The sequence below is a fragment of the Trachurus japonicus genome, chromosome 4, assembly GCF_045865225.1.
Source record: "Trachurus japonicus isolate A0001 chromosome 4, Traja_1.0".
Lineage (NCBI taxonomy): Eukaryota > Metazoa > Chordata > Actinopteri > Carangiformes > Carangidae > Trachurus > Trachurus japonicus.
In genome coordinates, this window is record NC_140910.1 from 5,054,608 (window position 1) to 5,198,786 (window position 144,179).

At 42.3% G+C, this 144,179-nt stretch overlaps 2 protein-coding genes and 1 pseudogene across 4 annotated transcripts; 2 read left to right on the forward strand and 1 right to left on the reverse strand.

Moving 5' to 3' along the window:
- Positions 1-1,406: 1,406 nt before the first annotated feature.
- LOC146988323 (lysine-specific demethylase RAD23A-like) lies at positions 1,407-16,614 on the forward strand (annotated as a pseudogene). The gene is made up of 10 exons (XR_015035692.1): positions 1,407-1,625; positions 3,673-3,754; positions 3,933-4,012; positions 6,791-7,251; positions 9,273-9,319; positions 11,042-11,169; positions 11,253-11,406; positions 12,307-12,563; positions 13,697-13,843; positions 15,856-16,614. The product of XR_015035692.1 is annotated as a lysine-specific demethylase RAD23A-like (transcript).
- A 2,933-nt stretch (positions 16,615-19,547) lies between these two features.
- eps15l1a (epidermal growth factor receptor pathway substrate 15-like 1a) lies at positions 19,548-71,892 on the forward strand. 2 transcript variants are annotated; one of them, XM_085773509.1, is made up of 28 exons: positions 19,548-19,628; positions 20,455-20,496; positions 21,254-21,343; positions 24,519-24,566; positions 24,880-24,975; positions 25,082-25,150; positions 25,362-25,487; positions 26,502-26,561; positions 28,490-28,732; positions 34,448-34,605; positions 35,531-35,687; positions 36,493-36,555; positions 38,800-38,820; positions 39,516-39,601; positions 41,659-41,691; positions 43,841-43,913; positions 45,258-45,419; positions 45,624-45,821; positions 47,988-48,167; positions 51,725-51,830; positions 52,127-52,177; positions 55,235-55,371; positions 56,523-56,592; positions 57,695-57,840; positions 59,096-59,189; positions 67,149-67,307; positions 70,515-70,531; positions 71,291-71,892. In XM_085773509.1, exons 1-28 carry the CDS (start codon positions 19,602-19,604, stop codon positions 71,435-71,437), a joined length of 2,859 nt encoding a protein of 952 aa, XP_085629635.1. In that variant the 5' UTR covers positions 19,548-19,601; the 3' UTR covers positions 71,438-71,892. The 2 variants fall into 2 exon arrangements, with proteins under 2 accessions (XP_085629635.1, XP_085629636.1); XM_085773510.1 differs by lacking the exons at positions 38,800-38,820; positions 41,659-41,691 and having other exon boundaries at positions 71,291-71,655.
- Positions 71,893-91,109: 19,217 nt separating this feature from the next.
- On the reverse strand, positions 91,110-94,222 carry LOC146988325 (Krueppel-like factor 4). The gene is made up of 3 exons (XM_085773511.1): positions 93,774-94,222; positions 92,385-93,471; positions 91,110-92,254 (listed from the first exon to the last, which is right to left on the reverse strand). The coding sequence occupies exons 1-3, from the start codon at positions 93,843-93,845 to the stop codon at positions 92,079-92,081; spliced, it is 1,335 nt and encodes a 444-aa protein (XP_085629637.1). The 5' UTR covers positions 93,846-94,222; the 3' UTR covers positions 91,110-92,078.
- Positions 94,223-144,179: the final 49,957 nt, after the last annotated feature.

Consider the following 144,179-nt stretch of genomic DNA (forward strand, 5'->3'; position numbering starts at 1 on the left):
AAAACAACATGGCTCCTGGAGTAAAGAGCTTTACTACGTATATATTTTATACTGTAAATGGATATGTAACTTTCTCAAAAACTGTTCACTGTCTGAATCATTTAGTTATTTGACACTTTTTGATAAGCACACATTTTGGTTGGTACTGAAAAAGTCTGTGGAGTTGGACCACAGTTAGTGTGGACAACAGTAGCCTATGTAATAGTAAAGTGTCTATTTATGAAACCTGCACACTGTTCTTTCCTCCAGTGCCTCTGGTGTGTTTTATTAACCACATGTGGATTAAAGTACCAAAATCCATTTATGGGAAATTCTGGTGATAAACACCTTCTGTATGTTGAATGGCATTTTATTGAGTGTTAAGGACAGATACGTAAGCAATAAGAAACAGAATAGTTTACCTTCATTGATCTAACACATCTTGCTCAAGGTCTATAACAACATTTGTCATTTTTATTGATCTGTCCATCTATCTGACTGACACCTGACTGACTTTGGAAAACGAGAGCTACAAAAATGTTCAGACAAAAATTGTAGCTAGCAGTAACATTTTGGAAAAATAACATTAGTGATCAACTTGTTTTATTTTCATTTCAACCACTTTCAGCAGATTGAACTGTGTATGCAAATGCAAGCCTGTGGAAATCAGAGGACCTTTAGGTTTAGAGCAAGATTCATCCAAATGTGTTTTGGACTTGATTTAAGTAGCTATTTGTTTGATTAAGATGTGTTTGCTGTATGATATTTTCACTGCGGTGTTTAATTTTGCAGCAGATATCTGTGCAGGACTGTGATAAAGTGAGAAATGTGTGAAAGCAGATGTAAAAACTGCTTCTGTAAATTCAAATTCAAACTGTCACTGTAAAACTGAATGACTGTGTAAAAAATAGTCAAGCTACTAAAAGTAGGCTAACTATATAATATAATCAAACTTAAAAGACATCAATTATAGTAGCGTAAGTAGCCTAAGTTTAAAGTGATTTGATTGAAAACACTAATGCAATAGGACTGTATCAAAACAAGAGAGAGGTCTGTTTTCCTATCTGATGGAGGTACAAACTGGTTTCATGAGCTCATAGTGTCAGATGAGAAATGCATAATGAGAAAACAGCTTTAGCAAAGTTTTAGTAAAGTGTCATTATGGAACATAAAAGATGAGATATTCCAGCCGCAAAATGGACAGTAGCTTACACAGAGAGAAAAGTGCAGAAAGGAACACAATATAGTTTATGTCGCAGTTCGATATTCAAAGCTAACAAGAATCTCAGGAGATAAGTGATGACACCGTTTTATTGACTCATTAATCTGCCTCTCGACTTCTTCAGTCTTTCCGACGGCACCTGAAGGCGGCAGCGTGCAGTGCGGTGCAGTGCCTCGCCTCCAGCGGTAGATGGCGTCCGTGTGCAGCTCGCTCCGCAGCACTGAGACAGCTGAGTCACACATACATTTAGACCCAGTTAAATAGATATTGAGCAAAAAGAGCGGCTTCAGTCGAGAAATTGCCCCCAACTCCACTGAATCTTGACCCCAGCTGCCTCCCACAACCGCGTCGCAAGATGCTGACGATAACACTAAAGACCCTGCAACAACAGACGTTCAAAATTGAGATAGACCCAGAATTGACGGTGAGTAGAAGTTAACGGGGCTGAAGTAAACATGCCCAGGCCGGGAGGGAGGGCTGCTGCCATATAGGCTGTAGCATTGGGGAATTGCAGCTAACGTTCAGACACGGCCGTGGTAACGGCGGCTAAGGGGCGTACTGTCATATTTTTGTCTAATTAAAAAAGTACGGTTGAGTGTGTGAGACAAATATGCATTGGGACAAGTTGTTAATTCGGAGGATCTTACAGTTACTGAGTTCATGTGGGGTAATGTTGCTACAGCTAGCTCGAGCTAGACCGGAATTAAGCAAGTTGTCCTTCAAAGTAAAGGCCTCACATCTTTATTTGAATCACAAGCATTTCACATTAGACCGTGTTGACGATAGGCTTTTGATTAGATAAAGAATATAAATAATACGGTAAAACACATTGCCTGTATACCTATGAACTTACACCCGCGGTGAACAGCAGAAAGGTTTTATACTGAAAAACAGTGACCGGAAATGTGAGTGGATTGATTTAGCTTGATGGTGTTTGACTTGTTTCAGTGTTTCACCATGAATGACGATGCAATATTTTAATCCTTCTGCTTGTTAATGTTGTAGTGGGAAGACTGTCAGTAAATCCTCATTATAAGCCCCCTCCTCAAGACCTGTGGGCTTTTCCCATATGAAAGAGCAGCATATAGTCATTTATATTAGGTGTATTTAACTAATGTTTTCTGTGTGACCACAATGACAACAGCCATTGGCGCCACACAAGCATCATAATAAATGTGAAACTGCAACATTTTCCTTCTTAATTACAAAACAAACTGATAATATTATGATTGTCTTTTACTCATGTTTGTAATGATCTAAATCCACTGTCCCAACATGGACATGTGTCATTTTGTCCATGGTTCACACAGTAGTGAAGCTGTTTGTTCCCACACTGCTCCAAAATTATTACATGTTTTCTGCTCTTTCTACAGTATTGTAGATTATGTTGGCACTTGTGAGGGTATGTTCCAAATTAATCCTGTTGTAATATATATCAATTTAGTTTTCACTGTAATCGCAATAACATTTACAACAGATTTAAATTTGTCAACAGCAAAATGAAGTGCTCATAAAAGCAACCAGCATAGATGTGCTTATTTTATATAGGTAGTTGTCTTTGTTTGAGTGTTTGTCCGCTTGTTATGTCCTTTTAGTTTGAACATCTGTATACATGAAGCTAATTGTAGGATATAATTAATTGATCTGTCTGTTTTTGCTATTGACTGTTTTAATTATAGTAGCTATACAAGCCCAACTAGTGTCAGGGGCCGAGAACTAGCAGCAACAGCTACAAACTCAATTATATAGTGAGCTGCAATTATTTTAAGATAAACTGTGACACATCATTGTTGTGCATTATTAACACCAAAAGTGTCGTGCTGCTAAGCAGATGCCCAGGTCAACAAAGCATATTGGTTTGTATAAGTCCTAACAAAAATCGCACTATAATAGAGCTGCAACAATTAATCAAACAATTATTGATTATTAAATTAATCATCAACTATTTTGCTAAACAAATAATCGGTTTGCATAGTCAAAATTCTCTGATTTCAGCTTCTTAAAATGTGAATATTTCTGGTTTCTTTGTTCCTTTATGACAATATACTGACTGAGTATCTCTTTGGTTTGTGGAGTAGACGAGAGGACGTCATCTTGTGGTTTGGGAAACACTGACATTTTAAAACATTTTGGAAGGTTTACAAGGAGACTTTGTCGGTAGCGGATCGTGGGTAGGGTAAGGTTAGATAAGTGAAGTAGTTGTGGATGGTCACAGTGATATTATCTCTAATTTCAACACTTTGCTATAGATCATATCCTGTTATTAAACTGTGCAACTTCTCGCCACAGTGCTCGTCCAGTGGAAAACAGTAACACACTCCCATAACATTCGATGTGATTACATGTACAGAAACAACCAGCGGGCCTAACTGCAGTAACTCTGTGGTTTTCATTCACACAGTGTCACTTCTGGAGATGTTTCAATTTAAAATTCTCTTTTAGTTACGTCAGTGTCTGTTGATGTTTGTCAGGTGAAAACCCTGAAGGAGAAGATCGAGGAGGACAGAGGAAAAGATGCATTTCCTGCCGCGGGACAAAAACTCATCTATGCAGGTGAGACGGACGAGGTCACTCACATTTGAACATTGTAGCATTTTAAAGGAAGAATTTAAGAATTTCATAACACTGAGTGTTCTCATACTTCCACGTGTTTAAGACTGCTAAAGCTTCTTATTCTAGTGTGTGGCATGAATCTTTTTCCCCGTCTCCTGTTTCTGCTTGAACGTCACAGGCAAAATCTTAAACGATGACACCCCGCTGAAAGAGTACAAAATGGATGAGAAAAACTTTGTGGTGGTCATGGTTACCAAGGTCAGTGTGTCCTCAGATTATTTTTTTGGACATTGATTAAGGTCATACTCACACCACCGGCTGCTCTGAGTGAACCGTTATTATCTACTAACGACCTTGTTCACTGTTGTGTCTGTGGTTGTGTGCAACTCCTGACAGAAGGAAGTCATCCCTACGCTTTTAATTTGAAAGGTGTATAAAAAGTAATGCGTTTTTATGACAGTTGTTAATGATAGTTGTAAAAGATTTTGACAAGTAGTGACTGGAAAAGAAATACTGAATTAAAACAGTGTTAAAAGGAGAAGCTCAGAGCAGCAGTGTAAAAACACAATAACCCAACATGACCTGCGTTTGGTTGTTTGATCCAGGTTTGTGGCATATGTTCACTCAGCTGTGACCGTTTACAACTGTCATTAAAACGTGTCTTGATCAGATCATGAGTGATCACAAGTGCTGTGCCCTAAATACAAGTGTAAACTGGCACAACCCACTGTGTCACTGTCCACTGGTGATCTTACCACTCAAGATGTGTTTTAATGACAGCTGTAAACGGGCTCTTGTGTTCAGTGATGCAGAGCTTTAAGCCTTAATAAAACACGAACATGTCAGTCATAAAGATTTACGCATGTACAGTTGTCAGGAGAAGTTTTATACCAGGTTGTAAAGTTGGACATGTTAACAACAGAGTCCAGGTATTCGTTAGTATCTCTTACCTGCTAGTAAGACTAACCTAATTTTATCCCTCTGCCATTCGTCTCTCAAAAGGATAGTTCAACATGTTGAAAAAATTCGCCTACCGTTCACCTCCATTGTGTTCACTGAGCAGCTCACGTCTCTGCCCCGCTGATCTCAAAACAACATGCACTGATAATTAAAGTATATTTTTGGGGGCTTTTTCACCTTTAATGGACAGGAGAGTTGAGAGAGAGACAGGAAATGGGAGGCGGGGGCCGTGTAATCATTTCATTCATCTAGTCTTGATTGCTTCTTTTTTTTTTTTTAACTATATTTATAAAACCCTTGATCCCACTATACTCCTCAGTATTTTACACTATTTTATTCTATTTCATTATTATGGTATGCTTTTTATTGTATGTATCAGTTGCTTGAACCAATTGCCCCTGGTTGGATTAATAAAGTTCTATTGATATGGACATGGTCACTTCTGGAGATGTTGTGGAGCTGGAATCATGCAGCCATGTAAAAAAGTGCAGGTACCTGTTTACTTGGTGTGAGCTACCTGCCATCAGGAGATATCAGACCAGGCCCAAGGTACATAAAAAAACATGCTACGTCCTGCACCTACATAGGTGTTTCTAAAGACAAAATCTATCACCGACCTCACAAATCACCCTGACCATGTCTACACAGGTTTCCGAACTGATCCGAATTCATGTGGAATGTGAAAAATCTGAAAAAAGGTGTAAATTAAGATGGAATAGAACAACCACCTTCACAGCTTTTACCATTTCCACAGCACAATTGTACAATTCTTTACCAGTTTTCGTCAGCCTTATTTAATATTCTTATTTACTGCGAGTCATTCTGTAGACCGTTTCATATTGTCGTTATATTCACTGATCAGTGGTGGAGCCTGTCTGGAGCCTCATTAAGACGTCTCTAGTCCCAGTAGAGACGCTGTGGGTTGAACTCAGAGAGCTTCTGACACCAGAGCGTGTGTGTGAGCAGACTTGCCAGAACAACTTTTTCATGAACTTTGAGTTAAAGTTAAATCACATTTGGTTCATCTATATTTGTGACTTGGTACAGAAAACCCTGTCCTGTTAGATGTAATTAAATCAAGCGTTTCTTGCTCTCCCCCAACACGGTGACAGACAGTTGAAACAGAAAAAACAAGGACAAACAAAAAGTCACAGAAAAAAGGCAGACATGAAGAAAAAAATCAGAAGTTTAAAGGGATACACCAACATTTTTTTTTCGTGTCTTGCCTCACTCCCGAGTCCATGACAAGCAGATAGACACCATCCTTTCGACTGTGCGTGCAGTAACAAGGGAGATATGGGCAGAGCTGGCGCACCGCTAATTAGCTTAGCTCAAACGCTGGAAGTGCATAGGTAGTGTTAGCCTGCCTCCTACGAGCCGAAATCAGCAGTCAGGAGCTGATTTCATTTTAGCGCTAAACTCTGAAAATATATCACTTTATCGACATTTCAAACATTTTTAGGTGAGAAAGTAGCCGTTTAGATCAGCAGTCGTTAATTTGTCTAAATACCAGCTGTTTACAAGTTTGATTGGACGAACTCGGTGCTACTCAAGCTAGCCGTTGTGACCAACGCACTTCCAGTTACTTTCACAAAATAAAACACCCGTTGCACTTTACATAAAGAAAACCATGACGATAGAATTTGTGCTTTTACTTTGAAATAGGAAGCTGACCTACCCTCGATGTAGCTAGCTTGAACCAAAATAAACCGTCTTTGCTTGAACCCTCTGCTTTGACCGCTCAAGATGCCTTACCGGAGAGTTTTGTCAGCTCCGAAGATCGGCCCGCTGGTTTCTGTTTAGAGTTATTGAAGAATGTCTCTAATGACTTTAGGTGGAGGCAGGCTAACACTACCTATACACTTCCTGCGGTTGAGCTAAGCTAATTAGCGGCGTGCTAGCTCTGCCCGTATCTCCCTTGTTACTGCACACACAGTCGAAAGGATGGTGTCCATCTGCTTGTCAAGGACTCAGGAGTGAGGCAAGACACGAAAAAAAAAATGTTGGTGTATCCCTTTAACAGTCTGGTCGTCACATAAACATCACTAATGATCAATTTCTCAAATGTCTTTTCAGCCCAAAGCAGCCCCTCCTCCACAGGCAGCCCCTCAGCCGGCTCCCCCAGCAGCTGCAGCAACACCCTCAGCCTCAGCTCCAGCTCCAGCTGCAGCTGCAGCCCCAGCCTCTGGCTCAGCACAGGCCACCTCCACGCCAACACACACGGCCACCGCACCAACACCGGCCTCACAGTCAGTGCCTCCGTCTGAACCCCCCTCCTCAGCCCCAAAAAACACTCCCGTGGCTTCTGTTGAATCGTCATCAGCAGCAGCAGCAGCTCTGGACTCAAACACACCTGAAGACTCGGCTCCAGCTGTGGCCTCGGCTGCTGCTGCCGCTGCTCCGGACACCGCCGCGGCTCCAGCTGATGGACCCGCTCAGACGGCGTCGGCCGCTCCCGCCCAGCCTGAGGAGAAGCCGAGGGAAGAGCCTGAGAATCAGCCATCTCCCACCGTACCGGTCCACTCCTCCGCTTCCAGGTTGGATGACAGAGTTCAAGTCATGACCTTCCAGCAGACTTGTTTTTAAAGGGATAGTTCAACATTTTGGCAAATCACATTATTTGGTTGTGCGGGCTGTTTCTTTTCAGTAGGTTCGTTACCTTTAATTGTCGGTGCAAGCTGTTTTTAGATTGGCGGGGCAGAGACGTGAGCTCTGCACGGCACATGGTATTTCCACGTTTCTCTCATGAAACTCATCAAATACACAACCCAACAACTCCAAAACGCTCTGGTGTACAAGTTGTGACCTGCACATTCACCACGCTATGAGATAATAACGGAACGTCACGAGACAGAGTTGTTTTCGAGGTAAATCTATGCTAAACTGCTGATGCGCCTCCCCGTCGGGGGCAGTTTTTCATCAAGCAGTCTCTGCCTTTACCTCGAAAACAACTCTGTCTTGTAATGTTCCGTTATTATCTCATAGCGTGGTGAATGTGCAGGTCACAACTTGTCCACCAGAGCATTTTGGAGTTGTTGGATTGTGTATTTGATGAGGGAAACCAAGAAATTCCACGAGCCTCCGTAGCGTAGCTCTGAGCAGCTCGTGGCTCTGCTCCGCTGATCCAAAAAGTAGCTTGCACTGACAATTAAAGGTAACAAACCTACTGCTAAAACTATAGGGATTATGGCAATGGGCCAATTTGCCAAAATGTTGAACTATCCCTTTAAATAAGTTGTAAAGTCTGGGTTAGCACAGTGAGAACGTAGCAGAGCGGAGCTTCAGATCAGATATCTGAATGTTCCTTGATGTTTGAAGTTAGGTGATCAGAGCTTCATCATCAGGTCCAACTTTTAATTTCACTAGTACACTGGTTTATGACCGGACTAGGGATGGGCATTTGAAGAAATCTTTTTGATCGTTCATCGGGAAAATTAACGATGAATTATCGATTAAACATTAATATCATATTCATATTTACTATGGTGTGCATGTTCATGTGCACCTGCAGACTTCGACTAGCAGCCAAAAGCTACATGGGGAGAACATGTCCAAGTAATGCAGGGCAGTCCCCGTGAAGGAAGAAGGACAACGTACATGGATGTCTGCTTGTGCATCACCTGTAAGGACAATGCCCACTATTTAAAAAAAAAAAAGACGCGCTGCACTCTCCTCCTGGCTCACCTGCAGCTGAGCTGTCAGAGTTGCTCTGCTGCCTCTCTCTATCTCTCTTCAGCCTGCTGTTTGGCTGCACTTGTACAAAAAGCAATCACAAGCCCTTTCAAAAATGATGTGGCGCTTGCTGCACATCTGTAGCTGTGTGTAGAGCATTTTAATTTTATCAGTTAATGGTAACAATACGATAACAACGTTAGATTGATAAAAATTTTACGTGATCGATAAAATTCTGAATGATCAGTGATCGATAATTGATTAACCATGCCCATCCCTAGACCAGACCACTCCAAAACTCACAACATCATCATAAGATGATAAATTACAACTTCACTTATCATCCCTGTACAGCAGACAGTCACAGTGGATAGCTGGATCAACTTTAAATCGTGTCTTGGATCTGATCTGGAGTCTCAGATTCATTGTCTCCAAACTGGTAGAAGGAGAAGTTTGAATGAAGCCATTCTGCACTGAGGCGCTGTTTTGATTAATTCATTCATTTCTACTCATTTACCCAGTACATTATGATGATGTCTGTGTTAGATATTTTTTTATTGTTGTGTGCTGTTGGGACAAACAAATTTCCCTCCTTCGGGATTAATAAAGTTAATTCAATTCAATTCAATTCAATTCAATTCAATTCAATTCAATTCAATTCAATTCAATTCAATTCAATTCAATTCAATAAGAGTGATGAGTGTTTTCCTGCAAACCAAATGTACCTTTGTCTATAAGTAAAGTAGCCCACATCATCAGCCTCGCCTTGTGTTTAGCCTGGTAACATCAGCGTGTACTGTATATCCTTACATAGCTGTGCAGACTCTTTGTCTGGTTTTGAATTGTTGGTTTACACTCTGTCTCTCTCTCTGTCTCACTCTTTCAGCCTTGTTGATGAACTGGGTCTCCTTGAAGAAGCAGCATCGATACTAGGTAATACATCTGTCACTTTTATTCTCCATATTATATTCACTGAGGTGCTGGGGTTTTTAGTTTTCTCCCTTTTTCCACAGTGACAGCATTTCTCTTTGAGCAATAAGTTCTTGGTGTGAATCAAATGAACCAGTTGAGTGGCCACACTCAGTGAAAGGCTGCTGCCACGCTTCCATTAACAGCTGAGTACGAAATTGAAATGACTTTTAGAAAATCCGCAATCATTTACAATGTTCTTGGTTTCCTACTGTGTTTTTTCTTGCTATTTTCATGTGTTTGGTAGTTTTGTTAAGTTCTAAAATCAGGATTTGATCACACTGTGGTCCTGACATTCTGAGAACTCAGAGGTGAGGTGAATGACAGTGAATAACATTCATCATGGCACCTGTTAGTGGGTGGGATACATTAGGCAGCAAGTGAACATGTTGTCCTCAAAGTTGATGTGTTAGAAGCAGGAACAATGGGCAGATTATTTGATCCAGTTCTACAAGGACGACTGGGTCTCTAATGTGCTGCAGCTGTAGGTCTTGTGGGCTGTTCCCGGTCTGCAGTGGTCAGGATCTATCAACAGTTGGTCCAAGGAAGGAACGGTGGTGAAGCGGCCACAGGCTCATTGATACATGTGGGGAGAGAAGGCTGGCCCGTGTGCTCCCATCCAACAGACCAGATACTGTTGCTCAGACTGCTGAACAAGTCCATGCTGCTTCTGATAGAAAGCTGTCAGGATACACAGTCCTGCCAAAGACGGTTTAGAAACCAAGACGGCCCATGACGAGTCAGCTTCCTGTATCGCTGTCACATGGGCTTCTCCACGGCCCCGCCCCTTTAGGAGACTAGCAGCAGCAGTCTTGAGTGTATCGACTCCAATGAAAGAAGTGAACATGAACACAGATTGCGGTCGATTCTTTCGCCCCATAGTAACTTGAAGGGATAGTAGGTTCGTTACCTTTAAAGTGACTACGATGAGTTTTGGAATTTCCCATGAGCCTCTGCGCGCACAGTGAAATTCTTGGACCGGCGCAAGACGGACGAAAGCAAAAACATTTGCCAAGAATGTTTTCATTCATCAGGAACGTAAATCGGAGGTTGGAAGACGATCAGATACCGTCGTAGTTCCATAAACGATGCCAGCTAGCGATCCGGCGGTGTTATTCTCATTAGCCGCTGGGCAGCGCCCGGGAAACCAGAGACTCTTTTATAACCAAAAGCAAACTCCTCGGGGTCTCTTTAATTGTCGATGCAAGCTATTTTCAGAACGGCAGAGCAGAGCCGCAAGCTGCTCAGAGCTACGCTACGGGGGCTAATGGGATTTCTTGGTTTCCCTCATCAAACTCATCAAATACACAATCCAACAACAACAAAGTTGTGACCTGCACATTCACCACGCTATAAGATAATAACGGAAGAAATCATAAGAAAATATAAATATCTCACTTTCATCTACCTACAACTTTTATAAATCCACACACAACACGAGGCGGGGGGACGGGTGACCACGCCCACTTAGGAGACAGGAAGTAGAGCTGCATCATTTCATCATTGGAGCAGCTTCTCATGGGCCATCTTGTTAGTATATGGAGCATCTTTGGTGCAGTGCAGCAAAAGGGACCAACACAATATTAGACAGGTGGTCATGATGTCTGATCAGTGTCCAATCTTCCAAGTCCAGTCTTATCTAAACCATTCCTCTCCCCTGTCCTCCCCCTCCTGTTGTTTCCACAGTGACGGGTCCGGCCTATGAGAACCTGGTGTCAGAGATCATGTCTATGGGTTATGAGCGGGAGCAGGTGGTCGCCGCCCTCAGAGCCAGTTACAACAACCCGGATCGGGCTGTGGAGTATCTGCTCATGGTGAGGATTAACCCCCGCTTCACCCCCCAGCTCCGCCCACTGCTCTGTTCGCGGGGCGTGTTGTAAATGTTTGTGTGCTGCAGGGTATTCCAGCAGAGGCCAGCAATCTGCCGCCTCCAGAGCCGGTACAGCACACTGCTCCGCTGAACCCCCCTGCCCCTGCCCCAGCACCCGCCCCAGCCCCCGCCCCCGCCCCTGCTCCACAGCAGCCACAGCAGCCGCCTGTAGCCGCTACCAGTAAGAGCACACATTTGTTTCATCAGTGTGAGTATGTGTATGGATGGACCCAACCAAAGGGTTTTTCTGATTCTCTTATGTATTCATGGTTTTTGCAAATACATTTGAAATCTTAAAGGACAATTCCAGGCAAATTCAACGTGGGGCTCTAGTTTCCTAATATTTTAGAAGTCGACATGTGAAAGTCCAGTTGACGCGCTCAGTATGGTTACAGGCAGAATAAACAATATCCAGACTCAGGCTATGTTTACACGGAAACGACACTAGTACTGCAAGGGGTTCTTAGGGAGACTAAATTGAGAAAACATAAAAACAGGGTTAATAGCGAGGATTATTTATAACATCACAACACAAAACATAAAAAACTGAGTTAATAACAGGATTATTTGCAATATCATATCACAAAAATGCACGCGCATCCCTTGGCTACACACACAGAGAGGACTGCCCCTTTATGCCGGTCTCTCTCCTCATTGGATAAAGGTTGTAGGATACAAGGAAAGTTTTCTCCTCGGCTTACAGCGGAGCAGAGTGACTGACAGACCCGTGTTTCGGACCAAACACTCTATGTAAGTGATTGCTGTCGGAAGATATAACTATTTAAGACTTATATTAACACAAACATTCCGCTTACTTCTGCTTTAAAAAGAAAATCTTCACAATCATTCTTTTAAAATATCAGAAAACTGAGTAGCCCCAGGTTGAATTTGCCCGGAATTGTCCCTTTAAGTATTGCTACTGGATTGACTGGTCATTTATTTATTATTACTTATATTTCCCATGACACCCTTGGTCCTCCATCGTCAGGTTTTTCCTGAAAAGAGGCTGTTCGAGGCAGCCACCTCAGCTCTGAGAACTGAGGACTGTGTCTATTTCCCACCTGCTGACTGAATGATCCAGACATAGGTTTCCCATTGTGTTTTTTGTGTTTGTGAACAAAACCAACAGTAAGTGGCTCATCCGCTCCCCCAGCAGGGCCGGTGACCGGCAGCCAGCCTCCCGCTGCCGGCGGAGGCTCCGTCTCCACGGGGAACCCTCTGGAGTTCCTGAGGAACCAGCCTCAGTTCCAGCAGATGAGACAGATCATCCAGCAGAACCCGGCCCTGCTCCCGGCCCTGCTGCAGCAGCTGGGCAGAGACAACCCACAGCTGCTGCAGGTATCACTGCGCCACACTCACCGCGCTGCCATGGCCGTCTGCATTTAAAATAAACTGATTACAGAACAGTAAGAGTCGACGAGCCCTCATGCCAGTCAAAGACTCTATATGCAAAGATTTAAATTTTCTTGTAAACTACTGAATGTGTTTTCATGATAGAGTTAATAAATACATACATATTAGGACTGAAACAGTACAAGTAACAAATTGAATCGTTTCTGTACACACGAGCGGCACAGTACATAGAAAATAAAAAATAAAAGACGTTTGAATAAAGCGGAACTTCAAATCTGAGTTGCAGGTTCCAAACAGGCAGATTAATGAGTGCAGGTGGAGTTCGGCGTGTTGACCAAACCAAAGATACTAAGTATCCGCACCACACATGTTATGTAAACGGTGAACACAGAGACACGGGCAGCTCATTTATTCAACAGGGTCTGCCACTCGTTTTCATTGTCAGAGTGACGGCTCTTGTCCTCGCTCCCTCCTCCCCTTCTCTGTTGAGGAGCAGAGGAATGACTCTGCTGTTAATGCTGCTCTTAAGTTTGTTAAAAAAAAAGAGAGAGAGAGAGAATACAAGTTTGCACTGTTGTTAATGCAGCACTTTTGTTTACTTTTTAAAAATTAATTCCTCAAGTTTTTATAAGTTCTTTGAAGTCCCTTTCAGAGGAAAGAGCAAAACTAATGTTAAAAATAGATTTAGTTAAAGTATTTTGTTAAATTAGTTACATTTAGTTATTTTATATTTATTTTCCATTTTATATGTTTCATAATGTCTAATTTGAAAATTGACAAATGTTCATAACAAATGAATGAACAACATTTAGATTTTTTTTTTTCTTCCCAAACCAAACCGGGAAAAAAAGAAGAAAAAAAAAACGAACTGTGGCTTAAAAACCAAAATACGTACTGAATGAACATTTTTATGTACCGTTACAGCTCCAGTATACTACATAAATACTCTCTAAAAATTGGAATCCTGAAAAAGTTTTAATATAATTTTAACAATGCGAATAATGAAGCTGTGACCAAACACATCTTCCACCCTCATGGAGGTCAGTGTACAGGCAGCAGCTCTGGGAGCCATGTGTATTAGCTGTAGAATTCATATTGACTGAATATATCATTTACAGCAAATCACGCAGCACCAGGAGCGCTTCGTACAGATGCTGAATGAGCCACGAGGCGGAGACGCAGGAGGGGAAGGCGCCGAGGCCCAGGGGTCACCACACACCAACTACATACAGGTCACCCCACAGGAGAAGGAGGCCATCGAGAGGGTCAGTTCACTCATATTTACCTCTGTCTGTTTTAAAGTAGTAGTTCAGGTTATCTTACCTTACATTGTGTGAAGCACTCATCTATAGTCAGTGTATTACATTAAATAATAATAATTATAATGAACTTTGTGGGGAAAGTGAATTATTGGAAGTGAAACTGATCTATCTATCTATCTATCTATCTATCTATCTATCTATCTATCTATCTATCTATCTATCTATCTATCTATCTATCTATCTATCTATCTATCTATCTATCTATCTATCTATCTATCTATCTATCTATCTATCTATCTATCTATCTATCTATCTATCTATCTATCTATCTATCTAAATGCAGGCAGTGTGTTCCCAGGATAACAACAGGGTCAGATGGTGTAAATATTCTATTCAAATGTGAAACTATGTATTAGGTTGATTTACTGTCGTACTCAAATATGGACTATTAAAGACAAAACATTACTGGGTTATATTATTGGCAGCCAGTAAAAAATCCATCACGAGAAACTCCACTGACGAATGGATGGACATTGTACTGTATATGCAGGGCTCCAGACTAACTATTTTTTACAAGGAGCACAGTGTCCTCATAACAGCATAAGCATAAAATTCAGGGGCGCACACCATATATCGACTTGCAAAGCAAATATTCATGTTTCCTTTTCATTCATGATCCTCCCACACATTGGCCTGACACTTGGAATGACAGATTCCAGATTCTATGAGTCTCCCTTCAATGTTTCACCACTGTTAAAAAACAAACAGCTAATTTACCGGTTGCACATGCACAAGTAGATGGAAAAAATGTATTTACACTGTCTCAAAGAATACATCATTTCCCTCAGAGTTGAAACAGAAAGATTCTATAGGATCTGGACCAAATGGCCTGAGTATGTAAAACCAATTGGATCTGATTCCATCTGATTGTGCTTTGTGTAAACCTGCCCTCTTTTTCATGTGATGGTTGGACGGTCAGAGGTGGTGAGCTCGGATGTTCTGTTCTGTTGATTCATAGCTAGAATAACCAGTGATTGAGGGGAAAATCCCAGAAGGCAAATATGGACAACATTATTTGGACTTTCTGCATCCACCGTTCCCTATCTCCAGAGGGAGGGGGGAACAAACAAGGGGCAAATAACCTGAGGACTAAAGAAAGTCTGAAATGCTGTAATTATTATACATGTATGTAATGGAAATGTGCCTTTCTAAATAAAAATAAAGTTCAAAACAAAACAAAAAATCAAGATGTAATGGACACAGTTTAAAGGGATAGTTCAACATTTTGGCAAATACGCCTATTGCCATATCCCTATAGTCTTTTTTTTTTATTAAAGGTTAATTACCTTTGTCGGTGCAAGCTGTTTTTAGATCGGCGGGGCAGAGATGCGAGCTGCTCAGCTAACGCAACAAAGGCGCACGGTACTTTTGCGGTTCCTTCAGCAAACTGAATACACAATCCAACAACTCCAGAACGCTCGGCGCACGACAAGTTGTGACCTGCACATTCACCACACTATGAGATAATATGTAACATTACGACACATGAAGTAAATACTCGAAACTTCTTGCGCTTTTGAAATCAGTCCGCCCAGCCAGTCGTGTCTGGAATGTAGTTCCGGCTATTAATTTGCCTCGAAAACGTTAGAACGTTAGATTATTATTTCATAGCGTGGTGAATGTGCAGGTCACAACTTGTCCACCAGAGCGTTTTGGGGTTGTTGGATTGTGTATTTGATGAGTTTGATGAGGGAAATGCAAAGTAAGTATGAAAGCGCCGTGCAGAGCTCACGTCTCTGCTCCGCCGTTCTAAAAACAGCTTGCACCGACAATTAAAGGTAATGAACCTACTCCTAAAACTATAGGGATTATGGCAATAGGCGAAATTGCCAAAATGTTGAACTATCGCTTTAAGTACAGAAATCTATGATGGATAATTGTCCAACACACAGCTGCACTAGTGGGTTGTGTATCTGTGTGTGTAAGTGACGTGAATATGTTGTGTTGTGTTCCAGTTAAAAGCCCTGGGCTTCCCTGAGGGCCTGGTCATCCAGGCCTACTTCGCCTGCGAGAAGAACGAGAACCTGGCAGCCAACTTCCTGCTACAGCAAACATGGGACGATGAGTAAGCACACACATGAGCCGACACATCACCCAGACACCCGGTCCACCAGGGATTCACAGGGACAGGAGAGGGAGATGACATTTCTTTTCACACCACGGGACTGTGCTCTGATGATGGTGATGAAGACGACGACGACTACGATGATGATGAAGAAGACGACGATGACGACATGCTGTTCAAAGTTAGCTGTGCTGCCTCCTCCCCATTCGGCTGTGATGATTGTCATAGGAGCTCACACTGAGCCGCGCCTCACTGCTGCTACATTATTACTGCTGCTGCTTGTGCTGGCTGACCCCACTGAGAAGGAGTCATGGCAGGAGATCATGCAACAGTCTGCATCACCCTCACAGGCCAACAGGCTTTTATTCAGAGGATTTCCCCTGCGGTCAGCACACAAGGCTGCCTGACTACTGTACATATACAGAATACACACCATAGAGTGTGTCGCTGTTGTGAATATATATATGACGAAAAACAAAATTTCAACGTGTGTTGACATGTTGGATTTACCTGAAAGTGTGATGCAAACTGTTGACTGAAGTATTCGAGAGCTAGCATTGCTTTATATTAAAGTTGAGGTCTGATCATTTCATTTCCTCTACTTCTTTTGTCCTGGGAGGAAAAAAATCCCAAATGTAAAATATCCAAACAGCCTAAAGCCTTCAGATCTGCATTTATGGTTCTGTCACCATACCAGAAAAAAAAAAAATGATGAAACATTAGAAATGAAGATATAATTGGTTAAACATTTTGGCAAATTGACCCATTTCCATAATCGCTATAGTCATAGCAGTAGGTTCGTTACCTTTATTTTTCGCTGCAAGCTGTTTTTAGAACGGCGGAGCAGAGCGGCGAGCTGCTCAGAGCTATGCTACAGAGGCTAATGGGATTTCTTGGTTCTCCGTAGCGTAGCTCTGAACAGCTCGCAGCTCTGCTCCGCTGTTCTAAAAATAGCTTGCACCGACAAATAAAGGTAACAAACCTACTGCTATGACTATTGGGATTATGGAAATGGGCCAATTTACCAAAATGTTGAACTATCCCTTTAAGGGAACGACTCAGAATTACAACTGTTAATGTCAAAATATTAAAAAAAAAGTGAATGTCTAATATTATAATTTCAATTTTGACTTCCCAATTTGTGGTGAAAAATGTTTTGTCCTGCATTATAATCATTATAATTTGGACTTTAAATGTCAATGTTTTAGATTATTTTGACAGACTATGTATATGTCAAGATGAAACATTTGACTTTGTGTTAAATTCTATCACTTGGACTTGGACAGTTGAAGTTTTGACTTTTATCTTTTGGCAGTGATGGGCTTCCGTAGAAAGATGTTCAACATGAAATAAAACCTGTCTGCTGTACGTTAGTGGTTAACTCCACCACCACAAGCATCACAGCAGTTTGCACATGCAGTGATTGAGACGGAGCTGTGCACTCAGTGTGTTAGGATTATTGTTACTGAGGTTAGGTGTGTGTATTTAGTGGGGGAAGTGGACACACACAGATGCAGGTTTTTTTTTTGTTTGTTTTGTTTTTTATATATGTTTTGGAGATTGAGGAGGATTTTTTTGAAGGGTGATTGTGAAGTGCCACCGACTTTGACTTTTTTCTCTCTTTTTATTTTTTCCTTTCAAAGAATGAGTTTTTATTCTTATTCACCTCCTGCTGTCAGCCAGTCCGATTCTTTTCTTTTTTTCTCGTTCGTTTGTGTCGTTTCACATCTTCTATGCATCTTAAAAGCTGTAAGAATTTGAGCCATTGCTCCTTCATGCCTTATTGGTAGTTAAAGACTTGAACTTATTTCATTTTACTAACAATGTTGTAGTTCTACAGTGTCCAATATTTCACAGATGAGTGTTGTGGGATTGGTGATCACCAACTTTTAATTATTGATATTTACCAGTTGCAGTTTCAAAAATGAACTCGAGGGGGTCGGAAGAAGTGCTAGAAGCCAAAAACAAGTCATTTTTTAGCGTTCAGCATGCGCTTTGCTGTTTCCCATTTAACTTTTCTTTACTTTGTTTGAACTGGAATTGACTGGACGTTTTGTATCATATTGTAAACAGGGTATAGTATTTACTTTGGGGGGGAAAGGCACTTTACTGTGACTAATGCTGCTGTAGGTGTGAGGGGTTGTTGGTTGCATGAGATTGTTGCAGATATCAATAGCATGGCAGTGGGTCAGGACTGATGAAAGCACCAGTGTGCTGTTGCTCTGATCGCAGTTTGTCTGTTGGTTCTTTTGTTTGTTTGTTTTTGGGGGTTTACCAAAAAAAAAACGAAAAAAAAAACTTACATCCTTAAAAAAAAAAACAGCTGTTGAGGTTTTGCTGAATAGTTGTGAAAAACTTTTGTTTCACCATTGTGTAAAATAAATGGCTTTTACAAAGTGGGTAAGGAAGGTGATGTTTTTGTCACACACTTTCACTGACAGGTTGTGTTCAGCTGCTGCAGATGAGCAGTCAGAGTGTAGTCGACATCGCACACTCAGGTATCATGTATCCAAACATCATCCTCACAAACTCTAACTCTAACTCTAACTCAAACTCTAACACTTAACATCTGGATGTGGTAGTATTACTTCTACAGACTGATGCCAGCTGTGATGAGGCTCCAGCACAACAACATGACTGAAAGGTTTACATGTTTTAACCATACAGTCTATGGTTTTAACTCTAAAATAATTATGTTGTAAATATGTAATGTTTTTTTTTTCTTTTTCAGAGAATTGTGAGCTAGTCATCTCCAATTTAAAAAAAAAAAACGCATTTGAAGATAATATTTCAATTATTTAAAAAAAATAGAATGTGTTGGACATGTTACCTTTAAGTAATAAGTTAAAGTTACTAGTTACTTTCTCCAAAAAGTAACTGAGTTCCTACATTTAACATTTAAGTAACTAATAACCAGGAAAAGTAACTTTTGCGTTACCTTTTTATAAAATGCTCAAATATGTCAGATTACTTGGACCTGCCCTTCTGGAACTAACCAACTCACTCAGTATCCCTCCGCAGGCAATGCAGCGTCCAGTCGATGAACTGACAAATTGTAGACATGACATACAGGTGTATTATTTTGTGACGGGACTTCTTGTCTTGAGTCATTATTACGGTGTTACAACGGGAAAAAGTCACTTTTTTTTTATTAGGCTGCTGAAAAAATATGCGCCATTAGTAACGCTGTTATTTTATAACGCCATCAATTTACCGTAGTTCCTATCACTGGTAAACATGAAGTCATTTTCTCTCCTTATCAAGCAACAATGAGAAGTATAAACAAAGAATAGGCCTATACGTAACAGCCTGCCATGGGAATTAACTGTATGTTATTCAAAAATACATTTAAAAAAAACAGCACAGCAGTTTTGCACGTGTTTTTGTTATTAGAGAATAGAGATAGATATTGATAATAAAAAAAACTCGACTTAAAACATTATTATTATTATTATTATTATTATTATTATTATTATTATTATTATTATTATTATTATCTCTCTTTTTTGTAACCTGTTTTACGTGTGGTTAGGGGGAGACCTTTAACGGAGCTCGTGCTCCCAGCCTGGTGTGTCCGCGAGGGGGAGCGTTGCCGTGGAGAGGGAGGGTGGGCGCGTTCCCGCAGCAACAGGGAAGATGGCAGCTCTCACATCTCTGACCCAGGTAAAGATGCAGCGATTTACGAGTCGAACCTCATACTCACTGCTAAGATAATTGACAGCATGACACATTACATCCCAGTGTTGATGGTGTGTTTTAACGTCGCTTTGAACCAAGCAGCGGCTCGCTGTGCAGCAGCCAGTCAGCTGGTCGCAGCAGGCCCGCTGCAGCAACATTACCGTTACATAGCGGGCTCGTTAGCCTCAGCTGGCTGCGGCTAGCCGAGGAGCTAGATTATATCTACGCCTACGGTATAACATTACGTCTGTTCACTAACTGTAAATTCAGAGGCAACGTGCGCCGTGTGTTCTGCACGTGCACAGGGCAGTCCGTGCATGTGTGCGTGTGACAGAGCAGCAGAAAGTGGAAAAGCTCAGTACTTGAAGCTAGCAGGCGTTAGCTAGCTTAGCCATTGATGCCAACACAGGGAGATGGGGAGGATGGGGCTGAACGGGCTGAACGCAGCTGAGGCAGAAGGGCAGCAGGGCAGGAGGGCAGGAGGGCAGGAGGGCAGAGGCCGTACAATAGACAGACTGTACACTGAGCTTTGACTCATGGTGCTGATGTGAGCTCAGCTGGCTCTGGTCTTATCGGCGCAGTGGACGTGGAGGCTGATGGTGCTGCCTGTCCTCCCCGGGGGCCGCAGTCATTTAACATGGTGGTGCAGCTGGGCTCAGATGTTGTTCAGCCTATTGATCACGAGCAAACCTGGAATTAACGTTAATGAAACGTGTTTTTGAATGAGAAGTACTAGTCCGAAAATGAATGAATGAACTGCAGTGCACTCACTGTCGCTCGTGGAGTTAATCACCTTATCTCTCTGCCACAGTTGTCGAGTGGGAACCCTATGTATGAGAGCTTTTACAGACAGGTAAGTGTATGACATAGTAACTGATACAACTCTCTGTAACTCTGTAAAATCATAGATCAGATCAAGTTAACCTTTATTGTTCCCAGTAGAGGATATTCAAATCTGTCACAGCAGCACAGTGGGGAAATACAATAAATACATAAATAAGAATATAAACAAATGCTATAATAAATAAGAAATACTACACTAATGTAAGCTGTCATGTGCATTTGCAGTGTAAAAATGAAAAATTACATTACCTAGTATTTACAGTTTGTCCCAATTACAATTACAGATTTAAAGGACAATTCCAGGCAAATTCAGCCTAGGTCTAAAAGGATGAATCTGAAGATTTTCTTTTTTCTTTTCACAAGACTTTGTATTACAGCTCCGTTTACAAATATGTCTGCTTTCATGAAGTAAACAAACCCATCAGTGTATGTCTGAATAGCCATCTGAAAAAAAAATTGCAGTTTTGTGGGATGTAAACAGCCTAAACAGCCTAAGATCGGTCCACTCCCATTATACGCTATAGGTGGCGATGCGGAGACAGACAGAACTACTGCAGAACAGGAGAAATTAAAAAGCAAATCTTCAGATTAATTCTGTTAGACCTAAAACATTAGGAAACTAGAGCCCCAGGTTGAATTTGCCGGGAATTGTCCTTTAAGTCTTGGACTATGTTAAGTGAGGAAAGATGGCATTATTACCATGAGAGAGAGAAATGAAAACTGGAAACACTGCACTTATATTGCCACATGTGTGTTCTTCCTTTGAGGTGGACCCTGGGAACACAGGGAGAGTCGGACCCACAGAAGCTGCCTTGTTCTTAAAGAAGTCTGGGCTCCCTGACATCACATTGGGGAAGGTAGGTGGTGTGTTTGTGTTCTGTGTGTGAATGGTTTTCATACAGTATGGCAGCAGCTTGTGGATCCTTATTGTTGATTGACCAGTGTACCCAGAGTCAGCCTCTGGTCTGTGGTTATGCTGATATGTGGCGTGTTTATGTACAGTATGTTAACCAGGGTAAAACACATGTTCACATTAGTCTTGCCTGATAAATAATGGTTGGGACATCTGATTATTTCTGATTAAAAAAAAAAGTCAGAGCTGCTTCAGTATTGTTTATGAACAACAGATAAAATGACTTAGAGGACATATGTTATCTGAAAGTCGGTGCTGACAAACCTACAGAGAATTGTAAAAACAGTGCCACAGAGTATTTGAACATCTTTCAGCTGATTGTTTTTGCTTGAATGCAATAATTAAAGCCACCGTACTGCACTGGGCTGGAAAGCTTGATTATGAGTCGGTGGTCAGCAGATCTCACTGTGTCTAGAGCTTGTTTAGCAGCTGTCGTAACTGGCAACAAATCAGTTGCAGCTTCATACTTGTTGTGTTTTGTGATGTTGTAATTTGTGAAATCAAATGTCGAGGTAATCCAGCTGCATTGGTGCTGCATGGGAAAGAAAAAAAAAGTAGTTTACCAGCATGTGTGCCTGTCATTTAGGGAGAGCATGAGGTTGTGCAGTGTGTGTGTGTGTGTGCTGGACTGGTCACACTTGTTTGTTTTTTTCATTTGGATTTAAATATTTAAGATACATTATTTTGATTGTGTACTTTTTGATTTCTGAAACATGGTTAAAACTGCTAAGAAAAGCCAATTGATTTCCCTAAGCGAGTTTGTCTTCATGTTTGGACTGCAGGGAGTGATGTCATCACATTCAGTCACAGAGCACACACACACACACACACACACACACACACACACAGATGCAGTGAAGAAAGAATGAGCTGCCAGTCGCCGTGCAGACTGCTGAAACAGATCTGTCAACAGTTTTATCATGTCAGTGTAGCATTAAGCAGCAGGTGAATGAACACAGTTAGTTTGTGTTGTGAATGCATTTGTGTACTTTTGTGGAACAAATGAAGCTGCAGTGGAAACACAGAGGAGGATGCTCTATACAGAACAGAAAGTATGAATCCATTCATTATGAGTCAACATCAGAATAGTGGTTCTGGTTTTTTACACCACGCTGGACAGGCGACGACTGTGTCTACATGTCTGTTCTGATGTTACAAGAGGAAAAGTGGTGAAAATTGGCGTGTCCACCTGGTTTTCAATTTACAATTCAGGCCAATAGCATCATGTGGTTAATGTTTGAAATAAATGAATGGATTCTACATCAGGGCCTGTGTCCACCCAGAACACTTTTTGTGCTGACAGCCCCCCGACCTTTCTTTTAGAGCGCTCTTTCTCTCTCTCTCTCTCTCTCTCTCTCTCTCTCTCTCTCTCTCTTGCTGCTGTTGCTAGGTTACAAAACAAGTCCTCTGACACTTCCTGTGTTCCTTCCTTGTGAATGTAAACACTGCAACGTTGGTCTACATTGAGTTTGCATACGATGGAGCGTAATATATCATGTAATGTAATGTGAGCGTAATATCATAATATAATATAATATATCATAATACATCATAATATCATAGATTACATTATGGGGTTGTCAGCGACAGCCAGGATAACTTTCTCCATCACCGTCACCGCCGCCATGTCTCCGGTTGTGTTGTTGGTGACACATGTCCCGCCCCTTCTTGGATTTTGACTGGTCAGTGTGAGAAAAGGGACATTGACGAGCGCTGCACTGTTTTAAAAGTTGAACAGATTTCTACTTGAAGTGCGCTCATAAAAAAAATGCACCACCAAGAAAGTTTCAGTTTTTTCAGTTCACTACACAATGTTCTGCATGAGCGGGGGAAACTCTGTCTAGATCGTCAATATCGTTGCCTTTGCGATATTAAAGCAGTACTAAAGAACTTTCAGTTTTGGTTGAGTTTGGCGGCGCCTGTGGACCAAAGCGGTAGTGTTTTGCCTGAAGGAAGACTCCATTTCCCATGAACACTAGCGTGAAGCCCTGTAAATACCCTGCATTAAAATTAACAGAAGACATCAAAACTAAGTTTCTGTTTCCAGTGGATCATTTCAAAGTGAAAACACAAACATAATCCATTGCTAAAGTGCCGTTTTGCCTGTTCCCTCCTTGTTGTGACTCGCAAAAGTGAACGTGAAACTTAAGTGAGAGCAGGGTTCCTACCATGCTCCTCAAAGCTGCTTAGTGCCAGAGAAAGAGATACAGACCCCCTCAGGCCATGACAGAGGTGTCATTCAACTTGTTGTAAGTCGATGTATCATCACAAAAGTTATGAAAATATTTTATGAAGGTTGAAAAGTTACTTAGTGCTGGTTTAAAATCTTGCATGTTTATATCTAGATATAGATACGATAGTGATATATCATTCAGCCCTAGTCCAATCGCAAGTGGTCACTTGAGACACATGTGGAGACGTATTTTACAGCCAGTTGAGGAAGGACTGAGCGCTGGGATCAGATCACTGAAGATGCAGGTTAATACCAGGTCTGAATCAGTGACTGTACAGTACAATGTCTCCAATGTATCCATGACACTAATAACAGTTTTCAGTTATGACGATAGCAAGTCTTTGTTGCACGTGTTGATATTGCAGCGACTCTTCTTTTATATTGTCCACAAAAGGACGTGAACAGCCATGTACAGCACCATGAGGAGAGAGTCTGAAAATACACACTGATAATCACATTTGTATGATTCACCACTTCCAGTCTCTGTGTGTAATACATAGTCACAAACTAGATTATTCCAATACACCAGCCTTCATATCGAGTTTGTCCTGATGCCAAGTGTCTGTGTGAGTTGTAAGCATCCATGCTAGCAGGCCAGTCTGCTTCACTGGAACAGCACAGCCAATAAAATCCAATAAATAACATTAAGATGAGGTTAAACAATCAAATAAAAAAAACTTTGCTCTGGTGGGTAAATGCATCCAATTAGATCCGAAAAATGTAAGAAACTATCAAAGAGTTACAGATTAGATGACAAAAACATTTTTAGGTATTACAGGAAACTGATTTTTGAGCACCAAAACATAATCAAACAAGTTTAAAATCCAAATTGAAGTTTTCATCTTCCAGGGTTTGTAAAGTTGTTTGTGTGTTTGTTGTTTATCAGATCTGGGATTTGGCTGACCCTGATGGCAAAGGTTACCTGGACAAACAGGTGAGTTGCATTACACTATGTGCTTCCAAATGAGTTTAATTGATATCTTTCTGTTTCTGTGTACCTTATTATTTATATACTTATTTATTCATGTTATAGTATAGGATGTTTCTGCTGAATCTCTTGCCTGTATACATTTAAATTATTGTTTTATCTCTTGAAAATTTAATCAACATATTAAATGAGCTAATGCTAGGCTGCTCATACAAACGTTTATTTTTTTCCCCCATATGAATAATTAAGGATGTAGATACATGTACTGTTTTTCCAGTGTGAGTTCTCTCTGGTCCTCACCGTGCTCTGTCTCTCTCAGGGGTTTTATGTCGCCCTGCGGCTGGTGGCCTGTGCTCAGAGTGGACAGGAAGTCAGTTCTTCCAGCCTCAACCTCACAGTCCCTCCCCCCAAGTTTGTGAGTGTGACCTTCTTTGTATACAAAACTGAACCAAAGCAAACTAACCTTGCAAAGACATGTCTTTAAAAGAATGTTGACAATACTTTGTTTTGTCTGATTTCAGAAGGACACCAGTAGTCCGTCTCTGACCAGCACAGCCTCCGCCCCCCTCGAGTTGCACTGGGCCGTCAGGGTACACACACACACACACACACACACACACACACGGAAACACACGCTCATTGGAATAACAATAATTCAATAGATGACACCAGACTTGGCTGTAATATTGAACTTCATTCATTCATCCACCATCACCATGAGCCCTTTATTTCATTTTAACAAATGCAAATCAGGATTTTTAGATAACTGTGTTTGTGTGTGTGTGTGTACATTCTTTGTAGCCTGAGGAGAAGGGTAAGTTTGATGGGATCTTTGAAAGTCTGGCTCCAGTCAACGGGCTGCTGTCAGGAGACAAGGTCAAGCCAGTCCTGATCAACTCCAAGCTACCTCTGGATGTCCTTGGGAAGGTATTGATACACACACATCAGACCTTTCTAGCTCTGTGAATAGATTCATACTGTTTATAAGTTACCATGACAATGTCAAGAGTGGCTGCTAGAGCCACTGTTCACTGATCATGGTATTGAGTGATGAACTGTCAGAGGACCAGGAGCCTGTAGTGCCTTTTTACAACTGGATTATATTACATATAGTTTTTAATTCATTAAAGGAGACATATTGTGTCCCTTTTCCACAGATTAAAATAGTTCCCAGGTGTCAAAATACCCCAAGGATCAAACATCACAGCTCTTTTCATCCTCTCAAAACAGCCCTGTTCCGAACGGCTGGTTTCAGTGCCTGTCCCTTTAAATGCAAATGAGGGGTTATGCAAATTTAAATGCTAGTTACATCACTGGAAGACAACTGAGGGAACAGCTCATAAAACCACATGGATTTGAACCTAGGGAGCCCTCGTTTTTTTGTCAATTCTCACATTTTGGGGGCCAGAAGGCAAGACAAACACCTAAATATATGTTAAAGAGACTTCAAAAAGTGATATTTCCATAATATGTCCCCTTTAATGTATTTTTGAGTGATGATGCAGTTTAACATATTTTCAAAGCAAGGCAGGAAAACAACAGACAACACAACTGACTACAAACAGTTAAACAAAGACAAACAGCAGTAGACACAATTATGTAGACAGGGGTACAGATATGCTTTGATTTTAGCAGCACAACTTATTTCAGTTGGTCACGTGATCCAGAGTGGACGGCCCATTAAGCCCTTTAGAACTACAGTGTAGGATGTCATTTTACACTTGCCATTCATCTTATTTTTGTGCCTTTGAGTATATCAGAGGAGAGGCCACGAGGCTACACCGTTCATACATTTACAAATTCAACTGAGAAAGCAAAGATGAATAAAGCTCTCAAAACTTAAATAGAGTTGAATATATGTGTAATTAGAATATGTCATCTTTATAGTTACTCCTTGAACTGAACATCTGCATGCTTCTCTCACTCATTTCCTGTGGTTAGGTTTGGGACCTGAGTGACATAGATAAAGATGGCCATCTGGACAAAGATGAGTTTGCAGTGGTGAGTGTGATCTTCTTCGTTGTTGCTCTGTGTGGTTTTGATTCTCTATAGCCTGAACCCTGGATAACAGACATATGCAGTGGCAATTTTAAGATAAGATAAGATAATATAAGCCTTTATTCGTCCCACAGTGGGGAAATGTACAAAGTTGCAGCATCAGACAACAGCAAAGGAAAGCACAGATTATAGCAATAGCAGCAAAAAGAAAACAGTATTTGTAAAAGAGTATGATTAATGAATATTAAAGCAGATATCAGTGGAATGTTTTTGTTAATATAAGTCCTAAATAGTCCTATTTTCCGTCAGCAATCACTTACATGAAGTATTTCAGCCTAAACACGAGTCTCTCCGTCACTCTGCTCTGCTGTAACCCGAGGAGAAAATTTTCCTTGTGGGATACAAGTGTTATCCAATGAGGAGAGAGAACAGCATGAAGGGCTGTGTGTGCAGCCAAGGGATGCGCGTGAATGTGGTGACGTAGCACGAGGACCAATTGATGCCTGACAAGGGCGGGGGCTGCTAACTCATGGTGCGTTCAAGGAAACTCGTACTTTGTGTTTTTCCTTCCTGTGAAGTCATACCAGTTCGATCTGGTACGAGTTCACGGGTCGGAAGTTACGAGTGGCCGTTATAGGGAACTTTCACAGACAACAGGACGGTAAAAACACGAGCTACGGGTTACCTGGAACGCTACCAAGTCGTAGTTGTGACTTGAAGCTGTAACTTACGGTTTCAAAAGCCTGCCTTGAACACAGCATTAGCCGAAACGGCCGTGCCGATGATATCTGCTTTAAGAATAAGAAAAGGGTAATTAGTTATGGTGTAGGACTCTCCCATCAGAACAGACTGAATTCTTCAGCACATGTATTCAGTGAGTTGATGAAAACTGATTCGGGTCTATGCTAACAATTAAGAAGGTCTTGAAGGAAATGTCCACTGGTTGTCCAGTAAGAACTGGTGTGAGTCTATGAATCCACTTAAAGGGACAACGAGGAGTTTTGGAAAAGCGAAGCGTTTTCACACTGCATTTATGAGCCTCCGCGCACACCGTAGAATTCTTTGACCGGCGCAAGACAGACTCATGTTTTCATTCATCAAGAATTAAAGTCAGAGGTTCAAAGAGGTTCAGTTACCGTCGTAGTTCTGACCATAAACAGTGATTCGGCGGCGTTATTCTCATGAGCGTCCGCGAAACCGAAACTAAGGAAACGCTGGTCGGCTCGCCCAGCATTTCCACCACCACTAATAATAACAAAATAATGATAGAGACAAAACGATATATTTATCGAAAATTAACAAGTATGGGTAGCGGAGATTCATCCACATTAACGTGAGACTTTTTTATAACCAAATATAAACTCCTCGTTGTCCCTTTAATAACACACACTCAGATTAAAATGCCACTCATTTATTACAGGTGGAATAAGATAGTCCTTTATGAAGGTGGGTTCTATTTAATGAGAAGAAACAGCGTGTACAGCGTTCATATGAAGTAATGATTAACAGAAAAATAAAAGGGAAGCTTGTCACTTCTCTTGATTACAAAGTATTTGATTCTTCTTCTTCTTCTTCATGCATGTTTATTTGAGCAAATGTTCATACTCATAATCTTATTACACCTGTTGCAAAACACTGATATGCTACAAATTCAGGAAACAAATAGTTTAGAGTCCCCGTGTTTAATCCTGCAGCTGAGAGAAGCTGTGTGTGCTGTGTAGTGTAGTCCCACCTCTGACCTATTCACTGTGCCAGTGCTCAACAGACCACCTACAAACAACAACACATAGCTGTGAATATTACAATGGCACCAGGATGCGTGAGATCAGATTACAACTGTGTCCAGATCGATATATATGTCACTGGTCCTGTTCACTCATGGTGTTGTTGTGCATCTTCAGTGTATTCATAGTATCCTGTGCTCCTCCCAGGCCATGCACCTGGTGTACCGGGCCCTGGAGAAGGAGCCTGTCCCTGCACTGCTGCCCTCCTCCCTCATCCCTCCATCCAAGAGGAAGAAGAGTCTGGGCTCGGTGTCCGGCTCTGTCCCCGTACTGCCGGCAAGCCCCCCACCTCCGAAGGACTCCCTACGGTCCACGCCCTCCCACGGCAGCATGAACTCACTCAACAGCACCGGCAGCTTGTCGCCCAAACACACACTCAAGTCTGGACAGGTAAGGCCACCGACACTTACACACAAACACCGCAGACAGCATAGTCAGATGAAATGATAATAACAGAATTATTGAGGCTCTAGTGGAAGTTCAGATGCACTAAAACAAATGAACGATACACCGATCAGGCCTTTTTGCTGCCCACATCCTTCAGAGTGAGATAGGCTGTCGATGGTCCTGATCTCACTTCTGTTACAGCAGCTGGTCTGGTGGTTGGCCACTGGCTAGAAGAGTTAAGCCCATTCTGAAGGCTAAACAGTAGACCATGCACAATATTGGGAAAAAAATTACATTGCGATATTCTTTTTCTGCAATATACTGTATATTGCGATATTAAAAATACAAGAATTTTCACCAGATGACTTGAAAAGCTCCTTTTAGAAAGGATTAGGTTGACTCACCATGACACCATTGTATTCTGTCATGTCATACCCTAAAATAAGCGGGGTCATCTGGGACTGAAGAAGGTTGCTTTGCATTCATCAGAGAGAGCTCTGTGATGTCATATTTTTTCTTTTGGGGATTGAATCTTCCTTTCCTGTTTCTCCCTCTTGCTTATCACTCACTTTCAGAGTGTGTGACTGACAGTATGTGCATGGGGTGGGGGGTGGGGGCTGACTGTGAGCAGACCGCTCAGAGACAGAGAGATGAATGGAGTTAGAGTTCTCAATGGGCCGGGCTGGCATGACCAATCAGACCGGCTACGCTGGATTGGGGGGGGCATCCCAATATCCCAATATCCCAATATCCCTCAGTCGGGATGGGTTTTAATTTTCTTGCCTGTTGAGAACTCTACAGCGGAGCAAGGAGCTGGTTCAGAGACGCTTTTCTGAAGCAGAACAAAAGTTAATTTGCTCCAAAAAACAGAGAAAACATTGCAGGTCCTGACTGTTGCACATGCCACATCGCAATGTCGATGCTCAAACGATATATCATACAGCCCTACTAAACAAGCCAATAGTCACTCTCTATCTCTTTTTAGCTCTCACAGATGGTGTGCATTTTATCGGACTCACACACTTTGTAGAAATTGCACATGGCAGACATATGTTGTTTAGCTTTGGTGGTGGGAGGCAGGGCTACACTACACAGCACAGTGCTTCTCTCAGCCTGACTGACAACTGATGATCAGTTGGATCTTTCTAACTAACATACACACACACACACACACAGGCAGGGGCTCCCCTGTTGGAGTGCGTACTGTACCAGTGGCTTGGTCCTAACTGCAGAGACTGGGGATCCAGTCCGACCTGCTGCACTTTGCTGCATGTCCTCCCCTCTCTCTCTTTCTCCCCACGTTCATGTTTGTCTCAAACTGTCACTATAGTAAAGACATATAACGGCCCCATAAAACACACACACGCACTATAGATTGATGCCTGCACTGAGCTGGTAAGACCTTTTGATAGAACTAGAAAAAACATTTCCAAGAATGGAAATGGTGTGAATGCTGGAAGCAATGCTGAATGAGCTGAAGAAATTGTTGAAAGAAAGAAAGAAACAAGAAGAAAGAAAGAAAGAAAGAAAGAAAGAAAGAATCAAACAAAGAAGTAAAAAGACAGAAATGGAGTGAAAGAAAGAAAGAAAGAAAGAAAGAAAGAAAGAAATGGAGTAAAAACAAAGGAAGAGAAAAGGAAAGAAAGAAAGAATCAAACAAACAAAGAAGTAAAAAGACAGAAATGGAGTGAAAGAAAGAAAGAAAGAAAGAAAGAAAGAAAGAAAGAAAGAAAAAAAGAAATGGAGTAAAAACAAAGGAAGAGAAAAGGAATAGAAAGAAAGAAAGAAACAATCAAACAAACAAAGAAGTAAAAAGACAGAAATGGAGTGAAAGAAAGAAAGAAAGAAAGAAAGAAAGAAAGAAAGAAAGAAAGAAAGAAAGAAAGAAAGAAAGAAAGAAAGAAAGAAAGAAAGAAAGAAGAAAAAGAGAGGGGGATGATAGATAGAAAGAGGTAGATGGATGGATGGATGGATGGATGGATGGATGGATGGATGGATAGAGAGGGAAGGATATAAAAAGTTACGTAAAATACAAATGAAGGAGTAGAAGAAAGAAAGAAAGAAAGAAAGAAAGAAAGAAGAAAAGGACAGAAAGAAAGAAAGAAAAAAAGGAGACAGAGGTTAAAAAATAGGGAGGGGTATAGATAGATAGATAGATAGATAGATAGATAGATAGATAGATGATAGGACACATGTTAAAAGCTGCATCCTATGTCCTGGCTCCACCTAATTGTACTACTATTAAAGGGATAGTTCAACATTTTGGCAAATTGGCCCATTGCCATAATCGCTATAGTCATAGCAGTAGGTCATTACCTTTAATTGTAGGTGTAAGCTATTTTCAGTACGGCGGAGCGCAGCAGCTGGCTGCTCAGAGCTACGCTATGGAGGCTAACGGAATTTCTTGGTTTCCCTCGTTAAACTCATCAAATACAAAATCCCAAAACTCCACAGCGCTTTTGTAGACAAGTTGTGAGCTGCACAACCACCACGCTATGAGATAATGACGGAACGATACGAAACGGAGCCGTTTTCGAGGTAAATACATACAAAACCGCTGATGCGCGTTGCGTTCAGGGACAGTTTTTCAGCAAGCAGTCTCCGTATTTACCCTGTATTTACCTCGAAAACGGCTCCGTTTCGTATCGTTCCGTCATTATCTCATAGCGTGGTGGTTGTGCAGGTCACAACTTGTCTACAAAAGCGCTGTGGAGTTTTGGGATGTTGAATTTGATGAGTTTAATGAGGGAAACCAAGAAATTCCGTTAGCCTCCATAGCGTAGCTCTGAGCAGCCAGCTGCTGCGCTCCGCCGTACTGAAAATAGCTTACACCTACAATTAAAGGTAACGAACCTACTGCTATGACTATAGCGATTATGGCAATGGGCCAATTTGCCAAAATGTTGAACTATCCCTTTAATAGAGTTGGAAAGACTAAACGTCTGAACTTAAATTCATGAGAAAAATATAAATTGTTGGAGATGTTTACATCAAAAGTATAAAATAATTGAGAGCCTGATGAATTTGAGCTGAAAACCTGTGTGTGTGTGTCTGGGTGTGTGAGTCTGACGGTCTCTCTGTCTGCGTGTACATGTGCAGAAAGTAAAACTGTTAAGCGCCACAAAACTCCTCTCTCCCTAATGATCTGATTGTTGGCAGCCTGCCCTCAGAAGTTACCATGGCGACTACCATGCTTACATTTTACTGTGTGCAGTGTTGTGTTTGTGTGTTTGTCTGTTTGTGTATGTATGTGTGTGTGAGACTGTGTGTGAGTGTCTGTGTGTGTCTGTCTGTGTGAGTGTGATGCCTGTGTTTGTGCGTGGACATCCTCTGGCAGTCTGGTTTATCATGTGTGTGTGTGGGGCTGTGTTTAAAAACATCTTAACGAGCAGCCAGGCTGCACCTGACCTGTTCTATTTATAGACTTTGATAACGAGCTGGCCCCTACAGCTGGACCAACTGCACACAGAGCAGAGCAGAGCAGAGAGATTTGTGCTCTGAGCAGCTTCTGAAAACAGCCCAGAAAAAGAGAACCGTAACTCTTATCAGAATGTGCTGTCCTGACCATCGGGTGCATTAAATGTTTGTAGGGCAAAAACTTTTCTCAGGGTCGCAAGGTAGAAAAGGGGGGCATTTCTGCTTTTCTAAAAAAATCAGCTCCTACTTTTATATTGAAGTGGATGAGCCACTGGAGCGGGTCTAGCTGGACAATTAGGCTCACTGAGACAATTCTGTAAGTCTGTCTGCTGTTTTGAGCACATTAAATGAGACACGACAAGTGTGGCTACAAACCAGTGAGGAAATCATGTGTCTAGAGTTTAATTTGTGGCCGTGCTGGCAATTTATCCAGAAAAAATCCTGAATGTTTTTTCGATCCCTCTCACTCTAACGATGATGTCACTCACTCTGACCCAACCCCATACACACTCATTAGTGTGAATGCTGGAAGCATTCACACTATTGTTATTCGGTTCGGCCATTTTCTGCCTTTCTTTGTCATGTAACTAGTCCTTCATACTTTGTGCTATTTCAACAATTCAAATATCAAAATGTTCAGCCTTTTCGGGACAGGTGTGCTATGTCTTTTCTCTTTTCAACTATTCATACTTTTTGCAATATTCAACTATTTCTGATTTTTTCCCCATAGAGAATGCATTGGAACAGTCTTGAAACTCTTCAAATCTTCTTACTTCTTTCAGCCTTTAAAGCGTCCACATACTTTCAGCTAGAGACTTCATTCAAATTCTGAGCTGTAGACAAACTTCTAATGTATTCATCCTGTATTTACAACTTTTTCATAGCTTGCACCGTTTTTGAGATAAATCCTTTAAAAGCACATGAGGATTTCTGACAAATTTCACACTTTTCAATGAGTGTGTATGATCAGAGTGAGTGACATCATCGTTAGAGTGAGAGGGATCTGCAGCTAGACCCGCTCCAGTGGCTCATCCACTTCAATATAAAAAATGCCCCCCTTTTCTACCTTGCGACCCTGAGAAAAGTTTTTGCCCTACAAACATTTAATGCACATCAATGTGCTCAGACCACATTCTAATAAGAGACGGTTCTCTTTTTCTGGAGCACAAATCTCTCTGCTCTGCTCTGCTCTGTGTGCAGTTGGTCCAGCTGTTGGGGCCAGCTCGTTATCAAAGTCTATTAATAGAACAAGTGCAGGTGCAGCCTGGCTGCTCGTTAAGATGTTTTTAAACACAGCCCCACACACACATGATAAACCAGACTGACAGAGGATGTCCACGCACAAACACAGGCATCACACTCACACAGACAGACACACACAGACACTCACACACAGTCACACACACACACACATACACAAACAGACAAACAGACACAACACAACACTGTTCCACACAATATTTTTCTCATGAATTTAAGTTCAGACGTCTCTTTCTCTTTCTTTCTTTCTTTCTTTCTTTCTTCTACTCCTTCATTTGTATTTTACGTAACTTTTTATATCCTTCCTCTCTATCCATCCATCCATCCATCCATCCATCCATCCATCCATCCATCCATCCATCCATCCATCCATCTACCTAATTATATCTTATAACTGTGTAGCTACGATTCACAAATGTCCCTTAAATGCCTCATGTGGAGACTTTTTAGTTCCGTGTTGACAGGTAGCTGCACACACAGAAGCCTGTAGTGTGAAAATGTAACACGACTAGGGATGTAACGATTCACTCAACTCACGATTCGATTCGATTCACGATTTTTTGTTCATGATACGATTTTCTCACGATTCTTTTTAGATCATAAATGAGCTACAGACAAATTATGACCTAATAAAATGATCTTTTATTCATAAGAGAAAGATAGTCTGAAAAATTCACATTTCATAACAGATACACTGCACATCATCATTTATCACCTTTTATCACAAGTAAAACTGGTCCTATTTACAAATAGTCGTTCAATTAAAAAAAAAAAATCGAATAGGTTAGGAAAAGAGAGTGAAGTGGTATGTGTGCGTGGCGGCGGCGTCTGGTGTCGAACAAATGAATCAACCAGTGACTTTTGAGATAATGTAAGCTACTTCTCACCAGAGACTTTGTTCTCACGCATCGCGATTTTTTTTTATTTTCACCGATGCGAGTCGTCACGCATTTGTATCGATTTTTAATCGACTCACGATGCATCGTTACATCCCTAAACACGACAGGTTGTGAGTGTAACATGTGCTTCTCTCTGCCGCAGCACGTGTTGAACTGGGTGGTCCCTGTGTCAGACCGCGGTCGCTATGACGACATCTTCCTGAAGACGGACGCTGACCTGGACGGCTTTGTCAGTGGACTGGAAGTGAAGGATATCTTCATGCAGTCCGGCCTTTCTCAGAACCTCCTCGCCCATATATGGTAGAGATCAGCTCAGCTTCCACTCGTTAACATCTTATTATGGGTTTGGTGTGTCTGCAGTAATTGGTCATAAATAATTAACTGATGCTTCAAAGATGAATTATGAATTAGATGTGAGAGCAAATGCTTTGCTGGTAATAATGTTGTAAACATTAATAATTCAATGATTTTTTTTCCCCCATATAAGAGTTCATATGGTCTAATTAGTCAAATTGATTTTCTAAACGTTACAACCCAGAGGTAGTTCCTTTGATAAGTGAACTCTGATCCATGTAACTGAAACAAATCATTTATTAGTACTAATAAAGTAATTATTTATAAAAGTGCCTTATTAGTCTGTGGTACCATTAGATCTGTTAGTGGTCAGAAAATGCTTTACCAATAATGTTTTAAAAATGGATCATCCATGCTAAGTGACATTGACATTCAAACTGGTCAGGGATCAAATTTAGTTTTTTGGAGTTGTTGGATTGTGTATTTGATGAGTTTGATGAGGAAAACCAAGAAATCCCATTAGCCTCCATAGCGTAGCTCTGAGCAAGTTATGGCTCTGCTCCGCCGTTCTAAAAACAGCTTGCACTGACAATTAAAGGTAACAGACCTACTGCTATGACTATAGCGATTATGGAAATGGACCAATTTGCCAAAATGTTGAACTATCCCTTTAAGGGAACGACTACGTTACGACTATGTAGGGAACGTCTAATATTATAATTTCAATTTTGACTTCCCAATTTGTGGTGAAAAATGTTTTGTCCTGCATTATAATCATTATAATTTGGACCTTAAATGTCAATGTTTTAGATTATTTTGACAAGACTATGTATATGTCAAGATGAAACATTTGACTTTGTGTTAATTATTTGTTCACACTGTGGTCCGTCTGCTCAGTGACTGTGTGTTGACTGCCTGCTCTTCCCTGCAGGGCTCTGGCAGACACCAGGCAGATAGGCAAGCTGACCAGGGAGCAGTTTGCCCTCGCCATGCATATGATCCAGCAGAAAGTCAGCAAGGGCATCGACCCTCCACAGGCCCTGACGGCTGACATGATCCCCCCTTCTGAGAGAAGCACTCCTGTACCAGTAGGTCCCACACACACACACACACACACACACACTACATGTTGACTGGAGCTCTGTGAGCTGTTTGGACATTTGCATGTCTCATGTTGTGAGTGCGGCTTATCTTGGAGTCGGTGGTTGAGTCTTGGCCGGGACACCGAGCCCCAAACGCTAGACAGGACAGCATGTGGTATGAATATGTATGAGTGGCAGGATGGGGGTGTTTACTTTTACAGCCCATATCACATAGTGAGACATGTAATATTTGTAAATACATTCTGTCCTCTGTGGATAATTGATAATGGCAAAAAAATAGAATGACTTTCAATTTGATCAACAGGAATATCAGCCATATTTAACATAAGGGGCCTCCAATGCTAAAAGCAGTTCCAGGTTACATTCCTGTTTATCCAGTCATTTAATACATGAACCAAATATTAGTCACATTTGGGTAAAGTCTTGAGTAACAACTGAAAGTGTTTTCTGAGGTCATTGGGCCTCATTCACAAACTGTTCTTCGTTCTACTTAGGAAGTTTGTACGGAGATTGTGGCATTCAGGAATGTTTTCTTATCCAGGATTTGTTCTTAGCTAAGAAAATAGTTGTTATTTAAGTGTGCACAAGTGATTTAGTGTACAGAGAAATGCATTAACTGTTTTAGGAACTGCTTTAAGAGTTGTAAGAATGATGTTTCTGGTGTGAGAGCTGAATGAACGATGACTATTTCACCATGTCACCACACCATATGCCTCTGTTGATGTGGGAAGCTGCAACTCTGACTGTTATTTACCATCATAGTAACTGAGTCATTTCTCTGTGGCTGCAGAGTATGTCAGGATACATGACTCCAGTGGGATCAGAGATGGCTGCTCTGTCTGAGATGAGACGGGTGAGTCCATTCTTTCTCTAATTCCTCGTCTTTCTCCTGTTTGAATGTCGGTGCTTCTTCTAGGTGTGAGATGTCTGTCCACATCTCGTTTCTTAAGCTGTATCAAATTCACTATGTGCCGAAGCTCCTCACAGTGGCAAGATAAAACAAGTGAACCCTAAAATGTGCTCTGAACCTCATCTAAAGTCAAATTATTTACCAACCCTGTCTCAGCTCTTTGTTGCACTTGAAGACCTTGGTCATTTTAACTGGATCAATGATTATAGTTATTTGTTGGTTGCAGATTTTAACTTGTTGAAGGTCATCTCATCTGTAGGCTTTATATCACTTATTTAAAGGGATAGTTCAACATTTTGGCAAATTGTCCCATTGCCATAATCCCTATAGTCTTACTGTACGTTCACACCAAAAGCGACTTGAGCGACCGCGGCGACCAGCTGCCATTCATTTTCAGTGTACGCTGGCAACCGGAGTGACCGGCGGCGTGAGTGACGTGACTTGAGCGACGAAAGTTGAGAGAGGTTCAACTTTCTGCAAATGAGCAGTAGCACGGTGACAGCCAATTGCGGACTGGGATTCTCACAGCGGGAGAAATTGAGAGAGCCTGAATGGACAGATCTGCAGCGCAACTTGAAAGTCCCGCCCCTTTGGTCGCTTGGTGGAATGGCCTGCTAGAGCTGGCAAGCGGCGCGATATGGGTGACCAGAGCGACCACAGGCGTTTTTATCGCTTTTGGTGTGAACGCACAGTTAGCAGTTATAGGTTTGTTACCTTTAATTGTCGGTGTAAGCTATTTTTAGAATGGTGGAGCAGAGTGGCGAGCTGCTCAGAGCTACGCTATGGAGGCTAATGGGATTTTTTCGTTTCCCTCATCAAACTCATCAAATACACAATCCAACAACTCCAAAATGCTCTCGTGGCAGACAGAGTTGTTTTTGAGGCAAATGCAGAAACTGCAACGTCCATCAACGGTTTTGCATGAATTTACCTCGAAAACAACTCCGTCTCTTAACGTTCTGTTATTATCACTTGTCCAGGGATTATGGCAATGAGCCAATTTGCCAAAATGTTGAACTATCTCTTCAATCGATCATAGAATTAGATAATGTTTTGAGTTCATCTTCATCTGATTTCCGCTCTAATGTCTGTGTGAGGACTGTTAAGTGAATCACGGACAATTAGGGATGGATGGGATATTAAATATGTGTGTACTGGTGGTGCGGAAGAAGATGAGGTCACACTTAATGTCCAGTCAGTGCTGAGAAGCTGCTTTCCAAATGTTTTCCTGCCACTGTCTTTGGTGGAGAAACAACCTCACTAGGGCTTAATATTATATTAAGAAATACGGTGTTTCCTTAAAAGTGTATTTGGGAGTGTGCCCCCCCATCCAACCAATTGTAACAAAAAATGAATATTTTAATGGAAAGGACCTATAACATACGCCTAATGTTTCATTACAATGCATTTCTCCTCTCCTCTGCGACGGGTGGCGCTCCCCCTTGCTCCTCTCACACACACACACACACACACACACACACTCAGTCAGGCCTCTCTCTCCACATCGTGGACAATAAATGAAACTAACTAACTAACTCCCAGTTCAGCCCCGTCCACTGCGCTTCCTGATCTCCTGGCCGTTAACAGTTAACATGTTGGTCCGAGTGGCCGCGGTCTGAGTGGACCCGTTGGTCCAACTGGCCCCAAACAGTTGGAGTCCTCCACCTGAAGCACCAAGGGCGAAGCTGCAGACGGGTGGACCAAACAGTGCTGCTCTCCCTCTGCCATCTTCAGTGGCGCTGATTTTTAAATTCCAGCGTTCACCACCATGGATCGATAACTGATCACATGATTGCGGCGCAGGCTTCGGGGGTGGAATCGCGGACGTCTTTCAGAATAAAATCCAAGTTTAGGGAAGTGACAAAATGTCGTTTTTCCTCCATTATATACATTATAGAAGTTTCTAGAAGTTCAAAGTCACCATTACAACTGTTGAGAACTCAAAGCGGAGCATGGAGCTGGTTTAGAGGTGTTTTTCTGAAGCAAAACAAAAGTTAACATGTTATTAAAAAAAACATTGCGATGACGATGCTCAATATATCGTGCAGCCCTAAACCTCACACTGTGACACCAAAGTGGCTTATTAGAGGAGAGGTGAAGCAATGAAACCATTCTCACTGAGTCTGTTGCACTTGGGTGTTGGGTGCTGCTGATGTTTCTACCTCTCCCCTCTCCCTCCTCTCTCAGGCTATAATGTTCAAGCTGTGGGTAGGTAACATGGACCGACGCTGTACCCACCTAAATGCTTTCAGTGGCTGGTTGTTCAGGCTGATTACTGGAAAGCATTTGCACAATGTTTCTCTCTACTCCAGTGCAGTGACAGTTTCACCCCCATCAACTCTCTGCTGATCAAGGGAAGATTCGAGATTCTATGTATTTCTAGTCATCCTTCAAAGATGAGAGTAAAGCAGGTGCAGTCCGTGCTAGCCGCTGTGTGTGGCTCTGTCAGTCAAATCAAGAGCTTCCTGTGCAGTTCCAGTGACAATACTCCTTTTTTAGCTTGTATGGGCTGTGTCCTCTGTTCTTTTCTATTAGTGTAAATAACCCTCGAGATTTGCAGAAAAGTGTTGTTAAAGTCCAAAGTTCATCATAAAATAGTAAATCCTGAATCTTCCTCCCCATGGCAGAGGTGGTGACACTCCCCCCACATGTTGGTGATTGGCCCAGCCCCCACCTCTTGACTCCACCTCTGTGGTGCTCCTCTTATTGATGCTGCTTTCTCTCCTGTCCTCTCTTTACCTTGCTCTCCTTCCTGTGGCCTGGTCTGCCATGGCTCAGTTGGTGCCATTTCATCAACCCCCTCCTGCCCCCCTCCCCCACCTATTTTCCAACAAATCAGATTTACTTTGCCAACCTCTTGTCTTTTGGTCTCTCTCCCCTCCTCCTCTCATCTCTCTCTACAGGACAGCTCTAGTTCAGTGGGGTCGGGGGAGTTCACTGGCATCAAGGAGCTGGACGACATCAGTCAGGAAATAACCCAGTTGCAGAGGTAACAAATGACATGACGTGGCATCAGTGGGAGTGTGAGCACTTTTACAGTAACAGCACTTAAAGGACTATTCCGGGCAAATCAAATCTGGGGCTATGGTTTCCTAATATTTTAGGTCTAAACAAAAAAAAATGTTTTAATGTCTCCTGTTACGCAGTAGTTCTGTCTGTCCCCGCATCGCCATGTCAGCGATGAATGGGAGCCGACGAATCTTATGTTGTTTAGGCTGTTTACAATCCCACAAACAGCCTAAACAGAGTAAGATCGGTCCGCTCCCATTATACGCTGCTGTGGCGATGCGGGGACAGACAGAACTACTGCAGAACAGGAGACATTAGAAAGAAAATCTTCAGATTCATTCTTTTAGATCTAAAATATTAGGGAACTAGAGCCCCAGGTTGAATTTGCCTGGAATTGTCCTTTAAAAGATGCATTGAAAATGAATGCTAAGATGCAACCTGGAGTTTAACTCTTGTTTCACTGTTAGTTACTTTTCATTCTGAGATGAATATACCTGCTGATGTGTCAAAACTCTTCATATGTCACATCTAACATTAGCTCCATCACAAATCCTTCGTCATCACCTGCATCCAGACTTTTATCACTCTCTTCTCTGATAGGACACACATACCACATCATGTCCCCAATCATATGATCTTGATTTATTGTTATTCTCTCTTTGTAGCTGTGTCAGAAGAACCAAAACAGACAGAGAAAGGCCACATGAACAACTAAGATTAGATCAACAAAAATGCACCTGCATTTTTAAACACGATAACAGGATGATAATGTCTAGTATAGAACTATCACAGCATCGTTTTCACTCCTGAACAATCATGACCAGCATTAAAGGTTGACAACAGCCGCCTCTCCTAAGGAACGCTTTCATGCAAGACTTCACGTCTTCCTTCAGGATAGGCTAATAGTGCACACTCATTTCTGTTTTTTTTTTTTGTTTGTTTTTTTTTAGATTTTAAATTCTCAAACTCTCCTTTGCCCTTGCTAACCTTATTCTTTATGAAGTCACACTTCTGCAAGTTAGCAAAATTACAAGGCTTTGAATATTTGTTCCTTGAAAATCTCTTGTCACAACACTCATAATTCTCAAATTGCTTTGACACCACCCATCATCTTATTTTCTGTTGATTTTTTTAAATTGAGGTTTTAAGCACAGTGGCTTAAAGCTACAGTTGGTTAGTTGAAATTTCAAAACGATACAACATTCAGGTCCCTCCCCAAACCTCTGCGCAGGCACACAAGCTAGGGAGCAGGCGTACCGTATCCATAGCAGCCGGAGACTCCAAAACCATCTCACATATCTCTCACATGGGCGACGTTAGCCAACTGTTACAACAACAGTCTTCTTCTTACTAGTTTTCACTGTGTAGGCAGTCGTTGTCAATGGTGGCATCAGAAGTTTTGTATTTTTCATTCTTTCATGTACTACTATCAGAATATAGTGACAGTTCCAGCAAATATGACTGTATAATTGTCGCTGACTGTAGCTTTAACTGTTTTGATCTAAATGCTTTAATAGTTGCCTTAGTCCTTAGTTTTTATGTAGAAATCAAACCTGCAAAGCTTCTGGGCTCGAATGGGTCTGTATGAATACAATCCATAGGAAACCCTCACACACCTGTCCCAGTGTGTCAGTAGTTGCCCTGTGCAAAGTGAGGGCACTGAGCCAGACTGTCAGTGCTTGTTACACTGATGGATCAGTGCATGGCTTTACAAAGAGATGCTGACATGTAGTGAGAGTGAACAGCAGCAGAGGCTCCTTCAGCTGCCAGCTAAACCCCCCCAGCTCTGCATAGACACAACAGTTTACCGTACCTATGGTCTAGTGCTGGTGATAAAATGCACACTTGAAAAGGAATAATGCAAACAGATGTGGATGAGCTTAATTACTCCTCTTGGATTTGTGTCATCCTGCTGCTTTCCTCCTCCTGCTATCCATCCATCTCTCTGTCCACCCAGCCAAACATCCACTCTTCCTTTGATGTGTGTATTTTATCAATCTTTTGTTTGTTCACCACTTACTCTCCATGCTGCCTCAGCACACTTGCCTTTACCCAGTGGAATATTCTAAGGTAAAAACACAAACCACTGAATGTCTCTGAACTGGCATTCTGTCAAATCACACACACAGTGAGCGAGCAGGGCTGTACATACTACATGTACTTATGTATGTATAGCAGCCATATTGACTGACATCACACTCAGGGTGAGAGTCAGTGAATTAAAGTGTAAAGGAATCATTGTCTAATTTCTAACTAGTCACCTGCTTTTCCAGCATTATCAATCTAAAGTAATGAAACAAAGTTAAAGAATAAGATGTCTTTGAAGAAACAAGAAGAGAAATGGAACAACAACATATCATTTATTATCAGAGAGATCTCTAAGGTGTCATCAGCAACACTGCCTATCCATGCAGTGTTTGGTAGAACTGGAGCCAATACCAGGTGACATAGAGTGAAACCTGTGTCAGCTGGGATTGGCTCCAGGCACATTCTGCACTGGTTGCCGGGCTAAAACAAGGCAGACGTATAAAGACAAACTACTACTCGCACACAATTCATATTCACACCAATGGGCGATTTAGAATTGCCAGTCCACCTGGTGTGCATGTGTTTGGATGATGAGAGGAAGCTGGAGTACCCAGTAAGAGCCACACAGCTGGGAGAACATGCAAACTCCACCCAGAAAGGCTCCAGGCCTTCTGATTGAAGTGCTAGTAGTAGTTTATTTTGGTCGTATGCACATACAGTGAAAATCAACAATCAGTCAAAAAATCATCATTAATCTTCTGTCCAGACTAGGGTATATTCAATCCAATTTATGAGTCTTAAATTATGGCATATGCCAAAAAAGCAGTAGGCTGAAGCTACTGAGCTTGTACCTGTCTACTCTTTAATCCTACTCATGTGTTAGGTCTGAACTATTTACATTTCAGTGGTGCCAAAAAAAACAAAAGCCAAACTGCTTATCAAGGTCAAAACATAGATCCGGTATGGTATCTTTCTTCTATCTAGGCATGGCATCTTTATTTATATAGCACATTTCATACCAAGGCAACTCAATGTGATTTACATAAAGACAAAACATTTAAAAAGAACAGCATAAAAACAAAAAATCTAATCTATGGATGTGTATGTTACAGTTAGCACTGATTAAGTTCATTTTTTTTGGAAAGGGGTTGGGCAAGATGTTCCTATACTTGAACAAAAATAAATATAAAGATAAAGGAATAAAGGTCAAGTTAGCAGCGATACACACACTCTGCTGTCTGATATTTTTACTGATGCCAATTCATTGCAACATTCACATTGTCTCTCATTGCATTAACTTCCAATGAGATCTGATCTTACCTTTAACATCATGCATGTAAGATTCAGTCCAGTCGCCGGCTCCTTTTCCTCATCTGCTCATTATTCAGTTTGGTCAAAGGCTGCTCAGCCTTAGTGTGATGTCAGAGGAAAATGGCCACCAAATACTCCCACCAACATGTTTCAGTGTGGGAGAAATTCACTGCCGTGTTATTGTCTCTGCTGCAAGTCTCCTTAAATACACCCTTCTGTTACTGCCATACACCTCACAGTATAATTAATCAGGAAATACACGTGGTATTTAGTGGTCTGAGCCCACCAGACCTCCTGCTGAGTGGAGCCTGTGGGTTCTGATACAGTTCTGTGGCTGGGCAACTTTTAAAATATTTACAGTACTGGAAAAGTCAAAGCACTTTTTAGATGTGCGCTTTAATGATCTATCTGCTCAGTAATTAATTATTCATTCAGATAATACATTTTAAAGTAATTAAATAATAGGAAGGCACACGATGATTAATGACTGTGACCAGAGTTCCTGCAACTTGACTGGTTGGGGGAAGCAAAAAATCCTCTCTCCAAACCTGAGAGGGTGTCACAGTTAAAGAAACTTGATTGATGGGATTCATTATTTTCATAATTAATCAATTATTCACTCACATGATGAATTGAAGTAATTGGAAAGACACACTTCTTTCCCTCACACAGAGTGACAGTTTTTTTAAGCGTCTTTCACTTCGTCACATTGAGGATTTGATAGAATCCCAGTCCAGTATTTTGTGACTTGCCGATGTGTGTTTACAGCAGGGGGGTGGCAGGTACTTGATTTCTGTTGTCATAATTCTTCTTGTGTGTGTGTGTGTGTGTGTGTGTGTGTGTGTGTTTGTGTGCTTATGTTTATGTGCGTGTGTCTCAGGGAGAAGTACACTCTTGAGCAGGACATCAGGGAGACAGAGGAGGCCATCAGATATAAGAGTGCAGAGGTTCAGGTGAGAGCAACTTGTTCATCGTTCAGACAGCTTCAGCATGTAAACTGTTCGATCTCCAAGTGGACCATTACACTGGGCTATTAGCCTGGCTAACACCAGACCTCTTCTCAATGTAGATTGAGATTCGGTCTGGGAACCACCCGTTCATTTTTTCGTATTTGAGGCGTGGTTTATGAAAGCCCAGAGCTGTTTATTACGAATGTCTGTCAAATGCGTCTAGCCAATCGTATCAATCATACCTGATGACATTTGTAGAGCGACAGAAATCCGATCTAAACTACTTTAAACACTTTCTAACGCTGCATCGGAAGGTAAAGCGTCTACAGCCATCAATAAGCTATCAACAAAGTCACTTCGGTGTGTCGTCATCGTCTTGCTGCCCCCTCCCCAGTTATGTGATTGGCTCCCTCGTTCAGGGAAAATTGGTCCATAGTTTCCAGGCTGACTTGCAGAGCGAATAAATTTGCGCGCAAGGCAGCATGGGTATATCCACCTGTCCTTCTATATTCTGCAAACACATGTTTATATGCAGGGCCTGTGCCTACAGTGTTCATGTTGTTTTACCTAACTTGCTTTTACACTTATCTATGGGACCTGACAGTTGAGTGGCATTCGTCTGTTGTTAGCTGAACCACAACAGCGGGATCAGTCCTATAATCGCTGTCACTGACTGACTGACTGATTGATTGACTGAAGATGTTTCTATCACCAGTCAGCAGTGTCACGCTGCATCTATTGAGCCTCCCTGGTTTCCTGGTGGCTCAGTTACTGCAGAGAAGTGGAGGAGCACTTCCAGTACACTGAGCCTCACCTCCATTACAACAAGGGATGAGAAATGATTTGCGTATATTCTCATAGTCCAAAAAATAGAATAGTTTATGAGACTATCATCTTGTCTGAAAAAAATGTAAACGTTTCCTTTTTACTGTCGTATATTCGAAGAATGGTCAACAAACAAGCTACTCTCATGATATGTATCGTTCCTGAAGGAGGCAGATCTGAACATAAGCCTGAGGCTGAGTAGCGAGAGCAGGAGAGACACGGGGAAGTCGCTGAGAACTAAGCTTTGTTTTGACAACTATGACCAACTCTACATTTCAAACAGAGGGAGTTAGACAGAGAGATAATTACCTGCCTCTAATAAAAGGCAGTTATTCTACAATTCTTAATAATTTCTAAACAAATGTGGATCCCAGAACAAAGGCAATACTTTTTAAACAAAGGAAGATAGCCAGTCTCTTCTGTGTGTCTATAAGTATAGGTCATAAAATCAGGATCTGAACATAGGCAGTCCAAAGAAGCACCTTTTGATTCATTGCTTTGTTTAAATTCATTTTCCATCAGGAGATGCAAAATGACCTAGACAGAGAAACAGCCAGCCTGCAAGAGCTGGAAGCCCAGAAACAAGATGCCCAGGAACGCCTGGAGGAGATGGACCAGCAGAAACACAAACTAGAAGACATGCTCAACGAAGTTCGAATAAAGTGCCAGGAGGAGTCTCAGATGGTGAGGAATAATGGAACGTGACTGAACTAAATGTTTGTTAGTGTTTATGGTGATTTTGGAATTGGATTCAGCCCGATTTACCAGATTGTAGCTGAGATGGGATAGAGGGGAAAAGGTGGCATCATTTGGCCTCAGTAACCTGGTAGCTGGCGCTGCTTTGGGCCAGTATTTAGATCTTCATCGATTTACCCTCCTCTGCCTCAGATCTCGACCCTTCAAAATCAGATCCACTCTCAGGAGTCAGACCTACAGAGTCAGGAGGAAGAACTGAGCCGGGCGAAGGCAGACCTGGGTCGGCTGCAGCAGGAGGAGAACCAGCTGGAGCAGAGCCTGGCTGCTGGGAAGATCCAACTGGAGACCATCATCAAGTCTTTGAAGGCCACACAGGATGAGATAAACCAGGTAGGACCCCATGCCTGTGGGGGCTTGCATGTCTCCATATGGCCAACAGAGGGCGGCATTGCACTATGTAATCTGCACCTATATTGTTTTGTGTGCTCTACTGCTATTATATACTATACACTATACTACAATATGATTTGTTGTGTAACCATCACAAGCTGAAATGGTTTTTAATGTCTGGCTTTAATGTTTGTGTCAGGTTACAGGTTGGGGGGTGCATTGTGTCAGTGAGTGTGTGTGTGTGTGTGCGTGTGTGTTTGTGTGTTTCATTAAGCTGCAGCTGTTGTGGTGTGTCATCTGTTCCCTACGAGCCACACGCACCACAGAGCCCGCTGCAGCGAGAGTTACACACCTTGTATACAGACGTGCAGGACTTGTTGTCAGTGCATGATGTTGTTTCTGTTGACTCTTTCTTCTCTCCACGGTGACCACAGTCAGTTCTCCACCACTCCCTCCTGCAGCCAGAAGATCACACTCACAGTTAAAGGAGTCCCTGCAGTTAATACTTTCCTTTTGTATATCCAGTCTAATCTTAACTTAGTGCAGTGATTTTAATGACTAATGCCTTTTTTAATATTCTAAAACCACACACGCAGCACCAGTCAAAACTTTAGACACTCACATTGTCAAGTGATGGAGAGGACTTGTCACCCCCCAAGTGCATGTATGCTGTATATCAGATACATCACAGGTCTGAATTTATGCCTGCCTTATACATGCCTCAAGTGAGGTCAAGTCCAACAACTTGGAATCAAAACACTATCAGAGGTCACCTGGTCCTAGGGAAGTACCAAATCATCTGACATCAGCTTCTTAACTCCTGTTGTATAATCCATTAATGCTCAGCATCCTGCAAACTATAACAAAAAAAAAAGTGTTGATCACCTTCCCTAATGTAAGGAATTGGTTGTGCATGTTTGGAAGAGCAGGGTTTAAAGGGATAGTTAAACATTTTGGCAAATTCGCCATTCATTACCTTTAATTGTCGGTGCAAGCTGTTTTTAGATCGGCGGGGCAGAGCTGTGAGCTGCTCAGCTAAAGCAACGGAGGCTCATCGTATTTCCATGTTTCCCTCATCAAACTAAATACACAATCCAACAACTCCAAATCACCCTCATGTACAAGTTGGGAAATAATAACGTATAATTATGTAACATTACGACACAAGAAGCAAATACTCAGAACTACCTGCGTTTTTGAAGTCACTCTGCCCAGCAGCTGTGTCTAGGGAAGTAGTTTCTGGCTACATATTTACCTCGAAAACAACTCTGTCTCGTAACAACTTGTCAACGAGAGCATTTTGGAGTTGTTGGATTGTGTATTTGATGGGTTTGATGAGGGAAAGAAGAAAATTCCGCACGCCGCGCAGAGCTCACGTCTCTGCCCCGCCAATCTAAAAACAGCTTGCACCGACAATTAAAGGTAATGAACCTAAAACTTTAGGGATTATGGCAATTGGCGAACTTTCCAAAATGTTGAACTATCCCTTTAAGTTCATGTGTGGTGCTCATAGAGGTTAAAGCCTTATAAAAATGACAAACATTCTTTGCACAAACCAAGTTCCCTCATTACCCTGGGTAATCCACAGGACACACTTCTCTGTTTGCTGTGGAGGGGGTTATGTTTCTGATCCTCTTAAAGGTAATGTCTCAGTGACGCCTTGAGGGAATCACTTCAAATTAGGTGAAAACATTCACTTGGACTCATGGGTGAGATGATTAGAATGAAGGTCAAAGTCACTGACCTCACAAAATGTGTTTTTGGCCCCAACTCAGGAATTAATTAACCAATTTTAATCCAACCTAAACAGGCTATAATCATCGAGTGATAACATTTTAACAGTCAAAGGTCAACTGTGATGTCATAATGTTCAGCAAAAACACTTCTGGGGGCTGATCCCTCCTGCACTGGGAAGGTAAAAAAAACAGGTAAAGTGCTGCAAAGAGCTGATGTGATGCTGTAACATATGCAATACAGAGTAACAAGAGCCCGTATTCACAAAGCTTCACTTGACTAGTGCAGAGGAGTTTTTAAAGATACTGTTTAATTGCCAGTAACCGGGGACATGTGACTGTATCTCTACAATGGTTCAAACTCCAGCAGGTCTTCAACTTTCACTCGTGCCGCTGTCACTCAAGTGTGTTTGTGCGCCTGTGTCTCCCGCAGGCTCGAAGCAAACTGTCACAGATCCAGGATAGCCAGCAGGAAGTGTCGAAAAGCATCGAGCAGTACAACAGCACCCTGAACGGAACCCACGGAGGCAGTATGACCAACCTGGCCGACATGAGCGAGGGCTTCAGCGACCGAGAGAACGGAGGATTTCTGGCCATGGTCAGACCAGCGCAGGTCAGGACCTCCGTCTGCTTTAACCTGGTTTGTTTGGTGAAATGTCACACAGCACTCGTGCTCTTGTGTACACCCAGAAAGAGATAGACCAGGATGTTTTTGGGTCGCTCACGAGACGAGTCTGAGGGTTTTGTTGTACCTGGATGGTGCACGCTAAGAATGCAGACAGTAAGTGTGAAAACGAGCAGGAAATAAACACGATCTACCCTCACCTTATCAGGTTTAAATCAAGCATCTCTTTCTCTTCTTTCTCTCACTCTCCCTTTCACCCTAGCAGGGTGTCACTATGTCTCTCCACTTCCTGTATTCATAGCTTCTAATTAAAAGCCCACTGCAGAGCTGGAATGTAACACTCTCTCAGCAGGCAGCCACTGCAAAATATAAATAACAGGAAACCGTATTGGCTGTCAGCAGTGGAATTTCTGTAGGCATATAGTATATTCATATAACCTTTTGCCTAGAAATAACACTGTACCCCTAAAAATAACAATGTGTTTGTAATCAATGTATTTGAGTAGTCAGTACTGATTTGTTGCACTTTGGAGGGATACAACACATATTTATTTATTCTTTTGCATATGCCTGACTGCTTCCAGCAGCATTTTACCTCCATCAAATGTCACATTGTCTTTTAGAGCATCATGACTCCACGAAGGAAAGCACATGTATGTGTCTGAGTGTAAATCTAACTCATATGGAGAGAATTTAATTGAAGGCTTGTTATTCAATCAATCACTCCATATTTGTTGTGACAAAGCTGCCTAACCTCTGTCGACCTAACCTCACTGGCACATCTAGAGTAGAGCTGTCCACAGTACTAAAGAGGCTCTGCAACATTTAATTCTGGCCTGTTACTGTTATTAATGTTAAGCCAGCATGAATTATCCTGAATTTCCACCTGTCTTCATATTTGGTAAAATAAAAGGGGGAAAACGTTCACCTGGACTCAGGGATCAGCTGACCAGATGTTGGTGGTCAGCGTCAAAGGCAGAGTCAGAGAACGCTTTTTAGCCATTCCTCGACACACAGCAGTTATAACAATATTTCATACAAACGGTCCAGTGATGGGAATAACAGTGTTATAAAATAACGGCGGTACTTTCTTCAGTAACGAGTACTCAAACAAGTGACACTGTTTCCCCTGTTATAACTGCGTTATACAATAAAATGCACCGTTGCTTGACAAAATAATACACCTGTAAGTGTATGTTATATACACAACGATGCAGGGTCACGTCAGTTACTTTTATAATGCAGTAATTCAGTCACTAACTTTTTTTGTAAGGGGGAAAGTAATTTCACTTTTTTTTTTAAAGTAACGTGCCCAAGGGGCGGTGCGTGGCGCAGTGGGTAGAGCGGCCGCCCCATGTAGAGGCTACAGTCCTCGCCGCAGGCGTCCCCGGTTCGAATCCCGCATCGGGCAGACCTTTCCTGCGTGTCATTCCCCCTCTCTCTGCCTCCCCATTTCCTGTCTATCTCTACTGTCATCACTATCAAATAAAGGCAAAAAGCCGAAAAATATACTTAAAAAAAAAAAAAAAAAAAGTAACGTGCCCAACACTGACCTTATGAGTCTGGTTTAACAGGTCTATAACATCATATGAAACATTTCATTTTAAATAGATAAAATTGCCACTTATTATTATCCATCAATCTATACATAACATGTATACATGTATAACATGTGTATGTAGAGAGACGCACAAATGGCACTACATTTAAAGTTGGCTGAACTGAAGGTTAAAACAAACAGGCTGAGAGAGTCGACTGTGCACACGGCTGTGAGGCTTCACAATGACACTATCAAAACATTCTTCCATTGTTCTTGTATTGTCTGCTACTGTATATCTAAATCAGCCTGATGGTTAGGTGCCTAAACTTAGGGGTGCTGGTCTTTTATGTATTTTGTAATTTTTTTTTAACATAACTGTAAAATTCTGCAGTTTTTCAGTGGGTCTTCTTGGCCCCACTGCTAGCACGAATTAATAACTCAAATCATATCAAATACATGTCAGGACAAAAACCAAGCTGAGCCAGTCATCTATGGTCCCAAATAACGTTTTTTTTTAAAGTCCCTTTAAAAGAGAGTGTTTCTAAAAGACCAGCAGCCCCAATGACCGTGAAGTGGCCTCAGGAAAAGTCTGTAAATGTTGCAGAGTGGCCGAGCCAAAGCTCAGACTGAACCTCCCTGAAAGGCTTAGTAGGTGTTTCATACTGAAGGTGGGAGACATTCTCAGACAGTTTTTCCTAAAAGATCTTCATAGATTTATGCATGGAAGGCAGCAGTTGTGCCAAGAATGACAAGAGAGAGCGTGGGATAGAAGTTCAAACCAGCTCACTACCGTGTCTCCACCCCTCACACCTGTGAGCTCCAACACTCTGATGGTGGAAAGCTCTGGAGCAGCCAACCAGCAGTTAGAGTTTGTTGAAGCAAATTGATAAATTCATCTTGTTGTATATTTAACTCAGTCTGTCAAAATATCTAAACTATGGACCAAACTGGAAAAACATACAGAGAGATGTAGATAAAGACTGAAAAGGAAAGGAGAAACCCTGCTCTCAGAGGATTCAAGACATGAACTTCAACGTCAAAGTGAAAGTCTGTAATAGGCTGTATTTCATTTACCAGTATGTGTTTATACATATAGTAGATAAACAAACATACATGTATTAACATCTCTATACACATGCACGTCCAACCCTTCCCAATAAATAAGTGTGTGGCTGTCACATTCTGTCAAAGGTTGTAGACTGAAGATGATCTGATCCTCTCCAGGTGCTAACTTACTAACTCTTAAAGGAGTTAACTAAAAATCCTGCCTAGAATGACAATACAGTATGTGAGTCTGTTGTAATGTCACAGTTGTACACCTTTTTAAAGGACATTTGAAAATAGCTGACCAGGAATTGTTGTTTACTTTTGGGAAAGAACAGAGAATTTGTCCTGAATTTTTCCTGATCATTCCCAATACCTTTTGGTCAAAGCCTCCCTATCAGTGTTACTCTGTCTGATATTATTGCACAGTTAAGTGCTATTATAGACTTTACTCATAGGTGTGATGAGAAACCTTTCATAGGCATCAATCAGGACTAGAACAGCTGATGTTAACGAGCATTGAGACAGCAGGATTTTGTAAACACAGTCAGATTCCAGCTGCTTTCTTGTGTTTCAATTCCTTTCTGCACCTCCTGCTTTTCTTCATGTTTTCAATACTTATTCACTTTATTACACAGAATGTCTTTTATTGACATATACGTTTTGATTTTTTTGTATGTGTGGATTAATTGGGTTGTTACTGACATCTGGTGAAAATTTCATGTCAGTGGCCCCATTTGAAATATATATACTGAGAAAAATGTTGCCACGTTCAATACTTATCTTTCCTGCTCTGTGTGTGTGTGTGTGTGTGTGTGTGTGTGTCTTTGTGAAACTGACTCCTGGACAAGATGAAGTGAGGAAGAGCAAAGGGTGTGTGTGTGTGTGTGTGTGTGTGTGGGTGGACAACCACTTTAAAAATCTCCCTCTGTTTCTGTCCTTCTTTTTCCTCTGACCACAGGAGGACCCGTTCAAAGTGAAGCCATCGGTGTTCAACAGCCAGCCTCAGGAGCTTCCCCCTGACCCCTTCCACTCTGAAGACCCCTTCATAACAGATCCATTCAAAGGTTGCCTCCCACCTTCAGTTTATCAGTTCAGCTTCTGTCTCTTTTCCCCATGACATTGTGAGTTCTCCTCTATTCTGCTGCTCTCCTCTGCCACCAGTTCTTCTGCCTCCCCGTCTTCATCGTCCACAGTATTCATCTCTTCTCTTCTTTTAGCTTTCTGTTAACTGTTTTATCTCAAGTTTTCTTTTCTCTAGATGTGTTGTTTTCAGCAGCTCTCTGACTATCCTCTGTCTTCCTCCTCCTGTCCTCTTCTTACCTCCTCCTCTACCCTGTCTCGCTTGATTCCTTTCCTGTAGGTGACCCTTTCCAAAATGACCCTTTTGCAAAGCAGCCATCAGCAACCACAGGTATTTACTTGGGGGGGGGGGTGGGGCCTTAAAGGGACAACGAGGAGTTTCTATTCGGTTATAAAAAAGTCTCACGTTAATGTGGATGAATCTCCGCTACCCACACTTGTTAATGGGCCCATTTTCGATAAATATATCGTTCTGTCTCTATCGGTATTTTGTTATTAGTGGTGGCGGAAATGCTGGTCGAGCCGACCAGCGTTTCCTTCGTGGCGAGTCATGAGAATAACGCAGCTGAATCGCCGTTTATGGTCGGAACTACGACGGTATGTGAACCTCTTTGAACCTCTGACTTTAATTATTGATGAATGAAAACATGAGTCCGTCTTGCGCCGGTTAAAGAATTTCACGGTGCGCGCGGAGGCTCATAAATGTAGTGTGAAAACGCTTCGCTTTTCCAAAACTCCTCGTTGTCCCTTTAAAGCGGACATATTATGGAAATATCACTTTTTGAAGGCTCTTTAACATATATCTGGGTGTTTGTCTTGCCTTCTGGCCTCCAAAATGTGAGAACTGACAAAAAAAAATCTGTAATTTTCAGGCTTCCTAGGTTGAAATCCACGTGGTTTTATGAGCTGTTCCCTCAGTTGTCTTCCAATGATGTAACCAGTTTTCGTATTTGCATAATACTAATGCAAGTAGTGGTACCCCTACCACCCCTACCTGGTACCAGTAGAAGGGGCGGGGCGGGGCAAGCAGTGGGTCATTTGCATTTAAAGGGACAGGCTCTGAAACTGGCCGTTCTGAACAGGGCTGTTTTGAGAGGATGAAAGGAGCTGTGATGTTTGATCCTTGGGGGATTTTGACCAAAGCATGTCACAGATATGTCTTTAAGACACCTGGGAACTATTTTAATTTGTGGAAAAGGGGCAGAATATGTCTCCTTTAAAGGGGACATATTATGGAAATATCACTTTTGGGTGTTTGTCTTGCCTTCCAGCCCCCCAAATGTGAGAATTGACAAAGAAAATCTGTAATTTTCAGGCTCCCTGAGTCTATGCGGTTTTACACACTGTTCCCTCAGTTGTCTTCCAATGATGTAACTAGTTTTTTAATTTGAATAATAGTAGCAGAAGCAAGCAGTGTTTCATTTGCATTTACAGAGACGAGCCCTCCCGAACAAGGCTGTTTTGAGAGGATGAAAAGAGCTGTGATGTTTGATCCTTGGGGTATTTTGACCAAATCATGTCACAGACATGTCTTTAAGGCACCTGGGAACTGTTTTAATTTTTATGGAAAAGTGGCAGAATACGTCTCCTTTAAAAACTGAACCCTGTCATTTGTAAGGGTTTTCATAGCTCTAAGGGTAAGTCCCAAGAGGCTCTGCACACCTGCCTCTCTGCTGCTGGGCTAGCTGCTAGCTGTCACCCCAGCTAATTTGAGTCTTTTGGAAGATTTTGATGTGAAAAATCAGACAGATAATCTGCCTTCCTGCGAAGCAAACAGAGGGTGAGACAGTCTGTGCTCCTGTTTTTTTAAGATGCATATCTGCCTTGTTAGTTTTGCCTGATCTGAGCACCAGAGTCTCAGCTCCACACACGCCCCTCTTCTTTACCCATCCTCTGATCAGCTGGGAGTTGAGGGTGGAGTCAGCCACTGGTGTGAGGATGTCAGTGGTGGAGCAGCTCCCTCTGAGCTCCAGGACCGCTCCTCACAAACGTGTGGCTGAGTTGACAGAGGCTATGTCCACCGCTGTCCACAGTGGTACGGGTGGCAGGCTCGTCTTTTGTTGATGTCATGTACAGAAGTGCAGTGTGTGCAACCGCGGCTTCTGTCGCACTTCCCTCTTTGGTGATATTGTGGAGTTTCACTTCTCTGTGGAGTAGATGTAGATGGAAATCATCATCTTTACACAGCAATAACCTTCACACCCAGAAACTCTGTGATCACACTGGCTTTCTCAGGCTCCATTCCACAGCATTCAGCACATGTTTGTTTGTTTGTTTGTGTGTTTGTTTGGTCTTTCCTTTTTTTATGTTCCCATAGTGTGTCTGTGTTACTCAGTAAAAGCAAAAATCCACCTGTTTGGTCAAGTATGTTTTATTAAGTGAAAATTTTGCAAAATGTTGGATAATAAAAACCACTGCCTACATTTTCTCTCAGAAAAAGTGTTCCCCACATGTTACTTTCTATACCTAACTGTCATAAGGTTCTCATCTGCAGTGTGAGGAGGTGGATGGTTGTGTTGTTACCATTTAACTGAGAAGTAGATAAATATAAACTTAATTTATCCCAGAGGGGAAATTCACAACAAAAGTGCAAATAGCTCTGTGTATTTTTGACGAGGCCATTCACACCAGCAGCCAGTGTGTATGTCTGTCACCTAATTATCTTAAAGACCCCCTAAACCAAAAAATGATGAACATGTCAATGCAGTGTTTTGGTTCTGCTACAAGACATTTCAGCAGCAAAGTCGCTAATGCAGCCACAACTGAGCATTTTAGATTTGAAAATACAGTTTCAAAGCCAGAGTCTGAAAAAGTTGGATTCAGTTTTTCAGCAAACAGTCAGGTTTAATACGTCAGAATCCCTAGCAACCAATCCCGTTGTTTTTTTTTGCATCTCATTTGTTGTTCTCTAACAGTATTGTTTGTTGACATGGCCAAGAGGCACTATAAAAATCTGTAATGCGGGAGACCAGGGTTCGAATCTCAGCACGAGGCTCATGTTTTGACATCGCCCCTCCATCTCCCCTGCCCCGGCTGACGCGCACCACTGTTACCGAGCAACCCGGTGGCGGTGGGCCGGCACAAGTTATGATGCATTTGCATACTCATGAACCTGGATTTTTCAATGAGGGAGAAATAGTAGATGTGGTTTTTGCCTCTTTGAGAGTTTTTTAAAACAACTTTTTGTGGGAAAACAGTTTTAATCAAAAAATAGTCACAGCAGAGCATTTTTACACATTTTAAAATGCCTCTCTAGGTGGACTTTAAGTTAGTTGATTTTTTCCATCATCTGGCACAACTCTTGAATCTGAGTTTGTCAGCAGTTTTCAGAGGTTTGTCCATCTGACAGCTCAACCATTAAAGCTGATGTCTGTCCTCTCTGCTGCAGATCCTTTTGGAGGAGACCCATTCAAAGAGACAGATCCATTCAAAGCTTCGTCAGAAGATTTCTTCAAGAAGACCACAAAGATGGATCCCTTCTCTACACCAGACCCCTTCAGTAAAAGTGCCACATTACCTTCCAAGGTACTTGTTAACGATGAAAGACCAGAACATATATATAATTGTATAAAATCTCAGGAGTGGCTCAGATGACTGCTTAATGCTGGACCACCATACTGTTTTGAATAACAGTGAACAGTGTGATTGTATATCATTTGGAGAACAAAGCTCCAGGAGCCTCACAATAGTCTTTAATTTATACGTATATTGCAACTCCCCAGTTTTTGTAGTTTCTATTGAAATTTTAGCAGCTCATGTTTGGTGAAAAATCAATATATAAAGTTATGGGGTGAATTATGTAAGGTTAAAAAAATGGCACAAAGAACTAGAAAAAAAAAAAACAGTTTGAAAGATCTCAAGGTTTTCCTGCAGCAATGAAAGCAAATAAAGTCTGAAAGCTCAAGTAAAGTCAAATCTTATTTATACAGCACCAATGCACAACAAAGTTATCTCAACGCACCTTGCGAATAGAGAGGGTATAGACCTTCTCTTCATAATAGTATTTACAGAAACCCAACAGATCCCAATAAGAGCAGCTCACATGGAAACAGTGACGAGGGAAAACTTCCTTTAAAGAGGCAGAAACCTCAAGAGGAACCAGACTCAGGGTGGGTGGTCATCTGCCTCCCCTGTACAATCAAAACCACAAATATGTTAACACAACTAACTAAGAATTAAGTGTTGATGACTGATGCAGTATCAGTATTAGTATAATTCTGACTTCTGACTGGATGGACATGATAGAGACCAGAGCAGTCTCCAGACCTGAACAGAAGGTGGAAACAAAGGAAACCTGCAACTGACTCTCATTAGTGGGAACTTGTGCAACAGAGTTGGGTGGAACCGTTAGAACAATGTTTCATTTCCATTGTAGGGAGAAGGTCAGAGTGAGTTTACCTGCTGACTGAAACAAACATTAAGTTACCAGATAATGATTGATTATGATATGATGTATAGATTTTCTTGGCTTGAAGCACTAATCCAACTGCAGTTTGGATTTTTCTTTCTGTAAGAAAATGCAGGATTTGTGATGGCAGCAATTTTTTAAAAAGTGTAAACAGAAAAAAATATATATATATTGATGGTAAGAAAAAACAAGAATGCCTGAGTTTGACTTTGACTTGAGTCACTGTATCATTAAATGAACATGGCATGTCTTCCCTTGGTTCTTGCAGCAACCAGGCCACTTCACAAGCAGTGACCCATTCTCCTCAAGTAACCCCAAACCCCAACCCAGAGGACCAGGTAGGACTGAGTTTGTTATCCAAGCACATCTTCAGTGACTGTGACCATCGTGTTTTTCTTTGGCTGGGGGGGCAGTGCAGAGGGGGGTGGGGGAGAGCCAGAGAAGAGAATGTGGACACATGTGGTCCAGACCACCACTGACTGGGTGTGTTGACACCTGCATTTAGAGCTGACCCCTCGTAAATGCCCTCTACTAAAGAGGGTTTAAAGACGTTCCATTCAGAGGTTTCAGCGATGTTCAGCTGAAGCTTCCAGGAGACAGACACTCAGACTTAGACGGTCACAAATGAACTTCCAGTCTGTTTGTAGAAGACTGTAGGACTGTAAGACTGTATTGACGTTTTCTTAATTCAAACAAAAGTTAAATGCAGTTTTGTATGATATCTATTTGAATGACATGAATATTTTAATGCACATTGTTTGAAGTTTGTCTATAAATCTATTCAATTGAGTTCTTTCATGAAGTGAATAACTGTCTTTGTTGTGTCACTGTGGGAACTATCAGTTTGTGTTGACCAGTTCAGTACAGTAAAGTCTCCTGCTGGAATACTGGGGAATATTCCTGCCGCTGTTTGTCTTTTAGATCAGGTGTAGTGCACTTTTTACTCCTTTTACTGAGGTCTACCTCATCATTTATGTATTTTTATTTATTTTATTTTTCACTTTATTCACGGCTCCCTGTCATTCTCCTAACATGTTTCACAGTTATATTACACTGGCATTTATTTAAATTCTGAATTGGAACCATGATCGGTGAGCTTGATTTCGGTCCATGTCTCTGTCCTGTGTTGTTTTAAGTGTCCTTTGTTCTCTCTTTTTAAATGTTTAAAACAAATGTACCTACAGGTATTAACAAAGTTACCTTGTACCTGGCCCACCAACAATCTACCGCTTGGGTCATTGGTTCCATCCTAGATCTAAGAGGAAATACATTAATATGATACGAGAACTACTCCTGTTTATCAAGCTTCTGCTGGAGAGGACGCAGTAGAGGAATTTGCAACCTGTTTAACATTGTTCAACGTGTAAACTAAGCCAGCAGTTAAGGCTTGTTCTTTACGTGTCTGTGGATAAAATGTGGTTGTGCTTGTTTCATCCTCAGACCTGTTTGGTACGTTGGACCCTTTCGGCAGCAGCTCGTTCAGCAGCAGCAGTAACAGCTCGGCTGGATTCGCAGACTTCAGCCACATGTCGAAGCCCAGAGACCCGTTTGAAGGCAGGGCCGGCTGGCTGCCAGACTACCAGAAGGTAACACACCAACAGATACACAGGCTCACTATTTGGCAAGATAAAGTTACCGCTTACTGATCATCAAAGAGACCCTGTTGTAAAGTGTAAATGTTACACATCAATTATAAATTAGTTACTAGGAGTGTTGGTCATGTTACTTTGAAAGAGTAATTAGTTATAGTTACTAGTTTATTTCCCAAAAAAGTACATGAGTGAGTAACGGAGTTACTACATAATAAAAGTAATTAATTACAATGAAAGTAACTATTGCGATAGCCGAACTCTGAAACATCCTGGGAAGACTTTACTATCCGATCGCAGAGCGCCTGCTCTCCCCGCCACAGAAACAAACACTTTTTCCTTGTTGTGATGATTTCTTTGCAAAAACGGTGGAGCAGTGCAGTGGTAATGTCCAAAATATCTTCGACCGTTTATTTTTTGCTCTGCGATCGGATAGTAATGTCTTTCCAGGACGTTTCAGAGTTTGGCTGTCTGAGGTGAGTGATTACATGCACAAACACAAAGTTTATACTGTTTATACTGTACACTATTTGAGTTCAGTGGTGTCTCGTAAGGATTCGAGTCATGTACCATAGATATTTGAGTGTTTGTTGTGGTTGAAAAAATTGCCCCCATAGGTTAGCGTTGTCGCTATCGCTAGCGCCGGGTAACCATGGTGTAACTCCAGTTTGCCTGCAACAATTTTAGTCGCGTTTTTTGCTCCCCTCAACACTGGGTGACCATTCAGGAAAACGATTAAAGCTGCGTTCACACCGGACCTTTTTGTTTTTCGAACGAGCGACGAGTTTACATGTTCAGTCAATGCAAACGAGCGACTGAGCGTTTAATCGCCCAGGCGAAAAAAACGCTGGGGCGACAGCGACGGAGCGTTTTTTTTCCGCTCTGTCGCTCATGATGAGAAATCCCAACTCTCCGGCCGTCAGTCGCTCAGCACTGATTGGCTGCCGTAATCCCGGTGGTGCCGGTGTAAACAGAGACACATGGCAGTGGGCATGATGTCATCAATGCGAAAATGCGAGTCTGTGGCTCTGTGCCAAATTGACAAGCGAATGCAGCTGAGCGACAGAGCGTTTTTTTTTGGAGCGATACGAGCGACAGCGACAAAAATAAAAGGTCCGGTGTGAACGCACCTTTAGGGGTCAAAAATGACCAGAATTCTCCTTTAAGTGTCGACAAACTACAACATTCAGAACTGAGTGTAATAGAATGTAATAGAAGCACTGTCTCTCTCTCTCTCTTTCTGTCTTGTCAGTCAGTATTTGTGGACGACCCGTTCAGCAGGAAGAGTGACACACCGGCTCTGCCACCGAAGAAAAGTGTTCCCCCCAGACCAAAACCACCCAGTGGTGAGTCAGCAGCTCAGACCCTGTCAGAAGCTCAGCTCAGCTTTAGTCACTGAGACCTAACAAAATAAATAATGAGCTGATCCACTCTGACTGTGCAGTCTGGTAATGGATAACAAGAAGGCTTAGACCCTGCACGAAAAGACCCAATTGCCATCTTTATTTTGTTCAGACGGGCTGATAGAAATCCGTCTTCATACGTTCACACTTCATACAGCGTGGCCAAAGCTACTGGAGCAAAGGTTAAGTTAAAAAGGAAACAGAAACCAATCAGAAACCAAGATGCATGATCATCATAAACAGGTGAAGAATGAAAAAAGGCAGTGTAGGTTTCAGGTTATAACCAAAGAATAAACTCGACAAAAAAAATCATGGTGTTCAGATACATATCAACCATTTCAGAGGAAAGAGGAAATAGAAATAGTGTTAAAAGATGAATATGATAACTACAAAACCTCAGAGAATTAAAATGCTGAACTGTTGTGTTAATATGTAAATTTACTAAATGTTGAACATTAAGATGGTGTGTGATAAAAAGGTACCAGGTCATCTTACATTAAAGGTGGTGCACAGTTTTCGAGATGATAAATCCCGCTACAATTTTATACTGGCTACTAACACTCAGGAAAAACTTTATTTTCCTAATGCACCTGTGAATGTGTGAAATAGTGGTGTGTTATTATAAACAATCACAGAACAGAGGAGACTGAATGGAGAACAGTTTTTTAGATTAGATTATATGTATTTTATTCTTCCCACAACGGGGAAATTTAGTTGTTACATCAGCCAAGTTAAAAAGTACGGAAGCCCTAAAGGGCCAAGTCCGTATAAATTTTTTTATTATCGTTTTCTCGTGATAACGACTTATTATTTCGTTATCTCGAGATAACAAAGTCTGTTTTCTCGTGATAACGAATTAATTTATTTCGTTATCTCGAGATAACAAAGACCGTTTTCTCGTGATAATGAAATAATCATAGAATGTGTGGTTGACATGGTTGCCGAGCAACATGTTTCCCCGGTGCAATCGCTTTTGCTTACGGGGAAGTAGCAGCTGGTTAGCCGCTGTATGTTCGTAGCAGGGGGCTAATACGTATTAACTGACTCGCCGCTCTGTGTGTGTGTCGCGGTGATAATTTAACCGTGAAAAGTAGGCTACAACACACACGACATAACGGGCGGCGGCGGCGGCGGCCAAGCACCGGGGTCTGTGGAGCGGGTTCATGAAGCCTGGTTGTCCCGACATGATTCACTCACAACACTGCGGCTGTAACGTTATGTTGTGTGTGTTGTAGCCTACTTTTCACGGTTAAATTATCACCGCGACACACACACAGAGCGGCGTAGTAGCCCCCTGCTACGAACATACAGCGGCTAACCAGCTGCTACTTCCCCGTAAACAGAAGCGATTGCACTGGGGAAACATGTTGCTAGGCAACCATGTCAACCACACATTCTATGATTATTAATAATAAGTCGTTATCACGAGAAAACGATAATAAAAAAATTCATACGGACTTGGCCCTTTAGGGCTTCCGTAAAAAAGAAAGTAGAGAGGGCTAAAAAAAAACACACAAACACAACACAACTCAACTGACAGAAGATATAGACACAATAAACAATAAAACAAATCAACCTTCAACAAGGCAATGTGCAAAAACAAGTACTGAGGATATAAGGATATAAGGTGGCCTGATATAAAAGTATTGATAGGTTAAGTGACTATGGTGTAAAAATATTGCAAAGTGACAATGATATACTAAATATAAGTATAAATAATATAAATACTACTACAGGTGTGCATGAAATGAGAATATTGTAATGTAAAGTGACCATTTATATAAAAATATTCCAAAGTAAGTGGCAATGATATAAATATAGATATGAATCTAAATATACTAATATTTATTTATATAATATTTTACCAGCACTCCTATCAGCAGCCAGCTACAGCCTGATCATGCATCATCCAAGTGCTCATCTGCTTGACAAGCCGCGCCCACAAAAATGACTGAATAACAACCAAAGCTTCTACATAGATAAGTTTAGTGCCACCATCAAAAGGCAGGCAGTTACAGTATGAATGCAAACAGGAAATACCAGCTCCTTTATTTGACAGGATGCCGTAGTAAGATGTGAAGAGAAATATTACACCCACTATACTTTGGTATTGTTCTAATTATAGCTGAGATCAGACAAACACTGTTGTCTTTGCTTGGCACACGACATGTGTGAGTGTGTATATTGTGAGTGTGCTCCATAGCACAGGACTGATGATCATTAGTGTACAGTACATAGTTGGGTAACACTTTATAATAAGTACACACTATTAAGCATTAGTTAATTATTATACAGATTATAATACAGAATTCTTCATTTACAACACATGAATACTCATTAGTATGTAGTTTATAAATACAGTTAGTGCATCAATCAATGAAGAGTAAAACATTTTAACTGTGTTTATAAACTACATACTAATGAGTATTCATGTGTTATAAATGATGAATTCAGTATTTAAAGGGACAACGAGGAGTTTCTATTTGGTTATAAAAAAAAGTCTCACGTTAGTGTGGATGAATCTCCGCTACCCACACTTGTTAATGGGCCCATTTTCGATAAATATATCGTTTTGTCTCTATCGTTTTTTGTTATTAATAGTGGTGGCGGAAATGCTGGTCGAGCCGACCAGCGTTTCATTACTTTCGGTTTCGTGGCGAGTCATGAGAATAACGCCGCCGAATCGCTGTTTATGGTCGGAACTACGACGGTATGTGATCGTCTTCGAACCTCTGACTTTAATTCTTGATGAATGAAAACATGAGTCCGTCTTGCGCCGGTCAAAGAATTTCACGGTGCGCGCAGAGGCTCATAAATGTAGTGTGAAAACGCTTCGCTTTTCCAAAACTCCTCGTTGTCCCTTTAATGCTTAAAGGTGTTCAGAAATGTCCATTTGTCCTGTTTGTCCCACCTCCTTCCACGAGTTGCCGCACAAGTTTACCCGTGTAAGGAAGAGAAATTTGATTGGGCGTTATCGAGCGGGCGGGATATTGAATGATGGACCGCAAGGATCCGGAGGAGGAGAGTGAAGTAGGGACGGAGGAGAGTTTGTGTCTGTGGTGGTGGACGAGTCTCCTCGTTTTCCTCAGACGTTTGATTGACGGATGACGGATCCTGATATCATTGGCTGTTGAATCGTGAGCAACGTGACATTATCCAATGCGGAAAAAACTACCCCATTTTCACCCCGGATTTACTTGAAAATAGAATTTTCTTTTCTGAATACCTTTAACTAATGCTTAATAGTGTGCACTTATTATAAAGTGTTACCCATAATTGATATTGAATGAGACATGCTCGTAGTCATTAGTTTGATCCAAAGCTGTTTCTATTCAATTCTGCTTCATATCATCAATGCCGGTCAGCACCACATTTATTATCTGCAGGTGTTTAAGTGTTGACACAGTTGTACTTGTCTTTCCAAGTTTAAATAATCAATTCTTACATCTAATAGATGTCTGGGATATGTTCCCATAAATAGATACCATATATTCCAATGGAAAGACCAGTTACGTAGAAACAAATGTAATAGTCTAATGCAAATGACTGTTAAAAAAAAAGAAAGAAAGAAAGAAAAAGAGATAAAATATCCTTAGACATTGTGTACTTTTTAAACTTGAGGCTTTTATGATGTGTATAGGAGTTAGTTTTTGTATTTCCTCCAATGGTGAAGATAGAGTCTCTGCTCTGCTATGAACTGTCAACAGGAAAGAATGACATTGTGGCTGCACCGAAGATAAAAGCCTTCTCATGCTTGCCAAGGTGCTGCTGTCACACACTGTATACTCAGTGCTGCTGCAGGCAACCAGCGGTGGCAAGGAGTGACGCGCACTGTTGTGTTGAGGTTTCTTCAAGCATCTACAGGTGTCTCCTCCCTGTTTGAGGTGTTGGGAGGAAACACAGAGACATGTTTGTGAGGAAGGACCAGTCAGGTCAGACCCACAGAGGTCAGAGATCAGAGAGGCAGAGGTGTGCTCACAGTCAAGAGTGGTATTTCCTCTTTCTGCAAAACATGAAGAGAAACATTTTACATCAGGCCTGAAATAATAGTGTGTGTCTGCAGGGTGGTGCATTGACTGTGGACAGTGAGTTAAATGAAGTCAACCAGAATGGACAAGACATCAAGCAATTTTCTCTACTAGAAAACATTTTGATGTGGATGTGTATCTGATCCCAGTGAACAAACATGATACAAACATAGTGGTGTATACAGGAGAGCACTGCAACAAAGTGCATTTACTGTACTTAAGTATATCTTAAACATTTGTGTTTTGTAACTTGTAGAGTTTACTCCACTACTGAGACAAATATTGGACTTTTCCATTACACAACATCTCTATAAAGCACACACTGTAGTCAGTGCAATAAGTTTTAAAGTGTGATAGACTGTGCACTGATGGTCACAGGAGGAAAAAATAACCAATCACAGCAGCTTGTCCTCTGTCAGTCATGTGTGGACCTGTCAGTGCCCTTACGATGCTCTCTTAGATAAAGATGAGAGACAGGATTCTTCACCAGAGACGGTGATCTGACCTGGGGTCAGTGCGGTCACACGTGTGTTGTGTTTACCACAACCAAACCTAAAAATGAATAAATATGAAACAGCAATGGGGTGTTTGTATGGCCACTTTTGTATTATACAGTATCCAACCAGGTTTTTTTTAAATCTTTGAATGAGTTTATTTAGAACGTGTAAAATGATATATATATGTACGTATATACTGTATATAAACAAAAAATAATAATATAAGCCCCATCAAATCATAATATGCACAAGTTAGAAAAAGGAGTTGGAAGAAGTAAGCACTTTTTTTTATTCTACAGGTTTTACGAAGTGTTATTCAGAGTCACCAGTTCTTAAAATACACTGGATCAATACAAAAAATATTTTTGATTTAATTTAATTAACCCTTTCTTTAAAAAACAACTTTAGAATCATTAAGTCCTTTTATTAAGTACTCATACTTATAGACAGACTTGAATTGTACTGGAGTCACATTTGACCAAGAGGATATGGACGACTCTGTCCACCTCTGTTTATGTGTTTATGTGAGTCATTTTTCTGTTTTCTTTCACAACTCCTTGACTTGACCTGATTGACAAAGAGATGAAGCAGCTGTTCATCACAAATACAGATGCTGTCACATTCCTGTTTGAGAAATATTTGATTACTTGTGGATGATGCACTTTGCAGCATGTTGACTGGTTATGTCATGTCCTAGATTGCTTCATATCGTGGGCCCAGTAGTGCAGTGTACACCACCAGTACACTCTAAAGTCCAGTGTGACCACTGCAGATTGAATCCACCCTGGAAGCAGATGAGAGGTTCCCATGGTCCCCTCTGTCTTTGTTTCACACGGTACATCAACTACCCAGTTACCCAGAATCCCCCTCTCTGTATATCAGCCTTTAAAAAAAAAAAAAAGTGGCCCTGCCCTGCATTCTGCATCTGCACGCACTCGCACACCTGCTGACTCAGTGGTCGTGGAAGGTCGCCACTCGCCGGAGAGAGAAGTCAGTTAGAGCTGTGTGATGTTTTGAACTTGTTTTCTCCCGAACCCCCGGCCGCTCGCGAGCTCGCTGTCCTCCGGCTCCTTTACATGTTGTTTCATGATTGTTCACAGGCTGCCACCGCTCTGCTGTTTGTGTGAAGATGATGTTGTAAGAGCGATGATGTGTGTGGTTTTGCCTTGGCCTGTTGTTTGCAGACACACCCAAACCTTGCTTCCTCTCTCTTCCCTTTATGTGTGTGAATGTTTGTGTGTTTACTGAGGGTGAGTGGTTCAGAGAAGGTCAGGCTGCAAGCTGCGTGCAGCCAACGAGTGCCACCACTGCCTCCACTCTTAACAGTTGTTTTCTGTCTAAATGTTCAATTTAGACTTTATCTTCCATTTTCCATTTCTTCATATGTTCAATTTAGACTTTATCTTCCATTTCCCACACACACACCTACACATCTACGCCCCTCCCCATCTAGAATGCGTCTTATCAGTTAATGAGGGATGAGCAGCGCTGCAGATAAAGTGGCACAATTTAGGACACACAGTTCTACCTGCGCCCTTTCCAGTAAATGAAACTCTGCATGCTGTATGAACCTCGGAGGCAGGCATTAAAATTAGATGCCACTAATGCATGAGGATTATTTTAAAACAGGGTGGAGTTCGTGATTGTGGTTTCTCAAGTGTGAGTGTGTGTGTGTGTGTGTGTGTGTGTGTGTGCAGCTTGCTGAAAGAGGAAAAAACTGATTGCCAGGCATGCAGTTTTGCTCAGTGCCGAGTGTGAAGTGAACTGCTCACCCCGATCAGCCAGGGTTATCTGGGTAATAGGACTAAAGTGTATGTTGCATGACAACGGTTTGACTGGTCCTGTGGTTTTAACACCTACACAGGCAACATGACATTCTCACGGTCCTCTGCCAGGCCCGGGGCCAGCTCCCCCGTTAATAACAACAACTGTCATTATTAGGATTACTGCTATAGCTCCTGTCATTAGATCAGCCTGTGGCTCTATGGCCATCCCCAAGTCTAACAATGAATAAATTATATGAATTGATTGGATTAAAATAAATTAAATTTGTATATATATTTATAGTAAAGACAAATCCTATAGACTATAAGGAGTCTTATCCTAAATGTTTAGAATAATTAAGATTACAAATTAATTATAAGCTGAGAAAAGAAAGCCTTTATTTAAAATGATTTGTCACACAGCCCAAGCTCAAGAGTAAAGTTACATAGTTACTGTTTGAATTACTTATATATTTTTTTATTCTTATAAAAAAATGTTTACTTATTTTTATTTTTTTTATATATAAAAAAGATTAATTTGTTTTTATTTATTTTATTATTTTATTTTAATTAAGTGAACTACAGTTTCTCTTCTCATTCCCCCATACCATTTTCAAATTAAAATGAAATATAAAAATAAGTGGATAGATAGATAGATAGATAGATAGATAGATAGATAGATAGATAGATAGATAGATAGATAGATAGATAGATAGATAGATAGATAGATAGATTTGAATCCATTTAAATGTGTATTTATAACCCTATATATAGTATATATGTGTCTGGTGTCAGAGTGTTTGTGGAGTTGGTAAACTGGTGAACCAACAGTTGGTAATGCGGGTAGAAACCCAACCAAGTGATGTACCAGGAAACCGTTGAATGGTTCCGTGGGTTATAAATGCATCGCTTTTGGTTTTGGGTCCTTTGGGTGTGGTCCTCTGATGTGTGTGTGTTTTTTTTCCCTCTACCAGCTGTTTTTATATATTTCCCTTCTCAGGAGTGCAAGGTTGTATACGTGACCGCTTGAAAACAGTCTCGGTATGAATTGTTTTGGTGTGCCACGTGTGGAGGTGAAACCTGTGTGGCTTTCAAAAGCTGGAAAGTATCTCAGGGGTGAGAGCGGAGGTGAGGCAGGGCGTGGGCAGATCTGTGAGAACCAGAGAATTCGGCGTTTGGCGACTTCATATCCAGATCACATCAGATCAGATACCGCCTTATCAACGTACAACCTGAGTTCACTGCCAGTGAGAATCGCGGTAGGGAGCTGCAGTGATGAGTCATGGTGTTTCTCTCAGTTATCAGTAAACACATGCTCATGGTCTGTTTACATCCTTTAGAGATACGTGAGACTTTAAACCTGTGATATGTCTGTCCTCATTTTTTGTTTGAGCTCTCAGCATCTGTCAGCATCTGTCAGGATGTTCTCATCACCACACAGCAGGTTATTTCTGTGCTACAGCATTCTCATCTCTTCCAGTGGTGAATTAGCAATTCAAATGTAGCTGCTCTTTACTTTCCAGGCAGCTGTCAGATTGTCATCGCATGATAAAGTCAGTCAGCACTGACTAATGCATATTATGATGATGAGTGATGTTTTTTTTCTGTCTTCAGGTAAAAGCACACCAGTGAGCATGCCTGGTGCAGCTGACCCTTCAAAACCGTGTGACCCCTTCCAGCCGTTCGGCGGCGAGCCCATCGACCCGTTCCAGAGTAAAAAGGGCCTGGGAGACCCGTTCAGCGGCAAAGACCCTTTTGCCCCACCCTCAGCAAGTAAAGACTCTAGAGATTCTCTCTTTGGTTTGGGCAGATTTCACTTCTGTAAGTTGAGATGAGTGATGGTATTGGAAGTGTGAGTCTACACAGCTCTGCACACACACCACAGTTAAGTGTTTCTTTTATTTCAGACTGATGAGGTCTCAGTGCTGTGTACAGCATCATTCAGCATCCTACAAATGCCTGATGTTGATTTAGCAATATTAAACCAATGACCTCACTTTCACCTGGTATTAAACATGTGACCGTGACCTGGTTTCTTCTCCAGAGTCCAGATAATGAAAAGGTTCATCAATACCAGGGGCCAGATGTAGTATAAGTGATGCATATGCACAAATACCAACCATCCTGCACATACAGTTCCCTTTAAAAGCCAGGTGCTCTTTAATTGTAGGTGCAAGCTGTTTTTAGATCGGCGGGGCGGGGCACCTTTCCCTCATCAAACTATGCTATGACTAAGGGATTATGGCAGTAGGTGAATTTCCCAAACTGTTGAACTATCCCTTTAATAATTATAAATTAGTAGTGATAAGAAAGAAATAAAATAATCCCATGACAGGTCGTATGCCTATTATATTCATCAATATCACATCAGACATTCTTTCAGTAAAGTCATTCTGTAATATTGATCTTGACAGTCTCATCCCGCCCCGTGTCCAGTTCAATAAGATGTTTTCAGTTCCAAATTCACAACAGCAGAGACAAAGATCTGTCACTGCTGAAAATCCAGGAACAAGTGTAAAAACACAGAAACATCTCTGAACTCTGCAACTTAACATGATGTGTCTCATCTTTGGAGGAGAGAGTAACTGAGTTTTATTGATCTATTGTATTTTAACAGCATCAAACAATCAATAATGAAGCCAGACCTAACATCACCCATGGTCAGCAGTGTGTTTCATACGTGCAGTTTGATATTGAAGCTGTAGAAGCACAGCAGAGCTTCCTCTGGAGCAGGAAAGGGTGTCAGCTCCTTTAAGGTGTGTTTGTTTTGGCAGAAATCAAACTGTAGCTCTGTCAGGGTTTCCCCCAGACTTCCACAGAGGCTCAGGGCTCAGGGCTCAGGGCTCACAGTCTGGACTACAACACAGACCTGCAGCTGGAACTCCTCAGCAGATAATGTCTCCAGGACCCGAGGGCAGCTCCTCGGATAATGAGCATCAGCCGCGGGGCATGATGCTGCTGTCTGATTGACAGACTGGAGCTGTGATTCAGATCTCACGCGACCCACAACAGCACCACTACTCAACTCAACTCACAGCTCTTCATTTGTGTGGGTGTGTGGGTGTGTGTTTCTCTGTTCTGTCTGTACTGCATGTCTATGTTTTCTTGTCCAACTGTAGTTTTGTCTTTTCTCTCTCTCATCCCTCTGCTTCACTCTGCTCTGATGGGACCTCTGATACACAGTGACTGACTCAGGAAACATACAGTTTTTATATTCATTCAAATGATGTGGAATCGTTGAACATGGGAAAGCAAAAATATTTGCATATTACCATGGACTGGAACAAAACAGAAAACAAACTGTGAATCATTGAATGTTACAAGTCTGATTGGTTCCTGTAACTCTACCACTTTTATATAACAGTATATTTATACAATCATATCTTATTTGTTTTCTTCAACGATTCCACCAAATCTGATTATAAGATACTAGACCAGCTTCTATAGCGCTACCTGCTCCTCCACTCACAGAATAACATGATACATCCTTGACTTGGCAGCAGTGTCTTCAGCTCCCGATGTAATGTCCACTTGGACTTGAGGACAAAGGCCAAATGTTACAGTACAGTTTTAGGGCATTACCCAAGACTTCACACCACAACTGTGACAACATTACACAGTATTTTGTATTTTGTATGAAACAGGGGTGTGACCCTAAACTTGACAACCATTACTACAAGAAGATTACACTAAGAAGATTTGATTTCTGTTGAATGGTGGAATGATTTTTGAAGGCAGTGTCAGTGTCAGATCGGTGCTCGGTTAGAGTCATGTGGTGAAGCCGTCACAATGAGCTCATGTAGGAAAACTAGACCCCGGTTGAAACAAGACTTACCTTTGAATTTGTCAAACTCTTTAAAGGTCCAGTGTGTAATATTTGTCAAGGTTTATTGGCAAAATCTGAATATACTACCCATGAATATATTTGTATAAGTGTATATAAAATAAAATTTGTTTGGTTTCCGTAGCCTTAGAATTATTCTTTTATAGCAAGGGTCTTGCTTTAGAGAGTGTCGCCATCTTGCGCCACCATGTTTGTGCGGCAGCCCGAATGGAAAATCCAGCCAGCCAGAGAGCACGTTTTGCGTTCATAAATGGTTTCTTCACCTCATCGCTCCGTGCTCCTGAAATACTCCCAGTCGTCCCAGTCGAGGTGAACACGTTTTTTTGTCCTCAGAGGCCACCGTCACTTTGCCGAGGGGAGGGGGGAGTGCTGCGATCTAGAATCTGAATGCTAGATGTCACGCCCCCCCGCCCCTGTTTTACACACTGGACCTTTAACTAAGCAACCTAGCCCCCCAGTCTTTCATCTCCTCACTCCATCACAGTGGATAAACCTGTCCCTCCTGTGGTAGAGGCCCCATCCAGCTGCTCTGTGCTCCACATCTGTCTTTACCTGAAGGGATTCACTCAGCTCTGTGTGTCTGACCTGGTCCCTGACCAAGTGTCTACTTCACCATCAGTAGCTCCATGGGAATTCACAGTTTACATAATTGGATTCTCACAAGGCTGTAGCTTTATGCAGGTAGATAGAGTGGTGAAGAGGAGTGAACAGAAGCTCAGCAGGTTTATCTTCAGTGTCTAACCTCCTGTAAACTAGACCAATGGTTCTCAAAGTAGGGTCCGGGGACCCTCAGGGGTCCTTGAGAGGGTTCAAGGGGGTCCCCAACTTTTTTTCAAAATTTTACCAAATTATTTTTTTTACAGAAATATTACTTTTTTTTTCAGAAATTTCATTCATGCCATTGACAGTAATTTGAACATAAATTGACCAAAAAAGTAGCATTATTCAGTCTCGGAACAAATATTTATGTATTTTTTGCTTTAAAATTTTGTCCAATGGGGGTCCGTGGTCTAATTTGTGTCAGTTTAGGCGTCCTTGATGTAAAAAGTGTGAGAACCACTGAACTAGACTACATCCATGAGCTGAAGACTTTCTGCTTGATAACATGTCTGTTCTGTCCTCCACCTCTCTGACAGGACCTGACAAAACTAAGGTAAGACACTGAAGACACAGTCCAGTTCACATCACATCACAACTTCAGTATCATTGTTGTTTTTAAACTTTTTGATGTTTGGTTGTGTTAAACACAGCTAATATTTAGGAATCTTTCTTTATTTCTAATTGTTCCCAACAATGACCTCAGGTCAGACCACAGTATCTGGTGAAGAATCTTTTCCCTACCTATCTATCTATAATGGAGCCTAGCAAGGACAGGTTCAAACATGACTGACAGAGGAGTTTCTGTGATTGGCTTTTCTCATGTACCTAACCCTCCATCACGTTTTCAAAATAAAGCAAACATGTTTTCTCTTATTAAAAGTAACAGAGTACAATACAGTGTAGTTGAGTGAAAGTTAAAAAAAAGGCAGATCAAAAAATATACTGAAGAACAGGAGTTTAAAATTCCAGTTAAGATGTGTGTTTTTTTCCTTTTCTTATGTGTCATTGAAAGCATCAGGATTTGTCTTAAAATACTGTGACAAAACACTTAGTGAGACCTTCGGGGCTAAAAACATGAAACCTTTAAGGTGTTAACAGTGTTTCTTGATTGATAGTTTCAAAAAGTATGAAATGTATCTGACTTGTTCCCTGGTCCCTTTAATGATGATGGAGTGCAGCAGTTTCTCTGCAAGACTTTCAATTCTGCTGTGTAACTGTAACTCAGGTCATAGTGGTGATAATTTGCTTTACTGTATCTAATACTCTACCTGATGAGTATTGATTGCAGCCTGTGCTCTCTCTCTCTCTGTAGTTTGGGAATGAGGCTCAGCAGCTGGAGTGGGCGAAGCGGGAGAGCGAGCGAGCGGAGCGTGAGCGGCTGAAGCGGCTCAGACAGCAGGAGCAGGAGGACCTGGAGCTGGCCATCGCCCTCAGCAAGGCAGAGATGTCCAATGCATGACCTGAATCTCCCATTACACACACAACACACGCACACACACTCTAACTTGCAGACAGACAAACAGGACTGACATCTACATGACGGACACCTGCACCTCCACCTCCCCCCTCTCCACTCCACTCCACTCCACTCCACCACCATGCACTGAAGACGCAGAGAGAACTTCAGGGTGAGGCCGCCGACCCAGACGAGGAGTCGCCGCAGAATCCTGCTGCCACCACGAGACAGAAGAGGTGGAGACAAACAGATTCACTGTGTATGTGCGCCACAGTGGCTGGACAGAGGAGGATTGTTTCCTGATGTGTGTGTGTGTGTGTGTGTGCGTGTGGAGACATGATGTAAGCTGTGTGTCCCAATTCAGGAGCAGCGTCCCTCAGAGGCTGTGTGAAGACAGACTCCATCTTTGACTGTCCCGTTTCAGAGGCTCACTCTAATGCATCCAAGAACCGTGTAGTTGCTGGGTACACCAGGTGGATGTACTTGTACTTGGTGCAAGAGTGCAGTTGTTAAAGGGATAGTTCAACATTTTGGCAAATTCTCCTATCACCATAATCCCTATAGTCATAGTAGTAGGTTCATTACCTTTAATTGTCGGTGCATGTTGTTTGAGATCGGCGGGGCAGAGACGTGAGCTGCTCAGCTAATGCAACGGAGCCGCATGGTACTTTCGCATTTCCCTCATCAAACTCATCAACTCACTCATCAAACTTCACCACACTATGAATGTATATATGAAGCAAATACTTGGAACTACTTGCGCTTTTTAAATCACTCCGCCCAGCAGCCGTGTCTGGAATGTAGTTCCGGCTACGTAAAAACTCGTAATGTTACATTATTGTTACATTATTATTTCATAGTGTGGTGAATGTGCAGGTCACAACTTCTCTACAAGAGTGTTTTTTAGTTGTAGGATTGTGTATTTGATGAGTTTGATGAGGGACAGGAGACCTGTACCATTCACCTCCATTGTTTTCACTGAGCAGCTCCCGTCTCTGCCCCGCCGATCTCAAAGCAACATGCACCTATTATTAAAGGTAATGAACCTACCGCTATGGCTATAGGGATTATGGCAATAGGAGAATTTACCAAAATGTTCCCTTTAAAGCTCAGGGGCAGATAGAGCTCAAGCTTTTGTAAAGAAGTTCCATGTATTGAGGTCTGCTGGGTGACAGGAGCAGTAGACCACATCCTCTGAAGCAGGTGGCCCCGCCCCTGAATTGAAACACAGCCACGGACTGTGTCAGTTGGTGTCGAGTTGTTGTGCCCACAGGACCCTGAGGTGATGCATTCACCGTTCACACAGAGTCAGAGGAAGAGGTCCACTCCCACCTGACTCCCAGAGCCAGAACCAGGACCAGGACCAGGGTCACTGATCTAGACTCAGACCGTAGCTGCCTGGGTAACTTTGAAGATGAAATTGTAGATGATCCTCTCTTCTGACTCTGGGTGAATCATAGCTCCCTTAATATTACCTTTTTCTTTTTAACTTCACACCACACCATGAGTTCAGGAGGAGCCTGTTCCTGCCCTAAACACTCCTACCCTCCCGCCCCCCCACCCCCACCCCCGCTCAGGAGCGACACTCCCCTTCCTTGTGTGGATATGTTCACATTCAGTCATTTCAGTCTGATGAGTCGAGGTGACACCGGCTCCCTCTAAGGTGAGCTGGTTTCAGACGTCAAACTGTCCAGGTGTTGTTCTCTCTGTCAGAGTGTGAGGTTGTTGTGTGGAGTGTTGTGTGCCCACCTCCCTCCTGCTGTCCACTGTACATAGACAAACTATGCCTCTTCTCAAAAGCTGTACTCTGATCCCAATGCTGTGAAGTCTAAACCACATCCAGCAGGCGAACGGGCAAGATTTCTTATTTTTTCTACGTTTGACCTTGTTTTCTTTTTAGAGCGAGGATTTTAACTCTTTAATTTTTATTTACCCCCCGAGCTGGTTTTCGCCATTAACATGATTCTTTTGACATGTTTTTGTTTTTAGAAGAACATCAGACTTCATGTGGTTGTTTTGTGCTGGAACTTCCCGAGTCTTTCAGCTGGAAACTGGAAAAAATGTGAAACCCTGCATCTTCTGTTTGTTTCTGATGTGTCATAGTTTGGCTCGAACCACTCGACCTTTGTGTTCAGTTTGTTGTCCCTTTTACTTGAAGTAGTGACTGATGATGAGCTGGACAGACTCACCTGAGCACCATCTGCTTGCATCACGTGTCTGATGTCTCGGAGTCTGCTCGCTGACCAATCACACGCCTGTTCTCCTGAGTCCTAACCATAACCTGGTCATACACTGTCATAGAGTATTATGCTGTGATGGAACTAAGACATTTCATCTCTGACGTACAGTACGTACAGTTTGTTACAGGAAGAATTTAGAAAAAACTAATTGTTTTGCTACATCTGAGGCGGAGAAGAAAAAGACATTTAGTAAGACTAATCCTGAGTCAAGATAAGTTTGTACTGACCTCTAATTTTGTGGCAGTGAGTTTAGTTTTTTACTCCACATGGACCTGAAGTGTTCAGCTCTGCCTCACATGTTCATCCTGTAACAAATTTAAAGGGATATTCTGGCATAAGTTTAACTCATGGTCTTATGACGTAAGACCCCTTGAGAGATCAGGTTTGCAGACCACTAGCTGCTCTAGTTGTAGCAACTTCAGCAAAGACAGCACAATAGCAATACACCGCTGTCTATTCCTCCACCAGCCAACCACCATAAAAAAAGCCACTTATAGCTGCAAATAATGCTCAGAACAGCATCCAACTTCAGCAACAGTACAAACAGGATCTCAGCCCAAACACCTACTAGCTTCGCCAGAAAAGAGACAAAAACAAAACTCACCCACTCTCCTCCTTGTGGGGAAGCCCTAACTAGTCGATTACTGAGTGAGAGTGGGTGAGTTTCGTTTTTGTCTCTTTTCAGGTGAAGCTAGTAGGTGTTTGGGCTGGGATCCTGTTTGTACTGTTGCTGAAGTTTGGTGCTGTTCTGAGCATTATTTGTGGCTATGAGTGGCTTTTTTGATGGTGTTTGGCTGGTGGAGGAATAGACAGCAGTGTATTGTTATCGTGTGGTCTTTGCTGAAGTTGCTATGACCAGAAACGCTAGCAGTCGGCAAACTTGATCTCTGGAGGGGGGGTCTTACTCAGTGTTACGGTGTATTAGACCATGGGTTAAACTTGCGCTGGAATATCCCTTTAATGAACGTCTCATTGACCAAAATGTCTGGTCTCCATCACATCTCCATCTCAGTCCTGGACTGTGATATATATATATAATGTGATACTTAATGGTCTAATCTAACAAAAAGTCATCAGTGCGTACTGTGAGGATGTGAGGTGGTGGTGTGGGGTCACAGCAGCCTCTGGAGAAGCTACGACATGGTGACCGATGCTCTGAGGAGGGCAGCGACTCACACACCTGCCCGCTTCTAATGTGAATTTTAGCCGGACCGGACACGAGCGCTCGGTGTCCGTGTCGCAGCGCAGTCACTGGTTCTGTCGGGTAGAAGTGGAAACTTGCCTCTCTGCCATGTTTTTTTTTTTTGTCTTGTTTACATATCATAAGTTTTGACTTTGCTGTAGCTGTTACAGACTGTGTTCCTGTAGGAGGCGGCGTCCCGGTGTCCGGTTTAGCTCCTCCCTCTGAGCCACACGCACGCCACTTAAAAACCGAGTGATAAAACACACACACACACACCGGCTCTTTCAAATATTCATCACACTCCTGTTTGCATTGACGTAAAAGCGTCACCACATGAGGAGCTTTGTTATTTCCTGTTCTGGTTCCTAAGTAAAGCTGCTCACAGCTGATGTTTTTAGAAACTCAGTTATTTTCTTAAAGTGTTGTTTGTTGTAGCTTTTAGTGTCGGTAGAGATACTCAACCAGTATTATCTCTGAAATGTTTTATTTTCTTAAAATACCTTCTGAAATGTTAAATGTACAAATGTAAAGTTGTCTAACACTAGTAAAACTCAAATCAGGAGGTTACAATATGATGAACCTGGCCTTGCATCTGACCTGAGACCAGCCATCTGCTGCGTGCTGCTCAGAGCGATGACTCCGCCCCGGCGCCGTCATTCATACTGTACCTGTCATCTGATACCTCCATTGTGCAATAGATAATGTTTATTTTTATTGTTGTTTTGTTGTATTATGTGAAAACAGTCTGAAGTTTATTTTGTTTTGTTTTTTGATAATGTAGCGTTTTGTTTTTAATATGTTTATTTATGCACCCGCTCTGTAGAGGAAGTTTCCTGCTCGCTGCACAATCTGAAAACCTTTGATTCCTGAATGGGTTCAGTCTGTTTCAGGAGAAGAAAGTGGCAACACCGTGGTCATTACTTGACATTTTCAAATTAGCAGCAATCGTACTATTTAAAAAAAATAGATATTTAATGAAAAATGACAAGATTGACATCTTAATAATTCCTTTCAAATGTGGATCTCTCATGGCGGATGTTCCGTTTCTGTCCTCACACACTGATGCGTCACTGTGAGCAGCCCGGACCGACTGTGGGACTCACGTCAATCACTTTCCTTTGACTTTTCCTCCTGCGGCCTGTTGGATTTCTTTTTCCTGCCTTCCTCAACTCTCCTTCCTCACATGAAGGTGACATAATCTGAGCTGTCTTTATTGAGATGCATACAATGTGTATACAAGTGTGTATAGTATCATGTCTATTATATTTGTCCCATACAAAGTGAAGATGAAGAAGTAAACTTGAAGAGGAAGCGTCTGGAGGATTACTGACACTAATAGCTGAGAGAACAGATAGTGCTTTCTTGTCAACAGTGATCCTCTACATGCTCTGTGCTGTTTACTAGAATAAACATTTCAGTTCAGTCAGATGGGACCCGCTTCATTTGTCTGTGAACATTACAGGAGTTCTCCACTCCATCGAACCAGCCTTTATTTTAGCTGTAAAGTGTGGAGCTGTGGTGTTGTCATGCTGACAACATCTGCCCACACACCTCCAAACCTCACATGTGGGGTCAGTCCTTCTATTGTAGGTGTCTCCAGAACATTTTTCATGACTTCACACACTCATGCACAGTGTCCAGTACAGTACAGTGTGAGAGAGAGAGAGTGGTCCAGCTTCCACAGATCAGAGTTCAATTCAATTCAATACAACTTTATTTGTCCCTGAGGGCAATTTACTTTGCAGCTACTCAGCCCATAACACATTCATTCCAGTATGTACAACTTAGAGATATGAACTAGTTATGCCGCAGGTAAAATGTCAAGCCCCAGAACAGAACAAGCATGATCTTTATAGAAAAAGTACTAGAATGAATAAGTAATTTATTAGTTAAATCAATAACATAACATAATAAGATAACATAGGCCTAGATTTTAAAGAAAATCAGACGACAGAGCATGCCTTATAGGAGCAACCTGAAGGCATTATAAAGAAGTCCCTGAACAGGATGTGATCTGGCTGGGTAATAATGACCTTTGCCTTTTGGAGCACCTGTTTTTCCCACAGTGACCCTAGGTCACTTTGCTGCGTTCCAATAATCTAAATCTGATCTGTGGAAGGCTGGAGTAGATCTTTATGATCGGTGAAGGTCATCGGCAACTCTTCATCCATGTGGAGGAGAAACAACAAAGAATAGCATATAAACCTTAAATGGATAGTTCAACATTTTGGCAAATTTGTCTATTGCCATAATCTCCATAGTCATAGGAGCAGGTTAATTATTGGTGCAAGCTGTTTTTAGATCGGCGGGGCAGAGACGTGAGCCGCTCAGCTAACGCAACGGAGGCGCACAGTACTTTCGTGTTTCCTTCATCAAACTAAATAGGTACACAATGCAACAACTCCAAAACGCTCTCATGGACAAGTCGTGACCTGCACATTCACCACTCTATGAAATAATAACGTATAATTAGGTAACATTAAAACACATGAAGCAAATACTGGAACTACTTGCGCTTTTGAAATCACTGGAATGTAGTTCCGACTACGCATTTGCCTCGAAAACAACCCTGTCTCATAACGTACATTTTTATTTATAATGCGCTTTTACAAGTGCTCAAAGACGCGTTCCATTATTATTTCATAGCGTGGTGAATGTGCAGGTCTCAACTTGTCCATCAGAGTATTTTGGAGTTGTTGTATTGTGTACTTCATGAGTTTGATGAGGGAAAGGTGAAAATACTGCACGCCGTGCAGAGCTCACGTTTCTGCTCCGCCGATCTAAGAACAGCTTGCACCGTCAATTAAAGGTAATGAACCTACTACTAGGACTATAGGGATTATGGCAATGGGAGAACTTGCCAAAATGTTGAAATATCCCTTCAAAAGCTACAAAGTGCATGTATGTGAGTGTGCGTAGGTTCCTGCTATCAGCAGTCACCTCTTCTGTGGAAGTGAGGAGGGGAGGGGTGGGGAGAGGGCCCTTTGAGAGGAAGCATGTTTTTAATCTGTTTTGCATTTGATCCTCCTGTATCTTCTTCCAGAGGGGGGGAAACAGGATGTGTCCAGGATGGAGCTGTCTATCTTAGAGCCAAGATGACCGGTGCAGGTGTCACTGTGGGTGCTGCTGTGCTCCCACTGAGCCACCTGCACCGAAGCACACGGTGCAGCAGCAGTTGTCACCTGTCACCTCAAACTTCACACTCACTTTCTAACACCATCTCTCTCTCTCACACGACCGAGATAAGCCTGATGACATCACTGTGACATCAGCAGTGTTATTTTCTCAGATTCGACTGAAGACACAGGGCTGCTACAGGATGTAGTCACAGACGGAGCGTACTTGTGCTCTCACATCAACAGTGTGTGACCCCACCCGTCAGCCATTGTTTGTCTAGCTGTACCAGCATGGTGGTTTGAAATAAACATTGATGAAGTGATTCACATTTTACCTAAGAACCTGCTCTTTCATATAGGCCTACAAGTTACCTAATTCAAACTTCAACGGTATCGATACTAGTCAACATTTAGACTTGGTCCAAAACTAAAAATGTTTTGGGACTACACACTAATTCATACAGCCATGCAAGGTCAGGGAGTGAATGATAGTGATCACATAACTCTAATGTTATCCCTTGTTGGTGAAAGCGATGCTGTTCCAACCGTCTCCCCTATTCTTTGAACATCCTCTTAGATTTCCATTGAATGAGACAGGAGACGTCCTGCTCTCTGACGGAGCCTGAACACAACCTGCATTAATGGCCCGTCCCTGGCAGACAGCTACAATGTGCAGTCAATTACACTCAGCTACATTTCAAGGATACAGCTGTGCAGCGTGAAATGAACGCTGTGCAAACACAGCGGCCATTTCTGGTCATATTAGCTGAAACCCAAGCAGTCTGCTATGTTAGCGAATGCTAACCATCTCCGTATGGAATAACAGGAAATTCCTTGCTAGGTTGGTGTTTACCCAATGGTAATGAAGAGGAGGAAATGAAAAGCCTATTGGCTTTTAACTGGGAATGTGGGTCAGAGAGGACTGGTGGGTAAACATCTTCTCCCTCCGTCCTCTGCAGAGAGCGCACACCTCCTGCCTCCGACATGGGACCGTGTGCGGACTGCGCAGAGGAGGAATTCTGGGAAGCAGTGAGATGTTCCTCACTGCCTGAGGGCCCACGAATACACACACTGACTCACGCGTGCGCCAGCTGCAGGGTCACTGCTCATTTAGCCTGTGTTTGTCATGCCTGTCAGTATTGGTCACCAGCATGTGTGTGTGAGCTCTCCTTCTACTCAGCCAGCTGTTCCTGGAAACACTCCCAGATGAGCCAGCCCAGGTGCTGCACACCTGGAGGTCAGAGAAAGGTCCAGGAAGCTCCAGTGGCGGGTGGCGGGTCCACAGCAGACTGAGGCCTGCTGCCATTCAACAACCTCTACTACAAGTTCCTCAGAGTGGAGGATGTAGAGCTGAAGCTTCAGGGGAGTTGGTTTGACCCCTGAGGTCAGCGTCCTCTGAACAGGACTACCAGGAGTTTACCTTCATTCACTCACACACACACACACACACACACACACACACACACACACACACACACACACACACACACACACTACACATGCTGAGTTTTTTTTAGCCTGGTTATGAAAGAGTTAAAATACCTGTCTAGAATTTAGATCAGATCAGTTAACACTGTGACGTCTGATGGTTCCCTAGAAAGACTGTCATGTAATCTAATCATTGAGAAATACAGAGGTGTGTGTGTCAGATCTGACCCCTCGATGACACATGATGTTAATAATTATCAGTATGTTAAAGGAATAGTCCACCAAAAAATGAAATTGTTGACTCACCCTCATGCTGATGAATACTTCAGAGTAGTTTTTTATTCCTCAAAGTGCATCTGGAGACCCGGGAGGCCGGTTCGTAGTCCAGCGAAATCCTTATATGAGAGTCAATAGCACCCGACACAAAAAATCCATAAAACTGCACAAAAACCTTGTAATATTCCTCCACACTGCTCGTCCACTGCAATCCAAGTTGAAGGGATATAGTCCAGAGTTTACTCTAAACAACGTCATTTAGGACATTTTTACAGCCTGAACAGTCCTGTATTGCACTCTAACATTCACACGCATGAAGGCAAATTCAAAACAGGACTGTTTATGCTGTAAAAATGTCCTAAATGACGTTGTTTCGAGTTAACTCTGGACTATATCAGGACACATGGATTGCAGTGGACGAGCAGTATAGGGGAGGATTAAAGGGTTTTTGTGTAGTTTTATGGACCTTTTTGTGTCGGGTGCTATTGACTCTCATATGAACCAGCCTCCCGGGGCTCCAGATGCACTTTGAGGAATAAAAAACTACTCTGGAGTATTCATCAGCATGAAGGTGGAAGGAAGGAATTTAATTTTTTGGTGAACTATTCCTTTAAAATTATGAATGTTAGCGTGTTAGCACTCTGCTAAGCACAGTCCCACTGCTGACATGCTGACTGCAGAGTCTGACTGGACCATCAGATCAGCTGCACAGGCCCCAGGTCTGCAGAGCAGCACCAGAGTTTTATTTCAGGGTTACACAAAATTGAGAGAGAGAGAGAGAGAGAGACAGAGAGAGAGAGAGAGAAAGAGAGAGAGAGAGGAGACGTTTGAACTCTGTTTTTGTGGTTACTGACCTGAAACCACACAGACACACAAACAAACACACCTTATTCAACTGAAATCAGGAAAGGTATCCTCCCTTTGCTTCTGACGTGCTGATACTCAGCTCTACTTATTGATAGAACCAGATGACAGAAGCATCATCAATCTGCAAGACTGCCTGAATCCTGGATGTCCTCTAACTACTGAATTCAGATCAGAGGTCATTGTGTTTGGACCTTAATATCTCAGGGACACTTTTTCCAATCAGATCGCTTCTCTGAATGGCATCACCCTGACCCTGAGTACAACTGCAAGGAACCTTGCAACCTGATTTTTGACCAGGACCTTTCTTTCAACTCCCACATAAAACACGTGACTAGGACCGCCTTCTTCCACCGGCGCAGTATAGCTAAGATCAGGAATATCCTTTCCCAGAGTGATGCTGAGAAACTGGTGCATGCATTTATCACTTCTAGGCTAGACTACTGCCACTCTCTCCTGTCAGGATGTCCCAAAACTCTTTAAAGAGTCTCCAGCTGGTCCAGAAGCTCCGTCCTATCTCTATCCTATCATTCTTTACAGTCCTACCAGAGCACTCCGCTCCCAGAACGCAGGTCTGTTAGTGACTCCCAGTATCTCTAAAAACAGACTGGGAGGTAGAGCCTTCAGTTACCGGGCTCCTTTACTGTGGAACCAGCTCTCTGCGGGTCCATGGCACTGGTCCGACCTCCCATTAGTCCAACCTCCCATTAGTTCGACCTCCCATTGGTTCGAACTCCCATTGGTCCGACAATCGGAGTAATGAGAGTTCGAACTAATGGGAGGTCCTCATTAGATCGAACTGGACTAGTTATTAGTCAAACTCTCCATTTTTACCGTTCACTATGCATTTATATAATTATTCATATAGGCTCCACCTGTCAATAAGACACACGTGGAAGAAGAGGTGCAGTTTATTGTGTTTCACCAACGAGGAGCTGTCATTACGCACGACTTTTACGCACTGCTGCGCGCTCATTAGTGTCCGTAATTAAACCTTGACACTCATATCAAATCAAACTTACATTACAGACAGGTGGATTGGGTTCTCTGTCTCTCTCTCCCACTCCGAACAGACAGACGGACGCAATCAGAAAGGAAACAGAGGCTGCGCATTGATCCTTTTTTCCTTTCTGGGATCAAACGGATCATGTGCATAATTAACTGCAAAACAAGCACTTCATATTAATAACATATAAGGCTCATTATGCTTCCAGCCTGTCTAGCCTCTACCTGGTGTTTTTACTAAACTTAACCAACTCCTTTCTTCATTGCCTGAACCTAACCAAAGCGAAATTTACTTTTTTTTCTCTCTCTCTCTCAGTCTGCTGTCAGCAGGACCGGCGGCTGCAGCAGGCTCGCGCCCGTGAAGTGAGCTCAAGCCGGCCAGGTTCAGCCGTGCTCGAGCGGAGGGGGGGAGAGAAAAAAAAGTGTATTTCTTTTACCCTGTGCTCTGAGAGGGGGGGGCTTTGATTATCAGTTTACACATCTTGATCAGCATTTATGATGGTTGTGCGCGATCTGACATGATCTGGCTCTCTGACTGAATATGGTGATATTCTGGGCCGCGCGTGTATGTGTGTGATGTGCGTAGAGAGAGAGAGAAAGCTGCATGCTCCTATCAATGGAAGAGCTTGTCACAAAGTAGCGATGACAGTTCGAACTAACGGGACCACCCATTGGTTCGACCTCCTATTGGTCCGACTTGTGGTTGATTTTGTCGGAGTAACGGGAGGTCGAACCAATGGGAGGTCGGACCAATGGGCAGTTCCCCTCTCTGCATGGGTCAGAGAGGCAGACACTCTAACTATATTTAAAGGGATAGTTCAACATTTTGGCAAATTGGCCCATTGCCATAATCGCTATAGTCATAGCAGTAGGTTCGTTACCTTTATTTGTCGGTGTAAGCTATTTTTAGAACAGCGGAGCGGAGCGGCGAACTGCTTAGAGCTACGCTACGGAGGCTAAAGGAATTTCTTGGTTTCCCTCATCAAACTCATCAAATACAAAATCCCAAAACTCCAAAACGCTTTCATGGACAAGTTGTGACCTGCACAACCACCACGCTATGAGATAATAATGGAACGTTACGAAACTGAGCCGTTTTCGAGGTAAATACAGGGTAAATACAGAGACTGCTTGCTGAAAAACTGTCCCTGAACGCAACACGCATCAGCGGTTTTGCATGAATTTACCTCTAAAACAGCTGTGTCCCGTAACGTTCCGTTATTATCTCATAGCGTGGTGAATGTGCAGCTCACAACTTGTCCACGGCAGCCTTTTGGAGTTGTTGGATTGTGTATTTGATGAGTTTGATGAGGAAAACCAAGAAATTCCCTTAGCCTCCGTAGCGTAGCCCTGAGCAGCCTGCCGCTCCGCTCCTCCGTTCTAAAAATAGCTTACACCGACAATTAAAGGTAACGAACCTACTGCTATGACTATAGCGATTATGGCAATGGGCCAATTTGCCAAAATGTTGAACTATCCCTTTATGTCTAGGCTTAAGACCTTTAAGGAACGTTAAGAGAGTCAGAGTTGTTTTCGAGGTGAATTAATGCAAAACCACTAATGCCTGTTCCCGTCGGGGGCAGTTTTTCAGCAAGCAATCTCTGCATTTGCCTCGAAAACAACTCTGTCTCGTAACGTTACGTTATTATCTCATAGCGTGGTGAATGTGCAGGTCACAACTTGTCCACCAGAGCGTTTTGGAGTTGTTGAATTGTGTATTTGATGAGTTTGATGAGGAAAACCAAGAAATCCCATAGCCTCCGTAGCGTAGCTCTGAGCAGCTCACGGCTCTGCTCTGCCGTTCTAAAAATAGCTTGTGCTGACAATTAAAGGTAAAGAACCTACTGCTATAACTATAGGGATTATGGCAATGGGCCTATTTGCCAAAATGTTGAACTATCCCTTTAAAGTTACAGTGATGACGCCTGGAACCACCTAATATCACATGATCACAGCTGTCTCTATTCAGTTTTTTTCAGTTGTTACTGTATTTCATAGTTAATCCTGATTTGGCTGATCTGGCTTACACAGTCTGCATCACCAACGTGCACCTCAGGGTGACAGTTCATCTCATCCCCCAAACTGTTTCTCACCAACAAAACACTTCATGTCTCAAAATGAGCTCATTTATCCACAACACTGGCAACAAGTCTCACTGTGGAAACAGACAGTCAGTCTTACAGTAAAGAGTGAGATGGACAGCACTGTGTCTGTAGAGACGTACCAAAAACACTTCACCTCCACTCCACTCACTGACCTGAGACTGATTCTAAAAATCTTCCATATTTTGTGTGAGGGAACACGATGATCTTTAGAAGCAGCTCTGTCCACCTCCTCCATCCTGTCCCTCTGTCTTCCTGTCAGCTTCCTGCTGGTCCTGGTGCTGCTGCTGTCCCCAGCAGAGGGCATCCTCTTCCCAGGAATAGAACAGAATTCCTACTTTTCCTCCTCACGGCGCTGGGCACCTGATCTTATCTGAAGAGATAAGAGTCTTCCAGTTTTGGACTGATGTTTCCCAAGCATCACAGCTTCACTGAATTTCACCAGAAAAATGTTTTGAACCGTATCCAATGAGTGTTTCCTCATTTTCCTGAAGACACCAGTCTGTGTATCATCTCCCAGTCACTGGCTGGCACTGATCTCAGTCTGTGATTTACTACCAGAGCATCAGACTGAGCCTAAAAAAAACAAAACTTTAAACAAAATGACAATGTGCAAAAGTCTGGCTGCTCTGTGACTTGGTGACTGCACTGACGGGACGGGTCAGGACACCGGATCACTCTGGATCGCCGTGTGTGGAGCTGCAGAGGGCCGACAGCGAGGTGGGGAGCTCCTCTGAGAGAAACTGTTGCACAAGAGCTCAGGAACTTGTTTACTGTCTTGCTGACTGAAATTATCAGCATGGAATAGTGGGTGTGGGGAGAGTCAGTGGAAACATCATTGGAGTGAGGGGGAGGAGGCGGGTTGCACTCCACGGTGGAAATGTCACACATTGCAAGGTTTACAGATGCGGAGGTGGATGGACTTTCGTGGCGTGGGCCGCGCTGGTTCATGTGCAGTCAGGGAAGCAGAGGAAAACAGTTTTTGTTTCTCGATCAGCTGAAGTGAGCTGGAAAACTGGGAGGACGGACGAGGCCGAGCCACTGTTCTCCTCGCTGCAACACACACTGTGTACTGAGTGCTTTTACACACACAAGTCAGTTTTTCAGTATTGACTTTTACTTGGGTACACTTGGAGACAGCTCTTCCATGAAGCTCTCTGACCTTTAGGCAGCTCTAGTCATTGTATTGTTGAGCTCAATTAATCAATCAATCAATCAATCAATCAATCAATGTATATTTATATTTATTTTTTATTTCACCTTTATTTATTCAGGATCGAAGGCCAATTGAAAGCGAGCTCTCTTTTTCAATGACACCCTGATCACAAAAAACACAGCAATTTACAGGGTTCCCCACTTTTCCCCAGTTTTTTGGTCCCATACCTGGAAGTAATTTTGTAATTTATTTATTCAGAAGTCAGGACAATGCACATTAATAAAACATGTACCGTAGTACCTGTAAATGTGCCAGATTGTAGCCCGAGGGCTAATTTCCATCTGGAGTCCTCTAGGCAGGTTGGTGTTACAATACAGTACAAAAGGTTAGAATGCGTTTTAAGTAGGAAGTAGCATAAACACACACATACGTGGAGTTGTGACTTTGCAGATTTTTGCCTATAGAGAGAAGTTGAGTTGTGACTTTGAGTGAGAAGTGGAGTTGGAGTTGTCCCACTGGTTGGGTTTAGGCAATGATGAAAGGAGTTGGTTAAGTTTAGTAAAAAGACAAGGTAAAGGTTAGACAGGCCAGATAGATAGAGAGAGTCTATCGACCAGCAACAGCGGGGTAGCCTACGTAGGACCCTTTTTGGGAAAAACGGGGAACATAGGTATACACTCCCGCACTTTACAACTTCTGGAGTAATGAACAAAGTGCTTTACATAAAATATACAAAGGAGAAATTAAAGGAATAGTTCACCAAAAAATGAAATTCAGTTATTATTGACTCACCCTCATGCTGATGAATACTCTGGAGTAGTTTTTATTCCTCAAAGTGCATCTGGAGACCCGGGAGGCCGGTTCGTAGTCCAACGAAATCCTTATATGAGAGTCAATAGCACCCGACACAAAAAGTCCATAAAGCTACACGAAAACCTTGTAATATTCCTCCATACTGCTCGTCCACTGCAATCCAAGTGTCCTGAAGGGATATAGTCCCGAGTTTACTCGAAACAACGTTATTTAGACATTTTTACAGCCTAAACAGTCCTGCATTTCATTTTTTGGTGAACTATTCCTTTAAGAAAAACAGCAATGATAAAAACAAATGACAAAGCAGTAGAAACACTGAAAAAAGGGGGGAAAAGTTGTGTTGTATTTTAAGTATGTGATAGACCACACACACACATAGTTCATTGCAGGATAAGAACCAATCACAGCCAACTCCACCACTGCCAGCCATGTAGAGCTGCTGCATTTTTGAACAGGTCAGAGTGAACTTGGCTGCAGCAGATCTCCCACTGTCAAACATAAAGAAAGATTCCTTTGGTTTTTACTCCAACTTTGACAGTGCTGTGTGGACGTCCTTCTCCTCTGATTTGCAGACTTAATACATCTGATATAAAGGTGTCTCCATGGAGACATGTGTCCCTGTGTGGACGTTCACAGACTACTCTGCCAAGACGTTTCACTGGAGCTGCTTTTACATTACATTTGATCACATCACTGGGAATCTAGGGACATAAGGAAAAGCTATCACACACATAAAACAGAATCACACGCACATGAACACCGCAAGACAGTTTAATGCTGATGGAGGAGAAATAAAGTAGGCATTCAATTATAATAAAAAAAGGTTTTAATATCAACCAGTTGAAATATATGTGCTTGTGCAAGAAGCAGATGTAACTTAATTTTCTGAGATATTAATTCCCCCTACAACCCCTGTCATTTCCACGCAGGGCCGTTGTATATGGGAGAAAGGTGATGATAACTGTAGGGGCCCAGCGCCCAGTAGGGCCCCCCCAAAAAACCCAGTAGTCTAATCTTTGTATGACTGAATTATACCGTTGTGATTCTTTAATTTCTTTCCTTATCTTTGCACTATTACCATCACCACACTACACTGCACTCGAACTACATGCACATCTTGTGTATCCATTGCTGTATGTCCGTTATGTTGTTTGTCTTGTGTTTCACAATTAAAAAAAAAAAAAAAAAAAAAGTGGAAAAGTCAGGGGCCCACTTTAGTATTCTTTTGGGGGCCCCAGAATTCCTAGCAACGGCCCTGTTACCACGTATGGTCTGTGTTACACTGAAGATACAGAGGTGAGAAAATATTTCTATGTAATTTGGTGGAGCTGTAAAAGTCAGAAAAGAAACCAACAGCATCACACACAACAGATGGTTCCTGACAACCTGGCACATGCTCACACCACAGTGTGCAGGAGCCTCTGTCCCCCTGCTCGCCTGCATCCATCCAACCACACACACACACACACACACACACATAGACACACTCATGTGGCTGCATATCTGAGGCAACACAGAAACCAACATGTAAACCATCTGACCCCCTCAGGTCGGATATTCCCACACTCTGCAGCAGCCGCTCTCTTGCACCCAGCTGAAAAAAGTGAAATGAGAATGTTTGATTTTTTCACATGAGTAAACGGAGGGGTGAGGGTTCCTCTTTCGACGGGGGGGTTGGCACGGGGACATCCTGGAGGTGACACTGAGCTGCGCGGCCTCTCACAGCCAAAAATAGACACAAGCCCACCGAGTGCTGCACCAGTGCAAGTGTGAGTTACACTCAGACAGCAGCAAGTACACAAATAAAAGATGTGAAAAAAATAATGTGTATGTGAATGTATATATAGGGGAGACCGGGGATGGTTGTAATATTTTTGACGCTTCTGTCTGTATCTTGGAGCTCTTTTAGTAAGCCAGTCTCTTCAAAATGTGACACAAACTAGTTACATGTATTTGCTATTAAATGGTGAAGTTGTTATCTCTGCAACACAAACAGAAGATGCATGGTTTAGCCTCAAACACGAGGAGTGAAATGTTCAATTCACCCCATAGTCTGGTTAGTTGTAACACACCCTGGGGTGAGATGTAACATCATAAGGATTATGAGAAAAATCTAATATAGCAAGTTTTAATACAACACTTAAACACTACAATTACTTTGGTGTGTTAGTGTGTGCCATAGTCTCATCCTAACCCAGTGTTTTTCAACCTTGGGGTCGGGACCCCATGTGGGGTCGCCTGGAATTCAAATGGGGTCGCCTGAAATGTCTATTGATTAAAAGAAATTACTGATAAACATAATCTTAACAACTGTATTCTATACTTTCACTTTCTCGACAATAAATCGAGTTCAAATAAAATGCGGCATATAAAAATATCTGATCTCACCCATGTTTGACGGCCGTGATCACATGACTGCACGTGATCGGGGGTCGCCAGAAATTTGTGATGTCAAAGTGGGGTTACGAGCCAAAAATGATTGGGAACCACTGTCCTAACCCTTTCATTATTCTTTTTTTTGTTTTGTTATATTTTGGACTTTTCATGCCTTTAATGGATAGGACAGTAGAGACAGGAAATGGGGGGACAGAGAGAAGGGGAATGGCATGCAGCAACCAGTGGAATCGAACCGGGGCCACTGCGGTGAGAACTATAGCCTCTATGGGGCATCTGCTCCACCCACTGAGCTACTGTACATGACACCTTGTTATTCTCTTTAAAGACCCAGGCTACTGAAATTCAAAGAAAACATATAAATGCAATCTAAACTTTGGTTGGAGTTGTTGTACCGTTACAGCTAACCAGACCCTTGTAGCCATGAAGCAGCTTACCTTACAGCTAACCACTACAACATTAGCACTAACAACTTGCATGTCTATATCTACATAAACACACAATGAATGTGATTTAAGTTTCATGAGTTTAACTACAAAAGGGGATGCTATCATAAAAATAAATGAAGTAAAAAAAAAATTGGTGGTGATTGGAGAAATTAGAAGTGTTACAACTGACCCACGTTACAACCAATGACGGACTGGCCATAGGGCAATATGGGCAAATGCCACAATAATAATAATGATGATAATGGCTTACATTTATATAGCGCTTTCCCCAACACCAAAATCACTTTTACAGAAACCATTATTCATTCATACACATTCACACCGGTGGTGGTAAGCTATGTCTGTAGCCTCATGTCCTGGGGCAGACTGACAGAAGAGTGGCTGCCAGTGTGCGACAAACGGCCCCTTCAACCACCACCATGATCATTCATACGCATTCACTCGGGGCGAGGTGGGTAAGGTGTCTTGCCCAAGGACACTACGACAGCGACTGGGCCGCACAACGGCTGCATAATAATGTGGCAGAGGTGGCCACGTGACGATGCATATGTGGCCACCAAGAATATAATGTGGTGATATAAGAGCAGCATATAGCTCATCTGGTAGAGCAGTCTCTCATCATCATTGAATAACCACTATATATACATGTTTGTGTAATGTGTGGCCTCTCCTTCAAAAATGGCAGGGCCTCTTTTTGGTTCCAGTAGTTACAACCATCCCCAGTCTCCAATATACAGTTGACGGTCCTGTCACTTTGCCTCCAACTGATCATGCGCCCTGGCTACTTGGCCACAGTGATATCCCTATGGTCGAATGGTCAGCGCGCGTGACTCTTACCTGGGAGACTGGGGTTCAAACCCTGCCTGAGCCCTCCTTTGTCCTGCCACTACACTGATCAGTGTGATTGGTTTTGCTGCCAAATACACACCAAACTGCACTGCACTGTGCATTGCAACATCTTTCTATCAGAACCAACATGAACTTCTTCATTCTGAGCAACAGTAGCAGGTCTGTTGGATGGGAGCACACGGGTCAGCCGCCAGACGCTCCGACCCAGTCGTTCCTCGTCCTGTTACCCTGCCCATTGTTCCTGCTTCTAACACATCAACTTTGAGGACAACATGTTCACTTGCTGCACATCCCTAGCTGCTCACAGGGAGGATCATGACCCCTTGTAAACTCAAACGCAGCTGTTGTGAAGCAGCAATCACCACCACCCACTCTGAACGACAAACAGAGCACCTCTAGCACCTCTAGCAGCAAACGAGTCTGGCTTTACCCCCAGAAAAGGTGTTTTCACACCTCACAATATGATCGGAGCTTTATTCAGAGCCCTCCGTTCTGTCTCCTGCCTCCGTCTCACGCTCTCACGCTCTGTTAGACTTTGATGCAACAATATCAAAACGTCTCTATCTTGTGTCTGTCTTCTGCTGAATCCTGCACACGAGACATTATATTTGCCGTCTTAACACCTGCTTCTTATAGAGAGCACAAATTTCAGCATCTTACACATTTGCTGTGTCCAAAATAAAATCGGTTTCTGAGCAGAGTGTGTGCCAGCCTTCATGTTCTGAACTGTGACTGTTTAGGGACAGAAAATGATCTTTACGTGCAGTAGCAACAATGTTTTTTTCCCCCATCATCCATCTCTCCGCGCAGCCGCGAACACGCTCGGCCTTTGAGCAGATTTTTCCTCCTCCTCCTTCCTGATGAACTTTCCGTCAAGTCTGTGGCTCCTTGGGTTTATTTGAGACAGGGCTTCTCTTCCTCTTCACCCCTTCCATCCCTCCCACTCACTGTGGTTTGCCCCTGTGCCCTTGACGCAGACTCCATCTATATTGAGCCTCTGTAATTATGTCAATGTAATGTTTGTATTTATAGGCGGCTGCCACAGCGTTCTGGCAGCCGCTCCGTCCCAGCTGGGAAGCATCAGTCCGGGTGCCGCGGGCCGGGCACTCCAGTGCTCATGCAGGTCTGGATGGATCCAGCTTCTCGGAATGACTCACCTGCTGTTGCCTAACCTCCAAACCAACATGTCTACAGGTCTTGTGCACCACTTTATACACACAACTCCAAAATTGAGTCTGACATTTTGATATCTTTGGAATGTGGAGTAAAACTCCCTAAACCTCAGGTTAGGAAAGAGGAGAAAACTCGCATTTTTGTTGGACAAAATCAGACTCCGTTCTAATCTCAATCCTTTCCCCCCTGTGTTATTTCATCATTTTGCCTCTGAGATGCGCAGCATTTAGTCAGATTAGAAAACCTGAAGGGAAAACTGAAATTTGGTCTCCTCAGGGTCAGGACTTGTGACCATCGTATTCACTATCAGAGCCCCAACACTTTGGACGTCTCCCTAAACTCAAACAACTCTGTAACTCTTCATCATGTTTTTCTATCTTTCCTTTTATGACAACACATTTATTTGTCTTAGCCTGATTTAACCCCTGATTTTCTATCCATGTTGTTTTAGTCACTCTCTTTTTGCATAATATTGTTGTGTAATAGTTACTGTAACAAGTTATTTTCTATCTGTGAACTTGTGTGTGAGTGTATGGATGATTGTGTATTTTTTTTTTTTACATCAGACCAGGTCTTACGTGTCACCCTCCATCCAGATGTTCACCAATCACACTCAGGACTCAGAAATCATGTTGTTCATTTAGTTTAATATGTACATTAAAATAAACTATTTACATTATATAAAAAAAATCTATTTACAATGCAGTACATTTGTTCAACATACAAAAAAAGAAAAAAAAAAGTCTTATTTCCAGAGACTGAAAAAGCCCTTAGTCAGTCAGGGGGCGTTGCTGTATTCTGAGACTTCCTACTGTAAAAGACCCTGACTTCAAATAGACATCAGACAGACATGACATTCAATTCAAGCCTTCGGAGGAGGACAGAACGAAAGGCAGTTTTAGAACAAAACGTTGTCTAAAAGCTTATTTCACGTGCAGTTTACACTTACAATATAACACACAAAATAAAACAAACTTTGATTGTCGTTTAGCCAGTGAAGAATACGGTGCTGGTAAGATGTGTAATAAGGTGTTATAGAGGGCACTAATGGTGAACAATACAACAAAATATTTGCTCTGCAGAGGGATGTCTGCTTCCAGTTGCTTTAGCTGCATGTGCCTGACATGTTGAGTGGAATGTTCCTTTTCATTTGTTCATTCGTCTTTATAAACATAGTTCCGTCGAGAAAAAAAAAAGTAGTACCAGCTACATCATTAAAAAAGTTTCAACAGAATTCATCTGTTTCTGTCATATCGGCTGTGTTCGTTGATTTGTGGTGCATATACTGTTTCTCTCAAAATAACTTTTAAATATATTTTTAAGGCATTTTGTCTTGATGCTCCTCCTTCTCCCCCCCTGATTAAAAACCACTATAATAATCCTAAAAATATACCTGTAGGCATTACAGTGTAGTCAATAGGCTAGTGGCCTCATCATACTGTAGGCTATATGGCTGTTCATCCTGCCATGGTACCACTATTGTTCATACTCCTATAGGAAGTTGCATCTATATGTTTGCATAGCATCGTTCTATAGCTGATCATAGGTGTTCCAGTCCATTTTTAATGCGGTCGAGGCTCAAGAGTCCTCCAGTCCTCACATGTGTCTCTTCATGTGCAGGGCCAGGTGGTCGGATCGGGAGAAGGCCCGTTCACACAGGTGACACTGGAACGGCCGGTGTCCCGTGTGCTTCCGGAAGTGACGCGTGAGTTCGTCGGATCGGGCGAACTTCCAGCCGCAGCCCTCCCAGCTGCAGTGGTACGGTTTCTCTCCTATAAACAAAGAAACAAAAAAAAACACCGTGAGTGATGACGTAAAATGGGGGGTTATAGCTGCATCAATATGGGCTGCATCCACTTGCATATGCATAAAAAAATTTGCAGTAAAAAGTCCCTATCTTACCTGTGTGCGTCCTGAGGTGCGCCTTCAGGTGGGAGCTCTTGGTGTACGTCTTCCCACAGCCGGTAAAAGTGCAGGTGTGTGTCGCGGTCCGTTTCCTCGGCCAGGACCTGCGACCCCTCTTTGGCTTGGTGTCCATCATCTCCAGCGGGGAGGACGGCGGGGTGAGGAGGACCCGCTGCCCGGCCGCCGGAGGCTGCTGCTGCTGCTGCTGCTGCTGCTGCTGCATGCCCATGGCCGCGTCCTCCCCGAACATCGCGGGGAAGGAGTGATGGTGGTGGTGGTGGGAGTGGGGGTGGTGGTGGTGGTGGTGCGCCCCAGTGAACGGGAGCTGCATCCCCGTGTGCGGGTGAGGGAATCCCCCGGGCGCGCTGCTGCGGGGGTGGGAGTGGAAGCTCTGCGGGAACGTCAGCGAGGTGCCGCTGCACATCTGCGGCTGAGGCTGGTGGCACTCGGAGCTCATCAGGTCGTCCGGGCTGAGCGGCGGCGTCATGCTGCCCATGGCCGCCTGCGGAGAGTTGGCCAGCCGCGGCTGCTGCTCGTATGACATCATGCAGGACACGTTCCCCTCGTGTTTGATTTTGGTGCAGCTCTGGGGAACCAGACCCATGACGGGTCCGTATGAGTCCATGGTGCCGGGCTCGACTTTAATGTTCGGATGCTCGGGGAATAAATCCTGAGTGGTCTGGAAAGGCGTGGAGCTGATCAGAAACCTGCCCTGGATGCTGGGACCGCTCCCGGCGAAGAAGCTCGTATCCACGTCGGAGCGCAGCAGCTCCGCCATCAGACTGTTGTAGGGCGGAGGAGGGCAGTCTATGTCTGGGACAGAGGTGTAATTGGCTTGTGTCTGAGGCATCCCGGTGTGTTGCTGCTGTTGCTGCTGCTGCTGCTGGTGATACGCAGACGACCCGGACTCCTGGAGCCGATAGGACTCTACCCCCGTCCCGGCGGCTGGCGCCTCATCGGAGCCAGATGTGTTTGCCAGAATAAACTCAAGATCCAAGAACTTATCCAGGTCCTCTTCATCCTTTCTGCCCAAGCAACTGCCGTCCAAGTCGGGCGCAACGCTGGTCATGTCGCCCTTCCACCGCTGGAGCAAGGATGAGAGGATGAGGATTAGTTTCAAAATAATAATAATAATAAAAAAATCATTTAGTTATTTTACCATTGAAAAAACAAAAACAAAAACACACAAAACTAACTGAATATCACCAACAGTGTAACAACATTTAACCAAAATCATGAAAATGACATTATAATTCATCAAAGGGCCACTGCTCTGCTGTATCAGAGTCTAGCAGAGCAAGTGCATCAAGTTGTGCGATTAAGTCAAAACACCGCACTCAGTCACCTGGAACACAACAAGTGTAAAATCTAAACAGCGCAACTTACATCTCCCCAGCATTTCTCCTTCTGGATGGAAAAGGTGGAGATTGATGGTAAAATGGTCCCACTTAAGGCCATTTCCACAAGTTGTTTAAAAAAAAGTAGAAAAAAATCCCTCAAGTGTTGAGAAAAGTCACTTTGTCTGTTTAAAGGAAATCACCAGAGTCTTCAGAAAAAAAAAGCTACGGATCGCGTCGCTTCTCCTGTCGTCGTTTCTCCTCACTCATGTAAGTAAAGCTTGTGCGTCTGGAGGGAGCTGCTTTTCTTATAAACGCTGTTCCCTGCACAAATCAGACCAATGCGAGGCTGGGGGAAGGAAGCGCGTCCAGGATGAGGGACGCTGCGCACCGACCAGCCCCTAAATTTAGCCCCGGTATAAAAGTACAGCTTCCTAGCGAGTCAGATGCAGAGAGGCTGGAGAGAGGGTCAGAGCAGGACTGGTGCGGAATGCTCTCTCTGCTCCGCGGCCGGCAGCTACTTAACCTCACAGAGGAAACCCGCCCCTCTCAAACCTGTCCAACAACTGGCAGAGAGGGAGAGAGAGAGAGAGAGAGACCGCCCCGTGGACAGGCACCACTAAAAGACATAATAAGCACATTAGCACGTTGTTGAAAAAAAGAGAAAAAAAAAAGCAACGAAAACGATACTGCGAGGCCATGCAAGCGTTTTACACTAAGAGGAAGAGAGATGCTGCAGGTGCCATGTGTGTTACGCATTTGGGCACGGTGCGCTTTTACGCACACAACTGACGCCATACAGATCGGATCAGAAACGATTCTTATTTCATGTATTTGTTTACTGTGCAGCGGGATAATAAAACACTCTGGCTGCTGATCAACAATGTGTTTATGAAACGTGAAACAAGTCTGTCACAGATCAGACTCCTCGCTCCTCTGTCTCTGAGCAGCAGGTTCTGTGCTTTTTTTTTTTTTTGCTGCAGGCTTCAGCCACCAGGCGCCACCACGGCTTCTCTCCTTACGATCCCCGAACTCTAAAAAACCCAGGCGATGTTAAAGCGGCTGTATCAGTATTCAAATATTAGCGCTGTGTCAGATTCAAACATGCAGCGTGAGGCGGGTGAACAGAAAACTGCTGGTACCACTATGAATATGAACCACGCACTCTACTTATTTCTCCACGGCTGCTGCCTCTGTGCCCACGAGCAGTGAAAGCTGCAGCAGCTGAAAATATGAAAGATATCAGTTGTATTTTGCTTCTCTGTAATTTCATGATTTTTTTTTTTTTGCATAGTGGTTATAGGAGAAATCACATCCTGCACTTGCAGCCTGAATGTTGTAACACCACAGCGCTGCTATCTGCTCTGTGTTTGTACATGAGGTGTTTGTGACTGGAGGGAAAAAGGGAAACATGGCACAGATGGAAAAAAAAAATAAAAGTGATGAATCAGGACCTATAGTAAAAAAAAGTCCAAATACAGTCTTTGATTTGCATGTGTACACTACTTCATTGATGATTGATTATTGCAAATTTGTAAACTTTTTAATGTTTTTATGTGAAGGCGAGTCCTTTCTTTGTTTCTGTTGTGTTATGTATTTACTGTGTTCGTCATTTGTACCCAGCCTTTGGCCTGTGTCAGCAGGTCACGTCCTACCCGCTGCTGTAAATGTGTCAAAACCACCGTTGGCTCCATTCTCATAGAGCTCTGAGTGGCTGACTAAATACTGCATGTGTGACCTAATCACATAACGCGCAGTGACTTGATCTGAGCGGCAGGAATTCACGGCGTATCCTGCAGGAACTCACGCTTTAAGTGAAATCATCATGAGTCATCATTATGATTGGAGTGGATTATTTTGAAGTTTTAATTCACAACTAGCAGCTGGGTTACCATTAGTTGTATGCGTTAAAGGGATATTTCACCCAAAATCAATAATTCACCAATTTTCTACGCACAGTCATGCCAAGGAAGGGTTCAGAGAATTTTTGGAGTTATCAAAACACTTTTGGAGTTCCAGGTGGGCTCCGGCTGTCAACGGATTTTCATATAATGGCGGCGGACAGAGTTCACTTTTGATCGTCCAAAACACACACTATGAAACATCCAAAATACCTCCAGCCACTGGGAGCTACTGCTACAACAAGGCTAAAAACAGAGATCAAATTAATTTTTTCCGAACAACTTTTTCATGTGGCAGCTTCAGGACACTTGGGTCAGTACAGACGAGCAGTATGGAGGTATCTGGATGTTTCATAGTGTGTGTTTTGGACAATTCAAAAGTGAGCTCTATCCGCCGCCATTATATGAAAATCCGTTGCCAGCCGGACCACCCCCGGAACTCCAAAAGCGTTTTGATAACTCCAAAAGTTCTCTGAACCCTTTGTTTGCATGAGGGTGAGTAGAACATTGGTGAATTATCGATTTTGGGTGAAGTATCCTTTTAATGAATGTATTCTGGTGACCAGTGGAAGCACCATTCCATCAGTGGTGTTTCGATTGAGCCCTGGTGAGCTGTCGCATTTAAACTTTCATTTTTGGTGTGAAGGCATGTTTCAAAGATGTTTTCTAGGCTCTTTGCAGCGCTGGAATGTACATGTTGTAATGACGCAGAACCAGCTGTAAGGCTTTTGTTATTTCAATTGCAAATAAGCTTTGGCGCTGCATATTCCCAAAGAAATCTGCTGTTAATCATATTACCACAAACTTTCTGATACAACATAGGTCTGGTTGCCCAGTCAGTAAATCAGCCCCGCTTTGCCCCTCTGTTGCACGAAGGAGGAACACTGCTGCCGTGCAGTCAGATTTGTCTTACGTAACTCTCATTTATCATGGGGAGTGTTACTGACTCAACAATCATCATTCCAGCTCACATACCATAGAAACCCACAGGTAATAAAGCTTCATCTGACCTGCGCGTCTCTCATCATCTCAACTTCATCTTGTCTGGTCTTTGAAAACAGACTTGTCGTCCTGCACGCTGCTTCAGTGTGTGAGCAGCTTTGTGAAAGCGTTTAATGTTCACAAACAATCTGTGCTACCTGTCTGCCCGTGTCCTCGGTTAATAATAGCACATGTACAGCCGTTGGCAGCAGATCAGGGGTGTGTCTCATAACATAATGTACCTTGTGCCTTGATAGTCTTTTGCCCTCTGGTGAACATGGATTTGAAATACTAATTAGAAGCTACATAACCTTTGATAGTCACCGATGGTTTTTTGGAGAGTTGGCAGCTGTTGGTGTATTGGTGGCATTCCAATGTAGTTTGTCAGATTGGAACTCTGTTTACAACAAGAATGTTCTTCTTTTGCAGTAATTCAGACCAGGCTGCAACTGAATATTACACATAATCATAAACAGTATACATATGAAGAAGTCTTCTGTTTTTTTTTTAAGTAAGTAAAAGAAAAGTAACATAAGAATTGACCCTTGGTGGTTACAATCCCTGTACAGCCAGACACTAGTGGTCGTCAGAGGAACTGCAGTTTTTGGTTCTTCCTTCTTTTCCAGCCTTGCAGGTTGGTGCTTAGATTTAATCTTAGGTGTCCAGTTTTTAATGTGTCAGTATGTTCCTGTAATGTATACAGCCGACTGTATACAAAGATTGATCCATCATTATTGTACTTGAGTGTTGCTGTTCATACGGTTCACTGGCTCACTTGTCTGAAGTCTGATCGCTAACATGGATGTGGTGAGAAAACTTTGTTATGGAGCATGAGCCTTTTTCTTTAAACTGTCATTTAGAAAGTGACTGTTTCAGTCCCGATTCAGATGACCAGTGACCAGAGACTGAAGATATAGTGAATTTTCCCAGTGAGTCATGTGATTGACAGCTGAGGCCTCAGTACTGTAGCAGCAGCAGTCTTGGTTGTTGTATTGTTGTGTTTATGTGTTGCAGGGGATGATTCAGTCACCTTTCTCTGACCCAGTGACACATCCAGCCTTTCTTACTGGAACGAGCAGCTTTGTAGTCAGAGTTTCAGTAACATCTGACGTCCCTGTGATGATCTGCTCTTATCACACTTAACTTGAGGAAACATTGTCATGTGTTCTCAACTCCAACTCCAACGTGTCCATGGGAATCTATGTTCTGGGCTGATTTTGAGTCATATAGCTGTGTTACGTGGACGTATAAAACCACCGGTAGCCATCATCATCATGATATGTATGTATTAGTGCTGTCAAAGTAATGCGTTAATTTTGGCGATTAATTTTAAACATTTAACACGTTAAAAGGGTTAGGGTTAGGGTATAAGCTTCATGTATGAACTGGACAGAAGAGCAGCACTGCCTCGGGGCTCTGTACGTATGTACACAAATCACCTCATTTATTTATCAATAAATTAATGTTTTACAATGAACCAATCGGTCTACATTCAGTTTAATTAAAAGGTAAATTCAGTGCGACATGCTTGTTTTTTCATGCATGTCCGCGCAGCTGGGTAAAGTGTTCCTTTCACACCAGCGCCATAGGAGAAAAAGTAAAAAGTACACAAAATTCACATATATACCTATAGTGACAGAGCTTTCTCATACCCCTTTCCCACTGGTCAAAAAACCTGTTTAAACCCGCTAACAATCGGCTTTTGATGGCAGTGGGAGGGTCGACGCGGGTCAAACGATGCAGGTTAAAATCGGCTTTAATCGTCTCAGCAGAATATAGCAGTGAGTGGCGATGAGAACAACCGAAGTTGAGCAGAGGAAGCGTCCTCACTCATATCTTGGATTATCAGCCTGATAATCACATGGATTTCAACCTATAGGGAGCCTGAAAGTTACAGATTCTTAGTCATTTTTGTCATTTTGGAGGCGGAGGGCAAGTCAAACACTCAGAAAAAAAAGTGATTTTTCCATAATATCTCCCCTTTAATATAAACATTTTGATGGTGGATGCAAAACTAATTTGTTACTATTTTTAATGAAATGTTTCATACAGGTATCACGGATCTTAGTGTAGAATCTAGATGACCCTCTTTCTGTTGGCAGCATTTAAAAGCCCTTTTGCGGAGGTTGCCGGTAGCTCAGCTCTGGGGCCGCTCTGCCAGCTTACTCAACTCCCTTATTTCAGTTGGACTTGAGAGAGTTTCATGTGATTTATGTAGAACTGGAGTTTATTCATGGAGCTTTAAGGAGATTCTGCTGCTTGCTCTTACTTAGTCTGTGGGACTGCTGGTGAGTCCAGCTCTGTGATTTTCCTTCAAGTGGTCAGAGCCCTCACCCAGACTTGTGCTTGATGCTACTAATATATCACGCCGTAATGTCTCTGAGTGGAGAACAGGACTCTTCCTTTGATAATGTGGCAAATGATTGCTCAACCCCTCTGTACTACTCCCTGCTGATTGGCTAAAAAACAACATCAAATACCTGTTTATTTGCATATAAAACTGAGGCGAGAAGTGAGATAAGTGGTCACAGAGACTCGTGTGAAGACACATTTCAGTAGGGGAGAGTGGGGTAAGATGAGTCACTTTTCATATTCAGGATCAGTACATCAGTACGAGTTTTGTTTCTAATATATCTGCATATATTTCAGGATGTTGTGCAAACAGAATGAGTGTAAACATAACTGTTTTGATAACATGTCCAAAAAAGTGGACATCCTTCCCTTCCTTCCATCTCCCCCCTCCCCCTTTACTTATTCCACCTGTCCAGGTTGCAGGTGAACACAAACTGCTGGGACTTCCTGTTGAGACACCAACTCACTGCGCTTTGGGGAGTTTTGTGATTACAATGCATCTTGTGAAGAATCATTCATCTTTCTCTTTGATAGTAAAGTTTGGCTTCTACCATAAACAACGTTGCCTGGTTCCAGGAACGCACTTATTGTAATCTTAAACATCCAGAATCTTGATTTAATAATTTGGACATAGACCAAAATATGGCAAAATACACTCATTACGTGTATAGAACAGGTGGCTCAACTTACCCCAGAGCTACCATATTGACTTTATTATTACTCCCCACAGCTAAAATGGTGCACTTTCATGCATGGTTTACTACTTCATGTTGTAGCTCATAGATACCACAACTCATGGAAAAAACAAATGTATAATTATCTATTTTGGTCTAAAAACAATTCTCATGAAACTTGTGATCGACTGAATTCACTTTCAAGAATGAAAAAAGTTTTTTTTGGACATAAATGTCAAACCTCTTTACTCATGTGGTTCTTACCTTCACAGACTCCATGAAACGATGCCTTCCTCCTAAATATTTGGTCACATGCTCAAATCAAGAAACAAGGGGTGTATCAACTGACCCTGCGTCTCATCTTACCCCACCCTCCCCTACCAGGTGTCTAAGAGTCACCATCACTCATGGCCCAACATAACAGATGAAATCAACAGCTCACCAACCGCGGCTCTCAGCTGGACTGCTGTTCTTCTTCCTCTGTGTCTCATCTTGTCTCACTCGCTCATCCTCATTCGTCTTCATCTCGCGCTTCCTGTCCTCTCCGTCTCCAAACTCACTGATCCATGGCTCGGTGTGAGTCACCTGTGTTTGGTCTGATGGTGAACACATACTCTCCCCTAACAGCAGGACCACACTGTTTATTCCATCACTCCCTGCTCCCCCCCCTCTGTGTTGAGTCTGATCCTTTAATTGAGACCTGAAGAACAAACCTGGACCTGTGTTGTTTGTTTTTTTTGTCAAAGCTGCCCTCCACATAACTCAGCTAATACATTTGACATGGACGATGTGTTCATCCATGTGTGTTTATGAGACTGAGTGTGTGTGTTTTTGTGTTTTGGCCTTTCACACCACGCTGGAGAGCTGCATGTGGAAATGGTTGTCTGGGTGTTTCTGTGAGCGAGCCTCAGAGGTCCTCGCATGCGCTCATCTGGCGCCGTGTCAGCATTTAAACTCAGATTTACATCACGGCACAAACAGGCTGCAAACACATGACCTTCAGATGTGTCCAGACCTCACTCAGTGTACGCACACAACTCCAGACAAATTCTTTGACACTGACTCCGAAATGAAAACATTCGGTTCAGAATGGGCCAATAGCAATACACACAGAGAGACAGAGGCTGCTGGAGGGGTGCCGACTGGAGAAGCCCCTTACCCACTGTAATACCTCTGGGATCATGTCTACAGTAAATACTAAACACCAGGGGTTTCAAACATGCAGCCGGTGGGCCAAAATCTGGCCCGCGGGATGAATTTGCCAAGTGTGAAAATTACATAGAAGACAATTATATTGTTGAAATTGTGTGTATTTTTGCAAGAAATTTCAGTTCAGTTAAAATGATTTTAAAAAGGACAGTTCATTAACTGTAAACCTATTAATAATGTACTTATTAACACTAAAACAAAGAAAATAGAATAGAATAGAATAGAATAGAATTCTTTTATTGTCCCATGGGGGAATTTGTTTTCACACTCTGTCACAAACAGCAAAACACTGAGCAACATGAATACTTAATCAAAAACAGAAACATCACCAACACTGAGCAACATGCAAATATACACACAGCAGACAACCAAACACTTGTGACATACTCAGGAGCATTTACAGTTCTTGTTATTGATAGGTTATTATGATATTATTTAATTAGTCCGGCCCACTTGAGATCAAACTGCGCTGTATGTGGCCCCTGAACTAATGAGTTTGACACTCCTGTGCACTATTCTGCATACTGTGCACATATTTTTAGTGTGTCTTGTACATTGTTGTTTGTGTAGGAGTGTTTCAGACAGCTTAACCCGCTAAATTAATGACTTAAAAATATTTATGTAATGAAATTTCACTCTTAATTAATAGACCCCTAAGTTTTGGCTCAGACTTTCTAGTGCCTCCAGTCAGCCCTGAATCATGTAGCGCTGCTCAAAGGCTGAGACCATTGGTATGAAAATATGTTTTAACAAAATTGGACAAATAATAGACAAATAACCAAGTCCAGTTGCATTCCATTTAAATTTCCTTGAGATGTTCTAACAAACTTACAAAAAGGTTTGTAAGTATTATTGTGTAAAAGATTGCAGGAAGAGTGACAAAGGTCTAGTTTCAGGTTCATGTTTATGTTCATGTTTATTTATTTGATGCCCATAGCTGCTGAACCTTCACAGCAGCTTCTCCTCCTGGTGTCTCACCAAAATCATCAACTAAGGTTGCAATAAAATACATTAACATTCATACTCACAGACAACCAAGACACAAGGACACCTGCTCAAAACCATCTAATACAAAGAAAACTGTGATGTAATCCTGTATTCTTTCTAATCAAACCAAGAACTTAAAAATCACTACATGATGACATTCCATTGTCAAAGTCATCAGTGCTGAGAAAAGTAAATCAATAGCTCTACTGTATGCATTTAATACATATATTAAAGTAAATGTAAACATATTCTCTTATTCTCCCTGGGTAAATAGAAATAGTTTTAACTTCTCCCACAATATTATTATCTGAAACCAAAAAATGTGGCTATTCATTCCTGCTACCAGTGCCAGTTCTTTGAAAAGTGATGCTGTCATCCAGCTGTGGAGAATCTTTAAAGAATAATTCCAGTCATTGTTACTAAATAAGTAAAACCCTCAGTATGCTTCAAACAGGGGAGGAACGGTTCATACAACCACCTCTGTTCACTGTTTACGACACTGTTGACACCTCTGAGCAAGAACGGCCTAAAAGACACTGATATTACTGTTTTATTGTAACAGTTCCAGTCATTATCTGCCTCCAGCTTGTTGGATTCTCTCAGTTTCATATCATTTGGGTTTCACATGGCATCATCATCATGTGAAAATGTGAAACCATCATTATGTGAAAATGTGAAACCATGGGCTGTGGATGTTGTCCTTGGACAAAGGTGTGTTAACGTATTTTCACACATACTGCAAATCAATCAGTTTCAAGCTGTTGTGTTTGCGGTGGTTGAAAACACAGCAGAGTTTTAAAGGTATAGTATGTAGGAAGTCCCCCCATCTAGCGGTGCGGTTGCATGTCGGAACGTATTCTTGATGTTGCATTCACGTGAAATCGGGCAGACGTCAGACAGACAACAGACGCTGCATGTAACAGGATAAACAAGCCTTTATGTAAACAAGTGGTCTGCCAGCACGAGGCAAAACAATACAGGCGTGACAATATGTTGTCATGGTGATGTTGTATTGTTTACCTGACCCACGTTTTACCGTCTTTCTCTCTCGTCAACATCCGGTTGGTTTGCCGACGGCCGTCTGCCTGACTGCACCTGAATGCAACATCAGTGCCTCCGTCCTTCATCACACTACACAGTGGTGACAGTTTTAACCAAGGGGGCAATTGTCGGTCTGAGAAGTGAAGCTCACTTCCGCATTCAAAAAACTGCAATCCCCTCGGCTTCCTCTGGGGGCTGGTGTCAGAAAGCAGCATTCTCCATAGAGCCCCATGTTAAAATCGCCGACTTTACATCCGCAATAAACATGTTAAAAGCCTGGTGTCAGCACATTTTTACTCTCAACCGATAGTTTCTACCCCCGCACACACTCGGAGGAGGGTGCATTTTTTTTTTACTCTACCGTTTTACTGTTATTAGGTTAAAATTCTGGCCAATTAGGGCGTGGAAACGTTGAGTGACAGGTCCGAGCAGCATGGCGCTGCTCAGGCCGCCATATTTTTTTTACAGTCTATGGTTTTAACAGGCGCTACCTGGAAAACTTTCTCCCCAAGCCGACAGCCCCGGTGAGTTTCCGTGGTTACCTACGGTCACGCTGCCACTGAAGGTAAAAAATGGCGATGCAACATGGCAGCCTCGGTTCGGTGCGTCGCCCACTTATGTATTTGTAACGACTTGTAACAACTCTAAGGTACGAGAAAGCTTTTATTTGTATGCGGGTGTGATTCGACTTCAGTGAAATATTATGAAAGCAATATTTGATTTTTGCTAATAAAACGCCAAATAAGTTACATACTGGGGCTTTAAAACTCAGCCAAACAACCTGAAAATGCATAGGCTCATAGGTTCTAATATCAGCGGCAGTGATTTCAGTCTGGTTTACAGTGTGACCAAGAGAGGGATCAGGTGTCCGAGGCTTATCGCAGCGAGCCGTGCTCTCTGATTGGAAACAGACAGGGCTCTCCTCTCTCTCTCTGTCAGAGCTCTTGCAGTGTGTTTGGGGATAAAGTGGCTCTCCTCAGCACACATACTTTATGTCTTTGTTAAACTTCTTGGAAACACCTGCACTGACTTCTCCACTTTCCTCTGCACGGCAGGAAAGCAGTGTTGTTCTGTGTGTGTGTGTGTGTGTGTGTGTGTGTGGGAGACAGCGAGAGCAGAGGCAGGACAGAGCAGTGCTGGAGCGCTGACTGAGAGTTTGAGACGGAGAGTGGGCTCCTGCCTCAGCTTATATAGGCGGGTATTTTTAAACCCACACCCCCTTCCTTATTCCTTATTACTGCACTTCCTCTCCCGCTCGCTCAGGAAGCCCACTTGGCCGAGTTTCCTGCCGGCACGCCATGCCGACTTGGAGGGAACTGAGGGAACGATAGCTCGGATAGGGCCAAGCACTGGGGGCGAGAGACACAGAAACAGAGAGGGGGAGAGAGAGAGAGAGAGAAAGAGAGAGGGAGGGGGAAGCTGGCACTTGTTCAGAGTCTGACATGCGAAGACCTGGGCCTCTTCCAGCCCTTGTTAAAATGTCCCTCCGGAATACCTCAGAGAGAGAGAGAGAGGGAGAGAGAGAGGTCTGAAAGCAGAAGAGAGATGTGGAACAATGTGAACAGATACAGATGAAACAATGACCCATTACTTTTATCTTCATGCTGCTGTCGTCAGTGTGTTTTAACCTCTTCATGGTTTTTGATCCTGAAACATCACAGTATGTCCAGACAGAGTTAACATGAGGCTGCTAATAAACACCACATCTCCTCCTGTCACTCAGATACTGGCTTTTCCAAAAACACACCAAGTTAGCCATACTGTTGGCACAATACTTTAAAAAAGTAATTAGTTATAGTTACTAGTTACTTTCCCAAAAAAGTAACTGAGTTACTTCATTATAAAAGTAGCTAATTACCAGGTAAAGTAACTTTTTTCCAACTATGGACTAACACAAATATGTATATAACACACATTTACTGTAAATGGGAATATTATTATTTTATGACAGGACTTCTTGAGACAAGTAACGGTGTAACGCCGCATTTTATTGTCAGTAAAGGTAACGGCGTTATAACGGGGGAAACAATGACTTTTTTGATTACTCATTACTGAAAAAAGTAGCGTTGTTAGTAGGGTTGTTTATTTATAACGCCGTTATAAATGAACACGGCTCGAGGTGAGGAGCTGAGTAGCCGTTGGAAGTGTAAAAAAGCCACCAGCGCTTTAAATATTTTAACGTTAGGATGTTAATTACATTCGGACACAATAAAGAAATGCTCCAAAGGCTAGACCGTCACATTTACCAATGTTTGCCGCGGCTGTCGGAGGAGCCTCTGAAGCCGTTGCCTGTATAGACAGTGTAGGCTGAGTCCTCCAAAGGCTGCAGCTGCTGAATTGGGACACAGCTACAGTACAGACATGCACACACCGTTTATTTGGTTTATACTGTAGTTCCACACACACATCGTCCTGCTGCCAGAAATACTGCACGTGGCCAGAAAATAGTTCCCAAGAAACGCACTATTTCCTCCCGTTGGTTGGAGTAACAGTCACTGTAAAAGTACAGTGAGGAGCTGTTTTAGGAAACAACTGAGACCTTCACACCATGAAAATCTCTTCCACAGTAGAAACCGATGGGTTCGGGGCTGAGCGCCACAGACAGGGTGGGGGAGTCAGATCGTATTGACAGAGGGACCGATGCCTCGCTCCAGTGCAGGATGACGACAGTTGCCTTTGGTCATCGACACTCCCCTGCTCTCACAGCTGTTGTAGCATCATCCTTCAACTTTTTCAGCTGCACAATGTATGTTTAACTATTTCCTTTCTGGCAACAGCGCAAGTACACCCACAGCCATGTTATTTACATACAGCACGCAGATGATTGCCTTCCATTGCATCACATTCATTGAGTCACATCAGCAGAACGGCTGAATAATACAGTTTGTTTTGAATCTGATACTGATGTGACGACATCGCTGTCAGCGGCAGCGCTGATGTATTTTCACGCATTACACCACAGTGCAGTCATGTCGATGACAGTATGCTCATTAGTGAGGACGGTGACACCTTACGTGAGCTAAATGTCAAGTGGCGTGTGAGAGCAAAGTGCACAGCAGAGAGTGGAGTGGAGGAAAAAACAGGAATCAGAGAAACTCTGGTAGGAAAAGGAGGGGGAGGATTCCATGCATAGCTGTGGGCCGAGCTGGACTCAGCTGCACCTCTGTAACAGTGGAGAGCTGGAGCGCAGAGGGAATCTGCAGACTAGAGTTTAGGTAGAACCATGAAGAGGCCATTGATCTTCTTAACTAATTACCATTACCCCAGCAGCTGATATTTATGTGTTTTAACAGACTAACATACCAGTCAGCTGCTCTAGCTTTCTGTTGTTTTTCTACAAAAAGGAATATGCTTTGTGCAGAGAGACTTTTATTCTGAAGCATTTGACTGTGTGAAGCCCTGTGGTTCTTTCAGACAGACACAGTTCTGGTTCTGGCTCTGGTTCCGTTCTGGAGTCTCAGAACCTTGGTGCTTTCTGGTGAACCAGCTTCAGTGGAATCAAAAGGGAGGACATTACTCAGAAATTTAGCTGTCTTCTCTGTAATCATTCTTCAGTTTAAAAAAAAAAGTTTATTCATAATTTGTTCTGGTGTTGGAGTGAACCCAACCTTGGCCATCTCTTCCCAGAGTTTAAAGATAAGAATTACTTTACTTTATTAAGCCCCAGAGAGAAATTCATACAACTTGCTGCTTTCTAGCCTTTCTTGAAATTATGTAGATGCCCAAATCTCTACCAAACATATTTTTGTTTGTTTCTTCAGCAGTTCATCTTCACAGGCTAGAAAACGACACACCCACTAATGATGTCATGGTTTCTTGGTTCCCTGGAGAACCAACATTTCAGGTTCCAAACCTGTTGTTTTTTCAGTCTGAACGCTCTGGCCGGTTCAAAATTGTGTTTGGGAATGGGAACAGGAACAGGAACCGGCGTGGAGCCCTGCCACTGTGAAACCAATATCTGTCTTCTCAGTGACTGAAGGTTCAGCTCCATAAACCAAACAGCGGGTGTGATGGTGTGTGCTGTACAGAGGCTTCACTGGAGGGAGAAGGACCAGATGGTTTGATGAAATCAATTCAATTCACATTTTACGCACATTGATATAATATTCAAAGCTCCAGTTTATCCATAAACACATAAACTTTACTATGTACCACCACTGATCACCAAGACACAGAAAATGAATGCCCACAAAGTAAAACCATTAATTCAAATCTACAGTATATGTCACTATAAACTCCATCTTCATTTGTGAGTGTAACAAGTGCACTTAATTTAGTGAAGTGTGTCAGGTGGGACAATTTAATTAATTAATTTATTGAACTGGGACAATGCACATTCATCAACATTGGTGCATTAAGCATCAGTGTAAACGCGCCGGACTTAGCACAAATGCTAAATTTCAGCCGTAGTCCCAAGGCAGTTAGCTACACAACATAAACATAGAAGACTTTAAAACTTCACAAATACAAATCATACAATGAACAATTACAAGACAAGACAGGCAGACAATATCAAAACAAAGAACACGCAGGCAGACAATAAGGTGGGACAGTCTCTATATGAAGTTTGTGGTGGCAGTTTGTGCAGCAAAGTCCATCGTGGACAGCAGGTTTAAGGTCACTGATTTGAGTAAATCATGTTCTTCATGCTTTCTACCATTATGCTCATGCTATTGTAAAAATAAAAGTGAGTATTTTAAAATCCTCCTGCGGTTTTGCAGGATGGGTAAAACATTCGACTCTCTCTGGCTGTTGTGGAATATCAGGGAATTTAATATACAGGCCAAGAGTGTTTTACAACTTGTTTCTCACATTCATGAGACACAAGTTGTGGAGTGGAAACCAGACTGCGTAGTTGCTTTAACTTTATGGAAAAACATGAACAAAAAAAAGTATATCGCCCAACTTGACACAGGTTTGTGACTTAAATACCTGATTTTAGGGCCTACACTGCCCCTGAGCAAGACTCAGAACCTGACAGTACAGCGTCCTGGTCCTGAGGCCATGTATGGCATGTATGAATGTGAATGTTGCAGGAGTCCCATTTGTTGAGGTCAGTATTTTTCACATGTGTGTGATTAGCTGTTTGATGGCAGTGAGCTTTCCATGAGTCAATTAAAACGGACTAATAAAAGCTGCAGTGGCTTTATTAGGTTTCAGATGTGTAGGAGAAGGAAATGAAGGAGCGAGCAGTAGTTCCAAACACCACTTCACCTGCCCTCAAAACTCTCCATTATCATTCGCTTCTTGAGGTCTGATGTCATTTCTGTAAGTTAATTACAGCAACACGTCTCGTAGCAGTTGGTGGCGGTGTTAAAGAGGAGTTTTACTGTATGATCCATTTTAAAAGAGAGTTTTTATGAGGAAAGTAAACTTAAGTGCCCGGGGCAGTGAAGAGCTGTGAGGTCACTGCCACCCGGCTAGTGGGCGATTGGTGTGCATGTGTTTTGAGCTTGTTTTAATAGCTATATTTGTAGGGTTCGAGAACCAGGGGCCCACCATTGCAGGCGGGGTCCATCAGTGTTGTTGGGACAAAGAGCCAGAGAATGTATACTCTCAGATCACTATTAAAATAGTAAGGATAGGTATGGGTGTGTGTGTGTTTACTGGGCCCCAGATCTTCTGGGCTGCTATGCTACGATCTAACCATAACCATAAGTTATTTTTAAGACATGGCAGGGCAATTTCATCTGTCATCCATTGAAGAAAAACTCCAAGGAGAAAACTCAGGGTGAGAGACAGAGGAGGAATCCCTCACCCAGGACGGGCTGACGTGCAGTAGATGCTGTGTACTGACAAGAAAACAGTTTACAACATGGAACACAGTCCTTCGATATTCAGGTGTGCCTCCTGAAATATCAGCAGGTATTAGATCTCAGTATCCAAATCACAACACAAGTGTTTCGAGCCTGGAGGACATTATACTTCTGTCTTACAGAGGAACTATGCAAGTCTGGTCGCTTTTCCGCTGTTTTGCTAACCCTCTGCCTGGCCATGTGCATTTGTTTACAATGAAGCCGGTACTGTACTGATGTTGCAAGGTTGGTTTTCAGCCATGAGGCACCAGGTGAAGGCAGAGAGCCTCCGTTCTCACTGTGACAAGTCACAAGTCATGTAGTTAACTATCACAATTACTCCGGAGCTTTTTAATTAAGGTACAAATGTAGCAAAGCCACGGGTAAAATCCTGCTTAGTTCCTCTTTAAGTTCGGTTGGAGAAAAATATTATTTTGGATATGTATGTCCTCAACATTACATGACGTCGTTATGGTTACAACAATAACAATGTAAAGGTTTTTAACTTGAATAGCCACTGCTACTTCTGCATGGAAATGTGCACCGGTGTGGGTTTGGTGGACTCATCCACCCACCACAACCTCCTCCTGATGAGACCATAGGTCACTTTCACACCGGAGCTGTTTGGGTTCGTTTCCTGGGATAATCTGCTTCGTTTGTGCCGGTGTGAAAGATCATCCCAACTCTGGAGCGATCGGCCAAACAAGCGAACTCTGGTCCACCTGAAAACGTGGGTGTCAGTTGGGTTGCAAGTGAACCCTGGTGTGGTTCATATGCAGTATGAACACTCACCACAGAACCGAATGAAGGAAGTGAAGCAATACACGGTGTATCTGGACCAGCAGCACCAACACTTTGTAGTCCATCAGCGATCGTATTTTCCTCCGGTGCCGTTTTTAATTATGGAGTTAACTGTGGTTCTATGAATGATGGTCTCTTAGAGGGTGACCCATTACCTCCACACTCCACCGTCACCCTTGGACAGAGTGACCTGGTGGTGTGCTGACCAAATATGAAACAGAACAGCTGTTTTTGCCGGTCCCCTCCTACTTTGTCCAGTCTACAAACGCCTCTTTCAACCGTGTGATGGTTGTTCAGAAGGTTTTGTGCGCTTCAGAAATCACGGTGTGAAAGCAGAACCCAAACAAGTGATAAATGCAACAATGTCACGTTGGTCAGGTGTGAAAAGGACGTGGAAGTGTCTCTATCTAACACGTCACTGTACTTTTCTCATTTCTTTTGGACAAAAACACAACCATGGCTGACAGTCACATGAGCAAGAGCTTGAATTTCCTCTGTGCAGAATTTTCACAGCAATGTAACTCAGCTGCAGCAGTTGACCGACGGTGAGACTGACATACTGCTGCTGAACACTGGAGACTCTCTGGGTTAGCAGGCAGAAAACACACATTATGATATACACACAGAGTTTTTGAGCCTGGTTTTAATTGTAGCAGGAAGACCTGGGGAGTTGGAGAGCAGCAGGGCAGAGAGTGTCCACAGGCTGTTAGAAGAGGAGATTACAAGGTTGACTTGAAATTTTCTGGAGCCGAACCTGGGTTGGAAGCCTGTGGATAAACTCTAACATCCTAGACAGTCTCTCTCCCTGTTCCTCTGTCTCTCTTCTCCTCTTTCGCTCGTTCTTTCATTCTCGCTTTCTGAAGACGCCAAAGCCACAGGATTGCTGTTGGGACGGCCTGCCAGAAACCCAGTCTCCCTTTTTATTGAGGGATAGGAATTGCAGGGTGAATACTTACAATGTAGGGTTGATAGAAAAGAAAGGAAAAGAGGCAGAGAGAGAGAGACAGAGAGAGGGAGAGTCGGGGCAGATGACGAGCTATCGGACAGACAGATACAGATTACTAGGCCCACAGGATTTTCATGTGCAACGTTTAACCACAAACTCAGGCGCTCTCTAACATGTCTCCTTAAACTGTGCCAGCTGTCCAAATAGTCGGTCCTGGCTACAGAACAGGTTCTCCACTGTACTCCGCTCCATACTCCCTGTTGTACCAACACTGCCCTCACTGCTCTCCAGCCCCAGAATACCAAGGCTCCCAAACCACAAATTACTGCAGCATTCCTGCGCTGGATTCTTTGGCCCTGAGACTTTTAGAAGGTCATTTATGCCATCACTTATGACATTGAAATTCGGTGTATTTTTCTCAAACAGTTTTTCTGCAGATGGATTCAGTGGAAACGAGGCAGCCTCGCTGAATCAAAGGCGCAAGATGAATGGAGCCAGACAATGATTAATCATTTATTGAAATGGGCTGACTGGACAGCTGACATGAAGGTTTGGGTTGGATTCATGCATCTGACACTGATGTCTGAGAGCATAAAGTCAATGAGACCCAGTCTCCACTGGGGCTGTGTATTAGCAAGAATCTGGCGATACGATATGTATCACAATACAGAGGCAGCAATACAATACTGTATATATTGCATACCCATACTCTGGGCCGTGTAATATCCATTATTACGCAGATGATACAATTCTTTTTTTTCCAAAGTATTTTTTGGGTCTTTTTCACCTTTAATGGACAGGAGAGTTGAGAGACAGACAGGAAATGGGAGGCAGAGGGGGTGGGGGGGGGTGGGTGACATACAGGATAGGGCCGCTCGGTGCGGGATTTGAACCGGGGCCGCCTGCAGTGAGGACTATAGCCTCAACACATGGGGTGGGTGCTCTACCAACTGAGCTAAACACCGCCCCAGATGATACAAGTCTATATAGTTCTGGTCTTGCTCTAGAAACAAGATTCATGAATCTACAATCTGCTTTCAGTGTATTCCACTAGGCTCTTGTTGACCTGAACCTGACTAAATGCATGTTTTTCTCTAGGACTCACAAGACTAATGCTGCGTTCACATGGAGTCTGGCAGACGGTAAACGCTACTGGACGGAATGGTAAAAACAAACAAATGGTCAGACGGCATGGCACAGTAGAACAGCAAGACGCGTCACCGTGTTGCTATGGCAACGTCAACATACTTGCACTCATAGTACGTCACGTTCGGTTGAGGATACCGTCGCGGCAGACAGCAAAAGTTTAAATATTTGAACTCGGGATGACATTGCCGTCCACGGTATTTTTTGCCGGCCTCCCACAAGTTTTTACCATCGTTCTCTCGTCCACTAACATGACATCCGTCTGCCGGACTCCATGTGAACGCAGCATTAGGGTGTATTCACACCTGGTTTGTTGACTTTGTTGTTACCGATACAACTGTTGCATTCTTTGTTTTTTGGGGGGGGGTTGTTTGTGTTCACACGGCAGTTCCAAGCGGTCCAAAGTTGTAAACAAATGCCATGCGGAAAAGAAATCTTACATGCGGAATCAGAAATCTTACCTGGAAGGAGGAGGAGGTTACCCGGAAAAAATAAAAACCATGGAAGAGAAGTCTCAACAGGCCTGAGAACCGCGTTTGAAGCATAGTCTATGGAACACACACATTGAAATAGTTGAGTCTTATAAATATTTGGGCATCTGGCTGGACAGTAGGCTCTCTTTCCAAACTCATGTTGAACACCTAATCAAAAAACTAAAAAAGAAACTTGGTTTTCTCTTCAGGAGTAAATCATGTTTTTCCATTGAAAGCAGGAAAACCATGTGCAATCAACAATTCTTGTACATCCATGCTTCCTCCGCCATCCTGAGGCCTCTAGATACAGTGTTTCACAGTGCCTAATGCTTCATTACAGGTGATGGGTTTTTTTTACCCATCACTGCATCTTGTATAAGTATGTATGGTCTTCTCTTTCCACCCGTAGACAGCAACCATTGCCTCTTGTTTATTTACAAAGCCTTGATTGGGGAGCTCCCATCATACCTGATGTCACTGTTACATTTCAGTGCATCACGATCCACCTGCTCAGCATTGTTAATCAGATTAAACACACCGCCTGTAAACTCAGAAGGAGGACAGAAAGACTTCAGTTATTATGACCCGGACAAGTGTTCCCAGTGACAGGTTGTTTTTCCGTGTGCCTGATCAATGTGCTTTAATTTCTGACATTGTTTTATTGATTAGGTTTTGCCAATTTCTTGATTATACTGTGTTTTTAAATCTTGTAATCAGGGCATCATTGAAAAAGAGAAAAAATACTATAAGCAAGATGATATATTGCATTTTTCTTCCTTTTTAGACTGTGCTCAGTTAGCTAATGCTCGAGCATGTGATGAGCCACAGACCTGTAGCCTACTCTCATTGTTTTGTTGAAGTGGAGTCAGTGGCTGAATGATTGCCATCAATGTTTGCATGTAAATTCTTAATAAAAAAATGTCTGAATCTTTTGATCTTTTGAATATTGATAGAGTATTGCAAAACGAAATATTGTGATATTTCAGTAGTATGTGTATATTTCCTATAGTTTCCACCTGGTGTAAATGTATTGTGTATCTATGAGGTGTCCAGTCTTGGTTTAGATAAAGACAGATGCATGACTCTGATGCAAGTGAACAGTGCACAATGTCCCCGATCAGAACCGCTCCATCAGGACCTCAAACAATAGTCATTGTCCCAAGCCACATCTCAAACCCCGTCCACTCCAACTTCACATTCATCAAGCCCACAAAACATTTTCCGAGTAGTGCTGTGTGGCGTCAAGCTGTTCTCACATAAACTTCAGGCTGCAGTGCTGTTTTCACTTTTAGTTTTGGAGAGCAGCAGCTTCCTCTGCAGCGTCTCGGACGGCCATGATGGAGCCTGACGTCCACAGCAGGACGTCATGATCTGTGCGCAGTCCACTCATGAACAGAGTTGACTCACTGTGACTTTTTTTTTTTGGATTTGAAGTCAAACAGTATCAAATCCACCACCTCCGGTCTGGGTTCATTGACTGGACTGACTCCAGTTAACTTCTGCTGATGCCATCAGCAGAGGTTTTTTTCCAGATACGCTGGAAACATTTAAATGAAGATTTCAGCACGGGCAAAAACAACATGTGGTGTGTGAAATCAGTTCAAATAGATTGTGTTTGTTCATTATTACTTAAATGAAGTAAGACCTGATCATATGAAAAGGGTTGTAGCTGAGGTGCTGAGGTTTGTTTCTTGCCACTGTGTGTGTGTGTGCGTGTGTTGGGAAGGGGGTAAAAGTTTCCTTAAAGGAAACCTTTATCTTACTGGGATCAGTGATGTGTACTTTTTTCCTGTGTAAAACTGTTTTAAAGGCCACACACACACACACACACACACGGTTCAACACATGCTCATTGGGTCAAAGACTTTTTTTCTTTTAACCTTCTTAGTGCTGAAGATATTTAGTTCATACAGTCACTTGCTCCGTGCCAGGAGGGTTGTTCTTCTGAGGCCTGTCTGAGGGCTTCAGAGGAACTGTGGGATTCATCAGTGTTCTGGTTAGAACTTCATCTGTCCCATGAATCATGTAAAGATTTATTCTATGTCTCTCTCATGGGAAAAACTCTCATTTGGACTGATATTGTAATTAATCTGAATGAATGAATGGTTTAAATGCGATACAGAAAATAACTAAACAACCACAAACCTCTTATGACACGTCGGAGCCAGTCCTACTATAAAAATGTTCAAACTGAACTGAACTGAACTGAACTCCAATAGCACTCTATGACACTAAACCTGCTTGCTGATTTCCAGTGACAGGACCTGATTCTCGGCGGTGTCAAATGTTTCTGTGACATTTTTGTGAAGAAACTTTCTGGTGCAGCAGTTTTAGAGGTGTTGATTGTGCTGATGATAAAAATTTTCACAAGTGTGCACCTCCTCTAGCAGGAGATTCATGTGTGACTCACCAAAAAAAGCTGATGCAGTAAAGACAGTTTACACAGTTTGGGGGAAAAGTAAGAAGGGTTTATGATAAGAAAAATAAAATATTCTTGCAGATGTCGTAGTGTTTAGACAGCTCATTGTTCTAAAAGGCATTTGAGTAAATCCCATTGGTGCTTTTAAGTGTGTTTGTAATAAATCAAAGATGTAGTAGTAATAACAAGTCAGTTGTGATTAATTGTGATCTGTTGAATTTCCTATTTCTATGACTGAGTGATAGATATATGTTTTTTTTTAGTGGGATTAAGTTGTAAGACAACCAGACCCTATGAAGTGACAGATAGTGTCTGTCTGGTGCCAATTAACTTTTTTCGCTATAGATACTGTTAAGCTTTAAGTCACGCTACACAGTAATGTGTCCAGATATGACATAATAAATGAATACAATGTAAAAAAAAAAAAGAAAAAAAGAAAAAAGAAAAGCAGCAGAGAAAAGATGGGACTGTTTTGTGACTGTCAGAGGAGCCCAGTGACAAACACCACTGAGCATCGACCATAAATGCACTGAGAAAAATAAATGAATTGTAAGAACTGAATTCCTTTTGCAGACAAGCAGCACATGGCAAAAGTAGCAAAAACAAGTTTTCTTCAAGTGACCAGAATTCGTTGTAAAGTGTGGTGTGACGGTTGCTGGTGATAATTTCAGATGAACATTTGAAAGCCTTTTGTTTCCGGAGCATGTTCAAAACCTGTGTTTTTCGCTTTGACTGGTGGTGAGCTTGTGGTCTGGTGCAAATCTCACTCAGGTCTGCTAGCTCACTATATGTATTCACACTTCACTAAACGATTTTGATTAAGAGGAACAAAGGAAGGCTTTCCGTGTGTGTATGTGTGTGTGTGTGTGTGTGTGTGTGTGTGTGTGCGTGTGTGTGTCTGTCAGCACACACTTTCAGGTATTACAGTGCAGATTCCTGTACGCATTTTCAGAGTTTGTGTGTACTTACGTGGTGTATGAGGCCACGTGGAGGTTTGATTAGCATATGCTACAGGATGTGTGGTCTAGAAACCACAGAGGTTTTTATCATTTCGCTCATTTAATTCTGGTTGACACCTATATGTTCTGCAGCACACACCACCCACAGATGTGAGATAATCCATTAGTAGCAAAGACAAAAACGTTTCAGAACACTGATGATGAGTGTGGATGATGTTAAATCTGTGAGCCCAGTAAAGAGACAACACAGTGCTGAGTCCTCCAACCTGCACATTTAAAAGGGATGATTGAAAAACCTGGCTCTCTAAGTAGTTTTTCTTTCTTTTCTTTTTTTTAATTTTTATTTTATGTCAAATGACAGTTAAAAAAAAACGTTAAAGGCTTCCCTTACCAAACTTCATATTTTCACATTTTACCAGTATTCTCACAGGTCTGGTTGACTCCTACAGTTTCATCTCATTCACTTTGGCTCAAATCTCACATGAGAAAAACATTGTTCAATATGTTAAACTCAAATCACTGAACAATTAGTTTTTGTTTTTTTCCCCCCACAACTGATTAAAATTTCTCATGTATTTCAGCAAAATGCATAGTTCCGGGGATGTGTGCTGAAGAGAAGGTACAGTTCTGTATAAATCTGCACAATACATCACTTGTATTTGGTCATTGATTCAAAACCAATTCATTGATTCTCAGTGAAATTGTCAAACTTTTCACGACAGTTACTGTATCAACGTATAGACTTAGCCTATGGTATAGCTATGATGATGAAGTGTTGAAGAAACGGTCACACCTCTCAACCACCCTGGTTTATCTACGTTCACTATCTGCTGCACATCTGAAAATTCTTTTAATTACACATACGTAGATCATTACACACACAAAAAAAACTTACACAGTTGTTTTTAACAACTTCTTAAAACTAACGACAGACTCACGTTAGTTTTCAGTGCAGAGTGAAGGATTGACCAAAGGCCTTGGTCAGTAAACCATGAAGATCTCACTGAGGAACACAATAACTCAGAAGTATTATGAGGGGCAGGTTTGCAGCTGCATTTTGGACCAGCTAGTATTGAGACACAGACGCACAGTTTCAAGTTATTTTTTTTAAACATTGTTTCTTAATTGGAAAAAATAGGACTGAAGCAATTTCTTTATGTGGCCATATGTTGGCCAAATATGACATCTTCATTTTTAGAGGCTGGTTTCTAGCTGACGGACCAAGGCTCTGTTTGATTTTGTGGTATATGCACTCGGGGCCTATGATAAGGTCTTTTGTTTTATTCTGGTTGAGTTGGAGGAAACTCAGACTCCAGACCTTGATACCTAACTGGCAATCTACTTTTAAATATATTTTTGGGGCATGTTTGACTTTAATTGATAGTATAATGGAGAGAGACAGGGAAGGTGGGAGAGAGACTTGGGGAGCGAACTGGCGATTACTGCACTGGGCATTGCCAACATGGGACGTTCTTTTAACCAGAAAAGTCATTTTGATGGGTAACAATAAAAACTTACCGGCCAGTTTGGCCAGAAAAGAATGAGGTAACTGGATAGCCTATATCGTTTAGAGCCCCTCTCCCTGTAGCTCTGTTCCTGGTCAGTCTCCATGTACCACAGTTCCCAACTTCAAGATGTGGTGTGTGCTGTTTGCCTGGATAGATGAGGAGTACTGTGATGAAGAGATGAGCCAAGCGGGACAATTTTAAAAGAAAGAAAAGAAGAACAAGCTGTGATGGTTGGGACAAACCAGAGAGAAGCCTCACCATCCAGGAAACTACAGCCGATTGTGAAAGAGGGCTCAGTGTTATGAAGCAGGTAAAGAGTGACTGGCACTCAAGCCTTAAAGGTGAGACCCGTGCTGATCTGTTAAAAACATAACTGTGTTCACCTGACATTAAAGACTTTGAACCAGGCAATAGGAATCTGGTGCGCAGATGGCTTGTGCATCAGAAGGCCACAGTTTGTGCGCAAACAAAAAACTGATGGTTGTCAGGGTGGGGAGAAGCGGACCCAAATGCAGACAACTAGGTGAAACCTAACAAGAGATATTTATTAAAAAGCTGAACAAAGTGCTTCAAAGTACAACAGAAATGAACAAAATTCAAAACAAGAGACTTGAAATATAAAAATTCACAGGGAACTGACTCAGAACACGGGAAGCAACGGAGACGATCAGACAAAGACAAAAGGAGAACACTGAGGTTAAATACACAAGGGAATAAAACACAGGTGATGCAATCAACACAGGTAATCAAACAGGCGGGAAACTTGACAGGAAGACAGGGGTAGGACACAGACTTCAAAATAAAACAGGAAACATCTTAAAGCAGAAGTAAGCGATCCGGTCGTTTTGACTAACTTCTTGTCAGCCGATGGAGTTAGCAGTCCCCGCCCTCGTCCCTACGTCACCACATTCACTCGCATCCCTTGGCTGCACACACAGAGAGGACCGCCCCTTTATGCCGTTCTCTCTCCTCATTGGATAAAGGTTGTAGGATACAAGGAAAGTTTTCTCCTCGGCTTACAGCAGAGCAGAGTGACTGACAGACCCGTGTTTCGGACCAAACACTCTATAAGTGATTGCTGTCGGAAGATATAACTATTTAAGACTTATATTAACACAAATATTCCGCTTACTTCTGCTTTAACTAAACAGAAGAACACATGGAGGACGTGACAGTGGTTCCATTTCTGAGTCTGAGGACACTTAAGATGACACTAAAGACTGATGATATCTTGGAATGATAAAATGATAAATTGTCTTGTATAGTTCAAAAGTTGTTGTTCTTGTATTGTTTAAATAAAATGACACTCATAATCTGTCTCAATTTCAATGGGAAAAAATGGCTAGTGGACATTATGGCTGCAGAAACTACCAGCCACATTGACTGGTGATCAAAAAAGTGAATTTAGAGACAGAGACAATAATAGTAAACAGTTCCAATGAAACGAGGAGGGAAACATTGGCAGGGGTTTATACTCAATATTCAACGAAGACAGACACTGTTCGCAGTCATTGAAAAGACTGGTGCAGGGGATCGGACTGGGCTCACCAATTCATCAATTAAGCTGAACAGGGTTCTGGGGTTGTTTCTGTTGGAATCAATCACATTGGTGCTTCTAGCTTCTTTCACTGTTCAATTGAAAGCACAAAGCAGATCCTTCATGAAAATGAAATGATTTGTTCATCATAATGACAGAGTACCATCATATTCTAAAGAAGGCTTTGCGATAAACACATCGTTTTATATAGGGTGGTCTTTTCCCCCACAGTCCAAACACTGGGGACAGAACTACACAACTGGTTACAAACAGACCGACTGCAGCTGGGTGGCTCCAAGGCTCAAACTAACACACACACGCAGCAGAGAGGCAGCAAAGCATGCAGACACATTTGCACAAACTGAGATGCTTTACACACCACACTCACCTACTGATAGACTTACACAATACAGTAATTGCATGTTTTTGGTTGAGTGCTGTGGAACATTTAGGCTGGCTGAGGGGTATAATAGTGGGTAGCAGGGCACTGATGCATGGTAAGTCACCAGACGCTGGAAAATACCAGTTGGGTCCGTCTCTGTTTGTCTAAGTTGGGACAAAAAGGAAAGCATGGCCGGCTGTGATGCTTGTGTGTTTTAGAGGCACCACATGATTGTGTCCTTGTGGCGCAAGGTGGTTGTATGTCTGTGTTTGTTTAATCTGCAGAGAAAAAAGAAACGGAGGATCCGGGGATGTTGTGGTGTTTGGTGCCTCTGTGTCTTGGAGGCTCCGTGTAACTGTCTCTCTGAATACACACTGTGTTTGTGTGTTTGTGTGTTTGTGGTCCCCAGGTGGTTTTATCATTGTCGGGTTCAAGATGGCACCACATCTGGAAAACTACTAGGTGAACTGAGCAAACCTCAGGAGAGTCTGTGACACAGTGGCGTGCCGTCTGGGCAGGCAGCGCTGGACCAGTTAGAGCTGAAAATGGAGATTATTAGGGGATAGCCTATCTCTTCTTACATCTGATGTCAGGATCTGATGCCCACTTGCACCCATTATGTAATTTACTGCCCAGTTCCGTTTGATTCGAACCAAATTTACAGGTGTGATAGCTTCTCCAGACCAAACTAAACCATGGTTTTGACTTTTGCCGTGTGAATTTTTTTTTTGATGGTCCAGACTTTCAAACCTTTAACAGGATGTTGTGGTGGTTAACCTGCACACATTAGCAAGCAAAAACACCAACTTTGGTTCAGACTTTCAGGTGTGAAAACGCCCTCAGATTCTACTGAAATCAGCAGGAATGCATTGCATGTCTGGAAATTAAACTTCCTAATAAGAGAACGACTATAACGGTCAGTAAGAGAAACAGCATTGAGAGTACGGCTACATGATATTGGTAAAAACTAACATCGCAATGTTAGTTTTTAACATCGCAATGTTAGTTTTGCGATATTGCGATATACATACATACTTTTACATATTTACATGACCCCCGATTGTAAAAATGAAACTTTAAGAACTAAAACGTTAACGATGCCTGTGTGAAAGCACCCTAAATCTTCCCTTCCCGTTTCTCTCTCTTGCTTGTCACTCATTTTCAGAGTGTGTGACTGAAAGCGAGTGTGTGTGTGTGAAGTTAAACAAAAGTTGACATGTAAAAAAAAGGGAAAAAAAGGAAAAGATTGCACGTCCTGCAATGTGACTATTGCACATGTGCACATCACGATGGCAATGCTCAAATGATATATTGTGCAGCCCTAATTAAGAGGCAGCTACATGGCATCTCAGTATTTATTGTACCTATAGCCATAGGCCCTGACCATTACTGTGGAACAGGATGGGGCTTCCTCTCTCCTCTCATGTAGCCTGGAGATGGCCAGTTTTATTGGTGGGGGTCAATTACTGACACACTCAGGCTCTTTGGTGTTGACCCACACACACACATAAAGACCATGCACACACAGGTACTTGGTCTGCCTTGATAGTGCTTGTAATTAGGTGCTGTTCTTCTCAGGAGGGGAGTAAAAACCACTCATCAGCAGCTCTGTTTGATGCTCACGCACATCAAACAATGGTCAGTACACTCTTTTATTTGCCAAGCATCACTGTTATCATCATGATTATTATTGGTTCCTTCTTTCTCCTGTCTGCGCTCACTGTCTGGATGCAAAGTTATAACACGCTCAACTTTTTCTGGAGGTGTAATGCCTGTTTCCTCAAACAGAATAGACGTGATCAGAGCGACACTGATGTGATCCACAGCTACTGAGGATGAGGATGGTCAGTGCTGAACTGTCAATGGACAACTCAAAGTAACACCAGTGGCACAGAGCCATGTGGTAAGATTGTGCTTTTAGATATTTACATTTTTTGACACAAATTGTGACCAGTCAGTCTTACAACATTCTGTCATTACATTACTTATGTAATGGAACAGAATTGGATACATTTTTACCTGACCGCCAGAAACATGTAACTTCCAGTTTCAATTCTCATTGTCTAAACTAAGAATAAGACAGATCTTGAAGTCAGAATTAGTTTATACAGGATGGAAAAACATAGGCTCACACAGTTCACATTGAAAACACATTGAGCACAAAACATACAAAGGGGAGACAGACAGTCAGTATAGCAAAAGATTAAAAATATATTATGATGTGTCTATTTAATATTATTACGGATGTTATTAAAGCAGAAGTAAGCGATCCAGTCGTTTTGGCTAATGCTGCGTTCCAGGCAGGCTTTTGAAACCGTAAATTACAGCTTCAAGTCACGACTTACGACTTTGTAGCGTTCCAGGCAACCCACTTGTGTTTTTCCGACCTGTTTTACCTGTGAAAGTCACTATAACGGCCACTTGAAACTTCCGACCCGTGAACTCGTACCAGATCGAACTGGTACGACTTCACAGGTCGGAAAAACACGAGTTACGGGTTGCCTTGAATGCACCATAACGTCTTGTCAGCCGATGGAGTTAGCAGCCCCCGCCCTCGTCCCTACGTCACCACATTCAGCCACATCCCTTGACTGCACCAGACCGGCTCTGGCTGCACACACAGCCCTTCATGCCGTTCTCTCTCCTCATTGGATAAAACTTGTAGGATACGAGAAAAGCAGAGAGTGACTGACAGACCCGTGTTTCGGTCCAAACACTCTATGTAAGTGATTGCTGTTGGAAGATTTAACTATTTAAGACTTATATTAACACAAAAATATCACTTACTTCTGCTTTAATATTAAAGATGTTTTCCTGGGCCAGTGGGGCTTTATAGTGCCTGCCTGATGGATGACAGCAGAGAGGGAGAGAACTTTTAAATTTGACAGCTAATGACTGATAGGTAGAAGAGAGAGGATGGCAGACTGTGACTGGTTGAGTTATTGTCTTCCTGTCTGAACTTTCACTTGCTTCATGTCTCAGTCTTAATCGTGGCCGATGCTCGGCGATCTAACTGTCTAGTGGTCCGTAGCGACGAGGGGTTAAAATGTCCAGCCAGCAATGCTACGTGGGGTCCATATGGGCCCCACTTGGACTGCAATTGTGGGCCCCATATGTGGCTATGGGCTACCACAGTAGGGGCCTATATGGCCACGTAGCATTTCTGGCTGGGTGGTAAATGGACTTGCATTTATACAGTATAGCACTTTTCTAGTCACTCAGACCACTAGAGCGCTTTACACTGTTTTTGTCACACTCACCCTTTCACACACATACATACATCTGATGACACATCAGAGGGCAAGTGTGGGTTCAGTGTCTTGCCCAAGGACACCACCAACCACCGACCTTCTGGTTAGTGAACGACCCGCTCTACCTCCTGAGCCACAGCCACAACTAACCTTGACACTTTCTCTTCTGCACCGCTTTTGCGGACTAAAGAAGCGCAGAACTTTTTCCTTTAACCCCCCAACTCTCCAGTCCCCGGTGCCGCCACATGACACCTGTGACGTTGCTTTTTCAACACTCTGTTGCCCCAGCAACCAACAAGTCACATGAGCATCAGCATGTCTTTACCTCAGTTGTGGAAGAACCTAAAGTTCTGGACTCAATAACACACAAACACACACTAAACAACTCTCTTGTTAGAGTGATCCAGCCTTCCATGTTGTGTGTCAGGGACTGATGACACAATGGATCTGAATTACATGGTCCACAGCTGGACCAGAGCGAGAAGAACACCAGCTGCAGGGAAGAACAACAATAATATGTTGAGTAAAAGTGTGTATTGTTTGAGATTTGCAGGTACACAGAGAGAAGAGCAGAAATACACAATGTGTTGTGCAGTTGTACAAATGTTCATTGTTACCAGATGGGAGTATATAAACAAAACCTGTCCATCACATCCGTCTTCTCCTCGTCTCTGTAAACAGAAGAACTGCACACGACTGCAGCCAGTGGTCCTTTCTCTTTATCAGCTGATCAGCTGGAAAAAAGATTGATGGAGGGAAAAGAATAAAATTTGACTCATTTCTGCTTATCACCATGTGATCAGTTGGTTGCCATGTAAACACAGCACATTCCTCTGCAGACACGTCAGTTAGACTCAGTCCTCATTCCAACACCTACGCCACAGTAAGACCTTGAAAGCGCAGCCCATTGGCGCATTAACAAGTGAAACACTGATTTATCTCAAGACGGCGACCTGATACGGAGTTGATTCAAACCATGAAACGGCTGAAAGTGATTTCAAGTCGATATTTGGGGCAGAACATGACACTCCCTGTCAGTTTTTGTGCGTCTGTGATTTGTTTCAGAAGTGGCTGTGGATTTTCTACGACTGATGCGACCGTTTTCTAACTGACAAGTCTGATGTGGGTCGCAGAGTGATGAGAGGTGTATTAGGGGAAAAACTGTCTTTTTTATTTGATTGTATTTCTGAATGTTTCAACAGAGATAGAGACTGAAGTTAAGTTGCAAAACAACTATCCTTGGATGTGTATTTGTAAGACATTTACATTTACAACAGAAACCCCCTTGAATTAAAACACATACTAGGAGCACAACTATTATTATTGATGTTAAAAAAAAAATCAGTGACTGAGCTTCACAGCTAACATGCAGACAGCAGTGTAATCAACTGTGCAACTGTTTTGTTTAAACTCTACAAGGTGAATAACAACTATCAGAGGTGTTTTCCTCCACACAGAGTGAGTAAAACCACATCCTTCTTTCTGCACTTTACTCACTTGTGCATGCATACGAGCTATGCCCACCAGCAAGAGTGTGCACCTTAGTGTGTGTGTGTGTGTGTGTGTGTGTGTGTGTGTGTGTGTGTGTGTGGGTGTGGGTGTACGAGCATGTGTGTGATCTGTTTTTTTCTGGATGTATTGTGTATTGCTCAAGCCAACCAAACCTCTCACCAGCAAAACCTCAGGTCACATGTCACATAGGAGCTTCTGTGACTCTGGTGTGCAAACCAAACGCCTGGCTGCAGCTGTGAGCACGTATAGCTCTCTCTAGGCCCCAAAACCCACGGCACATGTCACCACTGCAGCTACACTGGCTCTTACTTTCTGATGCTGTGATGCAGTGCGTACTGTATATATATCTGTGACATCAGATATTATTTCAGCTTTACATTACTAATATATTGCACAGTATCATGTTCTGAGAAATAGCTGGTTTCTGTTTCAATCTCTTTTCTCCATTCTGGCATATGTGACAGTGTGTATTTACATATAGATTTCAGGGGTTCCCCCAGAACACTTGTTAAGCTGGGTGGCAGGGGGCCCCACCGGTGGACAAGCATGTTTTTTGTGATGTGTGCCTGGCACAGGCCAACAACTGACTAATGGCAGGGCCCAATACAGGGTGGGAAATTAACGTTTTCTGACTGGTGTTTTTTATAACTGACGTTATGGTTTGGAACTTAAAGGGGAACTATGCAAGTCCGCTAGCTTTTCCGCTGTTTCGGTTACGCTCCTCTCGCCCATGTGCATTTGTTTACAATGAAGCTGGCGAAAAATCAGTAAATGGAGCGATGGATAATGTTACATAACATATATGATGTTACGGCACGTGTGTCTGTGTAGTCTTAACCGTCATGAACAAAAGATTACAGGGTTACGGAGAGCGTTTGTGTCGCAGTGTGCAGAGACGAGAGCTGGGACACCGGGGCGGCGGCCATGCAGGTAGGCTACTACACTGATGTTGCAAGGTTGGTTTTCAGCCGTGAGACACCATGACCTGGGTCGTTTCTCACCTCCATTCTCACTGTAACAAGTCACAAGTCATGTAGTTAACTATCACAATTACTCCAGAGCTTTTTAATCGAGGTAAAAATGTAGCATAGAAATCCTGCTTAGTTCCTCTTTAAGTCTTTGCTTATGTTTTGACAACAAAGACACCACACAAATACACACACATAACACATGTAACACCCAGACCTTCACTCAACAGCAGAGCTCCCCACTCAGCTCACTGTCAGCCTGATGGTGGCAGAACCTGTTATCACTGTACACCAAAGTGTTGCCAGGGAACATACTACTGTATCTGTCACTGGCTGTGAGTGGAGACTTACAGTAAAGGGATAGTTCAACATTTTGGCAAATAATCCCTATAGTTTTAGGAGTAGGTTCGTTACCTTTAATTGGGTATACAAGCTTTTTTAGAGCTGCTCAGAGCTACGCTACGGAGGCTAATGGAATTTCTTGGTTTCCGTCATCAAACTCATCAAATACACAATCCAACAACCCCAAAATGCTCTAGTGGACAAGTTGTGACCTGCACATTCACCATGCTATGAGATAACATAACGTTATGAGACAGAGTTCTTTTAGAGGTAAATTCATGCAAAATTGATGCACGTTTCCTTTGGGGGCAGTTTTTCAGCAAGAAGTCTCTGCATTCAAGGAAATAAAAACTTGTCAGCCGGCAGAAGTGTGTATTTCATTATTCACCAACAACAAACACCAAAGAATTTCCACAACAGTAGCCATGATTGACAGTTTGCATCTGGTTACGCCTTCCCAGTGACCTATAAACTCATGCAGGGTCATGGTCGATGATTGGTCGGGGTCATACTTGTAGTGTTACTAGTCTGATCCTGGCATTAACAATCATAAGTGTACAGACAAATCAGAAGCCATGAGAAACCTCTATGTTACACTGGAGCTGAGGAAGCAGGAGCTCAGCAGGATACATTGGTACGAGGTGCAGTCATTAACTGATGTTGCTTCTCTGATCTTAAGGATACATTTTACAGATTTTCTGTGGACGTCCTCAAAAGTCCAGAAAAAACAGAACGCACAAACGCAGTCGAAGATACACACACGTCCATCCCCCTGTCTGTGATTTGCACCATCTGTTAACAACAACCGCCGCAGCCTGTGAGGCTGTTTTTACCTGACACTCAGAGGTCACAGGGTTAATGTTAGTTAGAACTGTTTGAGTCAAAATGGTACTTCAGGCCTTTCTACAGCGATGACACACTGTCCCTATGAAGCTGTGACCTCACAATGAGACGTAACCACTGTCAGACTGTTTAGTGGTTTGTTGTGTGTGTGTGTGTGTGTGTGCGTGCGCTGCATGTCCAAACATACTATGGGAACCACTTGACTGTATAGTCACAGGTGTTTCTTATCTGTAAGACACACAAACTCTCCGTGTGCATCTGGTGTATATGAGACTGTTGTGTATATAAACACACAAGCTCAAAGCTTATGGCCGCATGAGACACTGAAACATGTTTAGACGTTAGAGGGAAAGCATCTGGGTGAGCCCAAGATGAAGATCTAAAACCAATAGAACAAAGTGCCAAGAGCCGAGAGGACAGAAGGTGCACGTGACAGAGCGCACAAGGCATGGAAGGGACAGTCAACACACATAGTTTAATGTCCAAATGTTGAATCAGCCGATACACCACCATCGACACAACACAAATAAAAACAAACACCTCAGTGCAGGTAGATGAAATCCTGAGACTCACTGACTCAGCACATTTAAAGATGCAAACACTCATGGAAGTAGTCATGGTGATCAGTGGGGATATGTCTTGTGTTCCACCTGTAGTGATCTTACCTACACACAGTTTTATAAATGAGGCCCCAGCCCTTCTAAGCGATCTTGGCCAGCTTGTTTTATTCTGCATCCGAGTGGTATTACTGTGTTCACGTCTGCCCAAACGAACCGATCTTTGGGGGTTAAACACTCCCTGTTTTGGAGCAACTGTTCCAAACGAGCCAGGTCAGAACCTAAAACTAAATACGTCTTGACTGCAGTGGCCTTTTGTAGCACAGAGCTCTTTCAGAATGGAAAGCACAGGCAGTGAGTGATGATAAATACTAACAGCTGATTGTGGGACTGGAAAGTGAAAGGTGGCTAAACAAGGGAGAGTTAGTGATATGAGAAAGGTAGACAAAGAACAACCCAACAAGTGGACTCACTGTGACACTTTGCATGAATGATTTTCCTGCATGGACATGTTGGTTTATGCAGACACCCAGTACAGTATAAATGGAGCCATGTGTGTCTACTGTCCAGAGTCTGCCCCGCTGCTCTCCTTGGTGTCTGTCAACCACATGCTTCCTCTCCTCATACTGAGGTTCATGCTACTCAGATCCAAACCCATCGTTTCCTCTCCCTTTGCCGATCCTTCACTGGAGTCCCATCCACTGTCTTGACTGGGAAGTCAACCCATGAGTCAGTGCAGTGATGGCGTGTCACCCCTGCACCACACATTTCACATTTAACATCATCATGGCATGACAGTAACTAACATCACTCACTCACTCCATCACACTCATTGAGGCGTAAAATAAGACAGAAATATTACAACCATCTACGGTCCTCCCCTACACCCATAGCTATGGTCAGTCCTTCCAGAAAAAGTTTTTTGTGACTTTTGTGGCCAGAAATCCTTGATGATGCGGCAGGATTTCTCGAAAAACGTGATGGAATTCATCTAATGTACTGTATGTGATGAAATTGCGTGAATTTGCAAAAATCTGTGGGAACTGGCAAAAGATGTGATTTGATGAAAAAGAAAAAAGGAAATTCTCCGAACACATATTCTTATAGGCTATACTACCTTAATGTAAAAAAAAAAGAAGTCATATGACATCCTATGATAAGCAAATATATACATCACAGAAAGTGGGAATATTTAAGTTCTTATCTTGTTTTATTTCAAAACTTCATAAACATGGCTAAAACTTAGAAAACCTGAGTTTCAAAAGTTTCTTAGCTTTACAAAATAAAGAAATGCTATGTATATATAAAAAAAATTGTTTATCTTGTTGCGAGAGGCAATGACATTTCACATCGCTTAATCACACCACTTCATAATGTTCCCTTAATTGGCAACAGAGGGAAAATAGCTGCTCCTGTGTGTAAACATAAACATGCAACATTTTTCAACGTTCTATTAAGATATATGTGTATTTCAGCTATGAAAATGCTGGGATTCTGATATCATTCAAGCCCTGCATATTTCACGCATATTGCGTGGAAACTGGCAAATTTTGCGGCCCAGGTGCATCATCTTTGAAAAAATTGCCCCCTGCATAATTTACCAGCTTTGGCTGATTATGTGTTGGATTATGCTATCATATAAGAAGGGACTGTGTAGTACTTTTGTTTTTAAATTCTTGATAGAACATAGAGGATTGATAGGTGCAGCCCCAACACCGTTTTTCAAGCTTCGATGTAGTTGCAAGTGATGGAGAGAGGTAAAAAGGAGTGGTGGAAGAGATAGATGGTTCAGGGATTGCTCCATCGCTTCAGTGAGAGTGTAAGTGGCACCAGCGAGGTTGACATCTGCTTCGTGTTAAAGAATGCGCTGGGCCTCTCACTTGATGAAACCCAGCCTGGCGTTCAACAGCGCACTGAGATACTGCCATTGGTCTCTCCTCCTCCCCCACTAGCCAATAAGGAGCCAACAGACCCCGAGGAGACGTTACATTAGCCCTGCAATCCATCCTCCTCCAGCCCTCTATACCGTGGATCCTCTCTCCTGCCGCTATGGTGCGTTCACATCCACATGGGAACGGCCCGTTGAACGTCTTCATGTAATAAGATCATGGAAACAGACGTGTCCTTATGAACATTTGTCATGTTTAGTTCTTCCAGATGTATCGATTAGATTATAAATCACACTTTAAGGCAGATTTACTTTGAAAATAATGTATTTACCATAACCTGGGTGTAAAATGTTCACCACTCTACTTGATATTGAGTCTATTAGTTGAATAAGAGTTGTTTTTTTCTCTCACCTACACCTTAACTCTTTTACCGTGAATTGCACAAGGTGTTGAAACACACACATATAGATTTACTGCCTGACATCTGACTTGAACAGCACTTTCTAGTAGAAACTCTGGGACAATATCTACAATTTCCTCATAGGACCTGAATGTAACATTAGCTGGACAACAGCTGTGTGGGTTTCCCCCTCTATCGCCTTGACAACCAGAATCCCTCACAATAACAATAACTGCTTAACATTTCTTTCTTCCTTGTTTTCCTTCTGCTGGATCTTACCTCACTTTCTCTACTTTTCACATTTTTGCACCTCCCCCACCACCACCACATTTTACTGCCCCTCCACTCACTTGGAATCATATCTCATCCTGAGCAGTTTGATGCAGCTGCAGGCATGAAAGCTAAACTACAAATTCTATATATAATTTTGTTTTTTAGTCGAGTGACTGAGCCTTGACATGTTAATGGAACAGAAGGTCTGTCTTGCCTCCCCCACAAAACTGGTCAGTTGATTTGGTGCAGATAAAATTTGAGGAACTGATTCAGTAAGGGTTAAAAAAAGGAGCCATCACAAGTTCAAGATGTCACATGTCACAGCTTTTACAGTGTAACGAACTGGGGGCATGGAGTTCGAGTAAAACGAGAAGGTTTAACAAAAACCTGAGTTGCATCATGGGTGTTTTGGGAGCTTCATGTTTAGTATTACCAAAAAGTGTGTGTGTATTTTTTTGGCTTCTGGTGTATGCATTTCAGTTCTTTTTAATCCCTTCATAAAAATGTCAGAGAATCCCTTTATGTTGCTGTAAGGTGTTGCTGATCAGATCATTGCAACCAGGAGGCTCTTGGATGGTTGTGTGGGTGGTTACCTAGGAGTTATTAGGGGGTTTCGGCAGTGGCTCTAGGCAGTTGTTTGGTATTTGCCAGCATGTTACAGGCTTCTGTGTTCAACAATTACGTAGGGTTACTGTGAGGAGGGATGCATCAAGCTTTTTTTAGTCCTGATGCCGATACTGATACCTGGGTTTACTGCAGTGCTTTTCAACCTTGGGGTCGAGACCCCATGTGGGGTCGCCTGGAATTCAAATGGGGTCACCTGAAATGTCTAGTAATTGATACAAAAAAAATACTGCAAATTAAAAAAAGAAACAATTATTGTTATGATTTAAAACACCACACACAATCTTAAACAACTGTATCTATACTTTCACTTTCTCAAATATAATTCAAGTTCAAATAAAATGAAATATCTGAGCTGGCGCATCTTGATTGACGGCTTGATCACGGTTTCGCCAGAAATTTGTGATGTCAAAATGGAGTCACGAGCCAAAAAAGGTTGGGAACCACTGGCTTAGTGTTTCGGCTGATACCTGATACCGACCCCATACCACTGTTGAATTGATAAACTGTATATTTTGCCATGAGGAATTTGTTCTTAATTTGCTTGCCTGGGTAAATAAAGGTTAAAATAAAAAAAATTAAAAAGGAAGAGAGTGACCCTTAACCCTTATCAGACATGACTTAAACATTACTTTCCTAACTTTGTAAGATGTGGTCTGCTGACATGTGATGTAGCACGCGTCACAAACATATAACTGAAGTGAATAGATTGGATCATGGATCAGCTCATGGATCAGCTCCATTATCCAATTATCCAATAGCCGAACAGTAGGATATTAGTGTTCTAGTTGAGAGAATGTGAATGATTGTAAGGCCTGATACAGACTTCTTGGTAAAATGGCAGTAACATAGAGTAAAGGGTAATGTTTTAAACTGTTAATGCCTCACCTGTTTGCAGGAGCCACCTGAGACTGCTTATTGATTCAGTTTAATTGATTCTTTGACTTTCCTTCTTTCCCACACTTTGTGTTGTTTGGCTCTTTCCGTCTCTTACTCTCCTTGTGTGCTGTGTTACATCATTTCTGCTTTCAGTCTGACGCTCTCACTGAGGTCAGTGCAATCGCAATTTTATCATCACACATACACACTCACAGCTGGGCCTGAGCTCATTCTCTCTAGTGGACTACACTGGGTCACACCCTGTGTGTGTGCGTGTGTGTGTACGTACACTCCCTCTGTGGTCAGAGCAGTGTGATTTAGTGCCGTAATATATGTATTTCCCCTCAGTGACAGCTCCATGCTACAGTTCTGAGAAGGCAGCGACTGACCAGGCCTCCAGATCTCAGGCTGACGAGGTTGTGACAGAAAAAATAAAGCAGGCAAAATTCTTGATGGTATTTATCCATGTGTTTTTAATGAAACAAATTGCACCAGGGTGTGAAGCTTACACAATTGGCCATTAAATGCTAAGTTGTCCTTCTTTCCTCCACAACCTTACTGTAGCTCCAGCACTACAAACAACTGACTTGAAGTGAATGGACAATCACTGACAGTCAGACAATTATATTTCAAAACCACACACATGTTCATACATATATACTTTATTAGACAGATATAGATTGATAGAGGTTGTTCTGCTTTGTTTGTTTCTTAGGGAATAGAGTAACTAGTAATGTAAAATAGAATAATCAGAACAGAAATGTGATGTCCAACACTGATGTTACATAATGTATTTGTGATTTTCATGTTCACAAACAGGACTATCTGCAGAACAATTTCACTTTGCTAGATTAAAAGATGTCAGTGTGTTTCTGTATTGTACATTCATATATGTGTGTTTGTCGAATATGCTCCAGCTCCAGCTGCATCTGACCACACTGGTAGGCCACACCTACCACAGCGCTCTGACAGCTCTGGTGCCCTTGCGTGGAAGTCACCCTGTGGTCTAGAAACGGGGACATGAACCTGTTCTCTGCTGTGATGGGTGGCAGATAGATGTACAGAAATGTGCACAGAAAATACGCTGCGATGAACAAAAACATGGACACGTAGAGAAGAAGTAAGAATTCACAATACCACAAAAATAAGTGTTCTGCTACAAAACTTGTAAAGAAAAAAAAAGTCAGCGGTTTGTGTTCAGTCCCTGAATTACACTGTAACTCGCCCATTTAAGTCATTCTGTAAAAGCAGGTGTGACTTTATGCAAATTGTGGTTAACCTAATTTTGTATTTGTTACAATGCCTCACTGGTTCACATCTAAAAAATACTGAGTGACATCTCAGTTCTTGAAGAAGGGCATGGCAGGTTGCAGCAGGGTAGAATGTTATTTATGAGAAAGTCGGCCTGTGATTTCATATAAATTCAGACAAAGTCATTCAATTGAGAATGAGCACTACGGATGTGTATGTTGGGTTGTTTTTCAAAAGAATAATAGAGGGATCTTAATCATGCCAACCGTGCACCACACACACGCGTTGTGTGTCTATGCACATGCATGTATGTGGTACAAACTTTGGTTAACCTACTACACAGTTTCCTGCTACAGCTGTCGGCTGCATCACACTCTCCTCTTACTGTTCCCATACACTGTGTGGATTGTGTTTTGTGAGAAATGGATGGAATCTGAAATCTTACCAGTCACAGAAAATGTGTGTAATTTACGTGTGTAATCACAGAAAAATCAAATTTTAGCTCCATTCAAAATTGCTGAATCATCTTCCAGCTGTGACGTGCTTAGCGCCCTGCAGCAGATAGTGAAGAGGAAACCTGGTGCTGGTTTCACAACTGCTCTTTATACGGTAAATTTATTGAGGAGAGTTTGACAGTTGCATGAAAACAACAGAAGCTAAATTTAGACGTGATGGAAATATGAACTTCTCACTTGTCTCAGCATTATTTTTTACTGGATCAGCTACAACCGAAGGAAACGTACAATAGTGATTTTTTTTGATGACACACTTAAATTCATACTATAGTAACATACAATCATATTAATGTTGAATGAATTTACACCTGGAATAATGACATTCTAAAACATGGTTTTCTAAAACTGAGCAACTGTAGACAAGTTTGGGGTAGAAATTACACAAAAAACTGAGCCAGTTTGTGTTATTGTCCTGAATCATGTTCCTATGGGGAAGATATGCAAATGAATGTGATGTCCCAGGTCTAATGGTGGATCTTGGGGTAAAGATAACACAGCAGGAGCCTGCACAGCACATCTGATGTGGTGAAAACTGATGATGAGTGAAACACTGGCATCATGTCAGTGCTCCTTTGGGTACTTTAATTAGAACAAGTCTGAAGAACATTGGAAAATGATTTATGAAAAAAAAAAAAAAGAAAAATTCAACGTCAGTGACAAGTCCCAGGACTCTGGGCTTCTGCATGATGATTGGAGGATCTATCTAAAGGCTGTATCCTGTTTTTGATTGACATCTATTTTGAAACATACACTGGCACTGGAGCATTTTCCAGTTCAGTCTAATTGCGGATTTTAGCATTTTCTTGTTTCTTACATTTTCTTATTTGAGTTTGATATGGTTTTGTTAGTTCATTCATAAATATTGTATAGGCTAGATCATAGGGGGGATATGATGGATATAGTCACTGTCGACCTGATTTTGGCAAAGCCATTTGTTAGTCTTCCTTACGAGGAGAAATGAAAAATGAAACGAAGATCAACACCTAAGACTGATTTGGTGAAATAGGTAGAGAAATGCATCAGAAGAACTGTAAGGCCAAAGACAGAGTTGTCATTTGGTTGGAAACATCTTCTGTTTGTTTTGCATGTCACATAAACCCAGCCTATTCTTGTGGAGGTTGTAGTAAAAAAGCAACTGGACGTTTCACCCCTCATCCAAGAAGCTTCTTCAGTTCTGAGACTAATGCAGGAAACCCAAGTATTTAAACCCAGAGTGGGTGGTCCTATGTTTGGTCTCTGGTGAAACCAAAGTCACATGAAACCCAGCCTAGTATTTTTATTCTTGCCTGAAAAGTCATACTTCATAACCACCTCTATAATATACCTCATATAAGACCAATGAAAAGCATCATATTCCTTCCATGTCTTCTAGCTTCAAGTCCATATAGGATAGATCAATGTTATGGCAGATGGGGCCTATATTAGTACTTGAAATTTTCAAAGAAAGATACTGAGGTGTTGTGTTGCCCTAAATAACCTTTAAAATCAACCATAGGTAGGGAATCACCACCGCTTCACTGCTTACAATACGCTGTATTAATATATTTTATTCATGCACAATGGGCCACTCATATACCTGCCTCTGGTGACAAAATGTTAGCATTACTCTCTTAGAACACTGCAGAAATATAGCTATATATATATATATTTTTTTTTTTTTACCAAAATAAAGCCATTATTCTTTCCACAGCAGCAGCAGTGCTTAAATGCAGAGGTCTCAACCAGTGGGAGATGCAGCCTGTGAGGGTGTGGCCCTTTGTGACTGTGGTACACCATAAAGGCTACAACAGAGTGAGACGGGCCGCTCTGTGGGGGATTTTCACTTTTTTTCACAGTTGTGATGTGCACCTGATCCACCGCAAACCCCCACAGACGAAATCTCAGAGTCACAGGTGTGGTGCCAGTCTGGAGTGATGGTGGTGAGTGGTGAAAGCAGTCGTCCTCTGTCACTGTATGGACTACCGCAAGGCCAGGAGGGAATTGTGCATATGTCATGATTTTTCCATGTATATGTATCATTAGAAGATTTGTTAAGATCACCCACACTGAGGAGTCCCACCAAGACCCTAAGAGCATTCTTGGCAGTTAGACACTCTTCTTTCTTTCTAATTTCATTAGAAATGTATATTCTCTGTTACAATATGATAAATGTGCTCTGACTGTTCAAGCTTTGCTTTTACAAATGAGGTTTATGAGATGAAGTAATAACATGTAAGGAGGGGTACTGTATTGTGATTAATGGCAACAGTTAAGTCTTGGCTAAGTCTTTTAATATCAAAACTTCATGTCGGCCTTGTGTAATTACTTGACTTGTTGCTAAGGAACAAGGCTCAGCATGAAAACATGTATAACTCCAAAGTAGCATGAGTGCTGGGGGTGAAGTAGTCATGGAAAAAACTCTCATCTGATCCCAACACAGGCTCAAAAACAAATGTTGCATAAAATGGTTGTAAAGTGCTCAGAGTGTGTTTACAGTGTGCAGATGATGACTTGTAACGACAAATCAGCAACACATGAGGCGTTCACTCTGCGCTTTTTGTTTTGATCATGTGTTTCCACTGATCCAAAGGTGGAGGAATGTAACTGTAACCCAAAATACTCAAGCATGAAAATGGACACATGTGCTGCCCTTCATAAACTCTGCCTGGGAGCTCTTAGGCAGACGGAGCAGATGAACCAGATCAGGTGCTCGGCCTAGACCCCTGACCCCTGTTTTTATATGACTTTTTTTAATATATATATATTACATCATCTCTTCTTCAGGTGATTCCCTCAGCAGCACAGTTAACCTACTTATCATATATCATCACATTTGTTGACATTCGGACCACACCTGCAGGGCTGAGTGTATTGATCAGTCAGGAGGATGCGGAGAGAGGCCGGGCAGCAACTTGGAAAGACCTGTCATAATAAGCATTTGAAAACCCCAGTTGCCCCCTCAGTGAGTAGTTATGACTGTTTGAATGACTGCACACTCACTGAGAACTTTATTAGGACCGCCATACTAACTTTAATCACAGTACACTCACTGGCATAGTGTGTGAATTTTAACAGCGTGGTGTGGCATAACAAACGCTACTGCGCCACACCACCATCACCAGATATGATGATCGCAACAGGTGCACAACAGTTGTCCATCTGTGTGTTATATGTCTGCTGATTTCTCTCCTCATTTATCTGCCAGTCACTTATCCTAGAGCAGTGTTTTTCAACCTTGGGGTCGAGACCCTACGTGGAGTCGTCTGGAATTCAAATGGGGTCGCCTGAAATGTCTAGTAATTGATAAAAAATACTTTTTTAACCAATTACTATAATTTTTAAAATTATAAAAAAACACACACACAATCTTAGACAACTGTATTCTATATTTTCACTTTCTCGAATATAAATCCAGTTCAAATATCTGAGCTGGTGCATCTTGATTAACGGCCGATTAGCCCCCTCTCTCACCTCCCCATTTCCTGTCTCTCTCTACTACTACACTATCGATTAAAGGCAAAAGCCCAAACAATATACTTAAAAAAGAGAATGCAAAGTGAGTGCCCTTTGCCCTCAAACAAGCACCAATGAGCTTTATGCACAGCTCCACTACTTCCTGAAATAAGCCAGCTCCTTTATTTCCTGTCTTACATTATTGGACCAACTGATTAATCCAGGTGTGTCTGACCTCACAACAATAGTCAGGCACACCTGGATTAATCAGTTGGTCCAATAATGCTCATACTTTGAATACCTCTGCATTTTCCAGAATTAACACAACTTTGCTAAATACAATGTCGAATATTTTTTCTCAATTAGAAACAATACTTAAAAACAACAACAAATGGTAACACTTTACAATAAGGTTCCCTTAATTAGTTAGTTAGTACATTCAATCATTATTATGTATTACTTAGGATTAGGAAACACATTAATTAATGCAGCCTAGTAAGCAGTTAATTAATGTTTACTACTCAAAGTTAGTTAATAAATGATTAAGTAACAATACAAGTTGAATAATGTAATTATGTATGCATTACTCAGCATTAATTAACACATTAGTTTATATGTCAATGCTTAATAATGTACTAACTAATGTTAATTAAGGGACCCTTATTGTAAAGTGTTACCCAACAAATCCTACTATTGGAAACTATGCCCACTCCTGGTCTGAGTCCAAACACAGATACTGATACAGATGATTTGTCATGTAAACAGATACAGATATAGCCTAATACCCATTACACCTAATAATGTGAAACCAAGCTCACAGGAGGGGGAGGGGCTGTCAGTCACACCTGGATGGTACACACCTGTGTAGGCCTAATTAATCTAATTAACATAAATGTTGACACCAATATGTGTGTGTGTGTACGAGCAGTGGTTTAAAATCATGTGCATCGTGGTATGATGATGGTTTGGTTCTGACACCTGGACCCCCCCCCCCCCCTCGTGTAACAGAGCATGAGGCACTGAGGTAAACTGCAGAGGTAGCATGATGCACATACAGAATACAGCCATAATCAAACACAGACTGGACTGTCATTACACAGTGCTTTTGCTTGTATGAGTAACACACTTTGTTTTTATACACAAATCTAATTTGTATGCTTGGTTACTGTGCAAGATGTTCCACATGGAGCCCATGGGCGCCTTCCTCCATCTCCTCCTTCTCCGCTTTCTTTCCCCCTCCTCCTACCTTTTCCAAGCAGGTGCCACATAAATCCTCCTGGAACATACCAAAGCCTGCTCCCTCCCATTAGGCTACCTCTCCCCGCAAACACACACACACACACACACACACACACACGGAGCTGGGCACAAAACCCTTTCAGCTGAGTGTCATTTGAGGCCTGCAGATCCCTGTGGCATGTTGCCTGTGATGGCAGGCCTCCACGTGTAATTGATTCACGTTTATTACTGTATCTATAGTGTTGTGAACAGGAGGGAAATTACATCTGAATACAACATGTAAAGTAATGTGAAAACTGCAACTAGTGCTCTTTACATGAGCAGACTGTACCATTCATAAACCAGAAATGATTTGATCCCTGTACTTTAATAGAAACACCTACACACATATACAGTATTCATCATATAATTATGAACTCATGCAATTATCCAATCAGCTGATCATGTGGCAGCAGTGTATACAACCTTGAAGATCTTGTTCACAGCAAACATCAGCATGAAGAAAATTCAGTCAGTGTTCTCAGTGACTGAATTTGGTTTGAGTTTTTCTCAAACTGCTGCTCTCCTGGATTTTCACACTCTGAGTGGAACCGAGAACAAAAACACATCCAGCACATCCGGCTGGTTGGAGCCGACTGTCACTCACATAACCGCTCCGTGCTGTGTGGTGAGCTGAAGAAGCTTCAGAGTGAACAACATGTGCAACTTGAGGTGAACTTTGAAGATATATTTTTTACACTTTTGGACAGTGTGAGTGAGTGTAAGTGTACAGTTATGAATCGGAACGATTCACACCTTTGGTCTGCACCAGTATGTGTGAGAACACTCACTGTGGCTGCACTTTAGCAGTTTTTAAAGGTTATTGTTATTTATTAGGTTCTTTTTCAGTTGTGTCTGACTGTCAAACTAGACAATAAAATAAAGTTAAATGGCTTTTATTCATGTTTTACAAGGGGTTTAGGCCTTACTGTGTGTGTGTGTGTATATATATATATGAACTTTTTCCATTTTCCATACATTTAATCCTATATATATATGTGTGTGTGTGTATGTATATGTATATGTATATATATATATATATATATATATATATATATATTGCAAAGTTCATGCTACAGTGATATATCATGAAAGTAGGGCATTTAAGTACAAGTATGGAATGGTAATTTTTTTCATGTCAATCAGTTTATTGAAACAAAAGCTAACAACAGTATAAGCAATAAGTACAGTATATACACAATATATACACACAAGCATCGGGAGGGAATGTGGAGAGGGAAGAAATGGTCTCAGAACATCTCTAGCAGAGAGAGAGAGACAGGGATGACATGCAGCAAAGGGCCAAAAGTCGGATATGAACCTGGGCTGCTGAAATGAAAACGTTGCCTATGGGCTGTACTTTAAAGGGTGAACCACTGCAGCACTAGCTCCAAGGACAGCAGCAGTGATACCGGGGTTGTGTCCGAAAGCTGCCACTCATTCGCTCCTCCCTCCAACAGAGAGCTCATCAGTGAAATGAAAACAACTGTTTTGGACACTGCTCTGTGTATAATGTTGTGTAGTGACCACTGTTTTTTTTCACGTATTTTAGGGGCTCGTATGCCTTTAGTTTGACAGGGCAGCTGAAGAGAGAGACAGGAAATGTGGAGAGAGAGAGACATAACATGCAGCAAAGGGCCCGGGGCCGCTGCAGCGAGGACTATAGCCTGTTTATGGTGCCTGCTCTACCGAGTGAGCTATAGCATGCCCCTAGTTGTACACTTAATGATTGTATCATAAGTGCACTGTATAGGGCATGATAATTCTCACTAATCACTAATTTGGGCAGGATTACACAATGGTAATGTCACTACATAGTGTAGTGATTAGTGAGAAATTTTAGAGATGTCCTACTCTCACCAGATTGGAAACACGTTCATCTTTACTCTTTATGTAAATGCTGTAGGAGCCAATAGGAGACCTTCATGTAACCAAGTAGCTACCAGTTATTAGTTAGTTATTCATAGCAGTGCAAGTGATCAATCTATATCCTTAGGACTATCATTGTAACACAGCTCTACTAGATATTACCTCCAGGACCTTCTAAGCACTTTGATTATTGTAAGCACTTTATCCCATGACACGGTTGCACTTTTGTACTACTGTCGTACTACGGTACCGAATCTGTATTATTATTATTATTATTATCTATTGTACTGTAAACTGAATGCTGCTATTTTATAACATGCTTTTGTTTTTATTTATTGTATTTGTACCAGGGAACATCTATGTATGGGACAACGGATGGAAATTAGCCTGTGGCTACAATCCGGCTTGTTTACGATTTTATGTTTCGTTCATGAACTTGCACTGTCCCACCTCAAATAAATTGAATTGAATTTACTCTTTATGTAAATGCTGTAGGAGGCAATAGGAGACCTTCATGTAACCAAGTAGCTACCATGTCTTTTTGGCGTGGTAGTTGGAGGTGTTCGGACTGGATCTGCTCTCTGAAGACATGATAGTAGGAAGCTTTTGCTCTTGTGGCATTAAGGTTGCTTCTTCCACCAGCAGGGAACCACAGCAACATCCCTCATGGCCGACCAAACACAGCCTGGTGTGTTGATGAGATAGGACTTGGAGTATAAGGCAGCAGATGGCAGGGTCATCAACAGCATGAATCCATGCACCCAAACTGCCTGGTGTTAACTGTTCACAGAACAGAAAGATTCAGGAAATCCTTCATTCCTGCTCCCATCAAGATGCACAATGCCATTTGTTAGGCTATACACATTCACTCTGTATTTATATAATTTTAAGGTTATTTATTGCTCCGTGTGTGTTATCTTTTTTTCATGTGTCTTGTAAGCTGCTGGATGACTTGAATATCCCTCCAAGAGGATGAATAAAGTATTCTATTCTATTCTATTCAACATCAGATAAGAAACTCCCTCTAATGAAGTGATGAATGATGAGAATGAGTGAATGAATGAGTTTGAATGATGAAAATCATTCATCTTTTAAATGGCACCCTGGCTTGAGTTGACCTGCCCTTGGAGCCCAAGTAGGAGATGCAGTTAGCCATATTATGTATCTGTATGGATATAATCGGTGGAGAAAATGAAAACAGAATCATCTTCCTGACAACAAAATGACACTTTACCTACATATTTCTCACCAGGACACTCTCTCCCTCCCCCACACACACTGTGACTGCAGAGAGTCTTGTACATGTGTCACAACCACAAAAGAAGACAGGGAGGTCGGGAAGGATTAGTCAGTCACCCAGTTAAAATTCTTTCAGTGCAGGTGCAGCCCTATAAAGTGTCACACAGACACCTGTTAATCTGTGCTGCTTTCCACTCGGCCTAGGCAACCAGTACACACACATACACACACATAGGCCTACACACTGCTCGTCCCAATAAGAACATCTCCCTGTGAGCCTGTATAGCTGAGGAACTGAACCTTATGCTGAGCAAAAACAATGATTGAAATACCAGGAAGTTGAAGTATTTGTCTATGTTATTCACTGGGCCTGTAATAATATGAAGGGAAGGAATACGTATGTATATCAGAATCGAAACCAAACTGTGAGTGAGAGGAGGAGTGTTTTTCTGAGCAGCCATGGTTCATATCAGGACCACAGAAATAGGAACACAGCATGACAGGCTCATGATGTCTAAAATAATCTGTCTTTAACAAGTGATCCAGTCTTTAATACTGTGAATAACATGGTTACTGTAACTGGTTAAACGTAAAATACTCATAAACCTAAGGTGACCAGATGTCCCCTTTTGCCTGGACATGTCCCCTTTTCATGTCCTGTTCGAGGCATCTGGGTTTTTATTAATGAATTTGTGAAAATGTCTGGTTTTCATTGTTCTCCATGGGCCCACTAAGCATGAACTGAAATGGACTGGTGCTTTGCACTTTGTTGTGTGTGAGCAAACGTCAGAGCAGCTTTGCCTCTAATTACAAAATGCTGACGTGTGGGGTCGGCTCCGGTAGCTCACCTCCTACTGCACCAACCACTAAGGCTGAGTCCTTACTGCAGGGGCCCAGGTTTGAGTCCAGCCTGGGTGTAAATGTAGCTGTACAGGTGAACTACAGAAAAAAGTCCTTGCTTACTAGATTTTCTAATGTTTCTATCATTATTTTTTTGTTTTTATTATAATTTTGTAGGCTACCATTGAGTCTTGTTAAAGACAGATTATTTTAGACATCATAAAGCATGTTGAATAACCCCTGAGAACTCTATCTGAATCTGAGTGGATAGCAGGAAGTAACGTCGCCATGGGACCTCCATTCGGAAAAAAATCTCCATGTAAGTGAACGGGAGTCATTTTATTTCGTCATCCGATTCGGCACAAAAACCCAATAATAAAAAAATATTTTTAACCTATTACATAGAGACTGGATTATCATTTTAAAAATGATCGTCCCAACAACATAGAGTGACATGGTCTTTTGTACATTTGTAATTATCCTGCTATAGCTGATATTTGAGAGCATTTACAGGCACTGAAAGAGCAGAAACAGCAAGGCTAGGAGATAAAGGGAGAGGGGCCAATGAGAGAGAGGGAACTCCCACAGCGATTTCCATTTTCCAAACACCAGCTCTGTTTTAGACAGACAACAGCCTCGGTCCAGGCCCTAACAAACATGGAAAAAATCCTGCAAAGCCCTCCGCCCATAAGCCATCAGTCATCTGTGAAAACAAAACCCAAACCGAGAGGACAAAGCAAAACACTGGAGGCTTGAACGCACTCAATAAATCAAACATAGTCTAATTACACAAATTAGCCAAGCCAAGACTAAGCCCCTCTTCTTAAACACTGTTTATCGCTCTCACATTGGATAGTTTGATATTTGTTTTGGCTCACAGAGACTGCTGCTGAGACCCCCCCCCCCCTACACACACACACACATATACACACTCACACCCTAATTATTCTTTTCCTTCCTCCCCTGTGTCCTATCCTCTTTATCACTCTGTTCTTCCTCCTTATCTCTCTCTTAAGGAAATACCTTAATTACTTTCCTGGGATACAAACAAGTTTTACACATATGAACATTAAAACGTAGACACACATGTTGACATGACTGTTGTCTTTATAGCACAATTGGACTTTTACTCTCCTTAGCAGCCATACTCTTTGCATTAGTGTGTGTGTGTGTGTGTGTGTGTGTGTGTGTGAACCTCACACTTTCATCATATGTGCGTCACAGCTCTGTGTTGCTCTGGTCTGGATCCCTGGTACTCCTGGCTGCATGCAGAGGTACTTTTTCTAACTTCGCTCTTGGATAGCAGACAGGGGAAGCAGGCTGGCACTAAAACTGTGTAATAAAATGACCTCACACGCACACAAACTCGCACGTAGAGTGTATACACACATTCTGACACACATACCACTGGCACCAGAGTTTCTGGATTTCCCCCTTCTATAATTATGTTTGCCTGGGACCTGCAGTGATTTCTGAGCATCTGCCACTGGCAGCAGATGAGTAATCACAGTGGGGTTGGCTGATGAGAGATGTGCGTGGAGCAACGCTCCACTGTGACGCCTGCAGCTTTTAACACTCCTGAAACTGAGCCAGGAACGGCTGGATCTCGTCCCATCCCATCAGCTCCCACTGTGTTTGTTAGATTACATTAGGCCGGCCAACGTTCAGCGACCACACACACGAGCACGTGTGAAGACACACATTCAAAAGTGAAGAGAAAGACACATGCTCGTGCACTATAAGGAATAGGGATGTATGGATGTGTGGAAAAACATAAATCACATGCAGCTAATGTAAAACATGCAGTGTGTGGTCACTAAGAACAAACGTCCAGCTCAGAGTCTGCAGAATTGGATGAAAACAGACCAGAAGGAGGAGAAACACTGAAGCTGTGTGTGTGGGTCAGTTTTACATGTCAAACACCAAGATACGACTCTGTTCCAGATCACAGTCCACTCATCTGTTACCCTTTGTTGTTGAAATGGTTGAACAGGTCATCTACACAGTGAAGTGAGGAAAAACCAGATTACATTATGTAGAGGGGCCAGGTAGCTGAACCTTCACATTTTCATTCATCAGAACACTGCTTAAAGGGATAGTTCAACATTTTGGCAAATTGGCCCTATAGTTTTAGGAGTAGGTTCGTTGCCTACTTGCCTTTAATTGTCGGTGCAAGCTATTTTTAGAATGGCGGAGCAGAGCCGCGAGCTGCTCAGAGCCACGCTTTGGAGGCTAATGGAATTTCTTTGTTTCCCTCATCAAACTTATCAAATACACAATCCAACAAGTCCAAAATGTTCTGGTGCTCTGATAAGAGGAGACACCAGTAATGATTGTCAGACACACGGCTTCCTCTGACAGCTTCACTGAGTGTCTGGCTGTTTCCCCTTTCAAGCACTTGAGGCATGACAAACCAATCAACAAGCACCATTACTTAGAGAGGCTCAACAGGTAAATCCTGAAAAACCTTTTAAAACGTTCATGGTGATGAAGTATCCATATTGGTGAAGGCTGTATACAGCCCATGGCACCTGGCCTCTCTATGTAGCTAATGTCAAATGAATACCATTTACAGAGAAACACTGAACAAGTTCCAATGAGTCATATACGTATCCAAAGACTAAAAAGAGAAAATAAGACTAAAAAGGAAATTAAAAAAAGACTAGCTACAGTTAATCTCCAATATTGATCATATCTCAGTTCTGTATTGATTTGTCACCCTGTTTCACAATAATTAGATTGATAGATGATTCTGCAATGTGAAAAACCGGTTATTTTTGCTCACATCTCCAAACAGTAAGTAATGTTTAAGGGGAACTATGCAAGTCCGCTCGCTTTTCCGCTGTTCTGGTTACGCTGCTCTCAGCCATTTGTTTACAACGAAGCTGACGAAAAATCAATAAATTGAAATGTTACATAACATAAACAATGTTATGGCGTGTGTGTCTGTGTAGTCTTAACCATCATAAACAAAATATTACGTGTTACAGAGCGCGTTTGTGTCGTAGTGTGCAGAGATGAGAGCTGGGACAACGAGGCGGGGACCGAGTAACTTACACTGATGTTGCAAGGTTGGTTTTCAGCCGTGAGACGCCAGGTGGAAGACAGAGAACCTCCACTCTCACTCGTAACAAGTCACAAGTCATGTAGTTAACAATCACAATTACTCCAGAGCTTTTTAATTAAGGCAAAAATGTAGCAGAGCCACGGGAGAAATCCTGCTTAGTTCCTCTTTAAAGGTGAGTTTTGGACTTTTGGGATTCTAAGTGTGGGTGAATGAGCCCAGTGAGATCATTCTACGTCTGCTTTGGTACTAAAAATCCATCCATATCTGAGTTTAGCTCACCAGACCCTTTCATTTTTGTTAATAGTTTCATAGCTT

What these genes read in the sequence shown, in the direction of transcription:
- LOC146988325 (XM_085773511.1), bottom strand. Translation starts at nt 93,845, where the DNA reads ATGGCCTTAAGTGGGACCATTTTACCATCAATCTCCACCTTTTCCATC. An exon ending in AGGAGAAATGCTGGGGAGAT is followed by an intron (nt 93,472 to 93,773) that starts GTAAGTTGCGCT and finishes TCCTTGCTCCAG; the next exon opens with CGGTGGAAGGGCGACATGAC. An exon ending in GCACCTCAGGACGCACACAG is followed by an intron (nt 92,255 to 92,384) that starts GTAAGATAGGGA and finishes CTTTGTTTATAG; the next exon opens with GAGAGAAACCGTACCACTGC.
- eps15l1a (XM_085773509.1), top strand. Translation starts at nt 19,602, where the DNA reads ATGGCAGCTCTCACATCTCTGACCCAG. An exon ending in CAGTCCCTCCCCCCAAGTTT is followed by an intron (nt 24,976 to 25,081) that starts GTGAGTGTGACC and finishes GTCTGATTTCAG; the next exon opens with AAGGACACCAGTAGTCCGTC. An exon ending in ACAAAGATGAGTTTGCAGTG is followed by an intron (nt 26,562 to 28,489) that starts GTGAGTGTGATC and finishes TGCTCCTCCCAG; the next exon opens with GCCATGCACCTGGTGTACCG.